At 31.8% G+C, this 144,179-nt stretch overlaps 15 protein-coding genes, 1 non-coding gene and 4 pseudogenes across 22 annotated transcripts in view; 9 read left to right on the top strand and 11 right to left on the bottom strand.

The window, feature by feature from the left end:
- LOC100792254 (UPF0481 protein At3g47200) overlaps positions 1 to 1,959 on the top strand; it is a 4,366-nt gene extending 2,407 nt beyond the window's left edge. The window contains exons 2-3 of one of the 2 annotated variants that reach the window (XM_041010531.1): positions 1 to 1,573; positions 1,766 to 1,959. The exon at positions 1 to 1,573 is cut by the window's left edge and continues 2,102 nt beyond it. In XM_041010531.1, the coding sequence (XP_040866465.1) occupies positions 266 to 1,573; positions 1,766 to 1,789 (1,332 nt within the window). In that variant the 5' untranslated portion in view covers positions 1 to 265 and the 3' untranslated portion in view covers positions 1,790 to 1,959. The remainder of the gene's footprint in view (positions 1,574 to 1,765) is intronic. The other variant, XM_003548041.4, reaches the window with a different exon arrangement.
- Positions 1,960 to 7,064: 5,105 nt separating this feature from the next.
- On the top strand, positions 7,065 to 8,880 carry LOC100791731 (UPF0481 protein At3g47200). The gene has a single exon (XM_014769192.2). It carries the CDS (start codon positions 7,156 to 7,158, stop codon positions 8,470 to 8,472), a length of 1,317 nt encoding a protein of 438 aa, XP_014624678.1. The 5' UTR covers positions 7,065 to 7,155; the 3' UTR covers positions 8,473 to 8,880.
- A 5,607-nt stretch (positions 8,881 to 14,487) lies between these two features.
- LOC100791196 (UPF0481 protein At3g47200) lies at positions 14,488 to 18,101 on the top strand. Of its 2 annotated transcripts, none has more exons than XM_014769193.3 (3): positions 14,488 to 14,593; positions 16,480 to 17,810; positions 17,879 to 18,101. In XM_014769193.3, exon 2 carries the CDS (start codon positions 16,498 to 16,500, stop codon positions 17,803 to 17,805), a length of 1,308 nt encoding a protein of 435 aa, XP_014624679.2. In that variant the 5' UTR covers positions 14,488 to 14,593; positions 16,480 to 16,497; the 3' UTR covers positions 17,806 to 17,810; positions 17,879 to 18,101. The 2 variants fall into 2 exon arrangements, with proteins under 2 accessions (XP_014624679.2, XP_003548087.3); XM_003548039.5 differs by having other exon boundaries at positions 14,544 to 14,593; positions 16,486 to 17,810.
- A 3,259-nt stretch (positions 18,102 to 21,360) lies between these two features.
- LOC106796454 (uncharacterized) lies at positions 21,361 to 22,390 on the top strand (annotated as a pseudogene).
- A 7,040-nt stretch (positions 22,391 to 29,430) lies between these two features.
- On the top strand, positions 29,431 to 33,212 carry LOC100809955 (putative UPF0481 protein At3g02645). 2 transcript variants are annotated; one of them, XM_003548917.5, is made up of 3 exons: positions 29,431 to 29,673; positions 31,394 to 32,718; positions 32,809 to 33,212. In XM_003548917.5, the coding sequence occupies exon 2, from the start codon at positions 31,406 to 31,408 to the stop codon at positions 32,711 to 32,713; it is 1,308 nt and encodes a 435-aa protein (XP_003548965.2). In that variant the 5' UTR covers positions 29,431 to 29,673; positions 31,394 to 31,405; the 3' UTR covers positions 32,714 to 32,718; positions 32,809 to 33,212. The 2 variants fall into 2 exon arrangements, with proteins under 2 accessions (XP_003548965.2, XP_006599465.1); XM_006599402.4 differs by having other exon boundaries at positions 31,388 to 32,718.
- An 8,119-nt stretch (positions 33,213 to 41,331) lies between these two features.
- On the top strand, positions 41,332 to 41,405 carry TRNAI-AAU (transfer RNA isoleucine (anticodon AAU)). The gene has a single exon. It is a non-coding gene; the product is annotated as a tRNA-Ile (tRNA).
- Positions 41,406 to 45,013: 3,608 nt separating this feature from the next.
- On the bottom strand, positions 45,014 to 47,556 carry LOC102662794 (DEAD-box ATP-dependent RNA helicase 39). The gene is made up of 5 exons (XM_006599399.4): positions 46,905 to 47,556; positions 46,145 to 46,234; positions 45,859 to 46,035; positions 45,602 to 45,742; positions 45,014 to 45,483 (listed from the first exon to the last, which is right to left on the bottom strand). The coding sequence occupies exons 1-5, from the start codon at positions 47,442 to 47,444 to the stop codon at positions 45,310 to 45,312; spliced, it is 1,122 nt and encodes a 373-aa protein (XP_006599462.1). The 5' UTR covers positions 47,445 to 47,556; the 3' UTR covers positions 45,014 to 45,309.
- A 4,205-nt stretch (positions 47,557 to 51,761) lies between these two features.
- LOC100808877 (polyadenylate-binding protein 2) lies at positions 51,762 to 57,285 on the bottom strand. 2 transcript variants are annotated; one of them, XM_026126286.2, is made up of 8 exons: positions 56,747 to 57,285; positions 56,366 to 56,658; positions 54,410 to 55,188; positions 54,165 to 54,242; positions 53,975 to 54,064; positions 53,237 to 53,536; positions 52,909 to 53,133; positions 51,762 to 52,743 (listed from the first exon to the last, which is right to left on the bottom strand). In XM_026126286.2, the coding sequence occupies exons 2-8, from the start codon at positions 56,604 to 56,606 to the stop codon at positions 52,456 to 52,458; spliced, it is 2,001 nt and encodes a 666-aa protein (XP_025982071.1). In that variant the 5' UTR covers positions 56,607 to 56,658; positions 56,747 to 57,285; the 3' UTR covers positions 51,762 to 52,455. The 2 variants fall into 2 exon arrangements, with proteins under 2 accessions (XP_025982071.1, XP_006599461.2); XM_006599398.3 differs by having other exon boundaries at positions 56,366 to 56,611.
- A 3,907-nt stretch (positions 57,286 to 61,192) lies between these two features.
- On the top strand, positions 61,193 to 61,547 carry LOC106796453 (50S ribosomal protein L4, chloroplastic-like; annotated as a pseudogene).
- A 9,274-nt stretch (positions 61,548 to 70,821) lies between these two features.
- LOC100807278 (putative pentatricopeptide repeat-containing protein At1g12700, mitochondrial) lies at positions 70,822 to 73,111 on the bottom strand. The gene is made up of 2 exons (XM_041010530.1): positions 71,739 to 73,111; positions 70,822 to 71,675 (listed from the first exon to the last, which is right to left on the bottom strand). The coding sequence occupies exons 1-2, from the start codon at positions 72,795 to 72,797 to the stop codon at positions 71,019 to 71,021; spliced, it is 1,716 nt and encodes a 571-aa protein (XP_040866464.1). The 5' UTR covers positions 72,798 to 73,111; the 3' UTR covers positions 70,822 to 71,018.
- Positions 73,112 to 76,928: 3,817 nt separating this feature from the next.
- On the top strand, positions 76,929 to 81,667 carry LOC100790143 (tryptophan aminotransferase-related protein 4). 3 transcript variants are annotated; one of them, XM_003548037.5, is made up of 7 exons: positions 76,933 to 77,171; positions 77,250 to 77,344; positions 78,090 to 78,436; positions 79,178 to 79,472; positions 79,828 to 80,120; positions 80,668 to 80,948; positions 81,178 to 81,667. In XM_003548037.5, exons 3-7 carry the CDS (start codon positions 78,177 to 78,179, stop codon positions 81,393 to 81,395), a joined length of 1,347 nt encoding a protein of 448 aa, XP_003548085.1. In that variant the 5' UTR covers positions 76,933 to 77,171; positions 77,250 to 77,344; positions 78,090 to 78,176; the 3' UTR covers positions 81,396 to 81,667. The 3 variants fall into 3 exon arrangements, with proteins under 3 accessions (XP_014624623.1, XP_003548085.1, XP_006599460.1); XM_006599397.4 differs by having other exon boundaries at positions 76,935 to 77,171; positions 77,238 to 77,344; XM_014769137.3 differs by having other exon boundaries at positions 76,929 to 77,344; positions 81,158 to 81,341.
- Positions 81,668 to 88,783: 7,116 nt separating this feature from the next.
- LOC100806750 (putative pentatricopeptide repeat-containing protein At1g12700, mitochondrial) lies at positions 88,784 to 91,492 on the bottom strand (annotated as a pseudogene).
- Positions 91,493 to 95,156: 3,664 nt separating this feature from the next.
- LOC100789610 (uncharacterized) lies at positions 95,157 to 97,896 on the top strand. Its single transcript, XM_003548036.5, has 2 exons — positions 95,157 to 95,701; positions 97,411 to 97,896. Exons 1-2 carry the CDS (start codon positions 95,336 to 95,338, stop codon positions 97,621 to 97,623), a joined length of 579 nt encoding a protein of 192 aa, XP_003548084.1. The 5' UTR covers positions 95,157 to 95,335; the 3' UTR covers positions 97,624 to 97,896.
- A 3,523-nt stretch (positions 97,897 to 101,419) lies between these two features.
- On the bottom strand, positions 101,420 to 105,178 carry LOC100806217 (MA3 DOMAIN-CONTAINING TRANSLATION REGULATORY FACTOR 2). The gene is made up of 3 exons (XM_014768574.2): positions 104,620 to 105,178; positions 104,045 to 104,139; positions 101,420 to 103,953 (listed from the first exon to the last, which is right to left on the bottom strand). Exons 1-3 carry the CDS (start codon positions 104,876 to 104,878, stop codon positions 102,121 to 102,123), a joined length of 2,187 nt encoding a protein of 728 aa, XP_014624060.1. The 5' UTR covers positions 104,879 to 105,178; the 3' UTR covers positions 101,420 to 102,120.
- Positions 105,179 to 109,042: 3,864 nt separating this feature from the next.
- LOC100527783 (uncharacterized) lies at positions 109,043 to 111,697 on the bottom strand. Its single transcript, NM_001250397.2, is given in 6 exon segments — positions 109,043 to 109,199; positions 109,349 to 109,406; positions 109,500 to 109,540; positions 109,621 to 109,783; positions 109,868 to 110,054; positions 111,617 to 111,697. Coding segments are annotated over 6 exon segments (570 nt in total). The 5' UTR covers positions 111,622 to 111,697; the 3' UTR covers positions 109,043 to 109,083.
- Positions 111,698 to 113,678: 1,981 nt separating this feature from the next.
- On the bottom strand, positions 113,679 to 116,390 carry LOC102668287 (disease resistance protein RUN1-like; annotated as a pseudogene).
- Positions 116,391 to 116,447: 57 nt separating this feature from the next.
- Positions 116,448 to 120,577, bottom strand: LOC100805685 (disease resistance protein RUN1). Its single transcript, XM_006599393.4, has 4 exons — positions 119,911 to 120,577; positions 118,471 to 119,572; positions 118,009 to 118,281; positions 116,448 to 117,921 (listed from the first exon to the last, which is right to left on the bottom strand). The coding sequence occupies exons 1-4, from the start codon at positions 120,405 to 120,407 to the stop codon at positions 116,671 to 116,673; spliced, it is 3,123 nt and encodes a 1,040-aa protein (XP_006599456.1). The 5' UTR covers positions 120,408 to 120,577; the 3' UTR covers positions 116,448 to 116,670.
- Positions 120,578 to 123,752: 3,175 nt separating this feature from the next.
- On the bottom strand, positions 123,753 to 128,171 carry LOC100805145 (disease resistance protein RPV1). The gene is made up of 8 exons (XM_006599938.4): positions 128,013 to 128,171; positions 127,320 to 127,819; positions 127,036 to 127,195; positions 125,910 to 126,851; positions 125,439 to 125,723; positions 124,394 to 125,338; positions 123,999 to 124,282; positions 123,753 to 123,890 (listed from the first exon to the last, which is right to left on the bottom strand). Exons 2-7 carry the CDS (start codon positions 127,793 to 127,795, stop codon positions 124,007 to 124,009), a joined length of 3,084 nt encoding a protein of 1,027 aa, XP_006600001.1. The 5' UTR covers positions 127,796 to 127,819; positions 128,013 to 128,171; the 3' UTR covers positions 123,753 to 123,890; positions 123,999 to 124,006.
- Positions 128,172 to 131,894: 3,723 nt separating this feature from the next.
- On the bottom strand, positions 131,895 to 135,365 carry LOC100804616 (disease resistance protein RUN1). Its single transcript, XM_026126018.2, has 4 exons — positions 134,418 to 135,365; positions 133,987 to 134,271; positions 132,784 to 133,884; positions 131,895 to 132,666 (listed from the first exon to the last, which is right to left on the bottom strand). The coding sequence occupies exons 1-4, from the start codon at positions 135,363 to 135,365 to the stop codon at positions 132,163 to 132,165; spliced, it is 2,838 nt and encodes a 945-aa protein (XP_025981803.1). The 3' UTR covers positions 131,895 to 132,162.
- Positions 135,366 to 135,377: 12 nt separating this feature from the next.
- On the bottom strand, positions 135,378 to 143,880 carry LOC106796500 (toll/interleukin-1 receptor-like protein). The gene is made up of 2 exons (XM_026126019.2): positions 143,334 to 143,880; positions 135,378 to 135,522 (listed from the first exon to the last, which is right to left on the bottom strand). The coding sequence occupies exons 1-2, from the start codon at positions 143,861 to 143,863 to the stop codon at positions 135,378 to 135,380; spliced, it is 675 nt and encodes a 224-aa protein (XP_025981804.1). The 5' UTR covers positions 143,864 to 143,880.
- Positions 143,881 to 144,179: the final 299 nt, after the last annotated feature.

Genomic DNA, 144,179 nt, shown 5'->3' with positions numbered 1-144,179 from the left:
GACTCTATGGAAAATATGAGTTAGTAACCTTCAACCCCAACCCCAATCCTCTCTAGGAAAAAACCTCCTTTTAATTCATTTATTGGAATTTTCATATTATATTACACCCGATGTCTCTGTCACATTTTATTTGAGTCCTTTGAATTTGCCTCTTCTTGGTTCCATAACTGGGGAAATTTAAACCAAATTTGTTAACATTATACTTATCTAACTTCATGTTTGTTATCGATGTCTATGAATCTCATAACAACAGACTTTTACCCAAATGGAAGGACAAATAAGTGATTCATTAAGTAAACAACAATGTTTGAAGACAACATTAACCAACGAGCTTCAAAATGTCCAACCTCCAGAAATGTATGCATTCGATATGCAATGCATTTATAGAGTACCACCAGTCATTCGTGAAACTAATCCCAAAGCTTACACACCTCAAATTGTTTCAATTGGCCCTTTACACAAAGCACGTGATGCTGGAAAGGAAGACATCATTTTTGAGTCAATGGAAGAGCTTAAAGTGAAGTATCTCAAGGCATTTCTAAATCGAACCCAAATACCTATGGGAACCTTTGTTGTCACACTTCAAGCGTTGGAAGACAAAATTCGAAGTTGTTATGCAGTGCGTATTAAATATAACAGCGATGATTTCTTAAAGATGATTCTCATTGATGGTTGCTTCATAATTGAGCTTTTTTTGAGACTCTATAGATACAACTATTGGCGGGGAAAGGACCCTGTGTTGCTAAAAGACTGGATGCGAATGCAAATTAAGAGCGACTTGATACTACTAGAAAATCAGCTTCCTTTCTTTGTTCTTAAACAACTTTACAACCTCGCTGGTATGAATCAGGAATTTCCCTCCTTTCTTCATATTTCTTTCAACTGCTTGAAGCGTGTGGGATGTGGAACATGGTGCCCAACAGAGTCCCCAAAGCACTTCACCGATCTTATGAGAACTAGCATAATATCATCATCAAAATTTGTTCTTAGAAAAGAAGAAGAATGCAAAGTAATAAAACATGTATACAGTGCAGGCCAACTGCGGGAGGCAGGTCTTAAATTCAAGGTCAGTCCAAATGAAAATGAATGCTTACTTGACTTGACCTATTCTAGTGACGGTGTGTTGACAATGCCAATCTTGAATATAGCTGACGATTCAGAAGTGTTCTTCAGGAATATAGTGGCATTTGAGGAATGTCACCTTTCAGATGATACAAACATCATTACTCAATACCGAAAGATTCTAGATTTTCTTATCAACACTGAAAAAGATGTGAATGTACTAGTTGATAAGAAAATTATTGTCAATTGGATGGGTGATGCTAATGCAGTGGCTACAATGGTTAACAGTCTGGGCTCAAATATTGGGATGCCACGTTTCAATCCAGTGTATTTCTCTCTCTGCAATAGCTTAAATGATTTCTATGAAAGTCCTTGCAACAAGTACAAGGCTATCTTCAAACACGATTACTTCAACACTCCTTGGAAAATAGCATCTACAGTTGCTGCAATTGTGCTCTTTTGCTCCACTGATTCAGACTATATGTTCAATAAACTCACTGTTTTAATTAAGGTAAGAAATCACGATATATATATATATATATATATATATATATATATATATATATATATATATATATATATATATATATATATATATATATATATATATATATATATATATATATATATATATCAATACTTAACTATTGTGAGGGAACGAGCCGAGTCACAACTGATAAATAATAAGTTTTGTTATGCGCAGGTAGCTGAGGATTTGGGCCGTTAACAGGGAAGTGGAAGTCAATTGGGGGAAGGAAACTTCTGTAATGTGATTTAGTACCTTGTTGCTTTTCTTTCATCAAATAATTAAAATTCTACTATCCTTCTTAACATTAATTATTTGTTGCAATATAACTTTTATTTACTCTCTATATTGATCTGTATTAATTTTGTATACGCTTTATATATATAGCTACTTATTATTATTGTTATTGTGTATTCGATTTCATTTCCTAATAATTATTTTATTTATTAATGGATACATATTATATATTATTTATATTATAGGTTAAATTAATTTTTTTTTCTCTTTTTTTATTTGATTTCATGTTCTAATTTTTAAGATTAGTTTGATTTAGTCTTTTTTTTTGTTGAATTTGATCCTTTGATTTTTAAAATCAATGCAAGTGGTTGTGTAATGCAAATTTTGTCCAACCATCTAAATGTATATTTTTTAGCCATTTAAAATCACCACTAAATTAGATGATTAAATTGAATTCATGATCAGTAAGAGAACAAAATTAAACCTAAAAATATATTATTGGACCAACAAACTAATTTAGCCATGATTATATTGTTATTGAAAATCTGAAATAAATCACTTTAGTTAAAAAAATTAGATGTTGAATTTTTTAGATTTTTAAGCTTAAAATAATTTTTATAATTAAAATTAAAATGTAGAGTATTTCTTAAATTTTATTTTGGTTAAAAAGTCTACGGTTCTACATTTGCAGTCAATTAAGGATATTTTAATCATTTTACACAAGAATTTTAATTAATTCCCAAAATTCTTAAATTATATTTTATTATTCTGATTACTATTTTAATCTTAGAATTGTATTTTTCTCAAACTTTTAATTACTTCTATTAATTTTCCCTAATAATAACTACTTTTAAGTGTATTTTGAATATTTTAACAATTGTTTCACTTTGTTTCAAATAAATTATTAAAAATTATAAGTGAATATACTCAATATTCTTAATTGTGTCTCTCGTAATTTAAGTTTTCCAGTACATTGATGATTAGAAATAATGAAAAAAAAAATTTAATAAAAATAAGATGAGAATCAAAGTGTTACAATTAAGAGCATAAATGAGTCAAAATATTCGTAAACTTCTCAAGTTCGACTAATGAATAATTTGTTTATATATATACACACACACGTAAGTCTCACCATATCATATTACATGTTTAATAACCTATTTTTATTAAATACTAAATTAATTAAGTTAAATAATTTAATAATTTCTTTTTTAAATTAAGAAAATTAAGTCATAAGTGAATTGAATAAGCTAAGACAAGCCGAATTTAAGCTTTACTTTTTTAAATAAGACAAATCAAGCGTAAACTTTAGTTTCTTTTTTTTTTTAAACAAAACAAATCCTAACTTTTAATTAAACTCATTTAAATAAATAAATCACGTTTGAACCACTTATTTTTTTCACAAGTCAAACCTAATAATTTTTTTGTGTTCCTAGTTACCATTACAAAACAATACCCTCACATATACCAAATCCAAATGCCTAGAAACCCAAGATTAACATAACACTAATATTTTTTACAGAAAACAAAAAAAAAATATTAAAATAGAAGTTTCAAAAAATATAAATAACCAAAATAAAAATTTTAAAATTTAATGTATCAAAATAAAACTTTTAAAAACATAAAGGACTAAAATAAAAATTTTAAAACTAAACCTATCAATATAAAAAAAATTCTAAAAAATAATGAACCAAAAATGATAATTCCCTATAAATTAACATCTAAAATTTTTAACCAAACAATTACCTAGAGCTATAAACTACAATCAAGAACAAAAAAAGGCGAACTAAAAATTTCCTTAATTAGTTGTCTACATATATGGTACAAATATTGGATTCATTTCAGCAATGTAATAAAATAATTACCTAAATATGTTTTTTATTCTTGTAAATATGACACTTTTTTTAGTCCTATCTTTTGATTTTGATCCATAAAATATTCTTCTTCACTTGTTTTAGTCCCTGTCGTGACAATACATAATAAAAACAGAAACTGCTATATTTTTTAGGCACGTAAAGGCATGAACCAAAACAATTAAATTATAATACTATTTTTACTGCAGAAAAAAAAGTCTTATCTAATGCAAAAAAGAGAGCCATTTAAGAATTTCCAGATTTTCAAACGTTAACCCCTTTCTTCATAGATTTGACTTGCAGCAAAGTGAGTAAGGAATTCTCTATCAATTCCTTCACGATGGAATTACTTTTGATATACCATTTACTTTCACCATGTCAAGCTAGGAAAAATTAAGGAAATAATGGAAGAACTACCAAATAGTTCACAAAGTCGTGCGAGTTTTAGGATATGCTTACATTTGGACACAAGGATGGGATCTTTTTTGCTACTCGCTTTTATTAACAACAATTGATTATATGTAGTTTGAGAAATTGATGCGCTATTTGCCTCAAATAATGATGATTATATGTAGTTTCGGCTTTCTTAGTATGTGGAGTAAAGATTCAAATGAGAAAATTCGTATGTTTCACTTATTTAAGTAAAGAGGGGTCACATTAAAGAGAGATTCATTTGAGAGGAAAAAATAGGTAAGAGAAAAAGGAGAGGAAAAATCATTGTGATTTTTTGAATACCCGCTGAAGAGCATTTTTCATATTACAACTATGGATTCCTTTACCGTTGGATTGGATTGATTTTTGAACAACATGTTCTACGCGCATGATACTTCAAATTGTTAGGTTGGATCACGAAAAAGATATCTATAGATAGAGATAAGTGTTTCGCATTATTTGTTATATATTTTGGGTTTTTTTTTGTTTCTATTATATTAATTGGAGGTTTGGTTTGATTTGAGATTGTAGCAAGTTTTGAGGTTCTCTTATATCTTCATTGATTAAAGTAGAATTATTTCTTAGTCTGGACGACCCCTGGTGTTTTACCTTTGCATTGAAAGATTTTGTACGTTAAACAAATTGTGTCTCTGTTCTTTTTTTTTTCTTCTTCTTAATTTCTATTTTGCTTTCTATATTTCATTGGCGCTTCTCAAGATTCTTACAAGTTTAAGAGACTGTTATTTATTAATCTATTATAGAGTTTGTTATTGTGTTTTCATATTTCCCATTAATAAAATAAATACTAGTGCATTCTATTTTTAATACTCAGTCATTGAAATCTATAAAAAAAATCATTAATTTTGGTCTTTATCAAGATTTAAAAGTGGAATCCACCGAAATTTAATAATTTTAAATAAATTTCAATGAAATCGATTAGAGAATGTTAGAAAGTAAGTATTATAGCTGACATTCCTCTTGAAATAATTAATAGTTTAATTTGACACGTATAGAAGGCAACACGTAATCTTGCTTCCTTGTCTTCAAATTTTCAGGAAATGTATTGATGAAATGCCTCGTGGCGTGAACTCTATTATTGCTAAAGATGTAAATGATTCCTTTTCTTTGATGGAATGAAATCCAGTACTTTGACGTCAAATAAATAAAAAGGACATGTGCATTGATTAGTTAGAAAATATTACTGAACAAATAACAGATTGAAATGGGTAAGTATCAAACTCACCCTTTTTTAAACTATGCATATGCTATTACCGAAGATGGGGAGAGTTGTAAATTTGATTGGGAATCAAAGTTAATTGGTTAATTTGTTCAAAAGAAAGAGTGAAAATAGATAAATTTGATACGAATGAAAAAAGAGCGAGCATCAGAACTTGAGAAGAGGTGCAGAACACGCAAAGAATGGAGGGTAGAAGGAGCAAGAATATAAATAACAATTAACAATGAAAAAAATAGACATGCACGTAAAAGGGAAGCAAAGAGGCAGAGAAATGATAAGAAGGAACAGAAAACTCATTAAAATAAAGAAGCATTAAGAGTCCTTGAAAGAGGCACAGAAGAGATTGTTGTACTCTGCTTCTGAAGTTCTAATTGAGTGAGTTTTCTTTGACCCTGTGACTTCACACTGAATATGTGTATTTCTATACTGGTATTAGTTTTGATTGATTGTGCTTTGTTTCAATTCATGTTCTGAAGTTCGGTTTACTTGGAATTCACCTATATGCGTGTTAGAAGCTATGAAATTCACCTTTTTATGAAAAGAGAGTATTCAAATGAAAATAAATGTGAGAAAATCATACATAGAGGAACTAGATAATCTTAAAATAATTCTACATTATTATCTAATTATAAATTACTAATTTTTTTTTCATGCACACATAAAGATCATGTTATTTTAAATATTTTTTTTGTATAATAGTTAAATTGTTATTTTAACTTATCATTTTATTCATACTAACCAAATTATCATCACTAGGCTCAGCTAGCGGTTCCTTTAGTGTGTTTGTGTGTGTATATATATATATATATATATATATATATATATATATATATATATATATAAACAAAAGAGCCCAAAAAAATAAAATCAAGGCACGCGAAATGTGACCAAAATTTAGGGGAACTAAAATAAATAAAAAACATTATTAGAGACAAAAAAATTAAATATTTATTTAATTATAATTTTTATTTTTTTCAATGCATATTGATTTTTCACGTAATTTCCAAGCTGATAATTTGGTATAACTTTCTTCAACGTGGTGACTTTACAATTTAAACTCTTGACTTCGTATTTAGGTGTTGATTTTTACTGCAGTTATTTCTTGTGTCTCATTGTATTAAAGCTAACTTTATAAGTTCTAAAGAAACAAAAAAAACTTTTTAATATTATTTCCGCTATTATTTTTCTTTTCTATGACATGTATAAATTATAAAAGCACATATTTTGAACGCAATTATTATTTTTTGACATATATAATTATTTACTCCTAAAAGAATGTAAAAATAATTAGAGAATTGGGTATAGACAAGGACATAACTCACAAGATAATAGTAGTAGTAATTCATATTATTTTGAAACATATAAAAAGCATATATATATAAATTGAGTGTATAAAAAACAAAAAAAAGAGCAATTACATGTTTTATAATTAATGGAAATGAAAATGTAAAGACTGATAAAATAACTGAAAAGTTAAACTTATTGGACAATATTTCGGCAGTTAATATTCTAATTTTGGAACATTGGTCGACATTTTATTCTTTAAAAAATTATTCTAATATACATTTATTTTGTATGTTTTACATAATTGTGGTATACCCTTATAACTTAACAAAATCTATTACCTTCATTTAAAGCCTTTGTAATGTTTGAGTCCTTTTTATTGTCTCTTAGGGAAATTTTATTGCTCTCTTAAAAAAACTAGGGAAACTGTAACGAAATTTATCAATATTATCCTTGGTCCAATTTCATGTTCGTTATCAATTAATGTCGATCTATTAATCTCGAAGCTACAGAATTTTAACCAAATGGAAGGACAATCAAGAGATACAATGAATGAACAACAATGTTTGGAGACAAAATTAACCAACATGCTTCAAAATGTGAAACCTCCAGAAATGTATGGATTCGATATGCAATGCATTTATAGAGTACCACCAGACATTCGTGAAACTAATCCCAAAGCCTACACACCTCGAATTGTTTCAATTGGCCATTTTCACAAAGCATGTTACGCTGGAAATGAAGACAGCATTTTTGAGTCAATGGAAGAGCTTAAAGTGAACTATCTCAAGGCATTTCTAAATCGAACCCAAGTACCTGTGGGAACCTTTGTTGTCACACTTCATGCGTTGGAAGACAAAATCCGAAGTTGTTATGCAGTGCGTATTAAATATAACAGCGATGATTTCTTAAAGATGATTCTAATTGATGCTTGCTTCATAATTGAGCTTTTTTTGAGACTCTATAGATACAACTATTGGCGGGGAAAGGACCCTGTGTTGCTAAAAGACTGGATGCGAATGCAAATTAGGAGCGACTTGATACTACTAGAAAATCAGCTTCCTTTCTTTGTTCTTGAACAACTGTACAACCTCGCTGGTATGAATCAGGAATTTCCCTCCTTTCTTCAGATTTCTTTCAACTGTTTGAAGCATGAGAGATATGGAACAACATCGTGTCCAACAGAGTCCCCAAAGCACTTCACCGATCTTATGAGAACTAGTATAATATCGTCATCAAAGTTTGTTCTTAGAGAAGAAGAAGAATGCAAAGGAATAAAACATGTATACAGTGCAAGCCAACTACGGGAGGCAGGTCTTAAATTCAAGGTCAGTCTAAATGAAAATGAATGCTTACTTGACTTGACCTATTCTAGTGAGGGTGTTTTGACAATGCCAATCTTGAATATAACTGAGAATTCAGAAATGTTCTTCAGGAATATATTGGCATTTGAGGAATGTCACCTTTCAGATGATACAAACATCATTACTCAATACCTAGTGATTCTAGATTTTGTTATCAACACTGAAAAAGATGTGAATGTACTAGTTGATAACAAAATTATTGTCAATTGGATGGGTGATGCTAATAAAGTGGCTACAATGGTTAACAATCTGGACTCAAATCTTGCAATGCCAGACTTCAATTCACACTACTACTCTCTCTGCAATAGCTTAAATGAATTCTATGAAAATCCTCGCAACAAGTACAAGGCTAGGTTCAGACTCTTCATAAACGAGTACTTCGACGCTCCTTGGACAATAGCATCTACAGTTGCTGCAGTTGTGCTTCTTTTGCTCACAGTGATTCAGACTATATGTTCAATAATCTCACTGTTTTAATTAAGGTAAGAAATGATCTATATATATATACACACACACTTAACTATTGTGAGCGAACGAGCCGAGTCACAACTGATAAATAATAAGTTATTAGCAAACAATACCAGTGTGTGTGCAACTCGACCAAATTTTCAGTCTATGGAGCAAGAAAATAACAAAAAAGGAGCTTCTATGATGCTAATGGATTCAGGTAAAGGTTCCAATTTCCTTCTAAAAGGCTTTATTCCTCCTTCAGGACCAAGCCATTTCCACAATCTCCATTAATTTTGGGAGACCCTTCAATAATAAAAGCCCCTGAAAAATCTATGGGAGTTGTGTGCTATGCCACTCTATCTAGCCCGGAACTTGGATTAATGATATAGTCATTTTGCTTGTGTTAATGTAAAGTAATCAATAATTCAAACCAAGGGGAACTTAGGAATAAATAAATCAAGCAAAATATATTGTCTTCCTTCGTTCTTGTACGTTTTGAATGCTTGTAAAAAAAAAAAACTTGTACATTTTGAATCAATTAATATATCTTACCGTGTTTGGTTGGGCACAACGGGTTCAAAGGCATCCTTATGTATGTATGTATATTGTTTTACTATATGTTATTGCTATAGTAATTGTAATCTTACAATTTCACGCACAATTCAAATATTACAATTCAATATGATTCAGTTATTTATTCGTATTATATAACTTCACATCTCACAATATATGAATGAATCTATGCAATTTCATATCTTCAATACGAATCATACAATTCAATGATTCATTAATTTTTTTCTTTCTCTTTCTACTTTCACCATTTCTCATGAAAAAACTGATAAGATATATAAGCTTAAATTTTAGCATGAAAAAAAACTTAAAGAAATACTTTCTGAACTTATTTTCACTACTTTATTTCACTACTTTATTTGTCATTCACTCATTGAACACATATGTTCTATATAGTTATTCAATTGCTTCATTTTCTTTCTTATAAAATAAAGGCTTCATAAAACTCATATAACTAATAATTTTCTTCTGCAATACTTCTGTTTAAGTTATTTTATTTATTTATTTGTATATTTTTTTTGCATTGACCATTGATATTTGAAGTAATTATTCATTAGCTCAACAATTCACAATTCAAATCCTAATTTGATAACCTTGAAAAACTTAAATATATATTGTATGAAGATTAATTAAGATCATAGATACTTAACAGTCTTATACTACCTAATAAATTGTACTATAGTTTTTATGGCAAGGTGTGTGAGTTACTTTAGTTTTTTTTTTGTCCTTCTCACCCTGCATATGCTTTTGGTCTTGGCACTGGTGCATGCATCGGTGGATTGGCGTGGTTCTGCGTAAGCACCCTCTCCTATTCAATTCAACTTGTATCTAATAGTTATTGATCATTCAACCTTTACTGTGTGACTCATCTATGCATGACTCTATATAAACACCACCAATGACACCTAGCATGCTGATCCAACACAACTTCAATGTCATTCAAATTGTTTCTCATCATGTAGAAACATATCATTTTAATGCCTCAATAAATTTAGTTAAAATTTTTCAATTTAATTTTTGTAGATTAAATTTTACATCAACGGCAAATTTGAAGCAAAATATGCTCTGGATGGTATTATTTGTTCAATTTTATCTTTCACATCACGCTTGAATTATTACGTACTAAGTTAAACTAAAATCAAACAATTTGAAGTGGTATTAACATGGAGTTTTCACTCTGCTCCCAGCAAGAATATATATTTTTCTCACGAAGTATTCGTCATCAAACTAACATAGCTTAGCTTGATTTCTTTATGGTAAGTAGAATAGATTTGCAAGTTAAAGGGAAGCATATTAATAATTAAATTATAATCCATTTGACAAATAAACAAAGTAACTATATATTCCAAAATCAGTATAATCTAAATATCTTAGATAATTTGACTCATTCTGTCCTCTAAATTCTACCATCTAAATATGTGTTTTGTGACGTTACTAAGGGATTTTAAAATACTATATAAAGTAAGGTTTCTTAATTTCATTTGATCAATTTAACCAGCACCATCAAATTAAAATAATTTAAAAAATTAGAGAATTAAATTGAATAAAAAAAATTAAAAAAGCATATCAAACCTAAAAAATAAAATAGAGATCCAACAAACTAATTTAACCAATATTATATGGTTATTAAAATATGAAATAAATCACTTTAGTTAAAAAAAAATATTTGGTACATAATTTTAATTCTTGGGAATTTTTAAATTTATTTTAATTTAAAAATAAAAATATTAATAAATAAATAAATGACGTTGAATAAGAAAAAAAGAGAAATGATCGATCTCAAACATGTAAGATTGCTGTTCCTTTATATGTGAATAGGATGATGAAGAAACACGTAAAAAATAAATTCTTAAAAATGAGTTAAGTCTTTAACTTCTAACAAACACATGAATATATATTCTAATCTCCATATGATTTATGTCATCATTAACATATCATGTCAACATATTTTTTGTTAAAAATAGACAACACACTAATAGTAGAGTAAAATTGGTAAATTATAAAAATTTGAGAAACCAAATGTGTATTACAAAATTTTAAGGGATCTAAATTATACAATCATGTTAATAGAGTTTTTTCTTTCAAGAGTGAATATGTAAAAAAAACAAAAATAATATAATTGATTAATTAAATACTTGTATTTTATTTAATAAAAATGTACTAAATATATGAGTAAATAACTAAAACGTTAAAATTATTGGACAACATTTACAATAGTTAATATTCTCGTTTGGAACATTGATCAATATTTTTTTTATATATTTTGTTTCTATGTCAATATTACATTTATTTTGTATTTCTTATCCAAATTGCGTTATACCTTATAATTTTAAAAAAATTATTAATTACATCTCATGACATATGTCTGTCATATTATATTTGAATGCATGCGACAGCTGCAATTTATTATAGCTATACTAAGAGCCAATTGTTCGACAATTGAATCATACATTAATCCAGCCGGAAAGAACATACAATAATATTATCATTGACTAAATATATTAACAAAGAGCAAGTAATCACAGCTTTCGAATTCTACCCATACATGATGGTGTTGACTTTGAAGAACTACTGGAAGCATTATTCCGGAAAAATGAGATCAATCAGACATGGTGAATTGCTGAAGATTAATCTTATATATTCCTCTACAATTTGAGCATCAGTTCCTTTTCCTCCTTTTTGCTCTATTTAGTTAAATAGTCATTATATTTTTCATTTCAATTCATACATACATATATATATATATATGGTCAGACATGTATCTTCTTGTAGCATTAACGATAATTTTGAAGTGTCTCTCCTTCTAATTTTTTTTTTTTTATTTTGATAAAATATATTTTCAATTTTTATATTTTCGGTAAAATTTGATTATAATCTTATACTTTTATATTGATCATTTTAATCATCAAACTTTAAAAAACATGTGTGTTAATTAAGTCTCCCTTTAATGGTTTCTATCCAATTTTGGTGATGTATCTTTAAATGAATTATCCCCAATTTTGGAATTATATTTTATTGTTTGCTTCATTTTGTTCAAGGAACCAATTAAGATAATTTCTATTGGGTGCATGCTTTTTTTTTTTTTAATCCAATTGTTACTTTTATTAAAAACAAGGATCAGGACTACAAAGCTACCTTGAGTGGTAGAAGAAAGACTTGAAACATCTTCAATCATTCTTCTTTGAACCGGAATCAATAAAGATAAATAAAATCATTTCTTTATTTGAATTTAATTAACCCAAAAGTTAAAGGTCACACTAATTAGATAAACAAAATATCATATATTTACAATAATGTTTTTTTAAAATTGATAGATAAATTATTATTAATTTATTTTAATGTCAATTATTAATTTTATTTGTTGTAACCTAACTGTCATACTCTATTTTTATATATTTTTCATTTATTTTAATGTCAATTATTTATTTTTCAGTGGAGTAAAAAAAATAATTTATAAATTTTATTAAAAAAAATTATTAAACAGTTTTATATATTCCTCAACAATTTGAGCATCAGGGTCCTTCTCCTCCTTTTTGCTCTATTTAGTTAAATAGTTACTATATTTTTCATTTCGATCCATACAAGAATATATATATATTGTCAGACATGTATTATCTTGTAGCCGTAACGATAATTTTGAAGTGTCTCCTTCTGATTTTCTTTTCTTTCTTTTGATAAAATATATTTTCAGTTCTTATATTTTCGGTAAAATTTGATTATAATCTTATACATTTATATTGATCATTTTAATCCTCAAACTTTAAAAAAACATGTGTATTAAGTCTCCCTTGAATACAAATGGTGGATTCTATCCAAATTTGGTGATGTATCTTCAAATGAGTTATCCCCAATTTTGGAATTATATTTTCTTGTTTGCTTCATTTTATTCAAGGAACCAAGATAATTTCTATCGTGTGCATGCTTTTGTTTGATTTTTTTTTATCCAATTGTTACTTTTATTAAAACAAGGATCAGGACTACAAAGCTACCTTGAGTGGTAGAACAAAGGCTTGAAACATCTTCAATTATTCTTATTTGAACAGGAATCAATAAAGATAAAAAAAATAATTTGTTTATTTGAATTTAATTAATCCAAAAGTTGAAAGTCAAACTGATTAGATAAACAAAATAACTTATATTTACAATAATGTTTTTTTTAAGATTGATAGATAAATTATTTTCAATTTATTTTAATGTAAATTATTAATTTTATTTGTTTTAACCTAATTGCAATACTCTATTTTTATATATTTTCATTTATTTTAATGTCAATTATTTATTTTTCAGTGGAGTAAAAAAAATTATAAATTTTATGAAAAAATATCAAACACTTAAATAAAATATATAGTGTCATGATAAAAAAAATTAAAAACCAAACTTTTAAAAATTGAAATTATCATGATGGGGTCAAAAATCTCTAATAACCTTTTATATCCATTTTAAAAAAAACAGTTTGATAAGGATAACACCATTTTTTATGGGGAAAAAATAAAAATAACTGAATATATTCAAATAAAAATAACTAGAACAATTATATTAGCAGTCCTTGAGATTTGTTCAAATTACAAACAATTTTTTTTAAAATGATTACAATAGTCTTACTTATTTACAGAGGTTGTGAGTATAACATATAAAGAAGAATTAGTGCTATGTTTTTCAAATATTAAGGAACTTAATATAATATATAAGAGATGTTAGCATAATTTTTTTAAAATATTAAATATTAAGGAGTTAGCGTAGAAGTAAGAAAATGAGTGATGTCATATATCTTTGGAAAGAACTGTCACGTACCTTTGTAGTTGATCCACCATGGTTTGAAACATTTGTCGACATTTTTTTTAGTTAATTCTTTTCTATACTAATATTACAATTATTCTTTATGCTTTATCTTAACTGCGGTATACCCTATGATTTTAATAAGTGATTTTAAAATACTATATAAATTTAATAAGGTTTCCTAATTCCATTTGATCAATTTAGACAGCACCATCAAATTAAAATAATTTTAAAAATTAGATGAATATAGATTCTCATCTCCATATAATTTATGTCATCATTAACATATCATGGCAACATATATGAGTAATATAATTGAGTAATTAATGACTTGTATTTTATTTAATAAAAATGTACTAAATATATGAGTAAATAACTAAAACGTTAAAATTATTGGACAATATTTACAATAGTTAATATTCTCGTTTGGAACATTGATCAATACTTTTTTATTTTGTTTCTATGTCAATATTACATTTATTTTGTATCTCTTATCCAAATTGCATTATACCCTATAATTTAAAAAAAAAATTATTAATTACATTTCATGACATATTTGAATGCATGTGACAGCTGCAATTAATTATAGCTATACTAAGAGCCAATTGTTCGACAATTGACTAAATACATTAACAAAGAGCAAGTAATCACAGCTTTCGAATTCTGTTCATACATGATGGTGTTGACTTTGAAGAACGCCTGCAAGGAATATTACTATATAAAGCTGGAGGCATTCCGGCAAAATGAGATCAATCAGAACTGAATATTAATCTTATATATTCCTCAACAATTTCAGCATCAGGTTCCTTCTCCTCCTTTTTGCTTTATTTAGTCAAGACATGTATTGTAGCATTAACGATAATTTTGAAGTGTCTCTCCTTCCGATTTTATTTTTTTATTTTTATGAAATATATTTTCAATTCTTATATTTTCGGTAAAATTTGATTATAAATTCATTACTACACAAACATGAATCTAAGTCGGTTCTTCAAACCATTTTATAATGGTTTTTAACCGTCTTAAATAAAGGTGTCATAAAATAGTGCATCATTTATTAAGATGGTTATCCACATGTCTTATAAAATAAGACATATTAAGATGATTATATAAACAACTGTTTTAGAATGTGTTCTATAGATGACACCTTAGAAGACCCATTGTCTTAATAAATTCATTTTTCTATAACGGTTGTATCTATAATCATCTTAGAATAAAAATTACATCATTAACTTTCTATGACGATTACTAACTGTCTGTGAATATAACTTATAACTGTGACTTCTACAACGGATACTATTATAACCATCTTATAAAATTACCATCACGTCATATACTAAATCGATTCTTGAGAACCGTCATAAATTATGCGTCATAAAAACAATATTTTGTAATAGTGACTTATACATTTATATTTCATTTTAATCCTCCAATCTTTAAAAAACATGTGTATTAAGTCTCCCTTTAATACAAATGGTGGACTCTATCCAATTTTGGTGATGTATCTTCAAATGAATTATCCCCAATTTCGGAATTATATTTTCTTGTTTGCTTCCTTTTGTTCAAAGAACCAATATAATTTCTATCATGTGCATGCTTTTGTTTGATTTTTTTTAAATCCAATTGTTACCATTATCAAAACAATAATTAACTAAGAAGCTACCTTGAGTGGTAAAAGAAACAGACTTGAAACATCTTCAATTATTCTTGTTTGAACCGGAATCAATAAAGATAAATAAAATCATTTCTTTATTTGAATTTAATTAATCCAAAAGTTGAAAGTCACACTAATTAATTAGATAAAAAAAAATCTTATATTTACAATAATGTTTTTTTAAAAAACAAATTGGCAGATAAATTATTTTTCATTTATTTTAATGTCAATTATTTATTTTTCAGTGGAGTAAAAAAATTATAAATTTTATAAAAAAAAATATTACACACTTTTATAAAATATATAATGTCATGATTAAAAAAATTAAAAGCCAAACTTTTAAAAATTACAATGATCATGATGGGGCAAAAATCTCTAATAACCTTTTATATCCATTTTTTAAAACAAGAGTTTGATGAGGATAACACCATTTTTTATGGGGGAAGATAAAAATTACTGAATATATTCAAATAAAAAGAACTGGAACAATTATATTAACACTCCTTGAGATTTCTTAAATTACAAACAATATCTTTTATAATGATTACAATAGTCGCTTATTTATAGAGGATGTCAGTATAATATATAAAGAAGAATTAGTGTAATGTTTTTCAAATATTAAGGAAGTCAGTATAATATATAAAAGATGTTAGCATAATATTTTTAAATATTAAATATTAAGGGGTTAGTGTAGAAATAAGAAAATGAGTGATGTAATATATCTTTGGAGAGAATAGTCCCGTACCTTTGTAGGTTGATCCACCATTGTTTGAAACATTTGTCGACATTTTTTTTAGTTAATTCTTTGCTATACTAATATTACAATTATTCTTTATGCTTTATCTTAACTGCACTGTAACCTATAATTTTTAAAATCTATTAATTACATCCAACATTTCTGTCATATTCTGTCTGAGTCCTTTTTTATTAGTATATCTTTGCCTCTTGGTTCCATAACTAGGGAAATTTAAACAAATTTATTAATATTATACTTGATCTAACTTCATGTTGGCTATCAATGTCTACCAATCTCATAGCTACAGAATTTTATCAAAATGGAAGGACAAACAAGTGATTCATTAAGTAAACAACAATGTTTGGAGACAACATTAACCAACGAGCTTCAAAATGTGGAACCTCCAGAAATGTATGGATTCGATATGCAATGCATTTATAGAGTACCACCAGCCATTCGTGAAAATAATCCCAAAGCCTACACACCTCAAATGGTTTCAATTGGCCCTTTTCACAAAGCACGTGACGCTGGAAAGGAAGACAGCATTTTTGAGTCAATGGAAGATCTTAAAGTGAAGTATCTCAAGGCATTTCTAAATCGAACCCAAGTACCTGTGGGAACCTTTGTTGACACACTTCAAAACTTGGAAGACGAAATTCGAAGGTGTTATGCAGTGCATATTAAATATAACAGCGATGATTTCTTAAAGATGATTCTAATTGATGCTTGCTTCATAATCGAGCATTTTTTGAGATGTCATACATATGGAGATTGGCAGGGAAAGGACCCTGTGTTGCTAAAAGACTGGATGCAAATGCAAATTTGGAGGGACTTGATACTACTAGAAAATCAGCTTCCTTTCTTTGTTCTTGAACAACTTTACAACATCGCTGGTATGAATCAGGAATTTCCCACCTTTCTTCAGATTTCTTTCAACTGTTTGAAGCATGTGGGATATGGAACAACATCGTGTCCAACAGAGTCCCCAAAGCACTTCACCGATCTTATGAGAACTAGTATAATATCGTCATCAAAATTTGTTCCTAGAGAACAAAAAGAATGCAAAGGTATAAAACATGTATACAGTGCAAGCCAACTACGGGAGGCAGGTCTTAAATTCAAGGTCAGTCCAAATGAAAATGAATGCTTACTTGACATGACCTATTCCGATGAGGGTGTGTTGACAATGCCAATCTTGAATATAACTGACAATTCAGAAGTGTTCTTCAGGAATATATTGACATTTGAGGAATGTCACCTTTCATATGATACAAACAGCATTACTCAATACCTAGTGATTCTAAACTTTCTTATCAACACTGAAAAAGATGTGAATGTACTAGTTGATAACAAAATTATTGTCAATTGGATGGGTGATGCTAACAAAGTGGCTACAATGGTTAACAATCTGGACTCAAATCTTGCTGTGCCACGTTTTAATTCACACTACTACTCTCTCTGCGATAGCTTAAATGGTTTCTATGAAAACCCTCGCAACAAGTACAAGGCTATATTCATACACGAGTACTTCAACACTCCTTGGAAAATAGCATCTACAGTTGCTGCAATTGTGCTTCTTTTGCTCACATTGATTCAGACTATATGTTCAATAATCTCACTGTTTTAATTAAGGTAAGAAATGATCATATATATCAATACTTAACTATTGTGAAGGAAATAATATGTTTTGTTATATGCAGGTAGCTGAGGATTTGGGCGTTAAGAGGGAAGTCAATTGGGGGAAGGAAACTTCTGTAATGTGATTTAGTACCTTGTTGCTTTTCTTTCATCAAATAATTAAAATTCTACTATCGTTCTTAACATTAATTACTTTGTTGCAATATAACTTTCATTTACTCTCTATATTGATCTGTATTAATTTTGTATACGCTTTATATTTATGGCTACTTATTATTGTTGTTATTGTGTATACGATTTCATTTCCTAAAAATTATTTTATTTATTAATGGTACATAATATATATTATTTATATTATAGGTTAAATTAATTTTTTTCCTCTATTTTTTATTTGATTTCATCTTCTTATTTTTAAGATTAGTTTGATTTAGTCTTTTTTTTTTTGTTGAATTTGATCATTTGATTTTTAAAACCGTGGTTGTGTAATGCAAATATTGTCCTGCCATCTAAATATATATTTTTTAGAGATTTAAAATCACCACTAAATGATTTTAAGCCATCATAAAATGTGATCTCTTGAAAACCATGATTCAATTTAGATCGCATGTACAAATTGAATTTTTTTAAAAAATTAGATGACTAAATTAAATTCAAAAACAATAAGAGAACAAAATTAAATCTAAAAATATATTATATATATTTGACCAACAAACTATTTAGTCATTATTATATTGTTATTGAAAATATGAAATAAATCACTTTAGTTAAAAAATTAGATGTTGAATTTTTTAGATTTTTAAGCTTTAAATTATTTTTATAATTAAAATTAAAATGTAGAGTATTTCTTAAATTTTATTTTGGTTAAAAAGTCTACGGTTCTACATTTGCAGTCAATTAAGGACATTTTCATCATTTTACACAAAAATTTTAATTAATTCCAAAAAATCTTAAATAATATTTTATTATTCTGATTACTATTTGAATCTTAGAGTTGTATTTTTCTCACACTTTTAATTACTTCTATTAATTTGCCCTAATAACTACTTTTAAGTGTATTTTGAATATTTTTACAATTGTTTCACTTTGTTCCAAATAAATTATTAAAAATTATAAGTGAATATACTCAATATTCTTAATTGTGTCTCTCCTAATTTAAGTTTTCCATTACATTGTTGATTAGAAATAATGACAAAACAATTAATAAAAATAAGATGAGGGTGAAAGTGTTACAATTAAGGGGATAAAAGACTCAAAATATTTGCAAACTTCTCAAATTTGACTAATGAATAATTCGTTTATATATATATATATATATAAATATAAAACATAGAAAATTAAAATTACATAAATCTCAGCATATCATATCTCATGTTTAATACTTATTTTTATTTCTAGGTTATTAAATTTTTTTATTAAATACTAAATTGGTTAAGTTAAATAATTTAATAATTTCCTTTTGAAATTAAGAAAATTAAGTTATAAGTGAATTGAATAAGCTAAGACAAGCCGAACTTAAGCTTTAGTTTTTCTAAATAAGACAAGTCAAGCCTAAACTTTAGTGTTTTTTTTAAACAAAGCAAACGGAAGATATTAATTAAACTCATTTAGTGTTACTTATATTTAGCCCCATACATCAATATTAAAAAGATTGACAAAACACTAATATTTTTAATAGAAAATAAAAAAATATTTAAATAAAAGTTTCAAAAAGTATAAATAACCAAAAAAAATTTAAAACTTAATGTATTAAAATAAAACTTTCAAAAACACATAAAGAATTAAAATAAAACTTTTAAAATTAAACCTATCAAAATAAAAAAATAACTCAAAAATAATGAACCAAAAATGATAATTAGCCCTATAAATAAACATCTAAAACTTTTAACCAAACAATTACCTAGAGCTATAGACTACAATCAAGAACAAAAAAAGGCGAACTAAAAGATTTCTTAATTAGTTATCTACAGATATGGTACAAATATTGGATTAATTTCAGCAATATATGCAATAAAATAATTGCCCAAATATGTTTTCTATTCCTGTAAATATGACACTTTTTTTAGTCCTATCTTTTGATTTTGATCCATACAATATTCTTCTTCACTTATTTTAGTCCCTACCGTGACAATAGATGATAAAAACAGAAACTGCTATATTTTCTAGGCACATAAAAGCATGAACTAAAACAATTAAATTATAATACCATTTTTACTGCAGAAAAAAAAAAGTCTTATCTAATACAAAAACGAGAGCCATTTACTTCCTACACGGTACAATATGGACCACAATCCACTTTACAAACCTGATTCTCTGTTACTTGGAGATGAATTTTTCCCCCTAAACCCCTCAACATTGAGTTTAGAATTCGTGGATTTGGTGGCACTGACCATTTTACTTGATTGCCTCTTCTTTGAAGAAGAATTTCCTGATTTTCAAACGTTAACCCCTTTCTTCATAGATTTGACTTGCTTAATGCTTCCTCTATTTTTCTGGCCAAGTCCTTTTTAGCTACTAAACTTGTTACCTTCCCTGTAAGAGATAAGAGCATTTTAGTTCCTCCTAATAAAACTACAAATTTGTAACAGTCACAATGGCAATGTCCAATCTAGAACTGTAAGCTAAGATATGGAAACCCAGACATAAGGCAGCATGGATTTGGTATGACAATATTGGAAGAAATCTTGTATAACCCAAAATGACACATTTCATTCTTTTTTTCTTTTGCTTAGCTACATGATGAGATGTTTCATACTGCAGTTAGAAATGCTGCATGCAGATGCTTATGTCAAACACTGACACAGTAATCCATTTTGTTATCTTCTAATTTATAAGCAACATCAAGGTGACCATAATTTGAATAAAAGTTTGGATTCAAATTTAAAGTGTATATACAACATTGATTGCAGCAGCCATTTTTTTATGCAACCAAACTACATCACCAACACCCCTAAAAACAAGAACACATTTTTTTTAATTGAGAAAGAGAAAAGGATCAAATTGAAAAAAAAAAAAAAAACGTAATATTATTTTGATTAGGAAATATAAGATTGATCTAGTGATGGAGGGATAAGAAAAGGAGAGATAGATCACGAATTCAAATTTTTCGCTAACTATACTAAAACTGTCAATAAAAAATAAATATTATTTTGAACAATATTAAAAAAAGATAGATATAATTTTTTTCTCCAAAAGGTGACTTTTTTTAAAAATATATTAAGTTATCACGTGTATTTTAATTTAATAAAAATATAATGAATATAATGAATCCGGAAACAGTCCCCCATACCTTCGCATATCTTAATTGTTGTATACCCTATAATTTTCATAATATATGACATCCGATGTCTCTGTCACATTTTATTTTAATCCTTTGAATTTGCCTCTTCTTGGTGGCATAACTAGGGAAATTTTAACGAAATTTATCAATATTATACTTGGTCCAACTATCAGGTTGGTTATCAATTAATGTCGATCTATTAATCTCAACGCTACAGAATTTTAACCAAATGGAAGCACAAACAAGTGATGCAATGAGTGAACGACAATGTTTGGAGACAAAATTAACCAACATGCTTCAAAATGTGGAACCTCCAGAAATGTATTGAGTCGATATGCAATGCATTTAATTTATAGAGTACCACCAGACATTCGTGAAACTAATCTGAAAGCCTACACACCTCGAATTGTTTCAATTGGCCCTATTCACAAAGCACGTTACGCTGGAAATGAAGACAGCATTTTTGAGTCTATGGAAGAGCTTAAAGTGAACTATCTCAAGGCATTTCTATATCGAACCCAAATACCTATGGGAACCTTTGTTGTCACACTTCATGCGTTGGAAGACAAAATTCGAAGTTGTATTAAATATAACAGCGATGATTTCTTAAAGATGATTCTCATTGTTGCTTGCTTCATAATTGAGCTTTTTTTTAGACTCTATAGATACAACTATTGGCAGGGAAAGGACCTTGTGTTGCTAAACCCATGGATGCAAATGCAAATTTGGAGAGACTTGATAGAAAATCAACTTCCTTTCTTCAGATTTCTTAAATTCAAGGTCAGTCCAAATGAAAATGAATGCTTACTTGACTTGACCTATTATAGTGAGGGTGTGTTGACAATGCCAATCTTGAATGTAGCTGACGATTCAGAAATGTTGTTCAGGAATATATTGGCATTTGAGCATTGTCACCTTTCAGATGATACAGATATCATCACTCAATACCTAAAGATTCTAGATTTTCTTATCAACACTGAAAGATGTGAATGTACTAGTTGATAACAAAATTATTGTCAATTGGATGGGTGATGCTAACAAAGTGGCTACAATGGTTAACAATCTGGACTCAAATCTTATAATGCCAGACTTCAATTCAAACTACTACTCTCTCTGCAATAGCTTAAATGAATTCTATGAAAATCCTCGCAACAAGTACAAGGCTATCTTCATACATGAGGACTTCAACACTCCTTGGAAAACAGCATCTACAGTTGCTGCAATTGTGCTTCATTTGCTCACGTTGATTCAGACTATATGTTCAATCATCTCTCTGTTTAAAGGTAAGAAATCATGATATATATACACACAAACACACACACACACTTAACTTATTGTTAGGGAACGAGCTTCATAACTGATCAAATTAGTTTTGTTATATGTGCAGGTAGTTAAATAAGGAACAGAGAAGTCAATTGGTGGAAGAAGACATTGACTGTATTTGAGTGTCTCAATTTTCGATTCTGTCTACTCTGTTCTAATATTAACTATTTTGTTAATAATTTTTTGTCACTAAGAAATCTTTTTACAAGCTCTTAGATAATTGTTGATATTTTTAAAATTGTGAATACTATTTCACTTTAATAGAATAATTCAAATACTTTATCATTATTTTCATCATGTCACATATTGGCAGAAGAACATACTAATGAATGGGAAAAGCTGTGGCAATTAATAAGCTCTGCATAACAACTTCGAATTCTCTTTTCCTTCTCGATAAGTCTTTGAAATAAGTCCTTCATACTTAACTGCTTGTTTCGATTTAGAAATCTGTGAAGATATTCCAGTTTGAGTTCTTCCATTCGCTTCAAAGTGTTGTTCTCTTAGAATGTTGTTGAATACATGGAGGACTTCATATTGGCCCTATAAGAGATGTCGAGTCTCTCATTTCTTAGCATTACTTTTCACTGTTTTCCAAAATACAACTATATTGGCATAAGAGAAAAAACAATTGATAGTCCAAAACACTTCACTGATCTTCTAAGAACTTTTGATTAGCAATTTTTATAGAACTGACAATGATATATACCAACTTCTATGAGCATTTTTCAAAAAAATTACCTTTATTCTTTTATCTAATTATCTTCTCATGGACAAGAATTCGTTTTTGTTGGAAATGTTTTGATTCAAAGAACAAGCCACTCATGCGAGTTATTGGAGATACTATGCTTCTTCATATTAGATGTTCTATTGGCTCTATAATTTTAGGTTCATACATATACTTCCGTTAACAACGTTTTTAATTTGTTAACAATATGCATCTAGAACTTTGCAAAACGAATAGAAAAGACAAATCTATATATATCTATATATAATTATATAGTCATGATTATTAATTTGTCTCATACATTCCCTTTATTTATAATTTATATAATGTTGGTATCACCCATGTTATCATATTGGAAAGTTCTTTTGTGAGCAAGTTGTGATTTCCCTCCCTCCCGGGCCCTTTTATTTTTGTCGTACTAGAGAGGCAGTTGTTTATTTGGGATCTAGCTAGCTAATTATAGATGGGATTTGACAATTTTAGATTATTAATTTGGCAGTGTTAGTTGTAATAATATCAAAGTTAATTAAAAAATACTATTCAGATTATTTATCTTGCAGGTAGAATTTCATTTTGATTATTCATTCAGCTTTATGTTTTTAGGCTAATACTTCCGTAACTCATTTTTTCTCCTTCTTTAACAATGTGTAGTAAATGTATAGAGTTAAAATATATATATATATAAATCTTTGTAAATATGTCTTAAAAAATTGCGCAAGGGCAACTTGTTAATCTATACTACGGAGAGATATTAACCAAAAAAATAAAATTATACAAAGCATTTTGTTTAACGGATTTGATTATCACTATTAGAAAATATGCTTTCTACATCGGTTATTTATGACTTTCAATATCGATTTTTGAATCGATATTGAAAGTACCGACATTGATAGTATTATCGTTAACATCGATTTTTTAAAAACTGATGTTAACGTAAAATTACCAACATCGGTTATATAAATAACCGATGTTGCTAATATGAATTACACTCAAAAAATGTATATTAATGTTGAAAGTTAATATTGGTTTTTAAAAACACCGATCTTAACGAATGTTGTAATGTTGACAGTAAAAAATCGATGTTAACTAACGTTAACATCGGTTTTCTGTAAAAAAAACTGATGTTAACGAATGTCTTACTATTGACAGTTAACATTGATTTTTTGAAAAAATCGATGTTAACAAATGTGCTACTATTGATAGTTAACATCGTTTTTTTTCAAAAAACCGATGTTAACGAATGTGTTATTATTGACAGTTAACATCGGTTGTTTGAAAAAACTGATGTTAACGAATGTGTTATTATTGACAGTTAACATCGGTTTTCTGTAAAAAATCGATGTTAAGGAATGTGTTACTATTGACAGTTAACATAAAACCGATGTTGTTGTCAAGAATTTTTTTAAAATAATGTCTTTGTTTTTACAAAAAAAACCAAAATTTAACTTGTAAATTAAAATCAGACCATACAACACACAACATATATCATTTGCATTCTGCTTTCAAATAGGTTTTAACAAAAAACTAGCTATCAACAAAGGTTATTCAATGTTAAGATGAAACAACAATTGTAAAAAATATAATGCAAAGTATGTAAACTAATTAAGTAACCTAAAGTTACATAGTTGCCTAACATCCTATGTTTGATTTCTAACTTTTAGATAATACTGTGTCCACTGGATGCGAAGCGTCTTGAATCTCTTTGCTTTCAATGGTCTAACTTCATTAAAATACTGCATGATCAAATAAAAAAATAAATTAATAATGTAATAACAATTATAAGAAAATCAACTTTGTTTGAAATAAACAATTACCATCTCCCAATTATTCCTGAAAGATCCTAAGATTATCGTAGACATCCAGTGCATCACATAGTAGCCACATTCAACGATTCCTTTTTGTCTATTACACTAAATACATAATGAAATTTGGATATTAATTAAACGTTAACTACAATTAGTGTACACACACATAAAATATATATAAGTAGAACTTTTATTTAAATCACATACTTTCAAAGTACTAGTGTAGAATATGAGGAACATTAAAATATTGATGTTGTTATGTATTGTAAATAATACTGACTTGTTAATTATTCCCTTAAGGTAGTTGTCTAGCCTATTATGTAAAGAACAAAACCAAACAACTAGGTTTTCTTTAGGCAGAATGACGACCATTTGCCAATGTTTGTTGCAGTAGAGACAAATATGAGTTATTGTAGTAGTATAGATTATTAAAGTAACTGAAAAGTATAAAATAAAAAAATCATGAATTTATTTTAAAAAAATAATAAGAAAAATAAATAAATATATCAAAATATATATATATATATATATGTATATATATATGAAAAACTAAAAATTAAAAAATAATGTTTTAAATGAGTAACGTTTCAAAAATTGTCAGAAATTATTAAAAAAAAATTACTTACGTAAGAGTGAAATAACCTTTCAACTCCTAAAAAAAAATAAAAAATAACTAAAATATTTTACCTAAATAATCTAATCCACATGTCATTCGTAGGTTTGCTAAAAGCAGATTTCCATTTCTCTAACAAATGGAGAGGATCTGGACTTTCTTTTTAGTTTTTGGCTTCTTATTATGTTTCTCAATTTTCAGTGTTTAAACTTAAATTGGTATCCACAAATTTGTGCCCCCAATAAATATTTGGAAAAAGAAGCACGGGGATATTGGAGCCACACAAATAAGTGTTCGTGTGCAGCCATATTCCCTGGACGTAGCTCCTATGCTAATTCCTAATCAAGTTTTGTTATAATAAGCGCTCAAAACTTCCATATTAAAATAAATTAGAGGATTAAAATAGAAATTAATTTTTTTTAATATTATAAACCGTTGATTATAGTTCAAAAGATTAAGTATAATAAGCGTTCAAAATATTATAAAATTTTATTACATTAAAAATATTAAATAATTATTGAATAAGTGGCCAATGCTAGAAAGACTAAAAAGACTATGTTGAGATGTAACAATCACTAAAAAACCTATCGCTGTACCTGTTAAACTTTGTAAGGATTGCTCAATCTCCCAAAAAGCCTTAGTCACTGCAATAAATCTCCGAGTGGCCAATGCTCATATTAATTTACAAGAAAGAATCTTGCTATACAAAGAACACCCACCACTACCACTACACAGAGTTTAACAAAGCTCAAGAAAAATAAAAACTTAATATATAATAACTACAATTATTAGACTGAGTAGGATAATTTTGGGGATAAAGATCTTCCTTTGAAACATTTTTGGGGATACAGTAAGTTGGTTAGGAGGGGACCCTTTGCACGGTTTTAGAACTCACTTCCCTTGCTCCGAAATTAGGTGATTGGGAGAGTGGGTTTTATTCCTTTGTTAGTAATTACAAGGACCGCATAAATCTATTAAAAATTGATTTTAATTTCTGTAAAAAAAAAATATTCAATTAGGAATAATGACATGACTTTTAAAATAGTTTAAAATAATTAAGATCAATATAGATACCAAATTGCAATTGGAGAATAATGTAAAAAAAAATTACATCACATGTATACTATTTACTCTTAAAGATCTAATCACTTCACCCCTCACTATCTTTTTTTACAACATCTTACCAATAGAAAAAACTACCGCTAGTGACTCTTTTATTTTGGATCACTAGTATAAACAATTTTTTTATTTGATACTCTATATAGAGAGAGACATACACATCTTATCCAGCTAGATATATAGAAGCTCTGCCAGCGAAGCAAAGGAGACATAGAATTAAACGAATAAAATCTAATTTGATGTTTTGAAAGACAAGCAATGTGGTTAAGCAAGTTATTGTTGAAGTGTAGAGAGATAGAAAGATTAAAGAAAAAAAGGAAGGGAGAAAAAGTATTTGAAGAAAGGGGTATGGCAAATGTTATGATGAGATGCTTACTTTTGTACATGAGTTCCTATCCTTTATTCACAGTCAATATTAACCAATCAGATATTCCATCTCACATGTTCAATGAACAAAAGAGAGACATATTCATGTGTGGTTGTGTCTTAAATTTTTTTTTCTTTACGGAATACTAAAATGGTTTGTGGAGTTTGCTTGATTGAATTTAAAACTACTAATAAAATGACATTTGGATTCATGTGTCTGAAAAGTATGCAAGTTTATTTTAGAATTTGGAATTTCATTTTGTATGTTGTTCAAATTCTCGCAATGTTGCGAATAATAATTTTTTTAATTCAAGTAATGTTATATATATATATAAACTTAGTTAGGATCCAACCTACAGGAATAGTCTCACATAATATCTCCACATTGAAAATATAGAAAAAAAATTGCATCCTCAACTATTTATATGGAAAAACAGAGAAATATTGTTTACCAAACATCTGTGGTCCTGACTCCTTGCATTATGATTTATAAATATCTGCTATATGTGATTTCCATAAGCACAATTGGCTATTCAAAAACACAAGTGTTGTGGCACACAAAGACTACATGAAAAGAAAGTATAACTAACCAGGATCACATTGGTTGTAGAAATCTTCAACATCTGCAACAGCATTACCAAGAAGAAAAAGCGCATGAGTATGGAAAAGCTTCCAAAACCTTCTAGCATATAAATTGTAAAAGATAAACAAATACATAAGGCTGAATGTCACATTCAAGCGTTGAAAATGAATATAGATATTAAGGGCCTGTTTGATTTTCTTCTCAATTTTTCTTATAAAAACTGATTTTTAAAACAATTTCACAGTACTCAACAATCTATTTCTCATTTGTAATAAGTTTCGAAAGTTGTTTCCAAAACCAGTGTTTTAAAAACCAAAAACAGTTGGAAGTTGTTTTCTAATCCTCTTTTATTTTCTTCAAATGCTCGGGGGAAAACGTTTAGAAAACAGAAATGTGCTCAAGGAGGGACAAAAACTTTCAAATGTGCTCAGGAGACAAAAACAAATTTTATAAAACACAAAACTGTTTTTGAAAACAGTAAACAAACAAAGCCTAATAATCAGGAAATAAAAGAAACGGACAAAAATATCACAAAACCCCCCACATTATGTGCTAAGCAAACTGAGTTAAGCACACTGAAAGGAAGAAACACATGAAATTGCTTACAAAGCACAAATCATAACATAATAAACTAAACTTCTCCCCAACATTTAAAGTTCAAAAAAACGTAAGAAGCTCTCAACATTTTAAAACCAAAACTTACTTGCATGACCTAAATCCTAAGTTTAGAAAAGAGCGATCGAAATAGAGAGAAAAGGAACATAGCAAAGAGTTTCGTTTCAACTAAAACCCTAAGGAAGAGCCAGATCGAAAAAATCGTTGAAAATAATGTTTTCGGGAAAGCTATTACCAAGAATGTTGGTCTCATCAAAGATATTTGTACATAATTTTAATTCCTGGGAATTTTTAAATTTAAAAATAAAAATAAATAAATGAGGTTGAATAAGAAAAAAAGAAAAATTATTTTAAACATATAAGATTTTCGTTCCTTTACATAAGAATAGGAAGATAAAGAAACATGTAAAAAATGAATTCTTTTGAAAATGATTTATGTCTTTAACTTCTAATAAACATAAGAATATATATTTTCATCTCCACATAATTTATTTCATTGTTAAAATATTATGTCAACATATGTTTTGTTAATAAAATAGACAACACGCTAGTAGACTAAAACTGCTGAATTTTAAAAATTTGGGAACCAAATGTGTAATACTAAATTTTAAGGGATCTAAATTATACAATCATGTTAATAGAATTTTTTCTTTCAAAAGTGAATATGTAAAAAAACTTAAAAAATATAATTGAGTAATTAATTATTTGTATTTTATTTAATAAAAATGTACTAAATATATGAATAAATAGCTAAAACGTTAAAACTATTGGACAATATTTACGATAGTTAATATTCTCGTTTGGAACATTGATCAATATTTTTATTCTATTTTGTTTCTATGCCATGTTAAATTTATTTTGTATCACTTATCCAAATTGCGCTGTACCCTATAATTTTTAAATTTTATTACATCTCAGTCATATTATATTTTATTAGGAATGAAAGAAATGAAAGATAGATGAAAAACAATTTTAGGATTCATTCATCAAAGTATTATAATGTATTTATACAAAGATAAAAAATAACTAACTTCAATAACCAACACTAATTTATTCAAATAATTTTTATTAACTAACTATCATAATCAAATACCTACTCAAATAATTTCTAATAACTAACTAAGTTAATTTTATCTCTAATATATTTGGATGCATTTGACAGCTGCAATTAATTATAGCTATACTAAGAACCAATTGTTCGACTTTCGAATTCTGTCCATACGTGATGGTGTTGACTTTGAAATACATTAACAAAGAGCAAGTCTTCACAGCTTTCGAATTCTGTCCATACATGATGGTGTTGACTATGAATTATTCCGGCAAAATGAGATCAATCAGAAGCGGTTGCTGAGTTTTGGATCGTGGGGTTGTGCTTGTAAAGGTGAATTGTTGAAGATTAATCTTATATATTCCTCAACAATTTGAGCATCAGGTTCCTTCTCCTCCTTTTTGCTCTATTTAGTTAAATAGTTACTATATTTTTCATTTCCATCCATACAAGAATATATATAGTCAGGCATGCATCTTCTTGTAGCAGTAACGACAATTTTGAAGTGTCTCTCCTGATTTTATTTTATTTTGATAAAATATCTTTTCAATTCTTATATTTTAGGTAAATTTTGGTTATAATCTTATACTTTTATATTGATCATTTTAATCCTCAAACTTTAAAATACATGTGTATTAAGTTTCCCTTTAATTCAAATGGTGGATTCTATCCAATTTTGGTGATGTATCTTCAAATGAATTATCCCCAATTTTGGAATATGTTTTCTTGTTTGCTTCATTTTGTTCAAGGAACCAACATAATTTCTATCGTGTGCATGCTTTTGTTTGGTTTGTTTTTATCCAATTGTTACTTTTATTAAAACAAGGATCAGAACTACAAAGCTAGCTCTAGTGGTAGAAGAAAGACTTGAAACATCTTCAATTATTCTCGTTTGAACCGGAATCAATAAAAATAAATAAAATCATTTCTTCATTTGAATTTAATTAATCCAAAAGTTGAAAGTTACACTAATTAGATAAATAAAATATCTTATATTTACACTAATGTTTTTTTAAATTGACAGATAAGTTATTTTTATATATTTTTAATTTATTTTAATGTCAATTATTAATTTTATTTGTTGTCACCTAACTGTGATACTCTATTAATTAACCTTAAATTTTGTTTGGAGCCAAATTCCAATTGACCAACTACTTGTAATTTTATTTAATAAAAAGTAAGAAACATATAAATAAATAACTAAATGTTATATTATTGGATAATATTTACTGTAGTTAATATTCACGTTAATTTGAAGCTGGTGGCGGATCCAATTTTTTTTTTTCAGTGGAGTCAAAAAAATAAATTTATAAATTTTTTTTAGAAAAATATTACACATTTTTATAAAATATATAATGTCATGATAAAAAATTTAAAAACAAACTTTTAAAAATTACAATTATCATGATGGGGGCAAAAATCTCTACTAACCTTTTATATCAATTTAAAAAAAAAAAGAGTTTGATGAGGATAACACCATTTTCTGTGGGGAAAAAAATAAAAATTACTGAATATATTCAAATAAAAAGAACTAGAACAATTATATTACCACGTACTCCTTGAGATTCTTCAAATTACAAACAATGTCTTTTTTTTTTAATGATTACAATAGTCTTACTTATTTATAGAGGATGTCAGTATAATATATAAAGAATAATTAGTGTAATGTTTTTCAAATATTAAGGAAGTTAATATAATATATAAAAGATGTTAGCATAATATTTTTAAATATTAAATATTAAGGGGTTAGTGTAGAAATAAGAAAATGAGTGATGTCACATATCTTTGGAGAGAATTGTCCCGTACCTTTGTACGTTGATCCACCATTGTTTGAAACATTTGTCAACATTTTTTTTAGTTATTAATTCTTTTCTATACTAATATTACAATTATTCTTTATGCTTTATCTTAACTGCGGTATACCCTATAATTTTTAAAATCTATTAATTACATCCAACATTTCTGTCATATTCTGAGTCCTTTTTTATTAGTATATCCTTGCCTCTTGGTTCCATAAGTAGGGAAATTTAAACGAAATTTATTAATATTATACTTGATCTAACTTCATGTTGGTTATCAATGTCTATGAATCTCATAGCTGCAGAATTTTATCAAAATGGAAGGACAAACAAGTGATTCATTAAATGAACAACAATGTTTGGAGACAAAATTAACCAACATGCTTCAAAACGTGGAACCTCCAGAAATGTATGGATTCGATATGCAATGCATTTATAGAGTACCACCAGACATTCGTGAAACTAATCCCAAAGCCTACACACCACGAATTGTTTCAATTGGCCCTTTTCACAAAGCATGTTACGCTGGAAATGAAGACAGCATTTTTGAGTCAATGGAAGAGCTTAAAGTGAACTATCTCAAGGCATTTCTAAATCGAACCCAAATACCTATGGGAACCTTTGTTGTCACACTTCAAGCGTTGGAAGACAAAATTCGAAGTTGTTATGCAGTGCGTATTAAATATAACAGCGATGATTTCTTAAAGATGATTCTCATTGATGCTTGCTTCATAATTGAGTTGTTTTTGAGATTGCATAAATATGAAGATTGGCAGGGAAAGGACCCTGTGTTGCTAAAAGACTGGATGCAAATGCAAATTGGTGAGGACTTGAGACTACTAGAAAATCAGCTTCCTTTCTTCGTTCTTGAACAACTTTACAACCTTGCTGGTATGAATCCGGAATTTCCCTCCTTTCTTCAGATTTCTTTCAACTGTTTGAAGGTTGTGGAATATGGAGCAACATCGTGTCCAACAGAGTCCCCAAAGCACTTCACCGATCTTATGAGAACTTGTATAATATTGTCATCAAAATTTGTTCTTAGAGAAGAAGAAGAATGTAAAGGAATAAAACATGTATACAATGCAAGCCAACTACGGGAGGCAGGTCTTAAATTCAAGGTCAGTCCAAATGAAAATGAATGCTTACTTGACATGACCTATTCCGATGAGGGTGTGTTGACAATGCCAATCTTGAATATAGCTGACGATTCAGAAATGTTCTTCAGGAATATATTGGCATTTGAGCATTGTCACCTTTCAGATGATACATGCATCATCACTCAATACCTAAAGATTCTAGATTTTCTTATCGACACTGAAAAAGATGTGAAAGAACTAATTGATAAGAAAATTATTGTCAATTGGATGGGTGATCCTAATGCACTGGCTGCAATGGTTAACAGTCTGAGCTCAAATCTTGCGATGCCACGTTTCAATCCAGTGTATTTCTCTATCTGCAATAGCTTAAATGATTTCTATGAAAGTCCTTGCAACAAGTACAAGGCTATCTTCATACACGAGTACTTCAACACTCCTTGGAAAATAGCATCTACAGTTGCTGCAATTGTGCTTCTTTTGCTCACATTGATTCAGACTATATGTTCAATAATCTCACTGTTTTAATTAAGGTAAGAAATGATCATATATATCAATACTTAACTATTGTGAGGGAACGAGCCGAGTCACAACTGATAAATAATAAGTTTTGTTATGTGCAGGTAGTTTAGGAATTGGGCCGTTAACAGGGAAGTCAATTGGGGGAAGAAAGCATTTGATGATTGTATTTGAGTGTCTCACAAGGTGATAGGCAGCAAGACCCAAAGGACAGGCCCAAAAGGAAGATTAAACCACCTCAGCATTTGAAAGATTATGTTTAAGGGAGTTTGGGCACCAATTCTGCTGTTTTCGTAGTGCCCCACTATGCTATAATCATAATCATTAGTGAATAATTCTTATAGTTCTGGTAGTAGTGCTTTCATTTTAGCAATTCTGTTATAGTGCTGTATTAATGCATAGGTGATTCTGTTATTGGCTTTTGTCTGCTAGCAAGCACTAATAGCTATAAATATCTGAGATATATTAAAAGAAGATAAGAAATGATATAAGCAATTTCCCTTCGCTACCTTAAGGTTCTTACCCTATCTCTTGTTCTGCAATTCTTCCTCTATCCCTGTTCATAACATTGGTGCTTTCATTGTGTGCCCATGCCAGATTCCACACGTTTCTAAATCCACCTTAGATAGTCTCGAAGATGCCATCCAAAAACTCTCCTCCTCGCAACTTGTTGGTTAATTTTGAAAATCGAGATAATCCTGGATAAATCTGAAGTCGTGTATAAACACTTTCAGATTGAATCAAATTTCGGGGTTCAACCAAAATTGTTCAATCGGATAAAATCAGAAGATTATAATTCAAGAGTTTTGTTTTGGTCTTGTATGTTTTTCACATGTTATGCTTTCTGAACCAGGATGATTATTTATAATCAAAGAACAGGTGGTTTTTGGCGGTTGATGGAAGTTATTTATTTTTAAAAATTGTCGTTGATGGAAGTTTTAGTAACTTCCATGTAACTTCCAACCTTTGCCTAAACCGAACATCTCGTTATTACATTAAAACAAACGTGCACTCTTATTTTAACATAATAAAGAGATCAATTACACTAAAATGTCCAACAAACCTCCCCCATTTTAGTGTAATTACCGATCAAATCACCAAAGTCATAACATACCACAAACTACTACATAGATGAAATATCGTGACGATTGAATTTCATCTTAGCAAATTACACGTTTCAAATATTCGAATATCAGGGTGTCACTAAGGATTGAACCCTTTCTATTCATAATGAATACATGAAGATAATCTGCACAATAGTTTATAACATTACTCTTGCTCGACACTAGTTTTACTAGCCTGTGTCCCTATCCTTCATAAGCATATCAAAGCCAAGTCCCAGCTTCTTGAAGCGGCTAAACTTCATGCTTATATAGGTAGTCCTTTTCTTTCTTGCACCTGTAAATGCAATTTTTCAAAAGAACCATTGAGAAGTTATACTTCAACCTCCTTAACTTACAGAACCGAACACATTCCTTTTGGGATACTTTCGATGATGTGTTCCAATCTCTACATGTTAAGCTTTCCACATTGAATTCAGCACCTAATGTCATATTAGATGGGAATTGGGTATCTTAACATAAGAGATTTCAGATGGACTTTAATCCTAATCCCACAGCCAACCTTTTCACGAGATCTCTACTTAACCCTTTGGTTAAATGATCGGCCAAATTATGCTGAGTTCTCACAAACTCCACTGATATCACACCATGCATGATTAACTCCCGAACCATGTTGTGTCTAACACCCAAGTGTCTAGACTTCCCATTATACACTTGACTATATGCCTTAGCCAAAGTTGCCTGACTATCACACCTGATAGACATGGGAGGTATAGGTTTGGGCCACAATGGAATCTCATAGATCAGATTTCTTAGCCACTCAGCTTCTTTACCAGCTGCTGCTAAAGCTACAAATTCAGATTCCATTGTTGAATTTGTAATGCAAGTCTGTTTCTTGGATGCCCAAGAGATAGCACCTCCTCCAAGGAGGAATACCCAACCACTTGTGGATGAATAATCCTCCATATTGGTTATCCAACTTGCATCAGAGTAACCTTCAATAACCGAAGGAAATCCAGTATATGTCAAACCATAATCAATGGTTCCCTTTAAGTATTTGAATACTCTATTCATAGCTTGCCAATGATGAGAACTAGGATTACTTGTAAACCTACTGAGTTTAGCAACAACATAAGCTATATCAGGCCTAGTACTAATCATTGCATACATGAGTGATCCTATCGCCCTTGAGTATTCAAGTTGAGACACTGCTACACCTTTATTAGGTAATAGCTTCAGGTTAGGATCAATGGGAGTACTTACCGGAGAACAATCTTTAAAATTAAATTTCTCCAATATCTTCTCAATATAATGTGATTGAGAGATGGAAATACCATTGTTTCCACGTTTGATCTTTATTCCTAAGATCACATCCGCCTCCCCCATATCTTTCATATCAAACTTAGAAGACAAAAATGCCTTAGTTTCATCAACTTGATCTTGGTCGGTACCAAAGATCAACATGTCGTCTACATACAGACAAATGATAACTCCTTTGCCATGAGTGTCAAACTTGTTGTATAGACATTTATCTGCTTGGTTTATAACAAAACCACTAGACAACACAACCTCATCAAATTTTTGATGCCATTGCTTAGGCGCTTGTTTCAAGCCATAAAGAGATTTCATCAGTTTACACACCTTATTTTCATTTCCTGGCATAACAAACCCTTCAGGTTGTTTCATGTATATCTCTTCATCCAATTCACCATTTAAGAATGTAGTTTTCACATCCATTTGGTGAATCATCAGATTGTGGATAGCAGCAAGTGCTAACAATAGTCTAATAGTGGATATCCTAGCAACAGGAGCATATGTATCGAAAAAATCAATACCCTCCTTTTGCCTAAAGCCTTGGATAACCAATCTAGCTTTGTACTTGTCAACAGTACCATCCACTTTCATCTTTCTCCTAAAGATCATCTTACATCCTAATGGCTTACATCCAGGAGGTAAGTCAACCAATTTCCAGGTATTATTTTGCATGATGGAATCCATCTCACTTTGGATTGCTTCTTTCCAGAATACAGCATCCCTTGAAGCCATTGCTTCACTAAAAGTCTTTGGGTCTTCCTCAACATTAAGGCAATATTGATATTGAAATTCAATATCATTCCTTGACCCTTCAACCAAATAGAGTTGAAAGTCATCACCAAATGACTTAGCCTTTCTTACTCTCGTACTCTTTCTAGTTTCAGTACTAGTTGAAGGTATATCCTCAATATTAACTGAGACTTTCGACATGAAATTCATGTCCTTTGGCCTAGGTATAGATGTAAACCTTTGTTCATCAAAGATAGCATCTCGTGACTCTATAACCGAGTTCACAGCAACAGAATCATTAGATTCTAGCACATAGAATCTATATGCTTTAGAATGTTCAGCATATCCAATAAATATGCAATCTATACCTCTTTCACCTATGGTTTTCCTTTTAGGTTCTGTAAGCCTGACTACAGCCCTACATCCCCAAATTTTGAGATAACTCAAATTTGGTGTCTTTTTGTGCCAAAGTTCATATGGGGTAACCTTATTCCTTTTGTTAGGAATTCGGTTCAACAAGTAACAGGCTGTCAACATAGCCTCACCCCAAAATCCTTCACTTAAACCCGAATAGGATAACATGGAATTCACCATTTCTTTCAAGGTTCTATTCTTCCTTTCGGCTACACCATTCTGTTGTGGTGTATAGGGAGCTGTAGTTTGATGTATTATTCCAGTATATTGAAAATAAATCGGATCATAATACTCACCTCCCCTATCCGTACAAAGAGTTTTGATTAGCCCATTTTGATGAAGTTCTACCTCTTTCTTATAAATTTTAAATTTATCAAGAGCTTCATCTTTTGTATTTAATAAATATACATAACAATACCTTGATGCATCATCAATAAAAGTAACAAGATATTTTTTATGACCTAATGATGGAGTAGCATGCAAATCACACAAATCACTATGAATAAGGTCTAAGACTTTAGTCTCACTTTTAACATCCTTAAAAGGTTTCCTAGTGATCTTGGTCAACATGCAAGTTTTGCATTTTTCAATGTTCATATCAAAAGGAGGAATCATACTTGTTTTTTACATATCTTTTAATCTTTTGTAATGAACATGTCCTAATCTAGCATGCCAAATTTCTGATTTTGTCATATTAGTTATAGAACTACACGAGGCCATACAAACAGATTCATGAACAAAAGGAACATCAATGTTTAATTTAAACATTCCATTACAACGATAACCAAATCCAACAAACAAACCATGTCTTAACAAGATGTACTTGTCACTTTCAAGTACTTGCTTGAAACCACAATTATTTAAAACCATACCAGACAATAAGTTCTTACGAATACCAGGTACAAATAAGACATTATCCAAATACAAACTTTTTCCGGAAGTAAAAACTAAATTCACACAACCTAATCCTAGGATTGGTTCAGTTGCAACATTGCCCATTTTCACAATAGAGCCATCATCAATTGGTCTAAATTCCTTGAACCAACGACGATCTTTGCACACATGGCTTGTTGCTCCCGAATCAAACCACCAAGCAACGTCATCATCCTGCACATAGAATGCATCAGATATTAGTGATACATAATTTGAATTCGTATTCGAATTAAAATTATTCACTACAATCTGACCTTGTTGCTTTTCAGGATCATTAGACCCACTTGGACCAGCCTTGTTCTTTCCTTTGAACACTCGGCAATCCCTCTTTAAATGACCAGGTTTCCCACACTTCCAACATGACAATTTTGTCTGTTTGTTTGGACCTTTGTTCTTATTTCCTTGAAATTTTCGTTTGTTACCTTTAGCATTGTAATTTTGCTTAACTGTTCCACTTTCCTCTACCATATTAACGGAAGAGGAACCTGCTACGGTTTTATCATTGACTTTGTCAATTTCCTGAGCCCTCAGCGACTCCTCAATCATGAAATGACTACCGAGTTGAACCAGAGTCAACTCTTCCTTCTTATGTTTCAAGGTATGCTTGAAGTCTTTCCAAGAAGAAGGCAGTTTATCAATTATAGATGAAACTGCAATGGATTCATCCATTTTCAAATCATGTTGAGTAAACTGACCCAAAATCCGCAGTAGTTCATTATATTGCTCCATAATAGGCCTCGAATCAATCATTTTGTAATTAAAGAAATTACTAACTAAGAATTTGTTACTTGAGGCATCTTCTGCCATATACTTGGATTCAAGAGAGTCCCATAATTCCTTAGTAGACTCAACATTTTGATAAATATCAAAGAGAGAGTCAGACATACCGTTCAGAATGTGTCCACGACAAATGTAATCGTCGTTCTCCCATTTCGAACGCTTCCTTGTTTGATCCAGAGTTTCGCCTTCCATATACACAGACATCGGTGTACTCAGCACATACACCACATTCAATGTTGTCAAGAGAAAGTGCATCTTCTTCTGCCATCTTCTGAAATCCTGCCCTTCAAACTTGTCCAACTTCGCAAACTTGCTTGTCATCTTCGAACTATCGTTCGTCATCTCGAAAGATTTGATTCAATCTTTTGTTGGTTAATTTTGAAAATCGAGATAATCCTGGATAAATCTGAAGTCGTGTATAAATACTTTCAGATTGAATCAAATTTCGGGGTTCAACCAAAATTGTTCAATCGGATAAAATCAGAAGATTATAATTCAAGAGTTTTGTTTTGGTCTTGTATGTTTTTCACATGTTATGCTTTCTGAACCAGGATGATTATTTATAATCAAAGAACAAGTGGTTTTTGGCGGTTGATGGAAGTTATTTATTTTTAAAAATTGCCGTTGATGGAAGTTTTAGTAACTTCCATGTAACTTCCAACCGTTGATGGAAGTTTTAGTAACTTCCATGTAACTTCCAACCTTTGCCTAAACCGAACATCTCGTTATTACATTAAAACAAGCGTGCACTCTTATTTTAACATAATAAAGAGATCAATTATACTAAAATGTCCAACACAACTAAACCTTACCGCCAACCAAATCACCATGTCCGCTAAGCTCGACCACCTCATACAGAAAATGTCCTCCCTCAAAACCAACCAACCCTCACCTTCTTCCTCATCGACCAACCCCACTTTTTTGCTCCCATCATCAACCCTGTATCGTATAAAGCTCGAAGTGCCTCGGTTTGATGGTTCAGATCCACTTGGATGGATCTTCAAGATCACCCCATTCTTCGACTACCACTTGACCCCTGATAGTGAACGCTTCACAATTGCCTCGTTTTACATAGATGGTCCAGCAATTGCTTGGTTTTAGTGAATGTCTCGCAATGGACAAATCGCATCCTGGTCCAGCTTCTTAAAGGCACTTGAAGCTTTATTTGCTTCGTCTCTCATTACGATGATCCCACTGGCTACTTGTTCAAGCTTACCCATAGAGATACATTAAATGACTATCTCACGGAGTTTGAGGCTTTGGCCAATCGAATCATTGGTCTCCTTCCTCCCTTTCTGCTCAACTGCTTCATCTCGAGCTTGTCATCAGACATTCGTATTGCTTCATTGGTCCAAGCTCTCAACCTCTCACGTTGCTTCACACGACAACGTTAGCACTCCTTCAGGAGGAGAAACTCCTTGATTTTTTCATAAGTCAAGCCTAAAATTTTTCAAATTACCGTTACACAACAATATCCTCACATATACGGAACCCAAACTACCAGAAACCCAAAATTTAGTGTTACTTTAGTGCTACATGAAAATTTGTGGGCATAACAAGAAACAGAGCAGCAGTGGCTCAAATGGCATCGTAGACTCAAAAGCTGCCATATACAATTTTAATGTATATAAAATCCATTTCCTTTCAGTGAGACCTCCAATGTTTTGCCCATTTCCTCTATTTTCTTTGTTCATTAATCTTTAGATACGCCATTTCCTATTATTTATTACAAAGATCTTCCTTTGTGGACTATAACACGACTTTTTGTGAACTAGTATTCACTCCTATGAGATGCAATGTCAGCATCTAAATGTGTTTAATTCTTAGTGGCTTCAATTTAGTAGCCAGCAACAAATTAGTATGATTAATCAACCAGAGTATCAGGCAAGTCAAAATTACACGAAGGTAGTTTACAGTAGAAATATGATTTTCATCAAGAAAGTGATTCACGGAACGACTTGAATCCAATGTATTGCAGAAAACCATCATCCTATTTCCTTTTGCTAGGCTTGGCTTTAGTACCTACCATCATGTGATCACAAAACACAATGAAAACCCAGTGAATCAACAAAACATTCAACCCAATTAGTACTGATAGTGGCAAGCACATGTAGACTAAGCTGTCAAAGTGATCCAACTTGTGGCTCACTTGGATTGACCCATCAAGAGTTAGTCACAACGTGAGCCAACACAACTTGGTGAGCCAAAAAAATAACTAACCCGATTCGACCTATCATATATAGGTTGATGGATTATTTTAATTGACTCACCTAAAATTTAAACTACTAGAAAAACGAGGTAAAAAAATTCAAAAAACTGAACAGGTAATACAAAGTTACAAAAATTTAGTAGGTGTAGAGAGTTCCTTATTAATCATCGTACTTTCCATCAGAATTTAATAGGTTTTTTTTAGTGTTTATGATATTTAAGACAAAAAAATGGTGAAACTAAATTAACTTCCATGTAAAGTAGCAATTTCTTTTTTCTTTTTAATGTTCTAAGGTTTGCTGAAGTAAAGGCCTTAAGATTAGACTATACAATGAAAATTAGATTGAGTCGTGAGAAAGTGAGGCAACAGAGTCTAGATGCTATGCTTTATAAGGAATGCTAGCAACATTATTTGGTTAAAATTTATTGAAAATCACGAAAGGTAGAAAAAGAGTTGTCGCTGGCATTCCTCTATGACTTATTTGTTTAAATCTCAATTGTACAACTCACATATGAGGATTTCTAACCATCAAGGACCTTTCATACAATAGTATCAACAATGATCTACCAAGTTCATTTGGTTCTTTAACAAACCTTGGTAGATTGTAAGACCTCACCTGTTCTAATTAAAACTTGATTTGTCTTTCATCTTAGACAGGACTTTTCTTATAAAGGGTCATAATGGTTTGATCTGTAGCGTGCATGGTGTTTATTTGCAGGTTCCAGCAAAATAACAGATTCTCAAGATCTATAGCGCGGTGTTTCACTTGGTTCTCTTGTTGCTATTGCTATTGATGTTGCTAAAACAACTTTTGAAATTTATCCGGAAAGAGTTATACATTCGGGAAACTAATTTATGGAGAGGGGTATTTTTAAAAAGAGTTATGATATATGAACATTCATATTTTTTTATACATAATGTTTCATTTTTCTCTATCTCTTTTTATTTTAAATCATATTATCTATAAAACTTATATTTTTCTCACTGGTGTTCCACATTCCACATACTGGATGTCTATTTATAATTTTTCTTTTATAAAAATAAAAAAGAAAAGAGGTACGTTTAACAAATTATGGGAATCTATTTAATAATTGCCTTTTTATTTTACACTTGCGTGAGGTAAGATGAGATTTACTCCAATTTGGTTAAGACAAGATTAAAATTTTGTTAAGAATGTTTAAACATGTGGCCTATTAGCTCAGTTGGTTAGAGCGTCGTGCTAATAACGCGAAGGTCGCAGGTTCGAGACCTGCATGGGCCAATAATTTTTTCCTTCTTGATTTACATTGTTCTGTTTAGATTCAAGTCTATCCACCATGACAGAGTTGAAGTCCTTGGGTTTCACCTGGTTCAACGCACCTCAATTTTTTATTTATTTTCACCAAGCCTCTATATCTTCTTTTATACTATTATATTCTGTCTCTAGTCATATATGAAGATTATGGTATTAATTTACTATTATTCTTTTTATTTTTTATATTTTATTAGTACTGTTTGTATCCACCATTAATGTTATTTTTATTTACTCTACATTTATTTCAAGAGTACAAGATTTAAAATTAACATTAACATATATATGTATTAACATTATTATTATATATTATTCAGAGATATTTTTCAGTATTATTGAGAAATAAATATTTATTATAATACTAGTTTAATATTATACACAATATAATAATAATAATAATATACTCATTACATAAACATTGATTTCTTTAACAACATTGACCTTAATAAATTAAATATATATTACATTATTTATTTACCTATAAAACGATCACCTTACAAAGGCACACGTATTGTGTTAGTTTATTCCTAAAACAAGGTTTTTAACGATAGAATCACACTCAAATTAAATGTTTGCTTCATCTTTTAAAAGTTAAAACTACTAAAACCTTTACCTAGTCTTAGAACTACATATATAAAGAATATTTTCATGTCAATAGTCATTATTGTTTCTTGAACCAAAGAACTCTATTTTACCAAACATCAAAAAATTATGGGTGCCTTAGGTGCCAAAACTCCCTTTCTCTGCGCTCTCATATTCTTTCAAATGTTATTAGCAAACAATAACAGTGTGTGTGCAACTCGACCAAATTTTCAGTCTATGGAGCAAGAAAATAACAAAAAAGGAGCTTCTATGATGCTAATGGATTCAGGTAAAGGTTCCAATTTCCTTCTAGCAAAAGGCTTTATTCCACCTTCAGGACCAAGCCATTTCCACAATCTACATTAATTTTGGGAGACCCTTCAATAATAAAAGCCCCTGAAAAATCTATGGGAGTTGTGTGCTATGCTACTCTATCTAGCCCGGAACTTGGATTTATGATATAGTCATTTTGCTTGTGTTAATGTAAAATAATCAATAATTCAAACCAAAGAGAACTTAGGAATAAATAAATCAAGCAAAATAAATTGTCTTCCTTCGTTCTTGTACATTTTGAATGCTTGTAAAAAAAAAAAAAAAACTTGTACGTTTTGAATCAATTAATATATCTTACCGTGTTTGGTTGGGCACAACGGGTTCAAAGGCATCCTTATGTATGTATGTATATTATTTTACTATATGTTATTGCTATAGTAATTGTAATCTTACAATTTCACGCACAATTCAAATATTACAATTCAATATGATTCAGTTATTTATTCGTATTATATAACTTCACATCTCACAATATATGAATGAATCTATGCAATTTCATATCTTCAATACGAATCATACAATTCAATGATTCATTAATTTTTTTCTTTCTCTTTCTACTTTCACCATTTCTCATGAAAAAACTGATAAGATATATAAGCTTAAATTTTAGCATGAAAAAAAACTTAAAGAAATACTTCTGAACTTATTCTATTGATTATTTCACTACTTTATTTGTCATTCACTCATTGAACACATATGTTCTATTTAGTTATTCAATTGCTTCATTTTCTTTCTTATAAAATAAAGGCTTCATAAAACTCATATATAACTAATAATTTTCTTCTACAAAACTTCTGTTTAAGTTATTTTATTTATTTATAGTTTTTTTTTTTTTTACATTGACCATTGATATTTGAAGTAATTATTCATTTTCTCTAAATCTTACAAGTAGATGCAAATTATAATCCACTATTTAAAAATTAGCTCAACAATTCACAATTCAAATCCTAATATGATAACCTTGAAAAACTTAAATATATATTGTATGAAGATTAGTTAAGATCGTAGATACTCTTATTCAATTCAACTTGTATCGAATAGTTATTAATCATCCAAGTGATCCAACCTTTAGTGTGTGGCTCATCTATGCATGACTCTATATAAACACCAACAGCTCCACCACTAGTCCCCATCAAAATAACACACCTAGCATGCTGATTTAGTTATATTTTTCAATTTAATTTGTGTAGATTCAATTTTACATCAACGGCAAATTTGAAGCAAAATATGTTCTGGATGGTATTATTTGTTCAATTTTATCTTTCACATCATGCTTGAATTATTACGTACTAAGTTAAACTAAAATCAAACAATTTGAAGTGGTATTAACATGGAGTTTTCACTCTGCTCCCAGCAAGAAAATATATTTTTCTCACGAAGTATTCGCCATCAAACTAACATAGCTTAGCTTGATTTCTTTATGGTAAGTAGAATAGATTTGCAAGTTAAAGGAAAGCATATTAATAATCAAATTATAATCCATTTGACAAATAAACAAAATAATCTTAATATGTATAAGTAACTATACATTCCAAAATCAGTATAATATAAATATCTTAGATAAAATGTTTATTGTACATTTTACATAAATTTAGAAGTTATTTCCTATATTCTTTTAAGAAAATTTATTTCTACCAAATTAACTTTACCTATTTTAGCGTATAATTTGAAATCAAATCTTACTGTTATTATGATATTTATTGTTCAAATGTTAAAAAGTTTGTTAAATTTCAAATGATTGGTATAAGTGCCCATATTTTTTATGAGTGGTAATACCTAATAGTGCCCATATATATGATATATGCCATAGACTCTCAGAAGAAAAATGGTGATCGGGCATTCAAACTGTAGTCTTTAATTTTTCTCTAAGTGGGAAAATAAAGATAATTAAGATCTAGGAAAGCATCCCTCAAGGCATCAACTAAAACATGAGAACAAATAGATAAAGCACAAGAATCCAAAACAACTAGAAACTCAGACTTCTAGTCTCTAATAAACACCTAGAGAAGAAGAAAAAAAGAAAAAAAATGAGAGTAATTTGATATTAACAAAATCAATATTCTTTTATATAAAATTAACAACACACTTTCCAACTTCCATCTAACTTTTTTACTCTAAATATCATATTAGGCATCTAATATTCTTTTTCAATTAAAAATTATAAATACTCAATTTTTAAACATCTTTTAAAGTTTAGAACTCATTTCTTATATTTCTTAAGCCAATTTCACTATACCTATTTTTGCGTATAGTCTGAAATGAAAGCGTCTTGATAATTATGATATTTGTTGTTCAAATGTTAACAAGTTTTTTTAAATCTGTGAGAATTTTCACATGATTAGTAAAAAATGTGCCTTGACTAGTAAATACCCAAACTCTTCTAGATACCTAGAGAGATAAAGAAAGAGAAGAGAGAAAAATATGTATTAAACGTATGATAGATGATAGATGATAGCTGATAAGTGTATATTGATAGGTGATATAGTGCATGTTTGAAAAATCATGTAAAAAAGGTGAATAGTCAGCCATGGGAAGATGCCTCAACATGAATTGGAAAAACTAATCGTGCTTCACTGAACATGTTGCAAAACCATAATTGTCAATGGTGGTCAGGGCGGCCACTATCATGGAGGAGCAAGGCAAGGCAGAGTGGAGGTGAGGCATGGCACAGACCTCTATCGCGTTGCATTTTAGAATCAAGGTTGGACTGGTCGCGATAGCTGTTTTTGTTTCTTTTGCTATCGCGGCCTCTATTATACAGACCTCAAAGTGTTTGTGTATCATTACTCTTCTCACAAATAATAAAAAGAAATCCAGGTATTTGGTGCTTCAGTGTTGGAAGATCATGATAATAATATACAAAGAGAATCAACTCACCAGCCGCTTGCTATAAGAAAGAGCACAAAACCTATTTTGACTTTTCTTTTGTTACATGCCAGAGAAATTGTAGACCAAAATGCTACTGTTGTTTCAAAAGGGAATCCATGGCCTCTGCCACTTTTTTCCTAAGAGCGTGAAGGGACTCTGTGAAATGAAAGACTTCTGTTTGTTCCATTTCTAGAGACATTGCAGAAATATTTCCGGCATGATCGCACTCAAGATGCTTTACAATTGGGGATTGTTCACCCAAAACCTGCCATATGAAAAAGATAAATCAGAAACATAACTAGTATTATGATAGAAGTCTAACCACATCACCTTCATGCAAGAGTACAAATACTAAAACAATAACTGAATAGCATAGATCATACCTCAGCTATTGCTGAAATCACCAAAATAGTTTGTAATCTTTTGACAGAAGATTTTGATTCCTGATCTTGTAATGGTCTCAGAATTTTATGGATATCAGGACCAAGGCCACCACCAAGTATGCAATCTGCCTCATCCAACACCTACTCAATAAACATGCAAAAGATTAGTGTAATCAATGCCAGGAACTCCAAAGAACTGGTAACCTGAGAGACTCTACATAAAATTCCCACACTAAAATATGATAATGAATACTAACCAAGTATCTTATTTCAGCAGGAACAACACTCCCCTCTTCAATGTATTCAAGAATCTCACAAGGAGTTCCAATCATGAGGCCAATTGAGGCATGTGACTCCCCATTACCTGGGGAAGGACGATCCTTTACAGACTTCAATTCTACATTGTGGATGATATATTTTGCAGCATTAAAGCACTGCAATGCAATTAAAATTTGCAAGGTTCAGAATCAATTCATAAATCCAGCTGCACATACAGCACTTAACAGACAAGATAATGAAAGTAATTAGTAGGGATTGGATCACCTGTGCAGCTTTCTCCTCTGTAGCGCAAAGCACGATGGCTCGTGGATGCTTTGAATTTGAACCAGGCAACTCTCTGTCCCGTCTTAGCAGCTGCACAAGTTGAGAGATTTAATCAACTTTTTCCAAACGAAATAATAAACAAAGCACATAACTGTAAAAAATAAATGAACAAACAATCATGCTAAAATTGTACTCATGTTGCAGTTTTAGGTTTCAGCAAGTGCCACCCCCAACCGTTTGTAACCTAAAGCTGACACAAGAAAAAATCAAGAATAGAGATATTTTATAATTTAATTTAATACAATGATTTGAAGAAAAAATTAATTTCATCATAGTATCTCAATAAGCAACCATGAAAATTTCCTTTCTCTTGGCGAAATACTAATGTTAACATTCAATGAATGCTATATAACAGAGTTCCAATAGATCAAACCAACAATAAGCAGAATAAATTTAGGATTTGGTGCTGAGAAATGCAGAGAAACCTTCCATGCAATTTTAAAACAGTAATTAGGAACCAACAAACCAATTCCAGGTTTTTCTATCAAACAGTAACCCATGCCAATACCAACTATATAACACAACAGCCATAGTCTTAACCACCAAGTGAAATACTATCAAATAAAAATAAACTACAAACTACAAAATTTGAAGCCAGGTTGCCCCCAAATTCCACTATCTTGTATCCACCCATCTAAATAAAGTTGGTAATTCTCAAAAGTCAAAACCTTGGAAGGCAAATGAACAGAATTAAACTAACCTGAATAAGAGGCAACAAGAAGGCCAAGGTTCTGCCAGGTTCAGATGGTGAACTCAACAGCACACTCTTCCCTTCCAAAACAGCAGGAATAGCCACACACTGTATCTCACTAGGTTCAAACTCACCAATCCCCTCCATGACCTCAACAAGCTCCTCACTCACACCCAACTCCTTGAAACCTCCAACCACCATGGTGGGGTCATTCTCATTCTGCACACCCTTTTGAACCACCATCTCAGTATCAGCATTCAAACTTAATGGCACTGAAGTTGAACACACTTGAGGGGTACCCTTTGAGTCTTTTGGAGACCCCTTGAGTTTTCTTTGCTTGAACCGTTCGAAAATCAGCGAGTCCCTTTGTGACTTGGATGACGAAGTTGAAGTCTTTGGTTCTTTGATGGGAGGGGCTACGGAGGAGGAAGAGGTTGAGAATGTGATGCTACTTCGAAAGAAAGAAGAGGATGGTGATGCTGATTTTGCTAAAGGTTTGTGCTTTAGAGAAAAAGAGAGGCTAAGAAGCTCTCTGCCTCTTCCTCTCATGGCTTCTCTTTTTACTTCTTTTTTTTTTTGTGCTATTCGGAGGAATGGAAAGAGGGAAAGGGGTTTGAGGTTTTGGTGCTGCTGAGGCGGTCAACAACTTTGGAACTTTTTGATCGATGTTTTGTTTCCTGTTGCTACGGTGATAATTAGGGGTGGGTACGCGGCATAACGCCCGTTCAAATTGGTAGTGGGCTGAATCAGTCCGTCCGTCCTAATGTAAGTTAAATGGGATAGACTTAAAAATATGACATAATTATGAATTATTTTAAAAAATTAATCCGTTACTCATACAGACCACGGGTTCTGCGGGCCAATCCATAGACCTGACCCGTTTACCCATCCTTAGTGATAATTGAAGGATAAGATCATATGTAATCCACACTTTATATGAGTCAATCTCACCCGTTAAGTTTTACTTTAGAGTATCCATGATTAATATTTTGTCACATCATTTTATTATTGATTAAAATATACTTTTAGTCTTCTAAATATGAAAATATTTAAAATTGTTCTTTGTGAAAATTTTAGTATGTTTTTTTACTCTAGTAATTAAAATGTGCATTTTTAAGCATGTAGCAAAATTCAACTATTTGAATTTTCATGTATTATCTTTTTAAATGGTTATATACATAAATAACTTAAAAAGCGTTACATTTACGTTATATTATATGTATAATTTATGTAAAAAAATCATTAACTTAAGTTTGAATTTTTCAAAATTATGTGTACGTAGACCAAAAAATAATATATTTTAAAAATATACTAAAAATTTTCACGAATAAATACTTAAAATTATATATATGTGGAGACGAAAATCATATTTTAATATTTATTATTTCAATTTTGACACAAAATGCACATTTGAATTTGAAGGTGACACCCGGAGTTATCAAGTTTGATTTTTCAAATTGATGTTCTATCATCTATTTTAAGGTTGCCCGCACAAGATTCTCTCTTAACTGGAAGATGCTCCATCTCAATTTGATGTATCTCATTGCTTTGTGTCTTTTTTGGGTAGAGTGGGAAGAAGACAAAAACAGAAAATTAGCAAGAATCCTTCCTCGGATCAAGGAGGACACCGTCAGGAGGATGTCGATCTCCAAAAGTGCTCCCAACCAAGATTCTAAGTACCCCAACGAGCCAAGGTGTCTGCAACACCATTAACATCTAGTCGAGAAATGGAAGAAAGGGTGAAACTCCAATTCCTTCCAAGAAGCTCATGTTCTTCCAACAAGAGGTTGACAATATTCTTGTTATCAGATTCACACACCAACTCTCTATATCCATGATCCCAACAAAAAAAATAAGCCCATGTTTAAGAGCTATATAAAATCTCCGCTAGCACATGGTCACCAACACCCGTTAATTGCCACATTCCCACCGCATCCCTCAAGGAGAAAGCTCGCTCCCATCAACATTAAGCTTAAGGAAAGGTTGATTGCGGGAACCAAGAACAAAACCAATTTGGTGCTTTGTTTCCCAACACCATGCATACAGTCTGCATGCAATTCACGGATACGTCTACAAACATACTGGATATTCCATTTCGGATTACAAAAGATGAAATTGTTCCTCCATAGCCAAGCCCACCAAGCCACCGACAGCAAAAGGGTCATGTTCTCATGAGCTAATTAATATACTACCTATCCCAGGAATGATATTGTTGCAAGTTAGGTTGCTGGGAATGTTCATCGCAACATGCATCCAAAGCTCTTTAGAGTGAGGGTAGTCTTGAAGGACACGAAAAACATCCTCAACAAGCATTGAACACTAGCACATGCACTAGAAATTAAGAGAAATATTGCAGTGAAGCCTCTTTGCATTAGTGGGAAGGGCTCCATGCAAGACTTGCCACAAAGAACAATCACAACTTTTCCTGAATTAGGGCGCACCAAATCCTCTTCCAAATAGGATTTTGGTAATGGCTCCCAATATTCAAAAGCCATTTGTAAGCTGACTTAGCTAGCCGTGTAAACACCAGAGCAATCACTAGACCAACCAAAGGAGTTTTCACCAGTGTGAAACCTGCATAATTTGGCTCCCTACTTGTGCAGGGATGACAGTATAAACCCCATTCTGGTTCCTAATTAACTTGTTGCTTTACTCTACATTCATTACTTTCTTTTTTAATATGTTTTCTCTTCTTTATAACTTGATGGTGAGCATTTCCTTTTTCTTTTTTGGGATTGTGTATTTTATTGTTACTTGTTGCTTTTCATTAAGTTACTCTTCGTAGCTCCAAGTAAATTTTGTAAAATGAGATTTTGATGTAACAATGGACTTTAGGCAAAGTTTGTTGAGTTCAAGTTCTTTAGAGTGAGATAGCACTTTCCATATGTGAATACACAACAATGGACTTTATCTAAATATAACATTTTTTTAAAAGTGCATTGCTCGAAAACTAAAACATAATATTTTTAGGAATAATCAATACTAGCTCTTATATTGATCTTTCCTAAAAAATTTCGAACAATACTCTTCTTTGTCTTAAATTAATACTCTAATCATCATGAATATATCAATTTAACTCAAAGAATATGAATAATTTTAGAAATGATCAATATTATATTAAAGATTAATTAATCTATCCAAAATTATTCAAAAAATTTAATCATGTAATTTGATGTAAAATTAATATTTTCTATCTAAATCTACAAAATATACACAAACAATCACTCTTATAGATTTATTTAAACATATGATTGATCAATTTTCATTTTAGCAGTGAGAAAAAGAGTAGCTAGAAAGTTAATTATCATAAAGGACAATGAAAGCTAAATTCACCACGGTTGTGGTAAAAAAAAAAACCTCTAAATATAAATTCTATCAAAAAAATATATGAAAATAACATAAAATCTCACTCAAAATTTCACTTAAAAATGATTTATCATTTGGGTAGAAAATAAGTAAGTGATGGATAATATCATGAAGACTTGCAAGTCCAAAAACTAGAGAATCAGACACTTGTTCAAGAAGGGTGGTTTCGAGAAGTGTGGTTTCAGGAAGCCTGCAGAATGATCATAGGCGGTTATTTTTTGAAAGTGCCATTGAAAAGGAGTTAGGAGGCAGTTATCAAATTTAAAGCTAAGGACAAGTGTCAGAATCTTAGAATAGGAGTTAGGAAACATTGTCAACACGTCAAAATTCTATAATCTGATCACTAGACTAGCAAATCTATAAATAAGAGATCCTACAATCATTTTATTTTGGTTAGAAACACTCACAATATTTCTCTAACTCTAATACACCACACATCAAAATGACCACAGGTTCTTTTTGTGAGAAAACTGTATGTTCCTGCTCAACTTTCATACTAATGTAATATTCTTTTCTCATCTCTAAATCTACTTTCAACAACTCTTGTTTTGCCTATATGACTCCTTCATTTTCTATGACCCATTCTTGTGTCTATAACTCTTTTTTAATTTTTTACATTTTATTTGTTCATCTTTCCATTATAACACATTATTCTTTTGATATATCTTTCTTTATTTAATATTATGCATGAAATCATTTTAAAAAATTCTTAATTGAACATTTGTTAAAAGAATTACCTGTTTTGCATGCAAATATTCATTTTCATCACAAAATGCAGAACTTATGTTTATTTTCAAATGTTTCAGAATAATTTTATTTTTCACAATTTGAAGAACGAAAAGTCACTAATTTAAATAAAAAGAATTCACATCTTTGAATCATGTGATTCTAAGTCCCGCAAATCGGAAAAATACTTTTATTTCATAACTTATTGTGAAATTCTACCATCATAAGTTACAACAAGATGATGCTATTCTTTTTTTTTTTTTTTTGGATTGTGACAAATAACTTTTAGTAAAAGTTAGGAAGTAGAAATAATACTATATGATATAATATCAGGAAAAAATAAAGCTCAAAAGCTAAATTATATCTATGGCATTATGGAAAGAAAGTCAATGATATATTGCCATGTCAATTTCATAAGTTTGATGTTAATCATAAAAATTATATTTATTTCTCAAAAAGAAATATTTTTAAAAATATTTATAACTTCTTTACAATCTTGTCAACTAATATTATGATTATAAAAAAAATACTTTGTTCCCTAGTGTTTTTCAACCTCGCCTGCATCAATGAAATTATCAAAATTATTAATCCCAATTGAAATAATTCCTTTTGATTACACAATCAAAATTTTAGGAGGAAAACTTAGCAGGAAAACTTTTAGGAAAAATTGCAATGCATGTCACTTTACATTCAAAGAATAGTTTATCTTAGGTTAATATAAAGACTAAAATATGTGAATTTCTTGACTCGCATGTATTAACCTCGTAAGCATAATTAACATAATGAACAAAATATTTTGAAAGGCAAATAATGACCAAAATATTTTAAGCTAAAAGAAAAGAATTGGATCGGAGATTCTAAAATCTTACTTGACCCACGTGCATTAGAAAAAAGGGAAAACATGGGAATAGCTTCCTACATTTTCATTTATCAGTTTTGGTAAAAAATAAAAAATAAAAACCTGAAAATAGCCAAATTAATGTAACAATCTAGAACAAATAAGAACTTAGCAATTGCCAAACAATTAGAAAACCAACAAGTGTAAATTAGGGTTGCATTTTCCACACGTATTTTTAGCTCATCCACTTGGTTTGAATTCCTCAACCCAAATTAGATGCACAAGGTGGAAAGAAAAATTAATTTAAAACAAGAAAAAGGAATGCATGTCCACCAACATCCCGATTCAAATAATGTAGGTCTAAACAAACAATACTGTTAAAAACTAAAAAACGAGATCATTTACTGCAAATCCAATCCAAATTAACATAAATTCATAAAAGACTAGAAACATCCATGACAACCTTTGTTCTGACTCAATTCATTAATCCTGGGTGAAGATAACAAGATTCTTATGAAAAAAAATGGAGCTGCATAAGGCCCCAGAAACCATGAAATTAAAGTTTGTTGATCCAAAAAATGGCTCAAGTATGATTCAGTTTATAACTTTGACACTGAGAATGAAATTGTATCATTCATTCAATGATAGTGAGCCAAGTTGATCACCAACTTCTTCAGAACCACCAACTTCTTCAGAACCGCCAACTTCTTCAGAACCAGCAACTTCTTCAGAACCTGGTGCAGCTTCACGAAGGGCCAGCATTGCCTCAGACACCTTTATTTTCAAGTCCTCGGGAGACTCCATCAGATGGATGACCTCTGACTGGTCCATTTCCAACAACATTCCTGTCACCTTTGCAGTCTGCTGGTGATTTGCAGTAAGTCCATCCACAAGTGGGTATAAATGTTCACCTAGCATCTGTCAGATAAATAAAATTAGATTCCTCATACCACGATAGATATAAATTTTCAAGAGTAATAACATTGGTAATTACTAATTAAACTATGGGCATAAAGTATTACACCCCTAAACAACAAACTCAAGAATTCAGAGGCCTTACGGGCAATGCAAAATTTTACATACCAGGTGCTGATTTTCTGGGGTAGCAGAAGCTAGAGCCGAGGCAAGTGTGTTAGACGATGCACCAGCATGATATTGATTATAAGTATGAACTGCAGAAATTCCAGAACCATCAAAGGGCAATGGCATCATTGGACCCCCCATACCATGGGGAATTACTGACGGATCCATTCCATTTCGACCATTCTCCATGTATCTAAACCCTTGGTTGGAGTTAGGATGCAACATCTGGTTCAAAGGTTCAAGTTTACAAATGTATGAAATAATTAGTATAATGTTATTTATATTAGAGGAATAAAGCTTGATTTAAGTAAAATTAAGTAATAACTACCTGGTTATGGTGCACCTGTTGGAGATTTCCAAATCTTCGAGGATCCCTTCTTTGCGAAGGAGGGGCCTGTCTTTGTGGGTGGTATGGCATAAAGAAATTTGGAGCAACACCAGGATGAATGTTTGGCAGGAGTTGCTGCTGGAAACCATATCCCGTTGGCTGAGGTGGTACAAGACCATTTGGCCCTTGACCAAAATACAACTGTTGAGGGGAAAGGCTTGGTGCCCCTGGATGATATCCTGGGATTCCCCCATGAAAAGGTGTAATTGCACCTAGGGCTTGCATTTGAGAAAATTGAGCCTATAGATAAGCCAATTGGTAACATTGTCAATTGATTCAGTTTGTGGGAAAATATAAATTAAAGTCAAATATTTATGACTAAATTAAATTAGGTTTTAAAACTACAAAATTGAAAAAGTGAAAAAGTAAAGTTTGTTAATAAATATGAAATGACAATTTTTTTCTCTCAGAGAAGAGGATTTGGACAGGAAGCACGAAAAAAAAAAAAGATTCAAAAGCCATGCCTAGTTCAATTTTAGGTAAGAAATTTATTATAGAAAAAGTAGATATATATATTTACTAACATGAAACCATGTGTATGTATACCAGAAAATAGAAATACATGCTACATCCACTTACTATAGAAGCTAGTAGTCTGTATTTAAATCATTAATTTATCCATAATTCAATCCAAGACAGATTTAAATTATATAATGAGATAAAAGATATGAGCATCACCTGCAAAAGAGCCTTCCTCTCTTCTTTGCGTTGGGCCACAGCTACATACAGGGGCATACGTCCAATCATCTTTCCATTCATTTCATTCAACTGAACAAACATAACAATAGCTCAAGTTGGATAACAAAATAAGGATATATTTAACTCAGCCAAGGCTTCTATTTTGTGAACAAAAGAACTAAAGACTTACTGCTTTATTTCCTTCCTCGGGAGTTGAAAAGGCAACAAAACCATAGCCCTTGCTATGCCCATTTGGTTCAAGCATCACCTAGAGAAGAAAAGCAAACAACAAACGTAACAAAGACTATCGTTTATTAAAATAAAAATGAAGTCATGTATGACATCCATACACAATCATGATAGTTAGTTCACATGCAAAAAACCTAAGAAGCAAAGAAAGACAAAAAGACAAACAAGGAGAAAATTTTAATATACCTTGCAAGATGTTATTGTTCCAAACTTAGAAAATAACTCCTTCAAGTTTTCTTCATTGATGCTATAATCGAGATTTTTCACGTACAAATTAGCACCTTGTAATTTTTCATATTTTCTCATTCTTTCCCGCTCAAATCTAGCTTTCAATTCTGCCTCTCTTTCGGCTTTGCGCTGAGCCCTACCTACATATAAAACCTTATCATCATTGACTGCGGTTCCGTTTAACCTTTCAATGGCAGCAACTGCTGAATCTGGACTTTCAAAATTCACAAAACCAAAACATCTAGACTTCCCATCTGTGTCTTTCATGACCACAACACTGGTTATTGGACCATAGGTGCTAAAGAGCTGCTTAAGATCTTCATCAGTATATGTTTCAGAAAAGTTTTTCACATACACATTAGTGAACTTTGGTGATTCATTTACTTGAGCCCTTGCTTGGCGCCTAACAAAGAGTCCAACATAGACTTTTTTATCATTTATCAACATGCCATTCAACTTTTTGATAGCATTTTGTGCAGACTCTTCATTGTCAAACTGCACAAATCCATACCCTTTCGATTGACCATTGTTATCAACGGCTACCTTACTAGAGAGTACAAATCCAAAGGCAGAAAAAGTGTCATGTAATGCCTTGTTATCTATTGATATGTCAAGGTTCTTGATAAACACATTTGCATATCCACTTTTTCGAATGCTAGGATCTCGGTTAGAAAACATAACACGGATGGATTTTCCATTCAAAGGAGTGAAATTCAGATGTTCCATGGCATTAGCAGCTGCAATATAAACATTGAAATTAGAGAGGCAAATCAATGCATTACAATATTAAGTTTATTAAATAACAGTTTTTCACTTCTATTTAACTCCTAGACTGGCTTAAATGGTTAATTATTAATCATAATAATAATAATAATTAATAAATGAGTCATTTATGTAAATATAACAATGACATTATTTTCTTTCATTCTTAGTAACTTTCATTTGTAGATATGATGGTGTTAATTACTCAAAGAACAAGAAGTAACCAAACAAATGGTAGAACGAACAACTTTCTCCGGTTCAATGTAATTGAAGCATTGTTTATTATAAAACAAAAACAATGAAAGTTTCCTTCAGAATCAAAATGGGAAAAGATTCAATTCAGTTTAGCTTCTCTAAAATAAGAGGGTCCATATCACTTTAGAGAAGCCAAATCTGTAATGACTAGACTTTAAAAAATTGATCAGTGAAAAAAAAAACCTTCTTTATTTATTGTTGTCATTATTAATCATGAGAAATCCACATTAAAAATTTAGGTCATTCCAAAAACTATTATTTACACAAAAAAAAAAGTTTTTTATTTAATATTTATTGTTGTCATTATTATTATTAACTCTGGAACACAAAAAAGGGTCAAACATTTAAAGACATGGAAAATATTATAATTGAAGAGAGGGAAAGAGAAAACACCCACAAATTCCCACCGCTCCCTTCGTGAAAAAAAAATCACTGAAATAGTATACTCCAAATGAATAAGCACACCAACAAACTAACATGGTCCTTTTCTTCTTTTATTCAATCAAAAAATTCATTCAACACTAAACAACACATTTAAAAAACACCAATACAACCCAGACAGAAGACCACTCTAGATCAAAATAATCAAATGACTCACTGAAAGAAAAGGAATAACTACTCGTTATCCAAGTAATAATACACAAACAGAAAAAAAAAATCCATGCCACTGAGGGAAAATGATATCTTCTTTTTTCTTCTGTTTATTCAATTGTTTTTAAGAAAATCCAACACAAACAAAATTAGAAAACACAAACACCACCCCATCTCAATAGACAAATATTATTTCATTGACAACAAATAATGTCCGAAACTTCAATTGAAAAAAAATAATAATCACTTTTTGCACAAAACAATTTTTGTTATAATTCTAAACAATGAAGGATGATAAAAACAAACCATCTTGGGGGTTGACAAAGTTAACGTAAGCATATCCAAGAGATCGCATTGTGAGATCCCTACAAACCCTAATTGAAACCACTTGGCCTACTTGGCCAAACAGTTCAAACAGTTGCGCCTCATCAACGTTCCTCTCAAGATCACCAACGTACAAAGAGGCATTCCCGGATTGCACACCGTTCAAAGCTGGAACCACCACCCTCATTGCCACCGCCGGAGCAGAAATCATTGCAGCCGCCATTTTTCCTGCAAAAAATTCAATTCTCTTCGAAACAATCCAAAAAAAGAAAAAACTGAAATCAAAGTAGCTGTGTAAGGATCGAACAGTGAAAGAAAACAAGGAAAAGACAAGAAACAAGGATTACAGTGGCTAGGGATTACCGAAAATGGATTGGAGATTTTTTTAAATTTGTTTTAGTAAATTTTTGGGTTCTTTGATTCCTTGCAAGGGAACACAGAACCAGAGGTGAGGTTATGTGTTGGTGTGAGAGTGAGAGTAAGAGTGAGAGTGAGACGTGGGGTTTATATACTGTCTTGAAAAATGTTGTTTTCTTGGTGTTTTTTTTTTTTTTTTTGAATTGTTATATTAATCTCGTACTAAGGAGTATAAACAGATTATGTGGTCCCGTGAAGAATTACTATGAGGCGCGTGTTGTGACATGTTTTTTTTCTCTCTTTCTTTTTCTGTCATAATTCCCGCATGTTGACGTAGAAGTTTGTGGCACATTTAACATTATATTAATTGATTGCATTTATTATATTAATTGGCTACATTTTCTTTTTTAAAAGTATTAATTGAATGCATTTTCTTTTTTAAGAGTATTAATTGACTGCATTTAAGGGGCACAAAGCAAAAGTGGACTCTGAACCTTAGTTTTCACGTCATTGCGTGAGATAGAAACACGACACGTCATACTTACATGCGCCCAATAAAAAGCTTACAACTAATAAAATATAAATAACATGTGAAATTAGAGAAACAGGCTCCACAAGGAGGGCATTCTTGTGATTTCATTTTCTTTCCAAGCTTCGAAATTGTTATTAGGACGGATCAAAATCAAATAATAGCATTTATAAACCGTCAAATTCTTTAAAAAAATTGTAAAAATAAAAAATTTAAAAGTTACATTTTTTTGTTTGATTTGATTTTCGGATCATCTTATAAAAATTGAATTAAATCGAATAATACAACATATCATAATTATATTGATTTTTCCTGAGATAATTAATAATAATTATTAAATAATTTATTATTTTTCATTTGTTTTGTTTATAACGAAGATGTATATTTTTCTTTCATATATTCAAAAAATGTATTAATATTTTTTAAAAATAATATTAAATATAAAATAAGACACAAATTATTATTATGTCAAAAAATATTATTAATAATATTTTATATTAATGTTAAATAGAAGTAAAAATAATAACTTATAACTAAAATATGTTCAGTAAAATTAATAAAAATAAATTTATTTTTAAAATTATATAACATATATAATATTTATATAAGTTTATATAGTTGATAGATTTAAACTATGATAACATATTAAAAGAATAAAAAATTATGAAATTGAACCAAACAAAATAGTAAAAAATTGATTTGGTTTGAATTTCATGTTATATTTAAATTAAATCAAATTATATCATTATTTTTATTTAAGAACTGCCAACATCCTTAATTGTTAAGAGACTTTAGGGTGTTCTTAAAGTGAATTCAAATTTTCTTGCTTTCTTTTGTTTTTAGTTTTCACGTGTACCAAAAAGATCTAATTCCTTATTAATGATATAATTTATTTCCTTATATAATGATTTGATTTTATTAATATATATTAAATTTTATATAATAAAAATATTAATTTATCGTGTTATTATCTTTTGTTTATGTAAAAAACAATAAATAACTAATTAAACGAGAAATTTTATAAATATATTTTATATACATTTTATTATTGTTGTTATTAGTAGTGAATTATTATTATTATTGTTATTAAACTTAAAAAAAGAGTTTCTGCTGATTTTAAACTTTGATATTTTTAATTAAAAAAACCATAAAAAGTTCATAATCTAACTTGTTAAAAATAAGCCTTGAATAATCATTTTATATGTATTTTAAAATGTATATATAAATAGATTTTAAACTATACACATAATCATCTATTTAATATATTATAATTCATAAAATATATTTAAGAAATAAAAAACTATACAAAAGAAAGTCTTAGTCAATAAAAGTGTAGATGTGGAGTGTGTAGCATTTTCACGTTGTCACTTAAAAACATCCAGCGTTTAGTTTAAAAAAAGTTTAAATGTGTGGGTCAGACTCTTTCAGTTTTACTTAAAAAAAAAGAGCACATATTAAAAAATGTTAATAATAATATTATTATTAGAAAAATACATATATATTTATAAAATTTGACTTTTGATCCATTAATAAGTCATACTTTTATTATGTTTTATATTTTAAGTTATAAAAATTTTATTTTAATATTTTATATTTTCAAAATTTTCATTTCGATACTTTTTCTTATTTTTTTAAAAATTTAAACTCAGTAAATATTATAAATTTTAAAATAATTAATTTGACAATAATAATTGAAAACTGATATTATCTTCATTTTAAATATTATAAATCACCCTAATTCTTCTCTTACTTCATCTTCAAACTTAACCCTAATAGATTTGTGTCTCTCTCCTTCCTAATTATCATTGTTGTTGTATGTCACCATCAGATGTATGCGCATAGTTGTGAACACCAACCAACCCGATAAGTTGGATTGAATATTGGTGGCCTGACTCGTGGGACATGTTAGGTGCACCAATAATATTGCTGGTGCATGCAACAATTAGATAAATGAGCAAAACTGTCCTTGTGTCAAAGTTTGAACATAAAATTAATTTAGAAAAAAATTCCTTCTCCTGGGAAAGAATCTTCCGGATGAATAATTTGTTTTATCAAAAGAACCTTTATTCGGTAGTCTCTCCGGAAGAAGATTCTTCTGGATGAAAAAAAATTGTTCTTCCGAAAGAAGGAATTATTTTTTAAAAAATTAATTAGTTTTATTTTCAGATTTTAACACAAGGACAATTTTGCCCATTCACCTAATTGCTGGGTGCACCAACAATTGCTGGGTGCACCTAGCATTTCCCTGGACTCGTTTGATTAAAACATCCGATCACAAATACAGTCGAATTGGTTGGGTTTGAAAAAAAAAACAGACTGGATTGGCTTGCTTTGGCCCAATCGATCATTTCTTTTATTTTTTTTCAATTCTTCTTTTACAGATTCTTTTATCATTCATAAAAGAAATAGTTAATTATCAGAGTTGAGTCAGAAGCTATTAGTACTGGCCAGGTGGCAAGAGTCCCTTTGGTTTCTTGTTTAATTTTCTTTTTTTACCGGTTGACCCAAATAATGTTAAATACACACTCATTTCGTTTAGATCTGGAAAAATGATTATTAGACAGAAAAAAGTCTAAACGTCTTGAGAGAGATATAAAAAAAGAAAAAAAAGTGACTAATAAGATTAATAACATGATTTGACTGGAAAATAAATAATAAAAAAAATAAAAAATGTTATTGAAGTATTTATATATAATAGGTATTTAAATATCACCACTTTTAGATTCAACACGTTTTGTATTCAAGTCAGATTATTATATAAAAAATAAAACTTAGAAACTTTTATTCTTTACGCTTAACTCTAGAGAATAATATAATTATCATAACATTTAACCAAGCATTATGGTAAAAAGGATTAGAAACAACGAAGTTGTGAGAATAAAAAAGATTAGAAACTCTAGCATGTAAACAAAGAGCCATAACTGCTGGTGCTCCACTTCTCCAGCATATTCATCTACTCTCTCATTCACTCTTTTCTTTGAAAACATTCGACTCATGGCATCTATTTCCCTAACTCATAAAAGCAATTGACTCATGGTATCAATTTGTCTTGACAGGGATAGAAAACATCTACTTATAACGAATAAGTTTATAAGTCCTCCTGTTTTATTGTAACTTCGACCAGAAGCATAACATGTTTGGATGCGACTTCAAATCATGAGTTAACATGTTTCAATGCCTATCTCTACATGATGTGTAGATGGTATTTATGACAATTTAGCTTCAAGATTAGCTGCCTTTAGAGGATATCTTATAAAAAAATACAAAATTTAGTTGAGTAATTAAGCATTTGTACACAGCATTTATTAATGTTATTTATTTTAATATTTTATTGTTTGTGAGTTACCATATCAATAGTGGAGGTTCATATATAGAAGTCTTAAAGAAATCTTAGTAATTGTGGTAGATCAAGGTTTCTTAATTTTCCTTGATAAATGACTTAAGAGTGTGTTTGGATGAGAAAATTTAAAATTCTAAAGAATTTAAAATTTTGAGAATTTTAAATGCTTCAATTTAAATTCCTTCATTTCTAAAATTTTATGTTTGGATAAAAAATTAGATTTCTCATTTTTAAAATTCCTTCATTTTATTAATGACTTCACTCACCCTTTGATGTAATTCAAACAAAGGACGGAGGCTACTTGGCTTCCATCAAACCCTTTGGATGTTGCTATTTTTAATGAATAATTTTTTCCTACACAATAATCATATTATTATTTTTATTTAATTTACAGGAAAAGAAAAGAAAAGACCTAAAAAAAAAGAGCAAAACTCTGAGAAAACTTGAAACAACAATGGCTTCACTTTCCCTCTCTCTCTCCACACCAACGACAACAACCTCTATTTCCTTCACATCATCCTGCATCTTCTTCTCTTCACATCAATTCCACACACACAATAATTCTCCCCGGCATAACAAGAAAATGTCCTCAAACAAGCGCCGCGGCACCGACCTCCAGAACAAGCACCGCGGCACCGCCTCCACCCTCACTCGCAGCGAGGTCCGAGGCGGCGGCCGGAAGCCCTTCCCGCAAAAAAAAAACCGGCCGCGCCTACCGTGGCTCCAACCGCACTCCCCTCCGCCCCGGCGGAGGCGTCATCTTTGGCCCGAAGCCCTACGACTGGTCCATCAAGATCAACCGCAAGGAGAAGCGCTTCGCCATCTCCACCGCTGTTGCCAGCGCCGCCGCCAGTGCCATCGTGGTGGAGGACTTTGTGGTGGAGTTCGCCGAGAAGCCAAAGACGAAGGAGTTCATCGCGGCGATGAAACTGTTATAAGAGAGAGAATACTGAGAGAATGAAGTTTTCTGGAGAAGCACAACACAAGAATTTCAAATTCTTTCATAAAATCAAAGAATTTGAAATGCTAATATTTAAATTAATTAAAATCCCTGATTCAAATACTCAAATTTCAATTTCTTTTCAAATTTTTATCCAAACATCTTAATTAATTGAAAAGTAATTAAAATCCTTTAAAAAATTGAATTACCCTATTAAATTTCTCTGTCCAAACATACTCTAAGAGTAATAATGGTTTTGTTTATATGTCAACAGACTGTTAAATGATGTAAGTAACTGGTTATATCTATCTGTCAAATATGATACAGAATTTCTTAAGCTCTTTGCTAGATGTTGGTGGAGAAAGTTTTCAGCTTTGACGGTGACAATTGGTGCAGAAACCTTCAAATTTTTTTTTACTCCTCCAATTGATGCTCTCCTTCTTGAGAAATTACTAGGGTTGAATAGTGGAATGTATTTTTTTGGAATATTGATTGGCTAGATCTTGGTAAATCTCATTATTAGTTTTCTAGTTTATTATTGTTGATCAATTGGTAATTGTTTTTTTGGTAATCAATTGGTAAGTTTTTTGCTTCATTGGGGAAGGAGATCGACGTACAATTGTCGTTGCCTCTTGGTTTTGATAAAGTCCATCAGTATGAGCCAAACATTAGGGTTTGATGTGTTGCTTGTGTTTAACTAATGATTCTAAGAACCCAGTATTAGGGTTTGATGCACTGCCTATGTCTTACTCATGATTCCGTGACAATCCATTGTGTCGTGTGGCAAATGAGAGAGTTTGGACTTGAGGAGCCTTTGACTCAACTTGATTAGTGACTCTTGTCATGCACAGACTAATTGTTAAATAATCGAGTAATTTATATGATTTAATTCTTAAGTATAAAATATAATTGTCCAAACTACAAATTGCATTTTCAAGTACATTAATAACAATTTGTTATCAAAGGAATTTTTTTTATGCACAAACAAATTTTTGTAGAACTAAAATGAATTTGCTGTTAGAAAAATAAGATAAATTTACAATCAGGAAAATGCAATTTGAAATATCTTATATTATATAATTATGTAATCTAATATATTCTCATACTTTATTGTTGTTTAACTTTAACCTATTACACTATTTTTTTCTAACTTAAAAAAATATTTCCAATGATTCAACATAATGATTAAGAACGTAACATAAGCAATTTCTATAGTTAAATTGATCTTATATCCCACTTTAAATTATTTATTGAAAATTCAAAATATTTTGTTCATATTCAAAAATATTAATTTATTATAAATTGTATTTGTATAAAAATATTTATCATGTATAATGAAAAGAATAAAATACTAATTGATATTAATTTAAACAAAAGTAACTTATAATGTTAAAAAACGAATTAGATCTCTCTCTCTCTCTCTCCTTTTTACTGAAAAACGAATTAGATCTAAAACTCTTCACATAAGAAAATGGCCAATACTCAATCATTCAGTGTTATATTCTATTAAAAAGATCATTAAGTGTTATATTTTATTATCTAGACTTCACAAAACTCTAAATTTGAATTACCTAATTGTCAAAACCAAGACACATCTATCTTCAGTCATTTATACGTTTTGAAACTCTGTAAATGAGGCAAGCCACATTTCAACTGTGGCAAAGACTACAAACTGTAGCAGACTAACCCAAAATATTTTAAAAATAAGGAAGCTAGCAGACATAGAAGTGTTTTCCTACTCTTTATTTCTTAAATAAAAGCAAACAATATTACTAAGCACTCTAAATATAGCTAAAGTTATGCAATATATTTAGAAGCATAAGACAAATACAAATGTTTACAAAAATCCCATCACACAAAAACACCAAAGAAGCCTAAAATATCTATGGCGTTTTCCACAAATAAAACACCCCCAATCATGCAGCCCCATCTAAAGTCTGATATATTATACACTTTCAGTTGTTAACTTCTGCATGATATATAAACTATAAGACTCGCTTTGACTATTGAACGAACATCAGACTTTTAACACTCCAATGTATAGTCGGTTAAGCCTTGTCTTAGAAATGAAACTTAATCTTCCTTTTTGTCCATCCACATGTGATCACCAACTGTTCGACCAAATCACATATCACAAACAACTTCAAAATATTATACAAAGATCTCAATACCAGAGAATGTAGCTGTACCACTGCTACTAAGAAACATAACTGATTAAAATGGTCTTTCTAAGACGATTATTAACCATTTTTGTAGGGTACATCATAGAATCTGAAAACATTTACCATGATGGTTTCCAACCATCTTGGAATGTATGTATCACATTTAAAAACTCAATTCCAACAAACAATATAGAAAACTGTGACTATTCATAGCAATAAGCACTGAAAGCACAGTTGAAGCTCAGTTGAAGCTCGATTCCAGCAATAGAACCATAATCACATAATTCGCGGTAGGCTTCGATACATGATAGGGGTTCACAATAGTGATCTTACAAAGAATTGATACGCAAGAAGTATACATAATCAGTATGATATGCTATTTAAATTTACATAGAATTTAATATATAAATTAGTATGCTACCAATATTTTATAGAGGAATAGGTTTGTAACTTTTATTAATTTTTGATATTAGTTTACAGTGATATATATACAAGTGAACAGCCCTAATATGTAGTGAATCAAGCTACCAATCTCCTAATAATTCTCAACAAATCAGAATTGGAAATAACAGATTTACACGGCTAAATAATTAAAGGAATTGAAAACTAATTATTATTATTGATATCCTCCCGCAAGTTGTATAATCTGGATGAGAGATGCAACTTGGACAGTAACGATTCGAACCGAGGGCGAAGCAGAGGCTTTGTTAGAATATCAGCAAGTTGATCATCGGTAGACACAAAAGACACTCGAAACTTGCCATGTTGAACATGTTCTCGGACAAAGTGGTAGGCTAAGGCTATATGTTTCATCCGAGAGTGGAAGACAGGATTAGCACTGAGATTTGTGGCACCAAGATTGTCACAGTATATGACTGGATTGGCAGTGGGCATGTGACCAAGTTCTGTGAACAATGAAAGAACCCATAATAGTTCACTAGTCGTGTCAGCCAAGACTTTGTATTCTGCTTCAGTTGATGATCGAGCAACAGAATGTTGTTTGCGGGAGCTCCAAGAGATGGGAGTGTTACCGAGATACAACAAGTAACCAGTGGTTGAAACATAATCATCCTTGTCACCAGCCCAATCAGCATCCGAGTAGGCATGAAAGGTCAAAGGAGCAGTCGCTGAGATGAAGACTCCTTTGTCACAAGAGCCCGCCAAATATCGGAGCACTCGTTTGAGTGTAGACCAATGCACCGTTCTTGGATTTTGCATGAACTGTGCGAGTTTGTTAGTGCTGAAGGCGATGTCTGGACGTGTAAGACTCAAGTATTGAAGGCTTCCAACCAGTGTGCGGTACTCATTTGGAGAGGGTAGGAGATCACCAGAATCCTTAAGTAATTGAACACTCGCTGACAAAGGAGTGGATGCTGGTTTTGTATTTGTCATGCCTGATTTATGTAGCAGATCAATGATATATTTCCTTTGTGAAAGAAACATTCCTGCAGCGGAAGGAATTACTTCGACACCCAAGAAATAACTGAGACATCCAAGATCTTTTAACGAAAACCGAGCAGCAAGTGTGGCAATGAGTTTGGACAGCTATGCAGATGAATTTCCAGTGATAATTATATCATCAACATATACTAATAAGTAAAGTGTAACCTCTGGTTTTTGGTAGATGAAAAGAGATGCATCTGCAGTGGAATTGACAAAACCAAGGGAGAGCAGGAATACGCGAAGCTCCGTATACCAGGCGCGGGGTGCTTGCTTCAGCCTATAGAGTGTCTTTTTGAGGCGACAAACATGATCAGGAAAGTTTTTGTTGACAAAACCAGGTGGTTGTATCATGAAGACTTCCTCCTTAAGTGTCCCTTGAAGAAATGCATTGTTGACATCAAGCTGACGTATGGGCCACCCTTGACGAACTGCAAGAGTTAGGACAATGCGAATGGTCACCGGTTTAACAACGGGGCTAAAAGTTTGTGTATAGTCCCAACCAGGGCGTTGGTGAAACCCTTTGACGACTAACCGAGCCTTGTAACGATCAATTGATCCGTCTGGATTTCGTTTGATTCGAAATACCCATTTACAGCCAACCAAATTTTGATCAGAGGACCGACTGACAAGATCCCAAGTGTTGTTGTGGTGTAAGGCATCAAATTCAGCTTGCATGGCTGAGCGCCAATCAGGATCGCGAAGGGCCTGGGTGATGGTGTTGGGTTCAATGGGAGAGGAGGCTTGGACATGGAGATTAAGCTTTTGGATGGGTTTGATAATGTTGTTTTTAGACCGAGTGATGATCCCACCTCCATTTGGGTTGACAATGGTTTGGGGTGGTGGAGCAGAGAGTTGCGGGGATGATTGTGAGGTTGGAGGAGGAGATTGAGTGGGGTTTGTGGGTTCGGTGGAGGACTGGGCCATATATGGGGAGTTGGTGATTGATGGGGAGGAAGGGGCAGGAGATGAATCTTCCGGTGGGTTCATGGGTTGTAAGATGGAGAGTTGAAGTGGGTCTGTTTGTTGCTCCGGACTTGGACTAGCGTGAGTTACTAGGGAGTTGAACGGGAATTCAGATTCAACGAACTTCACATGCCGAGAGGTGTAGATCCTTCCTGTTGTAGGATTGAGACACAGATATGCATGTTGATCAGCCGAGTAACCTACAAAAACACACATAGCAGACTTTGGTGCAAGTTTATGGTTAGCATATGGTTTAATCCAGGGAAAACACAAACATCCAAAACACTTTAACTTATGATAATCCGGACTAATGTTGAGCAATTTAGAATAGGGTGATTGGTACCCAAGAATTGGAGTTGGGAGGCGATTTATGAGATAAGCGGCGGTGGTCATGGCGTGAGACCAATAGGTGAGGGGCAAGCCCGAGTGATGGAGAAGAGAGAGACCGGTTTCAGCAATGTGACGATTCCGGCGTTCTGAAATTCCATTATGTTCAGGTGTATGAGGTGGCGTTGTATGATGACTTATACCATGATTTAGTAAAAAAGGGCGAAGACCAATATATTCGCCACCATTATCTGTGTAAAGAATTTTTATTTTGTGATGATAGAAATTTTCAACGAGCGATTTAAATTTGGGAAATATAGTTTGCACATCAGATTTTCGTTTCATTGGATATAGCCAAATATAGCGAGTAAAATGATCAACAAACATGCAATAATAGCGAAGACCATCAATTGATAAAATAGGAGAAGTCCATACATCAGAGAAAATTATTTCTAATGGATAAGAAGATTTAAGAGTGGATTCATGGAATAGAAGTTTATGACTTTTGCTAATTTGACACGAGTTACAATCGGATTGCGGAAATTTATTTGAGCCTAAGGAAAAATGTTTCTGAACAAATTTGAAAATAGAAGATGAAGGGTGGCCAAGCCTATGATGCCATGATGCAGAGGATTCTGTTCGAATCGTGTGGACGGAGGGTGAGGTGGCGGGCCAGAGATAGAGTCCATCCACACATGAGCCTTTATGGGTTGTGTGACCCGTCTGCAAGTCCTTCACATAAAAGGAGTTTGGCAGGAAAACAACAGCAGAGTTAGTTTGTTGGGTAAGTTTAGAGACAGAGATTATTTTTTGTTTCATGGAAGGAACACACAAAGCATTAGACAAGGATAAATCATTAAGTAAAAGTGTTCCAGAATGAGTGATGTTTAAACCTGAACCATTACCTATAAACAGTGAGTCAGGACCAGTGTACGGATGATGAAGCGCCAGATTATCGAGATCATTGGTTACGTGATGTGTCGCTCCACTGTCAAACAGAAAATCATGTTGCGATGGGCCGGCAGTTGCAGTATTGACCTGAACCTGTCCAGTGTGAGCCGGAGAGTTACGAGATGGCGGTCGGACACTAGGATGCTGCTGCTGGAAGGTTTTGCACTGAGAGAGAACATGACCTTTGATGTTGCACCACTGACAGCGGCCGAGAAAAGGTTTGCGAGTGCCGGTGCGTTGAGTTGATTGTGCAGGGTTTTGTCCATGCCGAGATTTGTCATTGGAATTGGGTCGAGCCTGAGCATTCAAGGCTGTCAGCGGGGCAGGAGTTTGTCTTTGGGCAGCACCAATTGAAAGTTCCTGAATCAGAAGCCGTTCATGGAGGTCATCAAAATTGATTGGGGTGTCCCTTGCATTCACGGCATCAATGATTGCTCTATAGCCGTCGTCGAGACCGTGTAAGAGATAATCAGTCATGTCTTCAACAGAAACAAGAGAGTCAAGTGATGCAAGTAGATCTGCAGTTTGCTTTAGGTGATGCATATAGGTAGTGATGGATTGGGTACCTTTGGAAGCCGTACGGAAACGTTCCTTTAACTGCTTGAGATGGCTGCGAGATGCTTTGACATAGGTGTTTTTGAGAAGGATCCAGAGATCATGCGAGGTCTTGGTTTGAGACACCAGGGAGGCCACTTCATTAGATAGAGTGGTGAGGAGAGCACCATATATAAGGCGGTCCTGTCGATGCCAGGTTTGGTAAGCAGGATTCTGAGTTGTTACCGGAAGTGATGCAGTGGTGGGGTCGATTCCGACAGAGTCGGCGTCGAAGATGTTGGAGCGGTGAGGATCGTTTCTGACGGCGCAGGAAAAGATCCATCTGGATATTTGAGGAGATCATAGCCATCAAGGAGAGCTTCAACTTGTTGTTTCCAATTAGGATAATTGTTGGGAAGAAGTTTGGTGACATTGGTGAAAGTGATGCAAGCAAGGGGTTTGGATGGCTCATGGAGGTTGGGAATGAAGGAGTTGTTGTCGACCATGGGAGGCAAGGGTGGGGAACGACGTCCTTAATTGAAGAAATAGGAAATGGGTGGATCGTTTAGGCTGATACTATATAGAGGAATATGTTTGTAACTTTTATTAATTTTTTATATTAGTTTACAGTGATATATATACAAGTGAACAACCCTAATATGTAGTGAATCAAGCTACCAATCTCCTAATAATTCTCAACAAATCAGAATTGGAAATAACAGATTTACACGGCTAAATAATTAAAGGAATTGAAAACTAATTATTATTATTGATATATTTTTTTCTCATTTATAAGTAAAAACTATAAATTACAAATAAAGTAAAATATAAAAGTATCATAAATAAAAAAATAATTTCAAATATTAAATAAGATAAACTATCCATTAAAAAAAATTCACACAAATCATATCTATTTTATTAAAATAATATTCATTAAAATTTTCGGTTTCAAATTTATTAACGGATTTCTTTAATTTTCTATAAAAAATATATAATTATTTCATTAATTTTATAATTCAAGAATCTAGTTTCTATGTAACTCTGGGTCTTTTAAAAAAAATGTAACAGTTGGTCTTGTCAAGAAAACTCTGTCGTACAGAAAAAATTATACAGTTTTACTTTTTAATTTATACACATAAATAATATTTTATTAAACACCAAATCTGAAAGAAAAAAAAACGATTTTCATCATCTCAAAAGGATACTTTCCAGTTTCATGTTCCTCTTCCTTCTTTGCATTTTTTCTAGGTTCATAACTTTAACAAATTCAGAGGTAAATTAGTGGGAATCCAACTGGTACGGACGATCCAATTCATGGTTCTGAGTAAAATGAACGAATTATATATGTTTCTATGAATAGAACTCGATCATGTTTGCATAATTTCATGCTTTCTCACTCGACTCCATGTATACATACAATGCATTTAATTCACTGAGTAAAATCATGCTTTACATAGATTGCCTACATAATTTCCCCAGCACCAAATACTCCTCATGATTGTATCGTGCTCCTCACTGGCATTGGACGTAAGTAAATGTCTAAAAGTAATTTTTTCTACCATAACATGAGCTATAGTAAAAGATACATTTCCACATTAGAAACATACATACCTTTAACTCTTAGCTTTTAAACGCTATTTAGTACCACTACTGTGCTAGATTAAAAATTAAAAATACATTTGTTCCTAACTAAATCCAAAGATGTGTTATTGAAAGTTGAGATAAAAAAAACCTTTAATAAAATAGATATATTGAGAAAATTCAGGATATAAAAAATATGAAAAGAGATATGTTTCCAGCATTTCCTTCTTTATTACCTTTAAATTTTTTTTGGGTATAGTATTATCATTATTTGACCCAATCATTCATCAGAGTACCATGTTTGGAGAAGACTCTATAACCTGTTAATCCAATCAAATAAAAAAAATGGAGTTTAATTTGTACCTATAAGAGCATAGACAAATCATGAAAAACAAAATAATCAATCAACAAATATTGATTGAAAATTTATAATAGATAGATTGAATGACCAACAGTAATAGTTACTCCATACTCCACTAGTATACCGCTGCCCCCACCAAACACCAAGTCCATCTAATTCTCTTTCATTTTCTTCATTTTTTTTATTAAAGTTCTGCTGCACATGTCCTACATCAATTTCATACTGTCATTCTTTAAGTTAAAAAGTATGAAGAATCAAATATAAGAGGTATAAGATTAAGAAAGAAGTGAGAGAGGAGGAAATTCATCATATGAAATAGAGAGAATGAAGATGAATGAGTGAAAACAGAAACATGTTGGAGTTTTATATTCATAAAGCAATAAGGAAAATTCTTAATTAGAACAATAAAAGATAACCTGTTGTAAACTCAATATATGAGGAAATTTTTTAGAACCACCTGTTAATAATTAAAAAAAGTATATGCAACTTGTCACCAAGATTCGTTATGGACACTGGTACATGTTACTCATGGGAACGGGTGACACACGGCAAAATTGTCACTCACAACATTGAAGCAGCAAGGCCTTGTAAGACCATAAAAGTACAGGAAACCAGCCGCAACAAATTACTCACCGGAACGCATAATCCAGAATGAGTACAACCAAAATAAGTTTTGTCCTCTCAAGAAGCTTCCATTAATTTATCAGCAATGACCTGGAGAAAAACATAAGCAACTTTAAAATCTAAGACTACTCAGATGATGCAAACAAATATGCTGTAGTTTTTAAATCTTCCTTTACTACAAAAAGACGAGGGAAATAAACAAATAAAAATAGAATTCAGTTATACTTTCTATAATCAGAGTAAATAGAGTCAACTATAAAAGTTAAGGCATTTCAAATAATGTGTCTGTTTCAGCTTGGTTTGTTATCTGAAACACTAAGAATTAACCCTGAGGGAAACAAAACCTTAAAAGTAGACGAGACAGGTAGACAAGACATTGGAAAAAAAAAATGTAGGTATGAGTTATGACTACACTAAAACAATAAAAATAAATAAAAAAATCAAATGAAAGTTATTGTTACAGTACCAAAATAAGTTAACCAGCATATGATTTTTAATCAAATGAAAATGTCCATAGTATTGGTCACTCACTATGAAAATTCACAATAACTTTATTTGTAACTGAAGATCGTTCACTATGAAAATTCCTAAAAGGTAATAGGCCTTTAGCAATCATTTCATGGAGAAGTTTCTCGGCCTTATCATTCTCATCCTTCTCAAGAAGAGAACGAATAATGATTTCAAAAGTTACAGCATTAGGGATGCAACCATTGTCTTCCATTTTTGACTTCATGGCCAAAGCTTCATCAAACATGCCCTCTTTACAAAGCCCACTGATCATGACAGTATATGTCCAGACATCTATACAATAGCCTTTAACCAAGAGATGTTGAAAAAGTGCTTGTCCTTTCTTAAGTCTTCCACCTTTACATAATCCATCAATAAGTGCAGTGTATGTGTACTTATTTGGTTGAATTCCCCGTTCCTTCATTTTCATGAATAGTGCAATTGCCTTGTCAAGGTTTTGATTTTTGCATAAACCATCTAATAAGGAATTGTAGGTGACTAGATTAGCTGGTTGACCTCTGTGGTGCATCTCTTTCGTAAGATCCAAAATAGTAGTAATTCTTCCTAATTTACACAAACCATCAATAAGAGAACTGTACGTCACTGTATCAGGAATCATATTTTTATGCAGCATTTCTCTTAGGAGATTCATGGCCTCATCCACCCTTTTACCCTTGCATAATCCATTAATAATTATATTGTAGCTGTAAACATCAGGATTTACTCCGGTTTGGACCATAACGAGGAATATCTGTTTTGCCTTCTGCACTTCACCAACTAAACAATACCCATCCATTAAAATACTATAAATAACAACATCAGGTTTTACCCCTTTTTTCGTCATCACAGCTAATAAATTTTTGCTTTCTTTCACCTTTCCTTCTTTACATAATGTATCAATCAATGTATTATAGGTATAAATATTCGGGTTGATGTTCTTCAATATCATTTCATTTAATAAACCAAATGCTTCCATTAACTGACCCGCAAGGCAAAAGCCACAAATTAGAGTAGTGTAAGTTATAACATCAGGAAAAATTCCCCTAGCATTCATTTCAGAATAAAGATCATAAGCCTCGTCTACAAGTTTATCTTTGCATAAGCCATCAATGATGGTGCTGTACATTACCACATCAGGCCTAGTTGATCTGTCTTCAATCGTTCTCAGCAACTTGATGGCGCATCTCGTTTCTCCTATTTTACATAGTCCATTGAGTAGGATCCCGTAACTAACCTGATCCATCTGAAATCCTTGTGCTACGACCTTGTCATGAAAGTGCAGTGATTTCTTGACCTCACCCTTGAGACAGAGACCTTTCATGAGTGTATTCAAGATTATGGTATTCGGCTGATAACCTAATTTTAGAATTTTGCCCAATACAGAAAAAGAAAAGGCCATTTGGCCCAAGTGGCAGAAACAATTGATGAGGATGCTCAAAGTAACAAGATCTGGCACAATTCCTTTAGCTTCCATTTGTTTAGAAAGGGAAATGACAGTGGGATAATGCTTCATCTTCACAAGGGATCCTAAAATCTTGCCAAATTCGATAATGGGTGGGATATGACGCAGAAGGAGCATGTCGTCGAACTGGGAAACAACATCATCAACAACATTGTCAATGGATGGAGGCTGAGAGTGAAAGCAAAGAGGGAAAGTGGGGTTTGGAAGGAAAGGAGGAAAGTTGGGAATGGAAAGAGAGAGAGAAGAGCTTAACCTTCTTGACAATGAGAATGAGAATGACATTGTTGTGTTGAATCGGTTTATGTGAGAGAGATCAAAGCTTATTCGAGGCATGAACTGATAGAGGGCAATGGGCTAACAATAAAATTGAGATATTCAACCTTGATTATGTTTATACCCTAAATTTGACGTGATAGCTTATCTTTAGGTAACAATTATTTTTTTCAGTTGAATGACATTGCTCTAGTGCAATTGAAATATCTTCTCGTGATCAAGTCTTCTTGTAACTACCACATCTTCAATCATTTCTCTTTTTTTTTTTCAAATTTTTATAAATACTTTTTATTTAAAATAAAAATACACAAGGATAAAATTGGATATTCACATTTTTTATCCACAATTTTAATCCCTTCATTTTAAAATTGAGACCTTTGGTTCTTCAATTTCAGAAAATTTATAATTTTGGTATAATTTTTAATTTTGTCTACTTTTTTTTGTCCAATAGAATCCTAAATCTACTATGTTCATTTAAGATATCATTAAAAAATGATTTAATTAATTATAAAGTAAAAAAATAAAAGAAACAAAACATAGACAAAATTAAATATTAAATCAAAATTATGGATTTTTTAAATTACGAAAACTAAAACTACACATCTTTTAAAATATAAGAACCAAATATTTATATTTTAAAATAAGGGACTAAAATTGTAGATTTTTTTTAACTAAGAGGATCAATTGTCTCAATTGTAAAATAAAGGAATCAATCTTAAAAATTAAGTAAAATAAAAGGATAAAAAATATATTTAAGCCTATAGTTATATAACAATATGTAAATAAAACATTTGATATTTTACATTAATTTTTATTATATCTATTATATATATTATCATTTATTTAATATTTTATCAAAAAATAAAAGTATAATTAAATTAAAAATAAAGATTATTTTTCAAATATTTTAAAATTAATCCCCAAGATCAATCACGTAACTTGAATAAATGTACACAACTAGTTGTAAATAAATATGTCGATAGAAGATTCGGTCTAATATATATGATTAATTTTATTTTTAATAAAACATTGTTCTTTTTTATTATTATATTTATCATTTTATGAAATTTTTAATTTGATAAATTTCTTGATTTTTAAATTGATAACTTATCATTATAGAGATAGGGTTGTGAAAATGAGATACAAATTTTTTTATAATGTTAAATTTAATTATTTGTTAGGTAACGGAAGTGGATGTGCAGAACAACCTAGTGCCAAGCAGTAAAAATCGTTAGGTAACGGAAGTATTTAAATATTAATAAATATCATTAATGTTAATATATATATATATATATATATATATATATATATATATATATATATATATATATATATATATATGATGTGCATGCATATACGAATGTACATAATTTATATATATTTTTTAATTAATGAAATTTTTTAATTTTTAAATATCAAAGATCATTAGGCCTAATTTATTAATATTTATATATTTTTTAATTTCAGATTTAGTATCCAAGACAACATAAACAAAGAAATTAAGACCTGAAAGAGAAAGTCATAATCTTCAAACTTAAGCTGCTACGATAAAAAAAAAAAAGAATTTCAGGATCTTTTCCTAACCCTTAAGAGAGTTTATTGATATCTAGGGTACTAAAAAGGTCCAAATCCAACTCAAAAAACAAAATATAAAAATAACAGAAGTGTTGCTAAGATTCGAACAATACATTAAAGGTGATGGTATCCGACTGATCACCTAATTTTAGAATTTTCTCCAATACAGAAAAAGAAAAGGTCATTTGGCCCGGTGACAGGAATGAAATAATTGACGAGGATGTTCAAAGTAACAATGCATTTGTTTAGAAAGAAAAGAATGGCAAGTGGGATAATGCTTCATCTTTAAAATGATCCTAACATCTTGTTAAATTAGATGGTGGGTGGGGTATGACGCACAAGGAGCATGTCATTGAATTGGGGAACACATCATCAACAACATTGTCATTGTCAATGGGGAGGCTAAGTGAAAGCAAGGAGGGGAAGTGAGGTTTGAAAGAAAAGAGCTGAACCTTCTTGACAATGAAAATGACATTGTTGTGTTGAATCGGTTTATGTGAGAGACATCAAAGCTTAGTTTGCTCAGATTTGAGGAATGAACTGATAGAGGGCAATGTGCTAACAATAAGATTGAGATACTCAGCTTTGACTATGTTTATACACTTTGTCCACTGTCATGGACGGCTTGAGAAAGCGAGGTAGGTCTTTCACCATAAGAAAGAATTATCAACCATTAGATATATTCATTAAAACATTAGATGGCTGAGATTTTTTTAACTTTTTTTCCATTTAATTTTCTCTTTCCAAGTTTATCTCTCTACTCCTAGGGGAAACGATGGAAAGGGAGCATGTTTTTTTTTTTTTAATCATCAAATGGGATAAAATTTTAATTAATATCCAAAAGGGATAAGACAACTTTTAAATTGATGAAATATTATTAACCTTTCTTTATTATTTCATAAATAAATAAATTAGAAATCAAAATAAAACACCTAAACATTACAATCCTAGATAAACAATACATCATGCATATATTAAAGCACAAAATAGAACAAATATTTAAAAAAATAAAAGAGAAAAGAAAAACTTAAAACCAAAACTAACATTCCTAATATCCTATTTGCTATTCCTATGTATACAAACAAATAATATCACATTACACACCTCACTTTACATGTAAGAGAAAAAAGTAAATTGTATAATGGTACAGAAAAACGAACGTTGGACATAAAATTTTGATTGCTGAAAAAAATGGACTTAATAAAAATAAAGGAAAATAGAAAGAGAGAGAGTTATGTATCTTATATTAATCAACAAATGTCACACATTTCTATCTTTATATGTATTACAAAAGAAAAATGATAAAATAAATGAAATGGTATAAATATTCTAAAGATAGCGTATCGAGTTTTACTGTACCATGATGTTCTTATTTTTTAGGCATGTAGTTTACGATCTTATCTTCTGATAATGGCTTCTTTTTTTTTTTTTTCACATGATCTTATTGTTAGGCTTGCAATTTTATGACCTTATCTTTAGGTAACAACTTTTTTTTCAGTTGGATGGCATTGCTAAAGTGTAATTGAAATATCTTCTCGTGACCCGATCTTCTTGTAACTATCACATCTTCTATCATTCTTTTTTTTTTTTCAAAAATCTTTTAAATACTATTTATTTAAAATATAAAAATACATTAGGATAAAATTGGATATTCACATGTTTGATCCACAATTTTAATCCCTTCATGTTAAAATTGAGATCTTTGATTCTCCAATTTTAGGAAATTTTTAATTTTGGTAAAAATTTTAATTTTGTCTATGTTTTTTTTTTCTAGTAAAATCCTAAACCTAATGTATTTATTTAAGATATCATTAAAAAATAATTTAATTAATTATAAAATAAAAAATAGAAGAAATAAAACATAAACAAAATTAAATATTAAAACAAAATTGTGGATTTTCTAAATTAGGAGAACTAAAACTACATATTTTCTAACATATGAGAACAAAATGTTTATATTTTAAAATAAGAGACTAAAATTATAGATTTTTTAAAATAAGATGATCAATTGTCTCAATTGTAAAATAAAGGGACCAATATTACAAACTAAGTAAAATAGAGAAACAAAAATTATATTTAAGCCTATAATTATATAATGGTATGTAAATAAAATATGATATTTTATATTAATTTGTATTATATCTATTATATATTATCATTTATTTAATATTTTATCAAAAAATAAAAGTATAATTAAATCAAAAAATCAATCCAATCCAAATTACATCATATTAGATCAAATTGGATTGTATTAGATTAAAATTTTAAACAAAATCAATTAGATGATTAATTTAAAAAGTCAAAATAAATGGATGAAATAATTTTTCTTTTCAAGATCGATCTAATTGAATCTGCCACTATTCTATTGTAAGGCCCAGATTTTTTCCAATTAGGAAAATCAAATACTATTTTTATATCAAATAATTCCGTTCACGGGAATGGTAGCTGAGAGAGATGTGAAACATATTATATATATTACATGAAAAAAATGTGAGAATCATAGAGGAGGACATGTAGGGCTACCCACCTACAATAATTTGTCCAATGAAGCCAGCTAATTGATTAGGCAGACTATCCGTAGGAAAAAGAAGTGACTACACGCCACTTTCAGTTTCTTGAATTTGAAAACTCTTTTTTAGAAGCTCTTCAAATTAAGAAGTACTAGTAATTTCTTCCAATGAAACCAGCTAATTGATTAGACAGACTATCCGTAGGAAAAAGCAGTTGATATAATTGTTAAACCTACCCTCATTAATTATGTGAGCTACAATAATTTGTTTCTTCCTTCCCAGAACTAAATAAACCTCCTTCGACTCTGCAGGGCACATTTCTCCATATCAGACCACACCTCTCTTTTCTGTAAGCCTCTTATTGGTTCCCTAACGAATGTTGTTAATTACATTGTTGTTCTGACTATTTATTCAGCTTCGGTTGTAGCCACGGATTCATGACAGAGATTATCAACTCATGCTTAGTTCGAAGACTATTTTAACTGTTTTAGTTTTGAGTTCAGAATAAAGCACGCAGCAGAGGTATCTATCTCCTCAGCTTAAAGCTTTTCAATTCATCACTTTGAATATTATTTTTGTTTTTTTAGTGAGCTATAACACAATCAGACTTGAAAAATAGTATCTTATAGAAAAGTCAATTACAAATTTTCTTGTGAAATATAACCACTAAATCACATGAAAAAAATATGCAATAATCGAGAATTAAAAAGTTGAGTTTTAGGATTTAAGGTTTTATCTCCTTTTAGAAATACCAGAGCCATACAATTGGTGTGCAGTCTTCTCCAATCTTCTATCTTTATTACATTTTTATTTTGTTTTTCTAATTCTTTTTTTAACTATTTAATTAGTTAGCTTTATTTTGTTTTTCATTTTTTTAATTAGTTACATGACATATCACAAATAACTTTAAAATTGCTGACTGATATGATCGACCACATGATCACATTTAACTGCACAAGCAAATTGAGTTAGGAAAATAATTATAATCTGATATTTCTAAAATTTTAGAAATTAAATGCAAAGAATAAAATTCAAAGGACTACATATAAATTTGGTGTATTTTCAGAATAAAAAAACATATTTAATCCCTCTATATAATAATGAGGTAGGAACGGGGAAGAATTTTCAAATATTAATGTGAATACAATTTTCTCCTATAGTTCATTATATTTCGACCGTCTTAATTTGTCCTTACTCTTGAAAACTTATTAAGCTGAAATTTTTACCTATATCTAAATGCATGGACAACATGGCTACTTCACTTCAGAAATCTCGAAGTGCAACCAAGAAATTGCTTGAAGATTTCACAAAGAAACGAAGACTAGAATCGCCAAAAGAACAAGTCCAAAGTCCAATGAAATTAAAATTTATTATTGTATTGTGTGCCTCAATTAGCACGTTTGTATGTATGGGAGAATGGGAGCCAACTTGGAGCACAAGAGCTGCAGAAGAAGCTGAGGCTGTGGCAGCAATACCATGTTCAGGACATGGAAGAGCCTACTTAGATGGTCTTATTCTTAAAGATATGAATAAGTCTCGTTGTGAATGCAATTCATGCTATGCTGGATCTGACTGCTCCCAGTTTTTATCTGATTGTCCTGCCAACGCTGATGGGTAATCCTAGCTTTCTCATAAATTCAATAATCTATTAACTGCTAATTCAACCATGGTCTTAACATTGCAATAGTTTTGGACATGTTGATTTTATTTTTTTTTACCTTCCAGGGAAGTTGATATAATATTGTTTAATGGAAGTCATAGGGATTAGGTAAATATCTTGCATCATTAGAAAGTCAAAGATATTAAAAGAGCTGAATATTTTGAGTATCATTGGATGATAAATGACCTGCACCTATTTTATATATTAAATGGTTCATCTAAACGTTTAACATTAGAGATCATTAATTAATTAACATAATATTAATGCTACCTATCCAGTACTACTTAAATTAGTTAAGTAAAATTAAATATTAACATTGTAATGTATAAATTTATCCCGCAAAATTTAAAATCACATAAAAAAAATTAAACAAGAGTAACAAAATATAATCTTTGTCAACAAACCATTTAGATCACCTCGATTTAATATTATTTTCGGTCACCAATATTAAATAATCTTACCCTTTAAATAAGTGATCAAAAGTTTAATTCATATGTATATATGTAAAAATATATATGTTAAGAGAAGTTAATGTCCCAAAGGAATCTCCGTATCTAGATAGGATAATTTTTAGTTCTCAGTTGAGATAGATATAGGTGCACAAATATATATATATATATATATATATATATATATATATATATATATATATAGTTTTTTTAACTGATAAAATTGATTGAATATGTTTATTGCAGTGGTGATCCATATTTTATGGAGCCATTTTGGATGCAACATGCAGCAAGTAGTGCCATTCTAGTATCAGGATGGCATAGAATGAGTTATTCTTATAGCGATGGATCAGTCATCTCACAACTATTGGTTGAGTACATAAAAAAAGTTCATGGCATCGTTGGGAATGCAATCACCGAAGGAAAGTACATCGTATTTGGAAGTGGCTCAACTCAACTTCTCAATGCTGCTGTTTATGCCTTGTCTCCCGACCCATCAATGTCTCCAGCAAAAGTGGTAGCCACAGCACCATATTACCCGGTGAGTTCCATTAATTAATACTTAGCCACGGTCCCATATTATTTCTTTTTCCTTCTTTTTCTCTTCGCCAATATGTAAGTTTCAATAAAATACTTATTTAAACAAAACTTAGATGTAGTTCTTTAAGTGTAGTTTTGCTGTTGTTTTAAAATTAAAATGATAGTTTTGTTTATCTCGATCATTTATGTTAACCTCTTAATACAAGCATTTATCTTATAAATCACAGAATAGCAACGCTTAAGAAACTATAACTAGGTTTTTCTAATACTTTTGGTTATGTATACATTTATTTATATGTTTATGAAATTAGATAGATAGATAGATGACATAAATTATGCTAAACTCTTTGACACAGCTCTATAGAGAACAAACGCAATTTTTTAATTCTAGGGATTTTAGTTATGAAGGAGACACATCCTTGTGGAAAAACAACACAAATAGCAGCTTCAGATTTATTGAGTTTGTGACTTCACCAAACAATCCAGATGGAAAGTTGAACAAGGGAATTCTCAAAGGCTCTGATGTGAAAACCATTTATGATCGAGCCTATTATTGGCCACATTTCACTGCTATTCCTTCACCAGCTGATGACGATCTCATGCTGTTTTCAATTTCCAAACTCACAGGCCATGCTGGGAGTAGATTTGGGTGAGATAAATCACTATGAAACTTTCATCGTGCTAATTACATAATTAATTTAATGTGATTAAGATTAATGAATTATAACTCCGTTGAAGACTTTTTTTTTGCCTCTTAATATAAAGTTTGTATTTTTTATGATTATTCGTTTTGGAATATATAGATTGGCATAAAATAACAGTTATAACTTTAAAGATTACCTGAGAATTTGAGAACTCATACAAGTTGTTAGAGAGCCTGAATCACTTATATTGGAGCTGAGGTGCCCTATGTATGGTCAAGAATTTGTTGGCTTTCGATCGATCTTATCTTCATAAATATATGAAATTTAAGGATAAAAAATGTTCTATATTTAATTTGAATTCGGCCAGTGCATGTAAAACTTTCAGATCAAAATTAAAGTCAACATTTACTTAGAATCATGAATTACTTTTCTTTTCAGATAAATATTGTTGATAATATAAAGTGAGTGTAACACTTTCAGATCAAAATTAAACTCTATTTTTATCAACTAATAAGTAACACATAAGTGTTATATATTGTGATTTTCTAACAGATGGGCAATAATAAAGGATGAGGCAGTATACCAAAAGATGATGATATATTTGAGATTGAGCGCCATGGGAGTTTCCCGTGACGTTCAGCTGAGAGTTTTAAAGCTTTTGGACGTGGCTACTGAGGGAGATGGAAAAGAAATATTTCAATTTACATATTCAACAATGAGAGATCGTTGGATAAGGTTGAAACAAATCATATATAAATCAAAACGATTTTCTCTACAGAAATTGTCTCCCCAGTACTGTACCTTTTTCAAGAGGGTCAGAGATCCTTCACCAGGTAAATGTCAATTTCTGATCACATTTTTAGGTTTTATCGTTTTTTTAATTATGTGTATAAATACTACATTTGTTCCTAACCATTTTAACTTTGATTGTGCCTTACGCCATTTATTTCATCAATTTTATGAAGAATTGATTAATTGCCGTCTAACTTCACCAGCCCAATAAAAAGTTGAGTAAATATATGCAGTTTTCTCCCTTGTTTAGATAACAATTTGGTTTCACAGCGTACGCTTGGTTGAAGTGTGAGAGACAACAAGACATGAATTGCTATGAAACCCTAAAAGCTGCTGGCATCATTGGCCGTAAAGGAAGTAACTTTAGTGCAGATGAACGTTACGTGCGTCTCAGTCTTATTAAGAGCCAAGATGATTTTGAGATACTAACAAATAAGCTCAGAAGTCTTGTTGCAAAGGAATGGGAATCCAACCCAGCTTCCATTTAATTGTGAGGAGTTTGCATATTGAAACCTAAATAAAGGTCACAATCACAGTCAGATTATCAAAATATCTGCACATGCGTTGGGAACATGCTTGTTGAATAAAGTCTGATGGCCTACATTGAGAAAAAATAGTTGTGTCATGCTAAATATGACCCATCAAGGTAACTTGAATAAATGTACACCACTAATTATGAATAAATGTGTCGGTGTAAGATTTGATCTATTATATATGATCAATTTTAATTTTAATAAAATATTATTCTTTTTCATTATTATATTTATTATTTTATGAAAATATTAATTTGATAAATTTTTTGATTTTTAAGTTGATAACTTGTTATCATTATAGAAATAGAGATTGTGATAATGAAATATAAATGTTTTATAATGTTAATTTTAATTATTTGTTATCATAAAATTATTTTGAATAAGATGTCAATAATCTTAATAGACTAATATTTTGTAATGATCTTTAGTATTTAAATATTAATAAATCTCATTTATTAAAAAAATATATAAATGATATACATGCAGATATAATTGTTAAACCTACCCTCATTAATTAAAGTTTAAGTCCTTTTCTTATAATTCAAACAATTAAGTTCAACTCTCAATTCTTTCCTAAGCATCTAAAATTATGGTAAAATGGTGATCAAACATCTCATATAGATAAGATTAATAAGAAAAGAATCATTTGAAAAATTCAAATAAATATAAAACAGTGCAATTAGGTCAAATAACTAAGCTAGCCCAGCCCAATCCTAGAAAACAGGATTCTACTAACATAGGCATGGTAGTACCCAAAATAACATAAACAAAGGAATCAAAACCAAAAAGAATTGTATGAAAAAGTCACAATTCTCAAACCTAAGTCGCTACGAACAAAAGAGTTTCAGGAACTTTTCCTAACCCTTAAGAGAGTTTATTTATATCTAAGGGATAAAAAAGGTTCAAATCCAACTCCAAACAAAATATAAAAAATAACCGAAACAAGGAGTGATGCACGCCACACGAGTATAGCAGGTGCCACACCCCTCTATGGCCCTCTCTACCAAGGTTTTTCTCCCCTTCATGTGTGCCAACACCCCCACACTCCTTGTGGCCTCTGCCTTATATTTTCTTCAATTCCTTCGTTGTGTTTGAAGAGTTTATTGAAATGTGTGTATTCTCACACATATGATGCTTTATTTGTATTCTAATAATGTTCTAGTTTAGGATCCAATGAATGAATGGAATCCATAATTTCCAGGCCAAAAGGTAACTTGTTCCATGATGAAATCTTGGGGGAAATCCTTCACAGACTTCCAGCAAAAACCCTTTTGAAATGCACAACTGTATGCAAGTCATGGAAGTCCCTCATCACACACCCTTCCTTCATCTCCACCATATCCACTCCCCCTCCCTTCTCCTCCTTCGCTATTTTCTCCGCCACGACGACCCGTTTCTCACCTACCCATCTATCCTCCGCCTTCCCTCCATCCCCAGTCACCAATTCTCCGAGGTTGCTATTTGCGATGGCCTCTTTGCATTGCTACCCTGGAGTGTGCAAATATCTAATAATCATCTGCAACCCTTCTGTTTAAGTGATGAAAAAGTACGGTGTAGTGGAGTCTTGGAACAAGGTATTTGCCTTTAATCCAAGCGAATTTTGGTTGGAAGCACTGCCTTTCGGGACGATGATCAATGATGCAACAGCTCCACTGTCAGCATTGTGTGTGAGGAACAACGGAGAGGTGTTGCTGGCCATGAATGAGGCGGGAAAGGGACATCTGTTTTCGTTGGTCACTGGACATGGAGAGGATAAGATTTACGGATCTTAAATATGGAGTGGACACAATCTTTATTCAGCTTATTATTCTGAGAGCTTAGTTTTACTGAACAAACACCAAGTGCTGTGCTATCTTACTGAAGAGGTAATGCCATCATGTGTATATGTATTTTTTACATTTTGATTTAGCTTATTGGTTTTTGAATGGACTACACATCATTAATTCCAAGTACAAGGAGTGTACACCAAGTCTTAATTTGTCTACATTTCTTGTTTGTGAATTCCAAAGTTTTTGTTTCTGCTAATAGATTCTGCTTGCTTGAAATTATTAGAGATTGTGTTGTGCCAAAAGTTCTTTCTGTATTTTGGGTTGTCACGTTAGTTCAACTCATCATGCTGTGCAGTGTACGCCCTTTTTTATGACGGTAGTTTTTGCTCCCAACGGAATTGGAACATCCAGGTGTTTATAAAGTGCAATGTGCAAAAAACTAAAAAACAAGGTGAAATTTTTCTTCTGCAAATTTCACATCCAAATTTACAAAGCATTACCTGAATTCGGCACACAATTGCACCATTCTTCACAGAGAGCTTTCTTTTTCTTAGGCTTCGCTGTCTTCAGATAAATAATCCCATTCACAGGAATGGTAGTTGAGACAGATGTCAAACATATCATAGAGGAGGACATGTGGGGCTACCCACCTACAATAATTTGTCCAATGAAATCAGCTAATTGATTAGACAGACTATCCGTAGGAAAAAAAGTGACTACACACCACTTTCAGTTTCTTGAATTTGAAAACTCTTTTTTAGAAGCTCTTCAAATTAAGAAGTAGTAGTAGTTTCTTCCTTCCCAGAACTATATAAACCTGCTTCGACTGTGCAGGGCACATTTCTCGATATCTGACCACACCTCTGTTTTCTGTTAGCCTCTTATTGGTTCCCTAACGAATGTTGTTAATTACATTGTTGTTCTGACTATTTATTCAGCTTCGGTTGTAGCCACGGACGCATCTCTTGGGCTTGTTGACCAATTAGGGGTAAATTTTTTTTTCAATTTTTGATATATTTAAAGAAATTACTCAAAACACGATAAGCAGTAACCTTAGAAGTCGTAATAACTGTTACGACTTGTTATTGAAGTTGTAAAAATATTTACAACTTGAGTACAAATCTTTCTTTTTTTACAACTTTAAAGTTGTACTATTAGTTTTTGTTTTTTACCATGGAAGTCGTATTTTATTTTACGACTTTAAAGTTATAAAATTATTTTATTCTTTTTTAAAGGTTTATGACTTCAAAGTGAAAAATCTGATTTTTTAATTGCTTTTTTACTATTTCTAGACATTTGTTAACCTATTTCTTTTTATTTTCATAAATGTGTTTTTTCTTTTGAGTTTAATATTGTTTATAGTTTTATTTTTATTTTAAATAAAAAAGTTTAAAAAATATATTTAAATATATAATAAATAATATTAAGTTAATTTTATTAATATATTTTTTGTGATTTTATGTTATATGTTATTATTTTATTTTAATGTTTTATTATTTAAAACATGTTATATATTTTTTTAATATAGTTTACTTTAAATATTTTTTTATTTAAAGTTTAAATTATCTATCAATAAAAATAAAAAACTTTTAAAGTCGTAAAATAAAATATGACTTTCATTTTAAAAAACAAAAAAAAAATAATACGACTTTAAAGTCATAAAAGAAATAAGATTTTCACGGAATGATTTCAGTTAAAAAAATTTAAAAAATAACAAGTCGTAACATGTGTTGATTATTTAAGTATTTTTTTAATATCTGAAAAATATTTTTTTTATTTTGTATTTCCTCTTTGTCATTGTGTTCGTCATTTTCAGTGATTCTGAAAATATTTTTGAATTTTTCTTTTGGTTCTTTGATTTTTTCTATGACAACTGCTGGTATATTTTTTCATCAAATGATCACTGGTAAAACGAAAGTTAATATAATGACAAGGAGGAGATTCAAAATATAAATAAATAAATATAAGAGGTAAAAGTCGATAAAAATTTATTACTAATCGGATGAAAAATCAAAAAATAAAACTAAAAATATATTTAAGCCTTTAATTTTTTGTAAATTTTAAAATAAATAATTATTAAATTATATGCAATAATCTTGAATGCTAATTAAATTTTTAATTAGATGATATATATATATATATATATATATATATATATATATATCATCTAATTAAAAATTTAATTAGCAAGATTATTGCATATAATTTAATATATATAAACTAACCACAACATTAGTTATATTTTAAAAATATTAAAATGAACATGATTATTTTTCAACAATGTTTTAAGTTATGTGCCAAAAAAAAAACTATTCTTAAATTAAAATATTTTATAACATTAATATACTTAATAGAAAATGTTAATCCAATATGATTCCTGAAAAGGAAAAATATATCAAATGCCCAAATTAAAACAACCATTTAACAAAACTTCATAGATAGCCAAGATAACAAATGAGCTATAGACTACTATTGCAATACTAAGACCAAAGGTTAAATTCATTAGCAGTTAGTAGATTGAAATTATGAGAAGGATTTACCCTGCAGCATTAGCAGCACAATCAGATAACAACTTGGAGCAATCAGATCCACCATAGCATGGATTGCACTCACAAACAGGTTCATGGCCTTTTAGAATAAGACCATCTAAGTAGACTCTTCCATGTCCTGAGCATGGTATGGCTGCCACAGCCTCTGCTTCTTCTGCAGCTCTACTGCTCCAAGTTGGCTCCCATTCTCCCCTACAAACAAACACGTTTGATGCACACAATAATATTAAAATGAATGCTAAATTCATTGCACTTGTTTTTTTGGCCATTCTCTTTAATTTGTACGTAGCTTTTCTTATGAAATAGTAATATTCAATCAATTTCTTGGTTGAACTTTGAGATTTCTGTGAAATGAAGTGACCCATGCCTATGCATTTATTTAGAGATATAGGTTTCACCATAATGAGTTGCATTCTAAATTATTCTGAACTGTTTCAAACTATGACATGGACACAATTTGAGAATAAACGTTATCATGTGATTTAAGTGTTTTTTAAGAAACAATTCTCATTTTAATTCACAGTTCAGTTAATTATTAATTTAGAAGTAATTCTCATTTTGGTTCATAGCTTCAGTTATAAGTCAATTCAACGTCAGTTTAGTTCAATTACTGGTTTCAACTGTCCCAAGCATGTACTTCGATGAAACTTTGGTCGATCTGATTGTTCCAAGTTATTATCTGATTGTGTTGCTAACGCCGGAAGGCAAACCCTTCTCACAAATTCAACATGTTATTTGAAAAAATGTCTATGAATGTGTTTCAAATGAATTACACGTTACTGAAAGAACACAAAAGAAATTCAAATCCAAACATTAGGTTAATTATTCAAAGCTAGGTTTTTTTTATCATGGATCTTAAAGTGAACTAATTCAAAGTTGGGAAAACCTCTGTTTTAGGATTCTCTTTGGATCTGAACTGCTTCGGACCCTTATCAAATTATATATTTTTAGATAAACCTCTGTTCTTGCAATCTGTTTCTTGGTGACTTACAATTGCACTCGCTACTAGGCCTCGGAGGAAATTATGTATTTCGGGAGACTTTTTTTATATCAACGTTAATTAAGTTATTATTCGTTGGAAATTTGGAATTCTTACACGGGGTAAGAAAAAATGGAATCGTGATTAATTAAAACAAATATACACAATGACATAACATGTGGATCTTTTGTTTTCTAATATGAGTCATTCATTTGAGATAAAATAAGATGCAGATTAAAAGTAACTTCTTAAACTTTAAACTAATGGGTTGTATTAAACAACTAAAGATTCACATGTGACCTCTTCGGCAACTCTTTTTGTTGTGCTATTTCTCTCCCATGAACGAAATCGATATTCTGCATCGTCGCAGCCATAGTCACTCTCCTGTTCCAACTTGGATCCTCTTCCTGTTGATAATGCTCACTTTCATGTCAGATTTTCTTTTCAAGAAATTAATAACGAGAGCAATTGTAACTTTTAAGTCTCCATGGAAGCTATATCTGTGGCCATAGGAATTATCCTTGGCTTGAGCAAGCACTGCTCTTACATTATTGCAATACTTTCTAATTTAGAGTAGGCTATCTTGTTTCTCTCTGCATAATCGTAACTAGTTTTGCTCAATTTCTTTGTTTTAAAGACACTTTTTTCCAGAATTAATTTAAAACACTAACCAAGGTGCATGTGACATTCCTAAGAGGATATAACACCAAATAGAAGACATTGTTCCAATGTGATCATATCTTGGCGGTTCATTTGTGATGCTCAAACTTGGCAGTATTGTACTTCCTATTTCTACTAGTGCAATCACTCCTCCAGTGCTGAGGTAGTTCTGCTACTATAATAAACCAAGAAGTCAAAACTTTATCATATATTACTCCATAGAAATGAGAAAGTAATGGGAAATAACAATCTGAAATGTTTAAGATTTAGCACGTACTCTTAATTCAGTATTTTTTTTTTCCAGCTTATGTAGGGTACATTTTAGAGCACAACATAACACGGTTCAACTGCAGTCAAGTGAAAATAGAAGTCAAAGCACAACAAAACTATATTAGATTTCAATTAATTGGGTGGATCGATTCAAAATCATACATTTCAATTATATTCTCAAGGACAGTTGGAATGGGTGACACACGGCAAAATTGTCACTCACAACATTGAAGCAGTGAGGCCTTGTAAGACCATAAAAAGTACAAGAAACCAGCCGCAACAAATTACTCATGGGAATGCACAATCCGGAATGAGTACAACCAAAATAAGTTCTGTCCTTTCAAGAAGCTGTAGGTTTTAAAATCTTTTATTTCTACAAAAAGACCAGGGAAATAAACAGATAAAAACAGAATTCAGTTATACTTTCTATAATATGGAGTCAACTATAAAAGTTAAGGCATTTCAAATAATATGTCTGCTTCAGCTTGGTTTGTTATCTGAAACATTAAGAATTAACAGTGACTGAACAAAACCTTAAAAGTAGACTGAGACAGGAAGACGACAGTACACTAGGAAGAAAAAGTGTAGGTATGAGTTATGACAACATTAAAACAATAAATAAAAAAATTAATGAAAGTTATTGTTACAATACCAAAATAAATTAGCCAATTTATGATTTTTAATCAAATGAAATGTCCATAGCATAATCTATGAACCAATCAAACGCAATAAACATTGGTGCTCACCATGAAAATTCCTAAAATGTAATAGGCCTTTAGCAATCATTCCATGAAGAAGTTTCTCGGCCTTATCATTCTCATCCTTCTCAAAAAGAGAACGAATAATGATTTCAAAAGTTACAGCATTAGGGATGCAACCATTGTCTTCCATTGTTGACTTAATTGCCAAAGCTTCATCAAACATGCCCTCTTTACAAAGCCCACTGATCATGACAGTATATGTTCAGACATTTATACAATAGCCTTTAACCAAGAGATGTTGAAAAAGTTCTTGTGCATTATTAAGTCTTCCACCTTTACATAATCCATCAATAAGTGCCGTGTATGTGTACATATCTGGCTGAATTCCCCGTTCCTCCATTTTCATGAATAGTGCAGTTGCCTTGTCAAGGTTTTGGTTTTTGCATAAACCATCTAATAAGGAAGTGTAGGTGACTACATCACCTGTGATGTGAGTATAGATTTGTTCAACTGCAGTCAATTGAAAATAAAATCAAAGTGCAACGAAATTATATTAGATTTCACAGTTAATTGGGTGAATCGATTCAAAATCATACATTTCAATTATATTCTCAAGTAAAGGACAGTTGGAATGGGTGACACATGGCAAAACTGTCACTCACAAAATATGCTCTGTTCTTTCAAGAAGCTCCCATTAATTTATCAGCAATGACCTGGAGGAAAACATCAGCAACTTTAAAACCAAAGACAACTCATATGATGCAAACAAAAAGGCTTTAGGTTTTAACTCTTCCTTCTCTGCAAAAAAACAAATCCTCAGAAGTAGACGAGAGAGGTAGACAGTACACTGGAAAGGAAAATTGTAGTTATGTCAAGACTCAGAAAAAAATCAACACATCTTATTGTTACAATACCAAAATAAATGAAACAGCATGTGGCTTTTAATCAAATGAAATCTCCATAGCATAGTCTTTGAAACAAAATAAACATGGATCGATCACCATCAAAATGCACAATAAATTAAATTCTAGTTGGAAAGCATCTTACCTAGGATTATTCTTACTACAATAGGCCTTTAGCAATCATTTCATGGAGAAGTTTCTCGGCCTTATCATTCTCATCCTTCTCAAAAAGAGAACGAATAATGATGTCAAAAGTTACAGCATTAGGGATGCAACCATTGTCTTCCATTTTTGACTTCATGGCCAAAGCTTCATCAAACATGTCCTCTTTACAAAGCCCACTGATCATGACATTATATGTCCAGACATCTATACAACAGCCTTTAACCAAGAGATGTTGAAAAAGCTTTTGTGCATTCTTAAGTCTTCCACCTTTACATAATCCATCAATAAGTGCCGTGTATGTGTACTTATTTGGCTGAATTCCCCATTTCTTCATTTTCATGAATAGTGCAGTTGCCTTGTCAAGGTTTTGGCTTTTGCGTAAACCATCTAATAAGGAATTGTAGGTGACTACATCAGCTGGTTGACCTTTGTGGTGCATCTCCTTCATAAGATCCAAAGCAGAAGTAATTCTCCCTGATTTACACAAACCATCAATAAGAGAATTGTACGTCACTGTGTTAGGAACCATATTTTTATGCAGCATTCCTCTTAGGAGATTCATGGCCTCATCGACCATTTTACACTTACATAATCCATTAATCATTGTACTGTAGCTGTAAACATCAGGATTTACTCCCCTCTGGATCAGAGTGTGGAATATCTGTTTTGCATTATGCACTTCACCAATTAAACAATACCCATCCATTAAAGTATTATAAGAAACAACATCAGGTTTTACCCCTTCTTTCGTCATCACAGCTAATAGTTTTTTTGTTTCTTTCACTTTTCCTTCTTTACATAATGCATCAATCAATGTATTATAGGTATAAACATCTGGATTGATGTTCTTCAGTATCATTTCATTTAATAAAATGAATGCTCCCATCAACTGACCCGCAAGGCAAAAGCCACATATTAGAGTATTGTAAGTGATAACATTAGGAAAAATTCCTCTAGCATTCATTTCAGAATAAAAATCACAAGCCTCGTCTACAAGTTTATCTTTGCATAAGCCATCAATGATGATGTTGTACATTACCACATCAGGCCTAGTTGATCTGTCTTCAATCATTCTCAGCAACTTGATGGCACATCTCGTCTCTCCTATCTTACATAGTCCATCGAGCAGGGTCCCATAACTAACCTGGTTCATCTGAAATCCTTGTGCTACGACCTTGTCATGAAAGTGCAGTGATTTCTTGACCTCACCCTTGAGACATAGACCTCTCAGGAGTGTATTCAAGGTTATGGTATCCGGCTGATAACCTAATTTTAGAATTTTGCCCAATACAGAAAAAGAAAAGGCCATTTGGCCCAAGTGGCAGAAACAATTGATGAGGATGCTCAAAGTAACAAGATTTGGCTTAATTCCTTTGACTTCCATTTGTCTAGAAAGGGAGAATTGACAGTAGGATAATGCTTCATCTTTACAAGGGATCCTAAAATCCTGTTAAATTCGATGATGGTGGGATATGACGCACAAGGAGCATGCGATTGAACTGGGAAAAAGGCATCATCAACAACATTTTCAGTGGATGGAGTCTGGGAGTGAAAGGAAAGAGTGGAAGTGGGGTTTGGAAGAAAATGAGGAAAGTTGGGAATGGAAAGAGAGGGAGAAGAGCTTAACCTTCTTAACAATGAGAATGAGAATGACATTGTTGTGTTGAATGGATTGTGTTTGTTCGGTTGGTTTATGTGAAACAGAGATCAAAGCTGAGTTTGCTCCGATTTGAGGCATGAACTAGTAGAGGACAATGCGCTAACAATAAAATTGAGATATTCAGCTGTGATTATGTTTATCCCCTAAATTTGACTTGATAGCTTATCTTTAGGTAACCACTTTTTTTTTTTTTTTTTTTCAGTTGAATGGCATTGCTATAGTGCAACTGTTCTCGTGAAACAAGTCTTCTTGTAGTTACCATATCTTCTATTATTTCTCTTTTTTTTTTCAAATTTTTTTTAATACATTTTATTTAAAATATAAAAATACACTAGAATAAAATTGGGTATTCACATGTTTAATCCATAATTTTAATCCCTTCATTTTAAAATTAAGACCTTTGGCTCTTCAATTTAAAAAATATGCAATTTTAGTAAAAATTTTAATTTTGTCTACTTTTTTTTTGTCCAATAGAATCGTAACCCTATTATATTCATTTAAGATATCATCAAAAAATAATTTAACTAATTATAAATTAAAAAATAAAAAAATAAAGTGTAGGTAAAATTAAATATTAAACACAAATTGTAGATTTTCTAAATTATGAGAACTAAAATTAAAAATTTTCTAAAACATGAGAATCAAATATTTATATTTTAAAATAAGGGACTAAATTTGTAGATTTTTTTTTAAATAAGAGATCAATTATCTCAATTGTAAAATAAAGGAACCAATATTACAAATTAAGTAAAATAGAGGGAAAAAAATATATTTAAGCCTATAATTAATTATATAATGGTATGTAAATAAAATATTTGATATTTTACATTAATTTGTATTATATCTCTTATATATATTATCATTTATTTAATATTTTATCAAAAAATAAAAGTATAATTAAATCAAAAAATCAATCGAATCAAAATTACATCATGTTAGATCAAATTGAATCCTATTAGATTAAAATTTTAAATAAAATCAATTGAATGATTAATTTAAAAAGTCAAAATAAATGGATGAAATAATTTTTCTTTTCAAGATCGATCTAATTGAATCTGCCACCATTCTATTGTAAGGCCCAGGTTTTTTCCAATAAGGAAAATCAAATAGTATTTTTCAGGAATGGTAATTGAGAGAGATGTCAAACATTTTATATATATATATATATATATATATATATATATATATATATATATATATATTACATGAAAAAAATGTGAGAATGATAGAGGAGGACATGTGAGGCTAATTGATTAGACTATCCGTAGGAAAAAAGTGACTACACCACTTTCAGTTTCTTGAATATGAAAACTCTTTTTTAGAAGCCCTTCAAATTAAGAACTACTAGTAAGCCTCTTATTGGTTCCCTAACGAATGTTGTTCTGACTATTTATTCAGCTTCGGTTGTAGCCACGGACGCATCTCTTGGGCTTTTTGACCAATTAGGGGTAAAAACCAATTTTTTTAGCGTAACAGAATTTATGACTTCTAACTTACCTATTACGTCTTGTTATTTTTTTTTATTTTTCAACTAAAGTCATAAAAATATATCAGTATAAATTTTTTTTACAACTTTAAAGTGATACTATTATTTTTTGTTTTTTAACATGCAAGTCGTATTTTGTTCATAAAACTATTTTATTTTTGAAAGATATACGACTTCAAAGTGAAAATTTTGGTTTTTAAACTTTTTTTTACTATCTGTAGACGTGTTTTTGTTTTGTTAACCTATTTCTTTTTATTTTTGTAAATGTTTTTTTTTAAGTTTAATATTGTTTACGGTTTTATTTTTATTTTAAATAAAAAGGTTAAAAAATATATATTTAAATATATAATAAATAATATTAAGTTGATTTTATTAATATATTTTTTGTGATTTTATTTGATATGTTATTATTTTATTTTAATGTTTCATTATTTAAAACATGTTATATATTTTTTTAATATAATTTATTTTGAATATTTTTTATTTAAAGTTTAAATAATCTATTAATAAAAGTAAAAAACCTTTAAAGTAGTAAAACAAAATACGATTTTTGTTTTAAAAAATAAAAAAAATACGACTTTAAAATCATAAAAAAAATAAGATTTACATTGAACGACTTTAGTTAAAAAATTAAAAAAAAAATAACAAGTCATAACGGGTGATACAACTTTTGAATTAGAAATCGTAACACCTATTAAGACTTATCTCGTTTTGGATTATCTTTTAAAATATACCTCCGATTGAAAAAATAAATTTTTTTTTATCCCTAATTGGTAAAAAAGCTCATCTCTTGCGATGAAGGACATGACAGAGATTACTCATGCTTAGTTCGAAGACTATTTTAACTGTTTTAGAAGAAAGCACACAGCAGAGGTATCTATCTCCTCAGCTTAAAGCTTTTCAATTAATCAATTTGAATATTATATATGTTTTTTTAGTGAGCTATAACATAATCACACTTAAAAAAATAGTATAGGAAAGTCAATTACAAATTTTATGTGAAATATAACCACTAAATCACATGAAAAAAAGATGTAATAATCTTGTTGAACATATGATTGTTAATTAAACTTAATATCCAAACTTTTTTTTTATCTTATAGAAAACCAAACAAACACCTACTCTAACCATCTAACAATCCACATCCATGGACCATCATTGCCAAATACGATTTTCGGCAATGACATTATGCCTCTCATTTCTTTCTCCTTTCTTCCTTTTTCTTTCACCGTCACACCGTTTTTCAATCTTTGGCATCTCCACTAGGGAGTTAAACGATTGAATCAATCACCTACCCCAAAAAACATCAAAATCACAACAACAACAATCTTGAATCTAGCAAGAACTATCACTCCAAATTAACCTTCCTTTCCATCACCACCCCCCAAATTATTGGTGTGGGAGAACACGTTCGCAAGAACATGGCGACAAGGTTCCCTCTCGTTTTAAGCGTGACAATGGTGAACTTTCACCAACATGTAGTGTGTTGAGTTTGTGATTCTAGATCTGGACTTGTTTTTGTTTTCCTTTTCCAAAATTTAAAAATATGCACAATGTTGAGGTTTTTTAATTTCAGTTTTGCAGAGTGAGAATAGAGAATTGTGTGAATGAGTGAGAGCGGAAGAGAACAAAATTCTCTAGATTTACATTCATATAGGTATTTGTAAGCTAGTCAAGGAGAACAGTTCTGATCGAAATCTCCTTTTCTGCCATTGAAGTTATTGTGAAGATGATATTGGGTTTGCTTATGTTGAAGGAGTGAATCTATGAGGGGAGTGCATTTGATAGAAAGAAGGATGAAAGAATTCTAAGGAAAAGAAAGAAAAATAAGTTTAATTTAATCTTTATACTTTCATGATTCTTATCTTTTCTGTCTTTATAATTTTAAAGTAATTTAAAATTATCTTTTAGTCCCTATAATTTGAAAGTGGTCTAAATATACTTTATATTTTAATTCTGTTTGAGTCCTTACCATCAAAATATGAATAATATTATCAATTACAATTAACTAAAAATATATTAACAACTAATTCGTAACTAATTTATCGTAAGATAATTTATAATAAAAAATAATTGATAATTTATAATTAATTTGTAGTTAATTATTTTAATTTTTTTAGTAAGGACTAAAAGGTAATTAAAATATAAATTATAAGGACTACAGAAATTAAAAGAGAATTAAAATAAAAACGATAAGAACTAGAAAGAACACTTTTAAATGACAGGGACTTAACAAGAATTAAAATATAAATTATAGAGACTAAAAATACCAATTACCTATAAAGACTAAAAAAGTAAAAATTATGAAATTATAGAAATAATTTAAAAAAAAATAAAAATTTATCCAAGGTGACAAATGGATCCATTAGAATTCCTTCATGTAAAAAAAGTCCAACCATATCACATAAAATTGACCCATTGGGTGGGTTAATATAAATATTTGATGGTAAATAAATTTATGGTATTTTTTAAGTAATATTTTATTTTGCAATAATTAAGAACCAAATACCAATGTTTTATAATTTAAGGACTAAAGTGTAGTATTTATTGATTCCTAACCATCATCCTTTACCCTTCTTTATATTATTGCTTTTAATTCCTTGTTATGCCCGATCTTCACCAACGAGCCCACGAAACATAAATCCCCCGCAACGAACAAAAACATATATAACTCCACCCCTCAACGACAACAATCCCTTCTTCTTCCCTCAGATCCACAACCCGCGTCCTCACCTAAGCCGCCGGCACCGGAAGATGGAGGACGACGAGAAGACACCCTTGGTGGGAGAAATCGAGGAGGTGGACGCGAGTCCCGTGGAGGAGGAGGGCACGAGCGAGCGGGAGAAGCGCGTGCGGACCAAGGTCCCGGAGGCAGAGATCCACCTGTATCGGCAGGGGAAGGGCCCCGTGGCGGTGTTCAAGTCGGCACTGGGCGGCTGGGAGCAGGATCAGCTCGAGATCAGGGAGGACATCCTCGAGAAGTACGGCATGAAATCGGTCTTCGCGTTCAATCCGACCGCCGGGGGGCGCGGCGTTCCTGTCCGGTTCAATCCCAGAAATGGGAGGTCGATTTTGACGTACAGGGATGGGGCTGTTGTTTACCTTGATGGAGAACCTAAGGTTTGTGTTTTGTTTCTTTTTTTAGGTTTTGAGTTACTTGATATTAGTTTAATTGGGGAGATATAAGGTGAGTTGATGGTTAAAGGAGAAGGAACGATGGGAAAGGTGAGTTGAGGAAGGAACAAGTATTCAGTTAATTCTTCTAATTGAAAATAAAAAGGGAAAATTTTGGGCTTTTCCCAGATCCTTTTATTTTTCAGATTTTGGGAGGATCAGAATGCAAGGCTGTTTAGAGTTGTACTTTGTAAACTAGGATGATGTAAGATTGGCTTGAAATTGTTTGCATTTCTAATTAGCACCTCTCATCCTAACACCTGCTATGGGATATAGTTCCATTCTCTATCTGGGACAGTGTCTACTACAAGCTATGCTGGAGTATCCAAAGGTTGAGAATCCATGAAGGGGAATGTGCATACGAAAGGCACACCAACAATAGGTTGCTGTCCAAGAAGAATGCAGTTTAGAGAGCTGAAATCATACGTATCCTCTGAAGTTTGTTTGGTCTTTGTAGGGGGTGTTTGATTTCTGGATGGTGTAACAGACCCTATCTACCTCATGATTTGAATTGACTGGGATTGGGAATCGTCTATTTATTATAACTATTATGCACTCATGACTGGCCAACATGTATCTAAGACCGGAGTTATATGTTCAAGCTGCTTTTTGGTATGGTCGGCTAGGCTAGCAAGCATGATACAAACTGGTTTAGGGAGAAGAAATAAAGGAACTTTAATTGAAGAAATGAAAGAAAGAATCCTCCAGAAATCGAGGAACCTGGACTCTCCCAATACAAACCGACCAACCCATTGCCCCTCCCTATAACAACCACTTCTATTTAATTATATTGTGTCCTCCTATGCTAACTGACAAAACTCCCTTTAATTATTCTACAATTCATAGGGTTTTAAGTTTTAACTCCCTGTTGTGACCCTCTTCTTTCTAACATAGATCTTCTCAATAGCAGATTTCTTATTAATACTCGTAAGTCCTATCAAAGCACTAGGCACTGATTCATGATTTAGGGGCATGAGCAGAGCATCTGGTGTTGCTGGAGTTTTGGTTGGGCTGGGCTGGGGAGGAGTTGGACTGAGAGAATGGGGATTATGCTGTATTGTCCAGGGATTGAGTTACTACTTTGGTTGAGCTTAAGCCTATTGCTCCCACTTTTAAAGGCTTTTTTTCCCCATTGAATATGCTAAAATATTTCTGGATATCATAAATTTCTAAGCTACTATAAAATTGAATCTTCATTGAGGTTCATAATGCTTTACAGTGAGAATTTTGTAGTGTTATGATAAAAATAGGTTGTTCATTCTCTCTAAATCATATTTGTCATGTCTTTTAATTAGCTGAATTTATTGAAAGCCTTTTGGTTCAGTGCAACAAGGCTTGTGGGTTGCAGGCCATTGAGCATCATTTAATGCCTAGAATTATTTTTTTGATCAAAATATAAAATCTTGACAGACATCTCACTGATAAAGTAGTTTACATAATTTATATTATGCTTTTTCTTTTACAAGTGATGTATATACAATTATACATTTCTACACTATTTTTAAAGTTGAAATACTCACAATATGATCTCCATTATCGTGTTAAATATCTATGACTATGATATGAAGGTGCAGTTCATGTAATCCTAATACAAACATATATGGAGTGCACGTAATATTGTCATTCGCTGAAAGACTGAAACTTTTCTTTTGCAGGATTCACTTGTTAAACCAGTGACGAGGATCTTGGTTGGGGTTGCTTTAATAACCTTTATGATAACACTAGTTTCAAGGGATACTCCGAACTGGTTGAAGAAATTAAATTTCTCTGGTGTGAACTTCCCTCCATGGATCTTGGCTTGTGTAGTTATTGTCTTCACCCGCATGAGGAAGAGAACTAGAGATTTTCTGAAGAAGCGGGGTTGGTGAATGAACTTGTGTGTGATGCCTCTGTGGTAGGGTTTTATGCATTTCTCTATACACTTTCAAGATTTGTTTAAACTGACATAATTTTGTTGATTACTTATATCATCACAAATGTTATAGGTTAATAATAAGGGATGCCACATTTGATGATACATATAGATGTTTTTGTTCAGCGAGTATAGGCTATCTATCTACATAGATGATAGATCTTTTTCCTTTTATTGTTGCTCAAATATGTGATCATTGATTGGAGTGGAAAGAAATAGTTTCATATCATGCATTGGGAATCTTCTGAGCTAGCTAGTATTATATCGTTTTTTAATCTTCATGGAAGAGTACAAGTGCTATTAGGTAACAATTTATAATTGTCGAGAAGTATCGATGTTTATATAGTTATACTTGCCGAATGAAAATTAATGACGTATGAATAAATGGCAATCGTGATCCTTGAAAAAAAATCAAGACGGAACAATTGAAATATTGCTGCATAAGAACTGAAAATATGGCTCACCTTCAAGAGCCTTGAACAGAAGTTAATAATTGCAAGTGACTAGATGTTTGATGAGTTGCAATAGGAAGGTAATTTTTTATAACAAAAAGTGAAAATTGATAAGATGATAAGATAAATATTATCAGAAGTAAGCTAATCATTGATACGATCAGGGTACTAAATTGACAAGTCATTGGTTGAATGGCCGAGTCATAAGTTAAACACAATGATTTATTATAAGTTTACGAATTTATATGGAATGTGTATAAATTATATTTTGGTTTAAATGTTTTTGTTCTCTGATAAATTTTAGTTTTTTCATTTGATCTCTAATAAATTTTTGTTTCGTGATGAGTCTCTAATATTTGAAAAGTTTTGTTTGAGGTTTTTATCATTAGTCAAAATTGGTTATTTGTTTATGTGGTCGTTAACCGGTCATACAAGCATGTTATTTGTTGTGTCACGTGTCAAGTTTTTTTTTTTAAAAAAAAATGTAAGAAACGATATCGTTGCTGCTGCTTCTCCAAAACCCCTAAACCACCCCACCAGTCCCTGATCAATTCCTCCACCAGCTCCACACCGCTGCTCTGTTTCTCCAAAACCCCCTAAACCACCCCCACCAGTCCCCGACCAACTCCTCTGTCAGCTCCACATTGTCGTTGTTGCCACCCACTCCCCCACCATTGCTACTTCTCCAAATCCCTGAAGTAAGATCGATTTAGATCTTTCGATCCAGCAGTTGTTATAGATTGCGGCGGCTATGAAGTCGGCGTTGCACCTCGGATCAAATGGACCCACCTTATTCCTCCCTTGAAACCCCATGACAACATTACAACAATTAACACTAACCCATTTTCGTCTTTTCCTTCTCTTGAAGAGTGACCCCAATGGCAACAACAAATCTCCTTCTCTCAAAAATCACTCATGGACGACCCCTCTTCCCCAAAGAAAACCTCTTTGTTTTCATCCTTTCCTTCTCTTCTCTTCACCTACAGCACACAAGTCGATTTGAGGGCCAAGTGTGAGAGAAAAATCGAGAGAGAAGTGAGGTTTGAGAGTTGGTGGTGGCGGCTGGCGATGGTGTGAGCAATGGTTGGTGATGGCGCTAGTGGTGGCCAATGGCTAGGTTGGTGGTGACCCTTGAGAAGAGAGAACAAGAAGAGACAACCATGAAAGCAAGGGCTTGCGGAAAGAGCTCGTTATTATGAAATGTCGACGTCAAGTCCCGACACTGCTACCCCACTTAATTTTTCGTGCTCTACGCAATGGACCGAGCAAAATCGCGTTTTGGGATAAGGTTTTGTTGATCCTCTTCTATCCATGAAATTGTTTTTATGTGTTCTCTTAGAAACCTTATCTATGTGAATTTCTTGAGTTGTGAGTTGGCTTGGTTTGATTTGAAAATCTAAAATTGATTGAAAGGCCCTAAAAATCATTAGTGAGGACGTGTTGGCCTTGAATCTTCAATAGTGAGGAAGCTATAGTGACAAATTCACTAGGAAGGTATAGAAGAAACTATAATAGACTGTGTCACAACGCAAAGGGATGCTGAACGTCGTTTTTTACTTTTTTTTTTTAATTTAAAAAAAAAATCCTTCATGTAATCCTAGTTACACAAAAATCACATGTAACATGCATGAGTGACTGGTTAACAGCCACATAAGCAGATACCGAGTTCTGACTAACGGTATGAATTTCAAACAAAACTTTTTAAGTGTTAGAGATCCATCACGAAGTAAAAATTTATTAGAAATCTATCACGAAGCAAAAATTTATTAAGAATCTATCACGAAGCACAAATATTTATTGGGAATAAAAAATATATTTAAATCTTATATTTTTCGTATAAATTTGAACCGCTTCATACTGTCGACAAATGAACAAGAAGATTCCTTATTATCATGTCACGTCACCATAGTCCATGGAGATTCTTAATTACATACAACATCATTCACCAGTTAATTAAGTGTAACTAGATCGCAAAATCCGGGTATATAAATAAATACTGCATATGTCAACTCTTGCAAATATTCAATTTTGCGAGGAATAATTCGTGCTTTCCAAAGAAGTGAGATTGTGTTTCAGGATTTATATATTTATATATTATAAATAGGTTATTAAATTCCCAATTATGCATCAGGAATAAAATTAAGAGTGAAAAAAAGTAGAAAGAATACCACTTATGTCAACTCGCAAATATGCAATTTTGCGATCTGCTTTGGTCAGTGTTGTTGAAAATCACAATTCCATAGGCTCTGAACTTGATTTGACAGCCTAATTAGTAGTTCTTTAAGTACTAACTATAAACAAAAGCCTTGAATTTATAAGCTCAGCAGAAAAATTTGATTGAAAACAATTTAATTTGGCTGGACAAACTATTCTCACTCACCAAATGGAAACTTCACAACAAACAACCTTCAAAGTAGAAGTAAATGACTTATTTGTACATTCCCTGTGAAAAAGCCTTTCCACCAGATGAATCCATCTACAATTAAGCACCAGCTACATTTTCAAGGTTTATAGAAATAGTAACTTTGTTTTCTCCATTTGAGGAAAGTCTAAAATCTGTTCAATTCACAGCAAATAGTAACCAATTAGCAAAAGCAATTTATTTTAGACAAGGAGACCATATACTCAAACGTAAGGAATATATTAGAGTAATATTTGCTTGATGATTTTGAAAACTGTAATGACAGTTTAGTAACTGACGAAAAGCATTTGTTTCATACTTTAAGAGTGAACATAAAATGATGACATTTTAGTAACTGATGAAAAACATTTGTTTCAGACTTTAAAGAGTGTAGGGAAATGGTGAAATTTAGAGGAGCATACCACTTGAGCGAAAATGTTGCATGGAATAATCAGTGCTTTCCAAAGAACTGAGATGGCTGCATCACAATATAATTCGTGTCTCGGAATTGGAATTTATATATTATAAATAGAATATACACAAATGAGTGATATTAATACTAAATTTCAAAATACAATGTAGTTAAGAAGATTGAGAAATGGAAAAGACTATTTTTTATAATATTTATAAAACTTGAAGTGCGAGCAAAAATGGTGAAATATAGCTCTATTTTTTGCATCTCAGTTTTCAAGCCTTAATTTAAAATTGTCTTTGTTAGTGGTTAAATAAAAGAGATGGTTAATTTGTGGCAAAATTAATGATTCTTGATTATAATAAAATAAAGCAGAGTTATCATTACAAATATTAGAGATACTATCAATTAGTTATGTTTTATATTCCAGTTGATTATATTTCAACACAACATTAATAAAGCATAAAAAGGAGAAAAGTATGGTATGTTGATACAGATTTACATTACAGCCACAGGTTCCCTTGTTTATGCTTCTTCCAAAACAGAATAGAAACAGAATAAAGAAAGAGCAATTAATGATTTCAACAATCTCAATTTTAATATATATATAGGTTTCAATGTCACATAATTGACTTTCTTATGTAGTTGTCCTATGCATCTTTTTGCTTCAACATGTATTTCTCTTCGACCTTGTGGTATATTAAGGGCTGCATGTCACATACAATCATCTGTGATCGATTGCGTTAATTGACCGTATGGATTAATCTAAGTTTGCCTTATTAGAAAAAGCATATATCAAAGAACCTGCTAAGGAGGCTGGGATCAAATAACACCTTCAAGAATTTCACTACAAAAAAAAACTGTATTGAATTGTTATAAACTATATTTGGTAGTTAAATACGACTTTGGATTTATATATATGTGTGTGCATATTTATTTAGAACTAAAAATTATTGTGGGGGGTGGGGCAGGTGTGAAGTAACTTCAGCTCCTGTAAGCTCCATTGATAAAGGGGCATCTGAGAAGAAAACAAATTTCAAGTTCTCTACAAGGCTAGTAATGTAGTTGTGCATGCATAGGCAGGGCAATTGATGTCTGCATGTGTGTGCATTTGATTCAAGAGTAGTTTTGGAAAAAGAGATAAAACAAAGTTAGTATTGCTGATGATTTCCCACATTATTATTATTATTAGTGAGTGCCATTCTCTGTTGCATGTTCCTGTTTGCTGAAACAAAATGAATTGTCCAACCATCCATTGGCCTTTGCTCTTTCAACATAGTTTGCAAACTGAATTTTAGCATCAGGGACATCCAAGGCCAAGTCATCAAGAGATTCTGCAACCCTTCCAAAGCCCTTCACCATTTGATTCATGGTTATTAGTCCTGATTCAAAGCACTCCTTGAGTAGACCCCATAATCTCTCATTCTTCTTTTCAATGGTTGTCACCAAAGCTTTCTTAACAACCTCATGATGGAAAAATGGCATTCCTAACTCTTTCATGCAGCGACACGCCTCCCTTATCTCGCCTCCAGACTCATACTCCTCCAACAGCTTCCCAATCATGTCCTTGACATCCTCAAATGCCCATCCTGACCTGCTACTCCCTCCACCACCCCAACACCTCAAGATTCGCTCCCCAGCAAGCCTAGCCTTTAGCAATGACTTTGTCATTCGAAGCACTTTGCTCCCAACTGAACCTGGCCCTAAACACTGTGTTCCTATCTCTTCAAGGTGTTGTGGGGCCAGGACTTCATCCACCACTGCTCTAGCTAAAAACATAGCAAGATCCTCAACAACAACAGGATTGTCCAGAGCAGTATCATCTGCTGACTCTATCAACATCACAAAACCACTCACAACATCATCAGCTGGGAAACACAAAGACGACAGCAACACAGAAGCCATTTCCTTCTCTCTATTCTTCCTATCCATTGCCAGAGTTATCAGCTTTTTAACAAAGATTGCATTGAGTGCAGCACAGTTCTTGCTGTTTGCTTGTTCTAGACAGCTATTTACCTCCAATATATCGCCTGATAAGAAGTACTCTTGAATGATGGACTGAGTCTTTACCTTGAAACTTTTGGCAGCACCATCTTCTATTGTGTTTTTTTCAGGCTCCTCTGAAAGTGATTTCAAAGATGACACACATAACCAACCCTCAGATGCTGCTTTAGACATTAGTTGTTGCAGTATTCCACGTGCATTTGGTATGTCAAGTGATAAGTCATCAACTGTGTCAATCAACCGACTGAACCCTTTAGACATTTGGCTGGAGTTAATGAAACCTTCTTCAGCTGCTGCCTTCAACAGGTCTAACAGTGGGGATTCAGCTTGACGTCTCTCCATTGCCATTATAAGAACCCGTTTCACTATTTCGTGATGGAAAAAAGGAACTTTCAAATCTTTGATGCATCTAGAGGCTTCTTTCTTGTCTCCACTTGCAACATATTCCTTCAAAAAATTGTTTATCTTAACTTTAACATCATCAACTGTGGTATTCTTACTTCGACCCCAGCATCGCTCTATGATTTCTGCATGCAGAGGGGCCGCTAGATAGCTTTTCTCAGTTTTTTTCAAGACCTCAACCCCTTTTGAATCTTTGGGTAAGTAGGCCATCTGTTTCTTCAAAAATGCAGGAGGAAGTATGTCATCAACCACTGCTCGAGCTATGAAAAGAGCTAGAATTTCAACTGTGTCTGGTATATCTACAATCAAGTCATCTGCTGATTCAACTAATTTGCTGAAGCCTTTGTAAACTTGTGAAGGATCAACTACGTCAGAATAAAGTGCAGATAACAGAATAGCAGCCATTTCTTTTTCTTTGTCATGTCTGTCCATGGACATAGAGACAAGTTTTTTGACAAAATAGTAGCCATACTGTGGTTTTCCCAATTCTTTAACTTCATTCATTGTTGCAATAACACCATCAGTGGAAAAGTATTCCTCCACTATTATTGTAGCTTTTTTCTTGTAGTTTTCAAGATCTGTTGTCGGTTTCTTTTCATTTGAATGGTCAAATTCCTACAAAACCATATATACTTTCATGGTTGTTGGTGTTACAAAGACAAACTCTTCCAGAACAAAATAAGGGACCAAATCTTAACCCCCTTACCTCACTGCTGTCATAGTTTGGATCATTAGGATCAAGAACATTCGTGTCATCTGTATCAAGCAATCCACCCCAGGTACCTTTTCCCCCAGAACCACCTGAATAATGAGAGTAGGATAAGTCGGTTGCTTCTTTGAATTTAAGGAATGCAAGTATTCTATCATGTATGATTTGATTAGTCATAAAACACCAAGGCTAGACCAGTCCATTCATTGCCTGTGAGTTTGTGACAAAATGGCATAGCTGAACGTTAAATGAATATTCTACTCTTTCAAAGTACCTAGATAACAACCATATGAAAAGTTAAAGATCTTTATGTTGGTCATGATCATCACAGATGAGAACCATGACTATTTTATCTACCTCATTCAAATGTTCTATGAATATGTTTCCAGTATTTTAAAAATTTATGATGTTCAATTATCATGAGTCTTCTAAGACTAAATGAGGGAAACTGGCAACAAGTCTATGACCATCGCTTATTACATATATTTTATGGTAGCTACTTAGTGAAGAAGTTATCAAGCATTATAAAGAGAAAACTAGCAATGAAAAACTTCAATGGGTAAAGACTTCACCTTTCTTTGGACGTCCATCTTTTTGAAAATATGATTGTCTATGATTCCTTGGACTTAGATTGCTGCACTTGCCTTGCCCCGTTGGGGACCTTGGAGATTGTGGAGTCCTAGGAGATTTAGGGGACCTTGGAGAATTTGGTGATCGTGATGACTTAGGTGAAAGCTGCAATGGAGAAACAGATAATGGATCTGCACTTTCTGTTGCAGATTGATGAAGCTCGCGATGCTCATTTGATACATAACCCTCACCGAAATCCATTATGCTATGTCAAAATTTCCACTGTACAATCACAGAAGTCATATATGCTCAAAACAGAATGTCAGCTTCAGAATATATCAGCCACTGCAGTCAATTATACATCATAGGTGACCTCAATCTCTAATTTGCAACTTGAGTCTTTCTTGTCTTCTTCTTTGCATTATCTGCTGATGACGATCCTTTCATTTCCCTTCTGTCCTACAATCACCACACAAAACATGGGGCATAAATTTGATGTACAAAAATGAAACAAATTAATCAGAATGCTGAATATTATTATAACAAAATTATCTATGCCTTTCATCAGTGCTATTGATATCATGAATTGTGGTATCAAGTAACCCAGAAACAAGTGATATAGAAGAAAATATGAAAGAGAAAAAGCCAGATAAGTGGATCTTATTATCTATGGTTTGAACTATAAGTATATACCCTTTATGCTTTTGCCACAGCACATGATCCACAACTAACATGCGCAAGTTAAATGCATTTATCTCTCACCACTTCGATGGGAAATCCTTTGAACCAATTTGAAAAGGGAAGATAGAGACACTAAAGTATATTCTAATTAAGTATACTTAATTGACCATGTGCTTAATACACTGTCCTCCCAAGAACCATCTGCTTAGAATATACTTCACTGTCTCTACCTTCCCTTTTTATATGCTTAAATGTGAAATGCTAAAAACTTATTTTCAGCAACTCAAATTGATTAGAATGGAAATATTATAGATTTACTGTTAGTGTCTTCACTCAGTAATACTCAAAATCAGGTGTGCAAGTACAGAACTAGCAACTTGATTTGGTATTTCTTCTGTTTCATTGTTTCTTGATTTTGATGGTTAGGAATATCTTAGAAGTCAGGCCAGAGAGACTTTTCATGCATTCAGACGAAGTTCAGATTTATTACAAGCGAAGACACCTAAATCGTGACAAACAAAACTAGTTACCTACAATGCCACATATGGACAGTTTCTTATAGTATTACATTATTCTACTAAAAAATGTAATATGCGAAATTAAATTAGATTTAAATATGTTTTAGTCACAAAACAAATTAGATATTCAAACCGTCAAAAATCAGGTAGATGATTAAAAAGAACATTTTTCAATATTCAGACTAAAAAAAAAACAAATTTAAATTTAAAGAACAAAAAATAATAGTAACTTAAATTTGAGGGACAAAAGTATATTTAAGCCAGTAAAATTAAACAATATTATTAAATTAGATATAAATAACTATAAAATTTCCAAATAATTAATCTGGGATCATCTTAGAATTACTTCAATGCATTATACATGCTCCTTGATTTGTTAGAGACAGAAGAGGTTTTCCAAGAAAATATTTTGTCCCATCAATTTATTCAATTATATATTGAAATGCAAGAGACATTATAGGCACCACGATAGACATTTTAACATCTTAGCCACAGGAATAAGATTAGACATTTCTCACATTAGATTCACGAACATCCTCATCCAACATGTATAGGTATACTTTCAAATGAATTGTATTTAGACATCATAAACATTTCAAATAATCAAATAGTAATTCAACAATTTTACCATCAAAGTTTGGAGGAAGATCGTACAAGATTACCTTTAGTTATTGCTTCCAAGAGATGAACGCTTGAGGGTATGGCTTTGATCGAGATTCTATGATGTAAACTGTGTCTGGATAAAAAAAACTATGTCTACGTTTATTATTATTTAGTTTTAGCTTGGAAGTTGCAGTTAGTGACAGGTTTTTTCTCTTTTCTTTTTTGGTTTCTTTTGCAAAGAGAATAGACAGTGTTTCAAAGGTGGTTGCAAAATTTTAGGTGTTTGTATGTGTGGTCGGAAATCCACACGTACGGATCTTGAACAAGTTTGTCACGTCTAGGACGCTACGGCTTCACAAACTTTGCCTATAGAAACGGGAGAGGAATACGCCAAGAGACCAAGTAACAAAATTATTATATATGAAAGAAATTAGATTAATTTTAATTCACACAATTGATAAAATGAGATGGAGATAGGCAAAGGACTAATCCATGTTCACCTAAAATGGTGCACCATTTCATTGAAGGATTAAATTTTAATACTCTTAATATTTACTAGCCAAAAAATAGATATGCATGTGTTTATATGTTCATATTTCAATTCAAATAAAATTGAGTTGAATTTCATTAAGTAAAATCTTAAATTTGAATCTTATGGATAAACAAAATAAGCATAATTGAAAAAAAATATATCCCACTAAAAATGATTAACTAAATTTTTCAGGGTAAAATTTGTTTTCCATACCTGAAAAATAGACTGTTTTTAATTTATTATCTAAAATTCATTTTTAGTTATTTGTGTACCTGAAATTTTTTTATGTTTCAATATAATATCTGTCGTTAATTTCATTCTATTAAGTGATAACGTGATAGACGAGATGTCATGTCATCAAGTCTAATTATTGACACGTATCCAAAAATTCATCATTCTTATATCTCACCTAACCCTATTATCTCCCCTCTCGTCCAATCCACCTACATCGCCATAGTCACGACTGCATTCTTCTTCAGGCGCCTCCACTCTCCATTGCAACTATCGCTGCCATCACCGCCAATAGCGTTCCCACCATTGCCTCCCCCCTCTCCTCCTCCTCATCCTTCACAATCCACCCATAGCCCCACCGCCTCACTCCATTCATCTTCTTCATCCTTCCACAGACACCCCTCCTTTGCGCACAATCACGATCCCACCATAACCCTTTACGTGCGTGTGATAGTCATCACCAACCTCGTCATTGAGCGCGATCGCCATGATAGTGTTTGTGATCTTCTCAACGCAAGGTGTTGACAAGGACAAGGTGGGGGTCGAGGTCAGCTGCGAGGGGTGTAGTTGATGATGCAATTAGCGGACCGAAGACAAAGGATGATGTGGTAGGAGCAGAGGCGACACTAGACGACACATGGGAGGTAGGCGAGTGAGTAGAGGAGCACAATGACAAACTTGATCTTGGCAAGGGGAAGTCACATTTTTTTAATTTTTTTAACATTAATTAATTAATAAAATATAATAATTGAATTTTTTAAATAAATTAAATAATAAATAATGATACAACTTTAATTTACTAATGTGTCAAGTGATTATTAAACTTGATGACGTGACATTTTATATGCCACGTTATCATTAACAGAATAAAATTAACGATAAATATTTTACATTGAAATACAAAACTTTTTCAAATATATAAATAACCAAAAGTAAATTTTAAATAATAACTTAAAAACGAACTATATTTCAAATATAAAAAACATATTTAAGTTAATTTTTAAATAAAAATTAATTATCCACCAAACTAATAAAAACTTCACACTAATATCTTCCTGACTAAAAATAATCTAAACCATTTCTTTTGATTCTCCAAATTTTAATTCCCTTTTATTCTCCCCCATTCTTTCAAAATATCATAATATTTCCCACTTTTTGTATTTTTAATTTCATCCTACCGTTAAAAAATCACCATCTTTTCCTTTTTCCTTTCATAAGTTAAAAAGGTCATCCATATTTTCTACCTCTTTTCTTCTTCTCACTTTGTTAAGAAAAAATTCTATAATTTTTGTTTGTTCAAGTGAGAAAAAAATGAGGAGAGAAATATTTATAAAAATTGGAGAAAATAGAAAGAAATATCTAAAATTTTAATTTGAAAGCCAACCTTTTCTTTTCTTTCCTTCTACTAACTCTGTCCCTTTTATATAGGAATCTTTTGGCAAATTTGCTTGAGGAAAAAGCTAAATTCATTCTACATTATTTTCCTTTTTTTTTACAAATGCTTATGAACAAGCTTATCCCAAACAGGACCTTAAATTGTCACTAATTCAAAACGTCTACACTGGTTAAATGACCATCCCAAATTTCAAAACATTGATCAAAACTCAAACTAGTTTGCCTTTTCTAAAACGAACTTTCTCACCGATCAGAGAAGTGTAACTTCACTGAAAAACTATAGAGCTCATTGACCCCTGCATTCCAAGCGAAACAAAGACATAATAACACTTCCATTCTCAAATTGTATTATGTATGGCCAACACATATGTCTAGCTTGTTAAAAATCCAGGGTCACTGAACCATCAGTTAACCCTGCAAAGATTTATGGTAAGCAACCTTTCAGAAATGCTTGTCTTGCCCTTACATAGTCAAAGCTATGTTACCGTTCACCATTCTCGAATTTTTTATGCTTTAGTATCAGGTGCATCCTTTGCATCGCTGCTTACAGCATCTTTCGTATCTTGTTCTTTACTAGCAGATGCTTCAGCTACAAACTCCTCTTCTGTGTCACTCTCATCAGCTGAACAAAAAGATCAAGAGACCAGTCAAAGTCAACTACAGCTGAAGCAAAATAAACTCAAGTTCATAAAAGGATTGAAATATAAATGAAAAGAAGATTGATATTGTTGTATCCCATAAATAACATGGACAAAATTTGGATATAGTTACCATCGTCATTGCCTGCAGCATCAGAATCCAATCCTTCACCCCCTCCCATGCCCAACTTCTGCATAGAAAGTGAATTGATGGTCAAGACTTGAGTGCCCATCTAACTAAAAGTATCAGTGTTAAACTATATCGTTTGAGCTATGCCACTTACAGAAAAATCAATGTCACCAAAGTCCATATCAGATGCTGCAGCTGAAAAGGGAATATGGAAATGAGACAAAATAATCGATAATGAAACCTTTAAGTTCAGAGAAATTTTGATAATCACTAACGTTTATTATCTTGCTCCTCATCTTCATCAACCCATTTATCCCAATCAACTTTCAGAAAGACAGGAGATTTCCCTCCCTGCTTCAACAATCTGTCCCACCACTTGTTCTCAGCCTTTTTCACCAAGTAGCAGATGTTTCTTGAACCAACACTAGCTTTGCTATTCTGAGAAGAGACATAATAGCACACCAATTACAAAAGATAAATGAAAAAGATACGATTCACAAACCATCAGCTCACTGCTCTTACATTTACATCAATCTTGTCAAACAGATCAATGTCAACCTCATAAGGAATTTTCTCTGCACCAGCAGTTGCAGAGAAGTAAAATTTTCCTTCTGGCTCCAGTTTGAGCTTAACATCCTGAGCATCAGGCAGCTCAACTGTTAAGTAGAGTACATCAGACGTCTGAGCCCATTTGACAGAAGGATGGCGGCTGTATTATAAGCAAAAATATCAGGAAGAAAGTTCGAGTAGCACTTTTAATGAATAGATAATAGTATACTTGCCAAAACTGTTTGGTCAAATAAGGAAAGTGTTTTAGGATGAAAAATAGACTGATTGTATCCATGTTTGAAAAATGCTAATTCAAGTAGAGAATGTAAAATAAGCTCTACTTCCGTAACAGAGGACTAAAATAAGCTATAAAGCATTTGGATAAACACATAGAGAAGCACTTATGCAAGAATGAGGTTTTTGACAATTCATGTAGTCATCAATCATTATGAAAAATTGAAAACAGTTAACACATTCAAATTTTAGCAAAGACTTGTACTCAGATTTATTTTTCTATCTTATGAAATAAGCCCAAAATAACTTATTTGAATTTCAAAATCTCTTTTAAAAACTTGTCTAGACAGGATCAACATGCTTCATAAGTGCTTATTGATGTGGATAAGCCCAATTAAGTTGGAAATATATTCATCAAATCGGGGCCTAAATGAGTTAACGAATGACATATGAAACATTAAGAAAAAGTGAGAAACCATAAAGTGCAAAGAACAAGTAAAGAAATTAAATGTTGACCTACTTACATGCAATTTCTTGGCTTCAATCAAAAGTATAAACTCTTGAATAGAATACATTTCAGTCCATCAAATTTGAACCTAGTAAAAATTCTAATACTAACACAATTTATTTACAACCTAAAACTTTTACCTAGACATCAATTTTTCCTTGATTTAATGTTCCTTAATGACAAATGTTTACTTAATACATGCTAAACAACACCAAAGTGGGAAAACGAGTGCATCCAACTCATGAGTCATGACTATTCCAGATATGTGGTAGATGGCAGAAGATTCCCATCACTTGCATCCAAAATCATCAAGTAACAAATAAATTTAAGAATGAAACCAAAAAGAGAAATACACCTCCAAGACCAAATCAAATCTTGCCACAGAGATCATGCATGAACAGGGTACCACAACTGAGACAGTTCCAAATTCGAACAAAAACATAAAATGAAAAATGAAAAACGAAAAACTAGTTGTTTTCTCTTTTTACTTCTCGCTACGCTAACGGCAAAAAAAAAAAAAAAAGAAAAGAAAAATCCCCAACTCGGAGTGATCCTAATTTTACAATGAAATAAGAAAAAGAAAATACAGAGCAAGTAGTAGTAAACTAAACCCTACATGAAAGAAAAAAAATTGAAAAAATTGAAGAAAAAAAAGAGATTAAATAATCATCTCTTTGTAACAATCCATAAGAAGATCAACAAACGATACGTATACATAATGAAACTATCGGTTCAAAGAAAATTTAAAACGCTAAAAACCCTAATTATTTTTCTTCCTAAAAAATAAGCAGACAAAAAAAGGAGAACACGAAGAAGAAAATACAATTAGAAGAAATCCAGAACAACAAAGCACGCACTAAGAAATTTATCCAAGTTAAAGAAATAATAGTAATTAAGCAAAACAAAGAGAAAACACAGTATGCATGTGCAATAAAGTTTTCTGTTGAAACACGTTCTCAGAAAATAAAATGCATGCGCACCTCATCTTAGATTTTTGTTTCCTCAAGAGTAATCGGTCTGGTTGGTTTTCTCTGGTTCCGCCACCGTATAGTGTGAGTACTACTGTGATGAGACAATGATTTTCACTTTATATCAGTGTTAATTCTACTTTAGATTTTTTCTTCTTATTGTATTCCTCGTAACGTGTGCGCATAATGATTATTTTACATCGAAAAAAATGTTTAATTTCTATGTACCCGTTACGGCATATGTAGAGTTTTTGCGTAACCAATGGGCCAAAATGAGTATATGCTTGGATTTTAAATAAAAAAATCCAACCAGTTATGCCCTAATTAGACGAATTACTAATATATTGTTAAATTAAACGAATTGCTAATATGTTGTTAAAAATAATCAATAGATTTGAAAAAAATGTTAAAATGATTTTTGGTGGATTTCTAACTTTTCTATCGATATAAGTAAATCATTTTATTAATAATTATGTACGAATAATGTAACAAAATCTCTTACGTATAATCATAAATTATTATAGATATAATTTTTAAAATAATTATTATACATAAAAGTTAATAAATTTATTATATATAATAAATTATGATTGATATTATAAAACTATTTTAATAAATAATAAGACTCTAAAAACAATAATAATTAAGCTTTATGTGTTTCAAATTAAGCTATAGTTAAATACAAAAGAAATCATTAATAGTTAGGTTTCATACGCTCAATCTTAAAATATTTCCTTTTAAAAAGAATATTTGTACTCAACCTTAAATAAATATAGGTATATAAAACTAATATAACATTAAAAAAATTTCACCACTACAGACCATTGTAGAAGAAGACATAAAAATTACTAACAACATCCAAAAAGAAATTACTAGCAACATATAAAAATATTTATTTATTCAATTAATTAAATTATAATTTGAACATATAGAATTTCTAATCTTCAGGCTTAATAGTCTGTAAAGTTTGAACAGGACACTAGCTCTCTGTAAGCTTGAGAGGCTGGAAACCATGCTTCTAGATCATACTTGTTTGCTTCAGCATCATTCAAAGGGCAAATTTACTGTAGGGGCGTATTTTTAAAAACTAATTACGAAGGAGGGTCTATTTTTAAACTTTTTAGGAGGGGTCTGTTCTTCCATGAATGCCGCCAGAAGAACTGACGACATAGGTGTTTTGCCATTGCAGATGGCGAGAAGTACGCTGAGCTGGAGGGTGCCGCTATGCTGAGGAAGCATGCCGCCAATCTAATTGGCGGGACATGCCAATGTAGGATATATATATTTGTCATTTTTGTATGTTGCTTTTGCAATTTGCATAACTTTGATTCGTGCGTTTAGATCGGAAAGCTTAAAGGAAATTGCTTATTGGTGGTACCAATTCGAGTCGCATGAAATAATGCAATAGCTGATCACCCATGATTTCCGTTAATCGTCTTTTTTTAAATTTACAATTGAGCTAATTACAACAAAAAATCTGCTCGTAAAGCTTTAGCATATAACTCTCATAATGTGTAATGTGTTGATACAGAATGAATAAGAAAAAGAGTTATTTTATTTTATTGTGTTGATGCAGCATAATAGTATATAAATTTCTTGGTATTTTTCTTCAATTTTTATCATATATATATTTAAAAAAATTGAATAAAAATACCAAAAAATTTATATACTAAAAAAAAAACAGGAGTAGTAGCTCCTAAAATAGAAATTGGAAAATGTTCTTTTTTGGTCCTGTAAGCTAAAAAACAAACAAACAGAAAAGATAAATTCCTCACAAAGAGCACTATTATGTTATATTTATTTCTTTGTAAATTTTAATCTGGCCTCCACCCCTTTCTACTCCAGCTTTCTTTTATATAATGTTGTCAGTAGTATAATACACTTTTATTTATTTATTTCATGTTTGGTTAAAAAAACATTCAAATCATATTGAGACAAAAGTAAATTAAGTTATAACATGTTTTCTTTTTTCTACTCCGTATTCATATCTAATTGGGCATGTCCCGCCAATTAGATTGGCGGCATGCTTCCAGCATTTTAATATGGGTGTGTCTCGCAGGAGGAACTGGCGAGATCAGTGCACGTCAGCATGTCTCGCCTGTGCCAGTGGCGGCACCCTCCAGCTCAGCGTACTTCTCGCCATCTGCAATGGCGGAACACCTATGTCGCCAGTTCTTCTGGCGGCATCCATGGAAGAACAGACCCCCTCGTAAAAAATTTAAAAACATACTCTCTTTCGTAATTAGTTTTTAAAAGTACCTCCTATAGTAAATTTGCCCATTCAAAGCACCAGATACAATGGAAACAACTTGATGGGAAAGATTTGACTGCATAAATAAAATTTAATCACATGAGAAACAAAAAACTTGGGGAAAGAAAGAAGTCAAGACATGTAATATACTCGTAAAAATCACTAATATGCATGGCATTGGAGACACCTCTGAGTCCAACTCTTTATTATGATTCTCAAAAAATGGATTATCCCCCAAGCCCATAACCGAGTATCACTACAACATTTGGCAGTGTATGTATACTGCCAGGCAGCTGACTAAGCTTTCAGCATTCCTTCAAGGACAATAGTTGAAGCAACAAAATTTCCAATTGAAAATGGCAAATTCTCAATGGCTGTCTTGTCTAAATATATTTCTCTTATTTTCAACATCTTTCCCAAAATTTATGGGAAGCTCTCAAGATCCAAAATTTCCAGAGATTTCAACATGATGCAGGGTGCTAGAATTTTTAGCACTGAAGAAGCAGAGCTTATAAAGAAACCCAATCGAACCATCAATTTTAACTAAATTAGTGTAATTATTGAGGCACACGTTGGTCAAAAGTGGTACTGCTCTTAGGATTGGTAGATTGGTTAAAAACCTGAAATCTTCAAAGTTTATTATAGACAATGATTCAAACATTTGCAAAATAAAAACAAATGACTCAAGTTATTGTTTTTTAAAGTGGAAATTCATGTTGAAGAAAAAACTTTGAAACTGATAATGCCTTGTGTGGTTGGAAGATTTGAAGGAAACTTTCAGGCATTCGGAGTATCCCAAGTCTCAACTTGTTTAGGATTGAAATTCAGAAGCTAAAGATGGCGAAGGATAGCCACTCCAGTTTAACACTCTCAAACTATTTGGTAGATGCTTGGGGCCTGTAAAAAGGCTGTGTCTGCAATAATCAAAATTCTCAGGTTCTTCATCTTCTTGAAGGCTTTTACCTTCCATTGCACTTCTATATAGTTGTACACTTCAAACTTTATGAATTCTATTTTATCAGTCCCCTTCTGGGTCCAAAGGACAACCACAAAAATATGCACATTAGCAATTGAACATATTAACCTTCCCAGTTAATAAATTTCATCAAACATGTTAAATTGAGGAAAAAAAAAAGGAAAGAATCCCAAAATCTAGAACATATTCATCAAAATCAATAAATAAAGGAATGAAGAAAAATATAAAGAAGTTTTTAATTTCTAAAATACCATATTTTCTTCCAAACCATGAACAATGTCTTCATCAAACCAAAACCTACTATGTCTGCCAGGCTCAAGTGTTGATTCTTGCCTTACAAATTCTCTTCCTGTGTTTTGATTAGGTCATGCATTCTCACAAAACCTGAAGCATCAATCTTTATGAGAGATCTGTCAACCAACACTCTCAAACCATCTTCTGCATGAAAATCATGAGCATGTAGCATCCGTGTGACATAGCCCACTTCTTTAGTTTTGAAGATATTAGAAATGTCAAGGAAAATTCCCTTCTCATTTTCTTACAAACCATCATAGCTTACTTTAAGTATTTCATGGATCTGTTCATGAGAAGTTCTTTCATATTTATCTAATGCAGAACTGCATTCATTTAAACTTTTTCTAAATACGTGAGAACCTATTGCTTCCAAAGCCAATGGAAGGCCATGCACATCAAGAGCTTCACGGTTTGAAATATTCACATAACATGGATCAACTTTATTATTTTTAAAGGCATGCTAGTTAAACAATTCAACCACTTTTTCATCATTTAATGGTTTAACCTCGTATAAGTTTATCACTCCATGAGTAGCTAGCAAGTGTTTGTCTCTCTTGTGGTGACAATGATTGTCCTTCCAGAGCCTAACCGATCATATTGTCCCGCAAGTACTTTTAACTGCTCTAATTTGTCAACATCATCTAGAACCAGAAGAACCTTCTTTTGTTCAAGCCTCCTTTTTATTATTGGAATTACTCAGTAAACATCTCCCACTTTGATATATTTCTCCTTGAGTATTTCAGAGGGTAGCATTTCTTGGAGTTGGACGAGGCCATGCTTATTAATTGTCTTTTCTCTAATGTCGGGGAGAAACCACACTCCTTCAAAATGGCTAAAAATCAAGTTATACACAACACAGGCAATTGTGGTTTTACCTATACCACTGATACCATAAATTCGTATCATGTTCACCTCATCAGACTCAAGTCCAAGGAGAGATTTCACTTCTTGCACTGAATACTCTAGTCCAATTGCATTATCAGCAACGTGTAAAGGAATGCAATCAATCTTTTCAGAGACCTCTTTAACAATCTTTCGATAAACCTCTGGTTGATCTGCCCATTATAGAAAAACATGTGAATTGAAACTAAAGCGTCAAATTTGTGTTTGGTATTTCAATCAAAACTAATAATAACATAAAATTGTGGAGTAAACAACCACTTAAGTCTCTCAAATTGTAACACTGTCATATTAGTATCTGAAATTAAGAAAAATAAGTCTTTAAAATGTCAAATAAGTTCCTAAGTTCAACTACTTGTTGTCATTTTAGTCCATAAATATATGTTAATATTATCATTTAAGTGGACATTTTTTTTTAAAATTTTGTACTAATGTTTCAAGGATTTTCTTTTAATTTCCTCTGATTTAGGCACTAGTGTGATAGCGCCATCTAATTTCAAGAGCTATAGTTATTGTTTACTCTAAAACTGTGTCCATTTCTCAGATTGTCACATTTCTTATACATTCAAGAACTAAAACAGGATTTGTATTCTTTCGAAGACTAAATTGTTACAGATGTACATATTAAGAGACTAAAATGGTCATTTATCCAATAATTTTCTCTTCCTGTTCATCCTTCTCCCTTCCATCGTCTACCACCAATACAAGCTTATCGGTCACATGACTAACAACATAGTACAAACAACCAGGTAATGAAGGAGGTTCTCTGTTAGGGAGTAAAAAAGTTGACATCGGCATTTTGAATTTAATATCATCCTTAATGTTTCCTTGATTGTAGACACCAATTAGAGTCCAGTCTATAATTTCCATGGAAATGTTGTGGGCCCACATTGCTTCTACAGAACTTGGTGCAGGACATTTCAACTCGAATAAAATCTCAGCTTCATTCCATTCGTGCTCTGAAAATATTCCCTCCGCTTTGCATTCTAGATCACACCAGAGTATCGGGTCCCATGTTCTAAATATGTAATTACATGAAGAACTAAATTGCATAGTGCCATTGATGAGTACGCTGAACTTCAAAATCAACACCATTTCCATGACACTTTTCAATCTAGATATTATAGAACAACATACCGCAATCTTAGGAAACTTTTTTCGAAACGAGAAATTCATTGACCATTTCCTGCATCTGCGAAACCAGTCCTTCTCGACACCCAATGCAAGCTTTTGGAACAACAAATCGAAATCACAGAGCATATACAGATTAGGACTGCATACTTGGATGACATTATTAGGACTCATGTACAGATAATACAGGTCAAGATGATGATAATGCCTGGGATCAAGATGGCAAACAAGAATGGCCTTTGGAAACACTTCTAAACTCAACTCTTTCCCATCTTGGTTCTCTTCAAAGAATAGATATCTCCAATGCCTAAAACCAAATATCACTTCAACTTTCGGCAGTGTAAAGATACTACCTGGTAGCTGAATCAGCCTTTTGCATTGCTCCAGGGACAAGAGTTCAAGTCCAACAAGATTTCCAATTGAAAATGGCAATGTGCCTATGGCTGTGTTGTCTAAACATATTTCTCTTATTTTCTCCATCTTAACCAATACTTCTGGGAAGCCCTCAAGACACAAGCAATCCCCAAGATCCAAAATTTCGAGAGAAGTCAACATGATGCAGTGTGCTAGAATTTTCAGCTTGGAGCATCCTTTAGCACTCAGGGTGAGGAGCTTATCAAGAAACCCAATTGAACAATCAATTTTAACTAAATTACTGCAGTAATCGAGACACAAAAAGGTTACGAGTGGTACTTCTCTTAGGCTCGGCAGATGGGTTAAGACCTTGCAACCTTTAAAGTTTATTATAGACAATGATTCAAGCATCTGCAAAATAAAAGTAAATGACTTAATTTATCGTCTAATAAAGTAGAAGTTCATGTTGAAGATAAAAAGTATGAAATTGATACATGCCTTGTGAGGTTGGAAGATTTTAAGGCAACTTTCAGGCATTTTGAGTATCTCAACTCGTTTTGGATTGAAATCAGATGGTAAAGATGGTGAAGGATAGCAGCTCCAGTCTAGAAATCTCAAACTATTCGGTAGATGCTCAGGGCCTGTAGAAAAGGTTGTATTTTCAATTATCAAAATTCTCAGGTTCTTCATCTTCTGGAAGGCTTTTCCATTCCATTGCACTTGTATGTTGTTGTACCCTTCAAGCTTTATGAATTCTATTTTATCAGTTCCCTTCCAGGTCCAAAGCACAATTTAACCACAAAAATGTGCACATTAGTAATGTCAACCACATATAAAAATTAAATTGATAAAAGGGGGAAGAATCCCAAAATTTATCTAGCATTCAATGAATTCCGTAAATTAATAAAGGAATGAAAAGCAAAGAATATAGCATAGAGATGTTCACAATTTCTAACATACCGTATTTTCTTCCAAAACATGAACAATGTCCTCTTTAAACCATAACCTACTACGTCTGCCAGGCTCAACTGTTGATTCTTGCCTTACAATTTCTATGCCTGTATCTCTAATTAGATCATGCATTCTCACAAAACCAGAAGCATCAATCTTTACGAGAGATTTGTCAACCAACACTCTCAAACCATCTTCTGGATGAAAACCATGAGCGTGTAGCATTTGTGTGACATAGCTCACTTTAAAAGTATTCAAGAAACAAGCAATGTCAAGGAAAATCCCCTTCTCGTTTTCTTCCAAACCATCATAGCTTACTTTAAATATTTCATGGATTTTTTCATGAGGAATTCTTTCATATTTATCCAATGCAGAATTACATTCATTCAAACTTTTTCCAAATAAGTCAGAACCTATAACTTCCAAAGCCAAGGGAAGGCCACATGCATAAGAAACTGCACGGTTTGAAATAGTCACATAACTTGGATCAGTTTTATTATTTTTAAAGGCATGCCAATCAAACAATTCAAGAGATTTTTCATCATTTAATGGTTTAACCTCATATAATTTTACCACCTCATGAGTAGCCAGCAAGTGTTTGTCTCTTGTGGTGATAATGATTATACTTCCAGAACCAAACCAATCATATTGTCCTGCAAGGACCTTTAACTGCTCTAATTTGTCAACATCATCTAGAATTAAAAGAACCTTCTTTTGTTGAAGCCTCTGTTTTATTATTTGAATTCCTTTGTTGACATGTCCCACTTTGATATCTTTCTCCTTGAGTGTTTCAGAAAGTAGCATTTCTTGGAGTTCAACAAGGCCATGCTTATTAATTGCCTTTTCTCTAATGTCAGGGAGGAAACAGATGCCTTCAAATTTACTAAAACTCATGTTATACACGGCACGAGCAATTGTGGTTTTACCTATACCACCAATACCATATATTCCTATCATGCTGACATCAGATTCGAGTCCAAAGAGAGATTTCACTGCTAGCACTGCATACTCTAGCCCAATTGGTTTATCAGCAACGTGTAAAGGAACACAATCAATCTTTTCAGAGATCTCTTTAACAATCTTTAGTATAAACTTATACTCTGGTTGAGATCTGCCCATTAAAGAATAATATGTGAATTCAAACCAAAGCATCAAACTTGAGTTCACGCATTTTAATCAGAATTAATCATATAAAAAAAAATAGTGTCCGTTTCTTAAATTTCATTGATCAAGATCCATATAATTGATTTCGTTTTCTATTAGGACTTAAGCACAAGAAGAGAGCTCAAACCCAAGAGACTAGTGCATTAGTTAAGCAAAAGCTCCTGACATTTTCCCTTAATAGTATTTATATCATTATATGAAAAATATTAGGACAATGATGGAAAACAGAGCTAATAACTTATAACATACTAAATAAATAAAAGGATAGTATGAATTATGAAATACCCATGGAAATGCCAGCCTGATAGATTAGCTGCTTGATATAAAGCCTGCCTCCATTGTTGCACTTTGTCAATGTCATATTGGAACCTTTCTTCGTGTTTTGCCAATGCATCTGAATAAGTCCCTGTTTGATGCCGAACTTGTGATGGATCCACATAATAAAATATTGGATAAATTGATCGACCCTCTTCTTCCTTGAAGCTCTCAAGGATCGTGACAAGTTCATCCAAGCAATAAGTTGAGGATGCATAGTCCTCTGAGAAAACAATGATGGCAATCCTTGAATTCTTAATGGCATTGAGAAGAGCTGGTGTAATTTCTTCCCCCCTCCTAAGCCCTTTATCATCTATGAAAGTAAGAATTCCATTTTTGAATAGAGAATTGTAGAGATGGCCAGTGAAATTTTGACGAGTGTCTTTGCCTCTAAAACTGAGGAAGACATCATAAAAATTCCATTTGTCTGCGAAGGAAGACGAGGATGGTTCTGCTCTTTCTGCCATATGATTTAGGAACTTCGAAAATACAAACGCAAAGAAACTAGGATGTCAACTCATGGTGAGTAATCCCTCATCGGAGATGAGTTATAAATGTGAGTTGAAGTCCTACATAAAAGTGAAATTGTCGAAACTGAATTTTAAGATTTTGGATAAGATTTTGATGTACCGTAAGTTTGATGACCGATGGTCCACTTATATAAATCTAATCCATATTTACTTATTTCCCTCGAATTTCCAACCACTCGGTCCCTAGTTATAAAACTTTTTATTTATATTATCATTTTAAAATTATATTTTTGTTTTTTTATCTACTTAATTTTTTATCATTAATATTTGGAGATAAAATAATTTAAAAAATATATTGAAAAAATAATTAATATATTTAAAAATTAGATAAAAAATATAAATAAAACAGATAATTTTTAAAAAAAGTATCTCATAACTAAAGGGGAGGAAACAATTACATACGGGTAATAATTTAGTCTTGCATTGCAATTAGCAAGAGAATGATCGGAGAACTGAAATCGTTGACTCAGAGAAAAAACATATATTAACGCGTAAAAGAATAGAATACAGAGAATGACATTTCAAAGAATCTGCAAGTTCATCTTTCGGTGGACTAGGCGCCAACCGACAGCGAACTCATAAGTCACTCACTTTTAAAATTAAAAAATTAAACATAATTAAAATAAATTAAATTTATTTAACAAATTAATAAAAACACCTTTTAATCTTCTTATAAATATAAATATAAATATAAATATAAATATAAATAAATATATATATATATATATATATATATATATATATATATATGAATTTTCATTTATAATATAAGATTCATTAAAATGAACTAAAGTTTAACTTGATTACAAATTACTTTTCATTGGTATATATCTTTTAATTAATTATTAACTCCGTCGTTAAATATTTTTAAAACGACAAAAGTGCTTTTTAAATTAGTTAGGAGAGTCCCATATCGGACAAAAAGTTGCACACACATGCGCGCGACATAAATAATACATTAACTAATAATAATATAATCCATTCATAATAAATTGTAGTTTCTCCAAACATCTTAATAACATCATTTAGCATATCCATATGGGTGGATCACTTACAATTATAAATAAAGAGATAGATTTCCTTTATCAAATAAAAAAATAAATAAAAGAATACGTGTGTGTGATAAAAGAAATATAGTTTACTCTAATTTTGATAAGAAAGTTTTGTATGATCAGTGATAGACTCGAAGACTGGACAAATAAAATGATGATTTTAACCATTGATATGTTTATTAGTCTCAATGAATTAAGATAAAGTGTATAATACATATATAGTGCAAGAATAAACGTTCATGTTAATCTTATTATATTCATAACACAGGATTGATAAATTGGATGTCCTCCATGCTGTTTCCTTGTTCAAATACATGGGATTCTAATTTGTTTGACATACCACTTGATTCCATTCAATTTCCAAAAGAACTCCATATATGCATATAGAATGGTTCCTCTTTCTGATAAAAAATAACCAGATGATCATCTACTATATATCCAAATGGAACAACTCTTTTGATAACTGTCTCCTGCATTGAGGGTAAATTCGGGACTTATCCAAATATACACGGAGTCCACCACCAACAACAAAAAGAGATATTGCAGAGAACTTGTTACACACCATAAACAAATTGACCATCCATTCGTACAATGCTCGAACCACTCTTGAATCATTGTTGCCGGCAAACAAAACTCTACCCATTCATTGGCCATGTTCATTTTATAGTCATAATTCGTTCATACATTTAGCAACACACACACATGTGTGTGTGGGTGTATTTAGTGTAGGAGTTAATATCAAGTCAAATCTATATAGGAAAATAGTAACCTTATTCAGTAACATGCGTCTATACTCAGAACTCAAGGATTGACAATCTCTTGCAGAAAAGGCTATAATGCTGGAAAGAACCCCTTTTATTTCTTGAAGATCCTCAGTTATCCAAATAAAGTGTTCTCAAAATACATGAAGGGAAGAGTAATTTTTTGAAGATTCTTGCATCCATACATACGAAGCTGCCTTAAAAAGTTACATTCTTTGGTCCATGCAGGAAAAAGTGTGAGGTCTAAATCTTTCAAGGATGAGCAACTATTGCCCAAAATGTTTCCAAGTTTGTTGGAATATAAACCTCTAATTTCTTGGAGATTCTCACAACCTTTCAAATAAATTTTGGTCAGCAAGTGACATCTTTAATGCATGCAGGAAGAATTGTGAAATCATGCTGCAAAAGGTATAATTCTTTAACATTGGCAAACAAACGGAGACCTCTTTGAATTGAAGGAATTTATTTGATATAATGCACTTTAAAAGGTTAAGATCGATGGTATTTTCAAACACCATTGAGCTCATTTATACTTCATCTTCTTCCTCTTTGGGTAATAGCAACCCCTCAGATTCATTAACAATCAAATAACAAAGTTCTTCCAGCACAAAATTGCTACTTGGTAATTGGACAATTCCACAACCCACCAGATCTGGTGCTTGTAGTCGAGTGAGATTTTGAATTGAAAATGACCGTTCTTTTATGGGAGTTCCAGAAAACTGAAGGTAAGTCACATTCTCCATCTTCCTAATATTTTTGGAAAACTCTCAAGGCTAGGACAATATGAAAGCTGGAGATTTTCAAGAGAGGTCAATTTGATAGGTGGAAAACTCCTAAGCTTGCTACAACCATCAGCATCCAATATTTTATGTTTATCCAGGAATCCAACTGATCCATGAATTTTAATTAAATTCTTCCAACCGCGAAATGGTAGTTCTTTTAAATTTGGGACACCACATACATCAGGTATCTCTGTTATACTTTCACATTCATTAAAATTCAAAATTCTCATCTTTACAAAAAATCTGCCAAAAAATACAAAAGAGGAATCAAACAAAAAATATTCAAAAGAATTTGTTTACATAGAAGTAAAGAAGAGATCTTTTACTTAAAAGTATTTCCTTTATATTTGGGAACTTCGAATCACTTAAATGCCATTGATGATCAACTGGGGCAAAAAACTTGCAAGAAGTTAGAAAATGGTAAACTAAACAGAGGGGGATATGGCAGGGAACATGTCCCGGAAAAAGAGAAGAAAAATTGATGGTCCCTTGCCACAGTGCTCAAAACATTCAGGAATCCTTATTCATGACACACAACTCTTGCAGTTTCTGTTAATTGTAAGTTTAGCAATCTATCATATCATATGTAGAGTTTGAGTCAATCTTAATATCAATTTTTAAATCAAATAAGTAGCCGTGAGGTATATGAAAATGTCCCTCACCCACCAGTGCATAGTCTTCTTTCTACAGCAGCAGATTGTTAAATCGGATATCATCCACGTTGCTTCCTTATTTTGATACATGGATTCCGATTTGTTTGATAAACACACCGTGTGAGTACATAACCACAGGATTCCATTCATTTTCCTAAAGAATTCCTTCCACCTTCAATGACCAAAAATAAAATTATTATTTTATTAGAGACTCATCGCGAAATAAAGATTTATTAAAAAATAAATACAAAATTGGATATTTATTAGGAATGAAAAACACCTTTAAATCTAAAAAATAACCAAATGATGACTTATTTGGTCCAAAACCACATGAGCACCTACTTGGTCAAAATGGAACTCCCTTAGTAACAAACGTTTCATACCATCGAAAATAAATATGGGTCCAAGGTTTAAATATGTGTTGGGTCTAGCAACAACACAGAAAGATATCACAGGGAACTTGGTACGAAATGAGAAAGAAATTGACGATTCGTTTGTACTATGCTCGAACCACTCTAGAATCCTTCTTCTGAGCAATTTGAATCCACTGACCTCATGCAATTCCTGTTAGTCATAATTCATTCATACATTTAGCCACACACATATATATATAGAGTATTACGTAACGTGAAATACATGAATTATATAAAGTAAAATACATATGAAAGTAGCAACCTTATTCAGTAACATGCCTGTGGGCACAGATGTCGAGTATTGACAGCCTCTGGCAGAACAAGTTCTAATGATCGACGGAATCCCGTGTATTTCATGAAGATTCATCCCACAAGCATCAAAGAAAAGTGTACTCAAAATGCAACATTCTTGGGTGCATGCAGGAGGAAGAGTAACATCTACATCTTTCAAGGATGTGCAGTATTCTACACTCAGTACTTCTATACTCAGTGGAATCCCTTTAATTTTTTGAAGATTCTTGTTTCCATGTAAATGAAGCTCCTTTAAAAGATGACGTTCCTTTGTCCATGAAGGAAGAAGTGTGAGATCTAAATCTTTCAAGGATGTGCAGTATTCTACACTCAGTACTTCTATGCTCAGTTGAATCCCTTTAATATTTTGAAGATTCTTGTTTCCATGTAAACGAAGCTCCTTTAAAAGATGACGTTCCTTTGTCCATGAAGGAAGAAGTGTGAGATCTAAATCTTTCAAGGATGAGCAATCTTTTACAGAGAATGTTTCTAAATTAGGTGGAACCCCTCTAATTTGTTCAAGATTCTCACATCTCACCAGTTCAAGTCTTCGAAGCCGTGTGAGATTCTGAATTGAAAATGGCAGTTCTTTTATAACAGTGCCATAAATATCAAGAGAAGTTACATTTTCCATCTTCCCTAATACTTCTGGAAAACTCTCAAGACTATGACAATATGAAAGCTGGAGTATTTCAAGAGAGGTCAATTTGATTGGCGGAAAACTCATAAGCTTGCTGCAGCCTTCAGCATACAAGATTTTAAGTTTATCCAGAAATCCAACCGATTCATGAATTTTAATTAAATTCTCACAATTGCAAAATGATAATTCTTGTAAATTTGGGACACCATATAGGTCAGGTATCTCTCTTATATATTGACAATCATTAAAATTCAAAACTCTCATCTTCAAAAAAATCTGGCAAAAAATACAAAAAAGAGAAAGAAATAGGAGTCAAACAAATAATATTCAAAATAATTTATTGATATAAAGTAAAGAAGAGAACTTGTATGCTTACCTTCTTCGACTTGAGCACATCAAGAGACATTAAGCAACTATAAGGAAACTTCAGTATGACAAGTTTCTTGGGATTGAAATCAATTGGTAAAGATGGTGAAGGGTATACCTTCCATTCTAATACTCTTAAACTATTCGGAAGATGTATGGGACCTTCATGAAGACAACCACTTCTAATAATAAGTGTTTTGAGGTTATTCATCTCCTTGAATGCCACTCCATCCCATTCTACTGCTGCTTCATATTTGAGGTAATCCAGAGTTATCATTTGAATTCTGCTAATTCCCTTTTAAGACAAAAGCACAAGTAAACCACAACACATATATGTTTGGAATTTGACATACATATGTACAGAAGGTTGCATGTCATGAAAGGAAAGCAACAAATAGCAAAATAACATTGCCATTGAAAGATTGGAAACAGAGGAATAATTACACTTTGAAAAGCCAACCCAACTATATATTAGTCTTACCTTATTTTCTTCCAAAACTTCAACTATATCATCAGGAAACCATAACCTACTGCGTTTTCCTGGCTCTCTTGGTGATTCCTGTCGGACAATTTCTTTACCCATGTCCTCTATCAAGTCATGCAATATCACACGATCTGCATCGACCTTTATGAGAGATTTGTCAATCAACACTCCAATAGCATATTCCGGACAGAAATTGTGATGAGTAGAAAGTATTTCTTTAACATATGTCAAAGCATATCCTTTGAAGCAACAAGCAATATCAAGAAAAATTTGTTGCTCATCTTCTTCTAAAGAATCAAAACTTACTTTGAGTACGTCTTGAATCTTTTTATTAGGAATTCTCTCATACTGATCTATGGAAGATTCCCATTCTTCTATGCTTTTTCCAAACAAGTTGGAACCTATTACCATCAAAGCCAGTGGAAGGCCAGAAGCATAAGTTACCACACGGTTTAAAATTCTCATATAGCATGGATCAACTTTGTCAATTTTGAAAGCAGTCCCACTAAGCAATTTAAGAGCCTCTTCCTTATTTAACCCATCAACCTCATATGTGCTTGTAACCCCATGGCATGTTAGTAAATGTTTGTCTCGAGTGGTAATGATGACTCTGCTGGCAGAACCAAACCAATCGGTCCCTCCAACAATTGCCTGCAACTGATCTAGATCGTCAACATCATCAACAACCAAAAGAACCTTCTTTAGGAGGAACCTATGCTTTATTATTGGAATTCCTTCGTGAACACTTCCTAACTTAATACTACTCTCTCCAATTGTTTTAGAAAGAAGTGTCTTTTGGAGATGCACCAATCCATGTTTAATTGAGTTTTCTCTCACATTATCAAGAAAACACAACCATTCAAATTGATCAGCAATCAAATTATAAACTTCTCGAGCAATCGTTGTTTTTCCTACCCCGCCAATTCCATGGATCCCTACCTATGAAGCACTGACACCGACACGGACACCGGACACGACACGGATACGGACACGTGGACACCTGTAATGTCCAAAATATAGAACGTAATACGGGTGTCGTGTCGGTGTCGGACACTGACACGGACGCGTGTCGGACACCGGACACGGCAAAGGGCTGAAGTGTCCGTGCTTCATAGATCCCTACCATGAGAACTCCATCATATTTATCATCTAAAAGGGAGGTTACATGCAGCACTCGAGACTCCAATCCAACCAGGTTATTCGCAACATGCAAATGAGTGCGACTAATTCTTTGGGAGACCTCTTTAATAATCTTGCCAACAAAATCATATTCATTTTCGTTCCTGTGCAATTGAGTGAAGTCATACTAAATGCAACACACATCCATGAATTTCAACAATAAATTAAATCAATAGACAAATTAAAACCAAAGAAACAATAAATAAATGTAAAACATTAGTGCATTACCCATGTTTAAAATGATAACCAGACAAGTTAGCTGCTTGACGCAGAGCAATCCTCCATTTCTGCAATTTCTCTTCGTCGTCATTGAACTTCTCCTTATGTTTATTCAGTGCTTCTTCGTAGCTACCTCTTTGGTGTCGTACATCAGAGGGATCAACCTCATAAAAAACCGGTAAAACCATTGTACCCTTTTCTTTAACACAGGCAAGGATGTGTACAAGTTCATCTAAGCAAAACGTGGAAGAAGCATAGTTCTTAGAGAAAACAAGGATGGCAATCCTAGAGTCTTCAATTGCCTTGACAAGTGATGGTGTGATCTCTTCTCCTCTTTGAAGCTCCTCATTGTCAATAAAGGTGTAGATTCCTCTGTCTAAGAGAGCTTTGTAGAGATGACCAGTAAAACCATGGCGAGTATCAGAACCTCTGAAGCTGAGGAACACATCATATTTCCATCCATAGCTAATGGAGGAGGAGGACATCGTATCCAGCTATTTTCAAATTACCTTAAAACAAAAAATCAAAGCCGAGCAGTATTAATGAGACTACAATTGATATAATTGTTCATGAAAAAAGGTACCCTTGATTCATGATGTGCAGTATTATGAGTTACATCATTACAAGGAAGCTTTCTGGAAAAATCAAACAACAACCGATAAAGTAGGAAACTGAGAGAGTGGATGGGAAGAGAAATGATACCTGTATAACAAAATTTGCCTGAAATGTAATAAATAATCCGATGATATACACACACAAAAAAGATCAATTTATACAAATTGTTGTAAGAATTATTGTATGTGTATCACATGTCTATTGGAAAGAGACAAGAGTCAAGAGTAGATGGTTGAAAAATAAATAGGAAAAAACGGTAATGGACTACACGCATGAGAAATGTTGGTTCCTCATTGGAAGCCAAGTCGACCCTCAATGATACGTTAAAAAAATGGCGTGTAAAGCAGTCTAGACTAGAATCTACAAGTGAACAAAAAGTTAGATATATGACATTCATTCATGAATTAATTGGAATTTATTAATGCATTTAAGTTATATATTTTTTTTTATAGTTTTTTGCACATTTTACAAAAAAAAGTCCCTCATTTTTCCTTTTTTATTACACAAAACTTCGCAAAAATTATATAGATTAGTATTTCCTTTTATTTCCATGAATAATTGAATTCATTACTTTAACATAGATTATATGTCAATGGTGTAGTTAAGTTGATTGAGTAGGATGTGTAAGTTATTGTAAACCCTCCGACATTATCTTTGATTGTTATAAATAAAAAAAGATTGTGTTTTAATATTTTAATCTTACAAATTTATTTTGGAAAAGGATGGTTTTTCATCATAGACTATGAGTTGATATCAAAGGGATCTAGCTCAATTGATTGAAAGGGTGTGTGAGTTGTTATAAGCCCCTAAGGTTGTCTTTGAGTCCGGCAGATAAAACAAAAAAAGACCATGAGTTGATGTGGCTCTCACCAACTCGATTGTTGTCATTTGTAAGTCACCAAGAATCATTTCTAGCTGGCAGCCATCAGTACAAAAACTTATATATAAGTGTGGTGAAACAATGCACTGAAAAGGGATCAAGGTGTGAAAAAAGATGGCAGGGCTTTAGTGTCAAAATCCAACATCCCAAGAGATCTATATAGAGTTCAAAATGGAGAAGTCATATAAAGAAGATGTCTTTTGGAATTAATTAAGATTTAATAGGGAAATTAGAAATATTAACATATTTTATATTTTCTTTTTAATAATTATATCATATATATCTTTATCATCTTTATTGCATTAATTTAGCAATATATTAATTAGTAATATCAGGAATATATAATCTTTCCCTTTTCTTTTTATTTAGATTATAGAAAGTTTTATTTTTTTTCTTCTTCTTATGTATAGAAAAAAAAAACATATGTACTCAAAGGAAAAGATTATTATTGAACAAAAATTTAAAGTTTTTCTCAATTCTCAACCCTCGGCTTTCTCTTGAATCAACGAGCAGTCAAACCCTTATATCAACCTCTTGGTATTCTAACGAATCAATGAGATACTCTCGGTATTCCACATCAACGAGTTGTTGAAATCCTCTTTTCTTTACTCATCACATATGTTGCATCATCAGAAGCTTCATTCACAAGTAAATTAAGAATATAAAAATAATTAAGTTGTTGTTATTGAAAATTATTTTTTTCTTTTCTTTTTAATAAAATAAAATAATATTTTATTCATATCTAATTTTTCTCTAAATTAGAGGATGGGTTATCAATACACTTTCATGGTTAAAATTTATTTATTATAAAATCAGGAGAGATAATCATTAAACATGTGGATTCCACTATTTTTTTATTTTTAATAAGTTTTCAACCAATAAAAGAGTGTATTTCTAGTATTTTTCTTATTTTTAAGGCATTCTAGAAAGGAATTTAAAATCAATATTTTAGTGTTTAATAATGATATAATATTAGTATAAAAGTTGTTACATTGTGAATCAATTATAAGTTAATTGATATAACTTTTTAGAAATTATTATTGATATAAATTTTAAGATAATTATTATAAAAATTAATTTTAATACATTTTATTCCCCATGGCAATTGATGTGGTTGGTTGGTTCACACGTGACAAACTAAACTAAAATAGAGGTGAAATTCTCAAAAAGATGAAGGTGTCAAAAACCAACTACTTCCTAAGCCTGTGAAAGTGAACTCAAACCTAGGGAGTCAACCCGGTTCACTTAATTAATCCACGGGTTAGATGGGTTCAGTCGGGTTAATCCACCTAATCCACTAAAAATATAATATTATTATTTACTTAAGGATTAGGATAATTACAATTTCATTTTGGAATTTTGGAATTTGAATGATGAAACTTAGAATTAAAGGGTTTATTTCTTTAGTAATTAGTAATTTCAATTATATATGTTGGCTTGATAAATTGATATTTTTTAATTATAAGACTTTAATGTTGTTCAAATTATGACTAATGTTTGGATAATTGAATTTTATTTTAAGACTTTTAAATAGTATTTATGTATTTGAGACAGTTGAATGACTACTTTAATGATAATATTATATATAGATGCATGAATGATTATTTTATTTGAGACATTTGTCACTTTGCTTATTAGTTGTATTTGTATAATTGTGTTTCAATCATTTGAATGTTTTTTTCATGAAAAATGTCACTTTTTTATAAATAAAAAAAGAAAATTTTCTTAAAAAAAATTGTTACTTTATTTTTAACAATTTAATGAGTCAATTCACCTAATCCACCAACTCTTGGTAAACAGGGCCATATTGGTATTTTTCTGACTCACTTGAAGGTGAACCTGTAGGCTCGATCCGTTTATGTGTTAACCCATGATGGCCAACCCGTTTGAGTCAAAGGCTTGGTAATTAGAAAAAAAAAAAAAAAAACTGGCTTAGAAACTTTGAAATTGCACTGGAAAGCCGAAGGCTTGGTAATTAGAAAGAAAAAAAAAACTGACTTAGAAACAGATGGAGAATTGAAAATGGTGATCTTATAAATGTTTGGAGTCAACCTTGACTTAGAGCAAAGGAAAATTCTTATATTTCTACCCCTATCTCCTATGGAGTATGGAAATTTATCTGCCAGTGCTTTAATTGATCATGAAGCTCTGTCTTGGAGATCTCAGTTTATTGACAACATTTATTTTTTATCAAAGTAATGCGCCCTTGAAATAAAATAAAATAAAAAAGTACCCCTCTTTCATACCCATAATGATGCTGATTGTATTATTTGGAAATATAGCCCTACAGGTGATCAATACACGGTGAAGACTGCATATTATTGCATTATGGAGAATCTGTTGGATACATAAGGATTAAAAATTGATGGAAATTGGAGCTGCATCTGGAAGATGAATGTCCAACCAAAACAAAAACATTTTATGTGGCTGCCTTCCAGCACGATCAAACCTTAGAAGAAGAGGAGTTTTATGTCCTGCTAAATGTGCATTTTATGCTCATCTAATTTGAAGAATGAATGGAATATTTTTTTCGGATGCATGTGATAGTGCACAACAGGTTTGGGAAACTTCTGGACTTTGGCAATATTGAATAAGAGTTGCTAAGGGTGCAAAAGGGCTCATTTTTTACTTGCTGGAAGATACCCAAAAGGGTTCAGAATTTCAAAGTCTTTTAGCAAAATGTAGAACTTCTTTTAGAAATGTTTCCCACTCAATGGCGAGTTTTGTAAGAAGACAAGCTAGCAGACATTGCTTTTTGATCATATTTCAAGTTGTATCTTCTCTTTGATTATAAATGAAATGACTTGATCTTCTTCTTGTCAAAAAAAGAAAAAAGAAAGAAAAAAAAACTGACTAGTAACAGATTTATTTCTTTTTCTTTTATTTAAAATTTGCTTTAACAGTATTAAGCTTACTAGATACTCGTTTTATTAGTTCCAATTCAAAATTTTAAATATTAGAACATGCTTGTTCACTTTGAAAACATATTAAAAAATATTAATTATATTCTAATTTAACAAAAGCAGGGGTAAATTAATTTATTCTTGTAAATGAAAATTAAATCGCCATATGGACTATGTACATTTTATTCTTTAAAATTGGAATATACAATAAGTTATGCTCATGAAGCTCTGCTCTTGATGTATTTTCCAAAAATGATGTATTTACCATTGACATGTACATCTACAAATTTTAAGAAAATACTGCAAAATAACATGATGTACAGTACAGTAGTGTCAGTGAATAAAGTGTAGATATATTGGGAATACATAACATTACATAATAATTTATCAAAGCAAGCCAATTTAATTTTTTCTAAAACCACAAAATTTGATTATCAATCAAAGGGAAGAGACTTCATTTCCGGGAAGAGACAAACACCAGTCTCTTCTTTTTCCCCCATGTTGGTAAATTGTGAAAATCTCGCTTTTCTTTCAACAATAGCGGATTCCTAAATTGGATGTCCTCCATGTTGCTTCCTTGTTTTAGTACATGGATTCCAATTTGTTTGATTGGTTGGGGTACCCATGATGTAGTACACACCACATGATTCCATTCATTTTCCGAAAGAACAAGGTCGTAGAATAGTTCCTCAATGTGATCACATATACACAGAAGATCACTGGATAGATCCGCCAAGAAAATATGAGGGGATAAATATTTGTTACCATTGATGATAAGTGTGAACCATACTCCTGCATATAACTCCAGTCCAGCAAAAACACAAGATAGAGATATCACAGGGAACTTGTTACGAAACCAGAAAGAAATTGATGATCCATTGATACAATGCTCAAACCACTCTGGAATGCTTGTTCCTGGCAAACGAAACAATTTGTATCCATCGGCCTCATGCAATTCCTATAGGTCATAATTCATTCATACATTTAGCAACATTTATATTTATAGTATAAGTCAACGTGAAATATATGAATTATCAAGTCAAATATATATATATATAGAAAAATATATACCAACCTTATTCAGTAACATGCTTCTACACTCAGAAGTCAAGTATTCGCAGTTTATTGCAGAAAATTTTCCAACGTTGGAGGGAATCCCTTTTATTTGTTCAAGATCCGAACAATAATCAAAATTAAGTGTACTCAAAATGCGACATTCTCGGGTGCATGCAGGAGGAGGAGTAAAATCTATAACTTTCAAGGATATGCAGCATTCTACATCCAATTCTTCTATGTTCAGTGGAATCCCTTTAATTTTTTTAAGATTATCGCAACCAGATAAAAAAAGCTTCCTTAAAAAGCGACATTCTTTGGTGCATGAAGGAAGAAGTGTGAGGTCCAAACATCTCAAGGATGTGCAATCTGTTACGCAGAGTGTTTCTAAATTAGGTGGAATCCCTCTAATTTTTTTAAGATTCTCACAAACTTCCAAATAAATTTCTGTCAAAAACTGAAGTTCTTTAATGCATGCTGGAAGAATTGTGAAATCATCCCCTCTTAGGTGTAATTCTTTCACATTGGCAAACAAAGGGAGACCTCTTAGAAGGAATTCGTCTGATATATTGGAATGTGAAAGATCAAGAAAATCAATGGGATTTCTAAAGACCATTGAGCTCATTTGTGCTTCCCCCTCGTTCTCTTTGGATAGTAGCAACCCCTCACATTTTTTAACAATAAAATAACGAAGTTCTTTCATCCCAAAAATGCTACTTGGTAACTGAATAATTCCACCATTCTTCAGTTTAATCCTTTGAAGTTGAGTGAGATTTTGAATTGAAGATGGCAATTCTTTTATGGGACTGTTTTTAATATCAAGGGAAGTTACATTTTCCATCTTCCCTAATATTTCTGGAAAACACTCAAGACTACCACAGTATGAAAGTTTAAGTTCTTCAAGAGAGGTCAATTTGATTGGCGGAAAACTCGTAAGCTTGCTGCAGCCATCAGCATACAAGATTTTAAGTTTATCCAGAAATCCAACCGATTCATGAATTTTAATTAAATTCTCACAATTGCAAAATGATAATTCTTGTAAATTTGGGACACCACATAGGTCAGGTATCTCTGTTATATTTTGAGAATCAGAAAAATTCAAAACTCTCATATTCACGAACATCTGCCAAAAAGGTACAAAAAAGAGAAAGAAATAAGAATCAAAGGATTAATATTCAAAAGAACTTATTGATATAGAAGTAGTGAAGAGAACTTGTATGCATACCTTCTTTGACATGAACAAATCAAGAGACATTAAGCAACTACCGAGTAACTCTAGTTTGACAAGTTTCTTTGGATTAAAATCAATTGGTAAAGATGGTGAAGGATAGTCCCACCATTCTAATACTCTTAAACTATTTGGAAGATGTTTGGGACCTGTGGTAAAGCTACCACTTTCTATGATAAGTCTTTTGAGGTTATTCATCTTTTCGAAGGCCATTCCATCCCATTCTACTACTCCGCGATATTTGAAACAATACAGATTTATGATTTGAATTCTACTAGTTCCCTGTCAAAAAAAAAAAAGCAAAACAAAAAAGAAGCACAAGTCCACCAAAATGACATTGTCAACGAAAATAAGATTGGAATTAGAGGAGTAATTATACTATCATACAATACAGGACGCCATTATATAGAGAATTATATCAGTGTTACCTTATTTTCTTCTAAGACTTGAACTATATCTTCAGGACACCATAACCTACTGCGATTTCCAGGTTCTTCTGGTGATTCCTGTCGGACAATTTCTTTACCCATGTCCTCTATCAAGTCATGCATTGTCACGCAACCATATTCATTAATCTTTATGAGGGTTTTGTCAGTCAACACTCCAATAGCATATTGTGGGCAGAAACCGTGATGACTAAAAAGAATTTCTTTGATACGTGACAAATGATATCCTTTGAAGCAACAAGCAATATCAAGAAAAATTTGTTGTTCATCTTCTTCTAAAGAATCAAAACTTACTTTGAGTACGCCTTGAATCTTTTTATTAGGAATTCTCTCATACTGATCTATGGAAGATTCCCATTCTTCTATGCTTTTTCCAAACAAGTTGGAACCTATTACCATCAAAGCCAGTGGAAGGCCAGAAGCATAAGTTACCACACGGTTTAAAATTCTCATATAGCATGGATCAACTTTGTCAATTTTGAAAGCAGTCCCACTAAGCAATTTAAGAGCCTCTTCCTTATTTAACCCATCAACCTCATATGTGCTTGTAACCCCATGGCATGTTAGTAAATGCTTGTCTCGAGTGGTAATGATGACTCTGCTGGCAGAACCAAACCAATCGGTCCCTCCAACAGTTGCCTGCAACTGATTTAGATCGTCAACATCATCAATAACCAAAAGAACCTTCTTTAGGTTGAACCTATGCTTTATTATTGGAATTCCTTCGTGAACACTTCCTAACTTAATACTACTGTCTCCAACTGTTTTAGAAAGAAGTGTCTCTTGGAGATGCACCAATCCATGTTTAATTGAGTTTTCTCTCACATTATCAAGAAAACACAACCCTTCAAATTGATCAGCAATCAAATTATAAACTGCTCGAGCAATTGTTGTTTTTCCTACCCCACCAATTCCATGGATTCCTACCATGTGGACTTCGTCTCAACCATCATCTAAAAGTGAGATTACCTGTAGCACTCGAGACTCCAATCCAACAGGGTAATCCACAACATGTAAAAGAGTGCGATTAATTTTTTGGGAGACCTCTTTAACAATCTTCCCAATAAAATCGTATTCATTTTCATTCCTGTACAATTGAATGAAGTTATACAAAACACAACAAAACATATAGTAGTTAGTAAACCAAAGGAGTGTAAGCAACACACTCTCTGCAACTTCTTTCAGTCTTATTTATAAGATTCAAATTGAAAGTGGTACTTAGATCTTTTTTATAAGAATCAATCCATAATATCCCTTGTATTAATTATTTTTAGAATAAAATGCCTTAATTAAAAGTCAAGTAGTGATGACAAACAATTAGAAGATAGAAACAGGAGTATTAGTGGTAATGGAATGGTAGTTTTCGAAGAAATATATAAATAAATTTAAAGACATATTTATAACCATCAACTAAATATAATTAACCACTTTTTTTAATTATGATGAATTAGCTAATTGGATTTTATAAATAGGACAGAGGAAGTATTTTGTTTCCAACATACTTTCTCCTATTGATTGAAATTAAGATGAGTGTCATAAGTCGGAGATGAAATGTATTTAATGAGACCTACTTGAATTTCATCAAATGAGATACTGTTTCAGAAAGGAATGAGTTGATAGCATTTCTTACAAAAACTTGGAGAAAAAAAAGGTGTTGGTTAAAAAAAAGGCTTTAATTCCACCACACTGTTTGCACAGCCTTCAAACTTCTTCTTAGGCATATTAAGTTTTACTTAAAGTTGTAACAGCTATAAAAAAAATAGAGCTGATACACTTTTGAGAGAGATATGACCACCAATTACAACTATGTTTAGTCCGATCCCAAACTAATTAAATGGGAAGATAGATTTTAATCACCGGAAACTTTTGATGTCTAAACATTTAGGAGGTCACAATATTTTGAGCTTTGTAGTATAGGGATTACTAGATAGAGTTGATGATACCACTAGGAGGAGAGACCAGCTAACATTATTGTAACATCTCAATTTTTTCGTAAATAAATTTAAAAAAGATTTTTAGTAAAAAAATAATAAAAATAAATAAATAGAGTAAATAATAGGTCTTAAATGCCCCTAGCTATAAATAGCAACATGGTAGGTTTTTCAGACGGACTCCTCAGCCTCCTCTGCCTCTCATTTTCGTTTTTCCCCTTTTCCTCTCAAAACTCTTTCTTTTTCCGCAGCCCACAAAACCTGTCTCAGAAAAACGATGATCTCGGACTCATTCACCGTTGAATCGTCGTGAAATTTGAGCACCACGTTTGCAACCCAATTTCGAACATTCTCACCGTTAGGAATTGCAAAATCATGTCTGAGCTTAGAGGAAAACCCTTCGCATTGTAACTTTTTATTTTTCCGCAGAAACCCAAAACTGTCTCGGTAAAACTACGATCCCGGTTTCGTTAACCGTTGGATTTTCATGAAATTTGGATATGTTGCTCGAAATTCAATTTCGCACACTCTCACCGTTGGGATTTGCGAGATAATATTCGTGGTGGGAGAAAAAGGAATCGCATGAAGACAGTACAAGTGGAGGCTTCAATCTCTTCTTCATCTCTCTGACGTTCGAGAATTCTATCGGAGCAGTCGGAAGAAAAACTTGAGGAATCTTAGGAAACCGTTAGAGATGATGCTATCGCTAGCTGAAGACACGTGAGCCCGCTTAGAGGTAAGGGATGAGTTATTCACAATTGGGAATTAGTGAGAACATGTGTAGGGATCCTTAGAGATATCGATTGGAATGAGTTTTGGGGTGTTTTTGCAATTTTCATTTTATCCTTATAATTATTACAGTGAATTATATATGTTTGACAGACCAATTCTTGTGGAATTGATATGCTATTGTGTTGAGCGTGAACCCTATAAATCGAGTACTTTTTCTAATTAATATGAATTGATGAAATAAAGGAGAAATTTAGAGAGAGATATTGATTTTGTATTTTCTCTTTTTCTTGTTGTTTAGGTTTTTATATATAATTTAAAAAGTTAATATCATAATTGAAATTGACCAAAGTGTTCATATAATTATTTAGAATTTGTGCATTGAAAGCTTACTTTGTAATTTGTGATTCAATATGATGTATGCTAGCTTATATATATATAGAGGTTGTTATTTATATTAATAATTTATGTAAATAATATTGTAGAGTGTTATAGTATGATTCTGAAAATTATTAAGTGTTGGAGTCTGAGAATATTATGGTTAAATTTGATGAACATGTGTATGTTGTACCTTATGAATATCATTAGGAATGTTATGAGATGGTTGATGTGATGTTATGAGATGTTAAAGTTTGGACATGATATTCGATTGTAAATAAGTGAATGTGTTTAACACTTGATGTTACATTAATTATATCGTGAGCTATGAATTATACAATAACCCGACCAGTGTTTATGTGCAGTGTTAAAGAGAAAGTGTAGGTTCCTAGTTAGGAACCAGTGTTAAATTGTAGCGCAATTGTGTTAAACATGTTTGAAACATGAGTGTGAGGTCGTGGTATTGTATAGTTCATGAGCAGTGCTTATAAATGAAATATGTGATGAATTATGGAATAATATGTTGCCTTGAGATTATAATATTGTTATTGAGATTGAGTAAAAATGTAAAGTAGAACAAGTGTTGAATTGTGAGATACGTGAAAACATGTGATGGTGGATTGTGACATTATGAGATGTGAAATTGTGAATGAGTTTTGGTTGTGAATAAATGTGTGATTAATTCTTGATGTGACATTATTTGTGTTGTAAGTTGTGAATTGTACAATAACCCGACCAGTGTTATCTTGAGAAAAGTGTAAATGCGCAGTGTTAAAGAGAAAGTGTAGGTTTCCTATTTAGGAACCAGTGTTAAAGAGAAAGTGTAGGTTCTTGTTTAGGAACCAGTGTTAAATTGTAGCGCAATATGTTGTACGTGTTTAAGACACGAGTGTGAGGTCGTGGGTATTGTATAATTCACTAGCAGTGTCTGTGTGCTAAAATGATTTTAGGGGTTGAACCTGAATCAGGAGGGAGAGGCCCTGACGGACTCTTTGGAGTGTAGGCCTTGGGGGTCACCGGGTTTGAGTGCTCCTTAAAGCCTATGTTGATCCCATATGGTTGGAGCATTCTCGCAAAACATCGTGACCTTGACTGGTCTCCCTATGATCTTACTTAGTGAGAGTGACCTGACAAACCCATTGTGTGGTGTGTCTTGTTATGTACTCCTAAGCGCCCCAGGGTGGTTTTTCACTGACATGGTACCACATTGCATATAGGCTTGAGTCTTAGCATAACTGTCTCATGCGCTTGCTAATTGTTTATTATGAAATTGAGGTGTTATTATGTCTTGATCAGAGCGTGTGATTCCTGTGTAATGTGATTGATGATTGAAAAGTGTGATTGGTTGATGAAAAGTGAATTTTGAATGACAAAGTGGTGGAATTACGTGAATTACGTGTAAGTAAGTTTTATTTGGTTTATATGATATGTATATCTAGTTGTCTTGTTTCTCTATTAGTTAGGAATGTGATAACTCACTCCCGGTTTATTGTTTGTGTTTGGATCTTGTGATGATCTTAAACTCTGTGTTCGGGGGAGCAGATGACTAGGTGAACTGCTTTAAGGAATATTGTGCTGAAGGACGTCGAGACACAACGCTCTGATAGGATGTGACATTGGGGTATAGGGTTTTATATTAATTGTATGAAGTCTCAAACGGCCTTGTTCGAGCCGATGACTTTATTATTTATTCGGACAAGTTTGAATATGATGTAGAAGAAAGGGATTGTGAACCTTTTATCCCTTTGAAAGACTTGTATTTAAAAATGTTTTTAAAAAATACTTTTAATTAATATTTGAATTTTTATTCCTTTGTTAGTATATATGTGAGGGGTAGAGGGTGTCACAATTATCACATATTCACCAAGGAGTAGACTATTCAATTTTTTGGCTAAAGAGCAAATGCCAAAACTTCTAAAGAGGCGTGTTATTTTGAAGTTGTCATCATATATAGGAGTGGATAAGGCCTAGAAATCAAAACTACAATCTCTATGAAAGGAATATGAAAGGTTTGAAATGTCTAGTTCTAATCTGTTTTCACGTGTTACAAATCTCATCAACAAGATGAAGGTATACGAAGAAGACATCCTAGACAACAAGGTAGTGGACAAAATCCTAACACCATCCCATTCTACACCACGACAATAGCATATTTGCAGGGAAGCATCAAAAAGTCACATGAGTAGAATCTTGAAGAAGATTGAAAAAGTAACTGAAGAAGCCTTAAAGAGTCAGGTGAATCTCAAAAGTGTTGTTGAATCAAGTCAAAGTGCACAAAGCAAAGTTTGTAATAATCTCAACAATGGAGGAAGAGGAAATTATAGAGGTAAAGGTCAAGGAAATTACAAAGGAGGAGGTTGCGGAAATTTCAACCAAGAAAGAAACAACAATTTCGGATCATTCAGCCAAGGAAGAGGCCATCGTAACAAGTAACAACTATCAAGGCTAGACAGACTTTTAATTGCTTCTATCGTGGAAAGTTCAGGCACTGAGCTGTAGATTGTAAATCCAAATAGTAGGCAAATGTAGCAGAAAGTCAAAATATTTGTGAGAATTCTTATAATCCACAAAGATTATTTTTTGCAAGCAATGCATTTTCTGATGACACAAACATTTGGTATTTCAATACTGGGTGTAGAATTGTTATGTGTGGAAGAAATGAGTTATTTTCTTCTTTAGATGAAATGGTTAAATCTATTGTAAAAATATGGAAGCAATGCAAGGTAAATGCCACGTTACTGTCACACTGAGAAATGGTTCTAAAAGCTTTATCGATCCATGATGTTTTATTTGCTTTTGGTCTTCATCATAATTTATGGAGTATGGGAAAATTAACATGCTAACTCATACTGGCTCCAACACGTTGATTAACAAAAATGAAAGATTCATTACTAAGGTAAAGATGACTCCCAATTTATTATTCCCTTTGAAATTTCATCATGAAATTAAAAGTTGTCATGCTTGAATTTTCTGATTCCAAATGATGATTGGTTGTGATATGCATTTTGGTCACTTATTTTTTTGTGTTGAACTATTTGTCAATAATACGAAGGAGTTTGTTTCTGATTTTCCTATTGGTCACTTATTTTTTGGGTTGAACTATTTGTCAATAATATAAAGGATTTTGTTTCTGATTGTCCTATCGTGAATATTCCTAACAGTGTTTGCGAGACATGTGAGATTGGAAATAAGCATGAAGTATCTTTTCCAACCTAAATGTCTTGGAAGGCGAAAAGGCTGTTATAGTTCATTTTATCACCTTGAATGATTATTTTAGCATAAAGACTTGGTGTACTTTTTAAGCCAAAAATTAGAAGCATGTAATGCTTTCAAGATGTTCAAGGTGTAAGTAGAAAAACAAAGTGGATGCAAAATCAAAGCACTCAGAATAAACAGAGGCCAAGAATACCTAGTGTGTATAGATTTTCTGTGAGCAGCAAGGAAATTAACATAAGCTGACAACCAAATGCACGCCTCAATAAAATGGAGTCAAAGAAAGATCAATACAATCATGGACACGGTGAGATGCATATTAAAGGCCAAACAAATGTCTAGGGAGTTTTGGGCAAAAGCAACCGCTAATGTTGTTTATATTTTGAATAAGTGTCCAACAAAAAGTGTTCATGACAATACACCAAAGTGGAAGGAGACCATCAATCAAACACCTCAAAGTTTTTGTTGAAATTGCTACAAATTTTTAGAATATTCTTAAAAATAATATGTATGAAAATGATAGAATATCCTACAACTATAGTGTGTATGAATATGGTAGAACAATCTAAAACTATAATGTGTATGAATATGATAGAATAATCTAGAACTATAAGTGTATGTATAAGATAGAAGAATTTAGAACTATCATGATATTACTCTATCATGAAAACTCTAGAAAAACCTAAAGTAATATAGAAACATTCACCACCATTGAGAGGTTGGTAACTTGAGCCTATAAATAGGCAATTGGCATGTTGTAATTGATTATTCAAGAAATCAATGACATAACCTTCTTTCTAAAACAATTCTCTAAAACTATCAATTATCAACTATCATCTAATCAACTATTGTGAGGTAGTGACCTTTGAAGAAGCCTCAAATGATGAAAATTGGATAAAAGACATGGTTGATGATATTCATTCTATAAAGAAGAATGATACGTGGGAATTAACTAATTTGTCAATAGATAAAAGGTCTATTGGAGTGAGGTGGGTGTACAAGACAAAGTGCATTCCTAATGGAGAAATGGATCCTTGTAAAGCAAGGTTGGTTGAGAAAGGAATAAGCAAAAGCCAGGTATTTATTACTTTGAAGTATTTGCTCCTGTTGGAAGATTAGATACAATTTGCATAATTATTTATCTTTGGGCTCAAAATGATTGGAAGATATATCAAATGGATGTTAAATCTACTTTCTTCGTGAATGATATATTTTGAAAAAATGGTATATATTGAGCAGCATGCAAGATATATTGTCAAAGGAAAAGAAAATAAAGGCTATAGATTAAAGAAAGGTTTGTATGGTTGAAGCAAGTACCAAGAGTGTGGTATAAGAAATTTGATTTTCCTACTTTGTGCAACTCTGAGAGATGTCCCTTTGAGCACACATTATGTGCCTTTATGTTGATGATCTAATCTTCACTAGCAATAATTTAAGGATGATGGTAGAATTTAACAAGACTATGATCAGTTATTTTGAGATAACAAATTTAGGCCTAATGTCCTATTTTCTTAAGATGATGGGATTTTTATCTTAGAAGAAATATGCAAGTTGTGTTTTGAAGAAATTAAAGATGGGATCGGGAATTCAAAGCCAATTTTCACACCAGTTGAAGAAAAATTGAAGCTAACAAGTGAAAGTGGCGAAAAAAGGATGGATGCAACTCAATTCAAAATTTTGATTGAAAGTATGAGATATATTTGACAACAGGACCAAATATAATCTTTGGAGATGCTTAGAAGATTTATGGAGAAGCCTGTGTTTTCCATTTGCAAGAAGAGAATTTTTAGATATATCAAAGGTACTCTAATCAATAGAATTTTTTATGCTAATAATAATGGTGCGAAGGTTGTTGGATTTACAGATAGTGATTGGACAAGTGATCCATGTAGAAACAATAAAAAAAATGTTAGGGTATGCATTTGATCTAGCTAGCTAGGTATGGGTGTAGTATCATATGGTCTTTGAAGAAACAACACTGCCATTTTGTTTTTCTTAGTCATTCATTAACCTCTTATATCTTAGGCAAAAATACATATTGTGTCCTTTATGTTTTGATTTTTGTTCAATTCAGTCATTTATATTTTAAAAGCTTCATTTCCATCCCTTGCAATTTCTAATAGCTTCAAATTAGTCCTTGTCATCAATTGCAAAACATGATGTAATGGAAAGAGATACACATATTTCCTAAAATATCATTTTCATTCTTAATGTTTCTAGAAAGGTTCAATTTGATCCCTCATTGTGAACAAAATAAAAAATATGAAGGATCAAAATGAATCTTTCTAAAAAAAACATTAAGGACAAAAATGATCCTTTTTAAAAAACATGTGTATCTATTTCTATTACGAGAGGTTTACCAATTGATCATAAGGATTAATTTGAAGCTATTTGAAAATGTTAGACTAAAATGAAACTTCTAAACAATAACCAAAAAGAAACAAAGATGAATTTTAGCCTATATTTTATTAATACACGATGCCTATTAAAGGATGTAATTGTACCACATGCAAGAATTGAAGTGTGTAAAGCAAGTGCCAAATTCTTTCTTCTCTCCTTATTTTTTCCACTGTGTGAGTTTAGTTTGTGTGGGTTTAATTTTTGTCCCGCTGATATCATAATGAAATAAAGAGAGGTAAAACATTACCCAGGTTTAAAATGATAACCAGACAAGTCAGCTGCTTGACGTAGAGCAGTCCTCCATTTCTGCAATTTCTCTTTGTCATCCTTGAATCTGTCTTTCAGGCTATTCAGTGCTTCTTCATAGCTACCCATCTGATGTCTCACATGAGAGGGATCAACATCATAGAAAACCGGCAAAATCAACCGACGCATTTCCTTAGAACAAGCAACTATGTGTACAAGTTCATCTAAGCAAAACCTGGAAGAAGCATAGTTCTTAGAGAAGATAGGGATGGCAATCCTGGACTCTTCAATCGCCTTCATAAGTGTTGGTGTGATCTCCTCTCCTCTTTGAAGCTCCTCATCGTCAATGAAAGTATTGATTCCTTTATCACAGAGAGCTTTGTAGAGATGACCCGTAAAACCATGGCGAGTATCTGAACCTCTAAAGCTGAGAAACACATCATATGTCCATCCATAGCTAAAGGAAGAGGAGGACAATGACGATCCCTTTCTATGATTGCTCGTACCCACTAAATCAAAGTCAAACATCATCCAACAAATACACAAGTTTGAAAACAAAAAATTGTGTAACATAAATAAATAGATGTTTTTATTTCATAAAGAACCCTGCACATGGAACCTACTTTTAAATTATTATTTCAAACTTGAACAAATAGTCAAATAGCTTAACCTTTCGACGACTTTCCGTGCAGTGATGGTTGGATCTATTCACGTTTTGGATTCCATTTTAATGTTATTTTATTTTGAATAATCTTAAAAAACATGTATATGTCATCTTATGAATTATTTATTTAAATTTAAGTTCATAAAAGTTGACATTTACACTAACTTAAACTTTAATTTAAAT

The sequence above is a fragment of the Glycine max genome, chromosome 16 (assembly GCF_000004515.6).
Source record: "Glycine max cultivar Williams 82 chromosome 16, Glycine_max_v4.0, whole genome shotgun sequence".
Classification (NCBI taxonomy): Eukaryota; Viridiplantae; Streptophyta; class Magnoliopsida; order Fabales; family Fabaceae; genus Glycine; species Glycine max.
The sequence above is the reverse complement of the archived record's forward strand: the minus strand, read 5'-3'. Positions and strand labels throughout refer to the sequence as shown.

Coding starts and splice junctions, on each gene's coding strand:
- LOC100791731 (XM_014769192.2), top strand. CDS start 7,156: ATGGAAGGACAATCAAGAGATACAATGAATGAACAACAATGTTTGGAG.
- LOC100791196 (XM_014769193.3), top strand. CDS start 16,498: ATGGAAGGACAAACAAGTGATTCATTAAGTAAACAACAATGTTTGGAG.
- LOC100809955 (XM_003548917.5), top strand. CDS start 31,406: ATGGAAGGACAAACAAGTGATTCATTAAATGAACAACAATGTTTGGAG.
- LOC102662794 (XM_006599399.4), bottom strand. CDS start 47,444: ATGAGAGGAAGAGGCAGAGAGCTTCTTAGCCTCTCTTTTTCTCTAAAG. Junction 46,235..46,904: donor TCTTGTTGCCTCTTATTCAG/GTTAGTTTAATT, acceptor CAACTTGTGCAG/CTGCTAAGACGGGACAGAGA. Junction 46,036..46,144: donor CAGAGGAGAAAGCTGCACAG/GTGATCCAATCC, acceptor ATTGCATTGCAG/TGCTTTAATGCTGCAAAATA.
- LOC100808877 (XM_026126286.2), bottom strand. CDS start 56,606: ATGGCGGCTGCAATGATTTCTGCTCCGGCGGTGGCAATGAGGGTGGTG. Junction 54,243..54,409: donor GAACAATAACATCTTGCAAG/GTATATTAAAAT, acceptor TTTCTTCTCTAG/GTGATGCTTGAACCAAATGG. Junction 52,744..52,908: donor CCCCAGAAAATCAGCACCTG/GTATGTAAAATT, acceptor TTTATCTGACAG/ATGCTAGGTGAACATTTATA.
- LOC100807278 (XM_041010530.1), bottom strand. CDS start 72,797: ATGCCTCGAATAAGCTTTGATCTCTCTCACATAAACCGATTCAACACA. Junction 71,676..71,738: donor AACAGATATTCCTCGTTATG/GTCCAAACCGGA, acceptor GGATTATGCAAG/GGTAAAAGGGTGGATGAGGC.
- LOC100790143 (XM_003548037.5), top strand. CDS start 78,177: ATGAAATTAAAATTTATTATTGTATTGTGTGCCTCAATTAGCACGTTT. Junction 79,473..79,827: donor CCACAGCACCATATTACCCG/GTGAGTTCCATT, acceptor TCTTTGACACAG/CTCTATAGAGAACAAACGCA. Junction 80,949..81,177: donor GGTCAGAGATCCTTCACCAG/GTAAATGTCAAT, acceptor TTGGTTTCACAG/CGTACGCTTGGTTGAAGTGT.
- LOC100789610 (XM_003548036.5), top strand. CDS start 95,336: ATGGAGGACGACGAGAAGACACCCTTGGTGGGAGAAATCGAGGAGGTG. Junction 95,702..97,410: donor ACCTTGATGGAGAACCTAAG/GTTTGTGTTTTG, acceptor TTTCTTTTGCAG/GATTCACTTGTTAAACCAGT.
- LOC100806217 (XM_014768574.2), bottom strand. CDS start 104,878: ATGGATTTCGGTGAGGGTTATGTATCAAATGAGCATCGCGAGCTTCAT. Junction 104,140..104,619: donor AGATGGACGTCCAAAGAAAG/GTGAAGTCTTTA, acceptor CTCATTATTCAG/GTGGTTCTGGGGGAAAAGGT. Junction 103,954..104,044: donor CAAACTATGACAGCAGTGAG/GTAAGGGGGTTA, acceptor ATGGTTTTGTAG/GAATTTGACCATTCAAATGA.
- LOC100805685 (XM_006599393.4), bottom strand. CDS start 120,407: ATGGCAGAAAGAGCAGAACCATCCTCGTCTTCCTTCGCAGACAAATGG. Junction 119,573..119,910: donor TCAGGCTGGCATTTCCATGG/GTATTTCATAAT, acceptor TTTAATGGGCAG/ATCTCAACCAGAGTATAAGT. Junction 117,922..118,008: donor AAATCTTCCAACCTCACAAG/GCATGTATCAAT, acceptor TTTATTTTGCAG/ATGCTTGAATCATTGTCTAT.
- LOC100805145 (XM_006599938.4), bottom strand. CDS start 127,795: ATGTCCTCCTCCTCCATTAGCTATGGATGGAAATATGATGTGTTCCTC. Junction 127,196..127,319: donor GGTTATCATTTTAAACATGG/GTAATGCACTAA, acceptor TCAATTGCACAG/GAACGAAAATGAATATGATT. Junction 124,283..124,393: donor CAGGCATGTTACTGAATAAG/GTTGCTACTTTC, acceptor TATGACTAACAG/GAATTGCATGAGGTCAGTGG.
- LOC100804616 (XM_026126018.2), bottom strand. CDS start 135,365: ATGGTAGGAATCCATGGAATTGGTGGGGTAGGAAAAACAACAATTGCT. Junction 134,272..134,417: donor AAGTCTTAGAAGAAAATAAG/GTAACACTGATA, acceptor TTTTTTTGACAG/GGAACTAGTAGAATTCAAAT. Junction 132,667..132,783: donor GAAGCATGTTACTGAATAAG/GTTGGTATATAT, acceptor TATGACCTATAG/GAATTGCATGAGGCCGATGG.
- LOC106796500 (XM_026126019.2), bottom strand. CDS start 143,863: ATGATGTTTGACTTTGATTTAGTGGGTACGAGCAATCATAGAAAGGGA. Junction 135,523..143,333: donor GGTTATCATTTTAAACCTGG/GTAATGTTTTAC, acceptor TCAATTGTACAG/GAATGAAAATGAATACGATT.